The 144,179-nt window shown below is 37.4% G+C and overlaps 2 protein-coding genes across 3 annotated transcripts in view; one reads left to right on the top strand and one right to left on the bottom strand.

Moving 5' to 3' along the window:
* The window catches only part of LOC150087608 (dehydrogenase/reductase SDR family member 11-like), a 57,286-nt gene extending 10,525 nt beyond the window's left edge, over window positions 1-46,761 (top strand). The window contains exons 2-6 of one of the 2 annotated variants that reach the window (XM_090369885.1): window positions 4,169-4,364; window positions 18,465-18,618; window positions 30,052-30,146; window positions 38,591-38,720; window positions 46,386-46,761. In XM_090369885.1, coding sequence (XP_090226011.1) covers window positions 4,177-4,364; window positions 18,465-18,618; window positions 30,052-30,146; window positions 38,591-38,720; window positions 46,386-46,583 — 765 coding nt within the window. In that variant the 5' untranslated portion in view covers window positions 4,169-4,176 and the 3' untranslated portion in view covers window positions 46,584-46,761. The remainder of the gene's footprint in view (window positions 1-4,168; window positions 4,365-18,464; window positions 18,619-30,051; window positions 30,147-38,590; window positions 38,721-46,385) is intronic. The other variant, XM_090369884.1, reaches the window with a different exon arrangement.
* Window positions 46,762-56,527: 9,766 nt separating this feature from the next.
* Window positions 56,528-142,296, bottom strand: LOC150087607 (GPI-anchor transamidase-like). Its single transcript, XM_090369883.1, has 9 exons — window positions 142,177-142,296; window positions 103,905-104,065; window positions 95,248-95,383; window positions 85,598-85,709; window positions 73,073-73,169; window positions 72,651-72,768; window positions 68,003-68,113; window positions 61,292-61,479; window positions 56,528-56,927 (listed from the first exon to the last, which is right to left on the bottom strand). The coding sequence occupies exons 1-9, from the start codon at window positions 142,240-142,242 to the stop codon at window positions 56,909-56,911; spliced, it is 1,008 nt and encodes a 335-aa protein (XP_090226009.1). The 5' UTR covers window positions 142,243-142,296; the 3' UTR covers window positions 56,528-56,908.
* Window positions 142,297-144,179: the final 1,883 nt, after the last annotated feature.

Raw genomic sequence — 144,179 nt, 5'->3', positions numbered from 1 at the left:
AGAACAGGTGCACGTATACTTGCATATACACCAATGCTAGGAGGATAGTAAATATATTTGATGAATTTGAAGTACTGGTCAAGAATCAAATGCAGACTGTTGGGATATCATAGGCGTGGTGTCACTCATATCAGGGAGAAACTGACGACCATTTTAAGGCTAGATTATGGATACAAAATCCTTTCGTTCAAACTAGGTTTCATCTAACACCATTGTAAGATGACCAACTCATCGAACTGACCAATAGCAGTACTTTGGAAACAAGATATAAGCAAAAGTCACTTGCAACATTTTGGATAAGCATTAGGAGCAAATATAATTAGGTTATATTTATACAAATATAACATGCAAATATAACATGTTTGTTAACAGGAGAGAATGCTTCTACAGGGATGGGATACACTTAAATAGAAAGGGTGCAAGAATGTTTGCTGATGCTATCAAGGCAGTGTTAGGTGGGTCGGAAAACTGCTAGATTGGGGGGATACAAGGACTAATAGATTAACAGTAGCCACTGGCAGAGGTGAAAGTGATTCTTGCACTGCTTCTATTGGAAGGAGCAGCAGCCTGAAAAATAAGATGCAGGATATTTCAGAGACTGCTGGGAATCATTGGGGTACAAGTAAACACATGGGTTGTGTTAGGGTAGCTAAGAAAAAGAACAGGTGCATGTATACTTGCGTGTACACCAATGCTAGGAGTTTAGTAAATAAATTTGATGAATTTGAGGTATTGCTCAAAACATCAAAAGCAGATATTGTTGGAATTTCAGAGATGTGGTGTCACAGATATAAGGAATGCAGAACTGGAATTTGGGGAGTACAATGTCTCCAGAAAGGATAGACAGGATAGGAAGGGAGGAGGGGTTATGCTATTAGTTAAGAAATACATAAAATCCAAGGAAGTGAAGCCAGTCGACATCACTGGACAGTGCAGTGTCGAGTCAGTTTGGTGTGACATAAGCATTGGGAGATCAAAATTGAGAGTAGGAGTGTGCTATGGGCCTAATGACTCTGATGAGTATAATAAGAAACTGTACAGGGAAATAGAGTGGGCCAGTAAATCAGAGAGTCTTATAATGGGGGATTTTAATTTCCCAGATATTGACTGGAATTTGTGGGTTGGTCACTCACACACTAGCAAGGCTTTGTGGATTTATTGGATGATTGTTTTCTACATCAGCATGTTCGGGAGGCAACTAGAGTGAGTAATACTCTTTATTTGATTATCAGTAGTGATTCTTCATGCATTAAGAATCTGCAGATAAATGAACCACTAGGTGGCAGTGATCACAGTGTGCTGAAGTGGGATTTACTGAAAGAGGTAACTACCATTAGGGGTAAAGGGAAGGGTTATTGCTTTTGTAAGAGCGACTACGATGGACTGAGACAGTATTTAAATTCTATACAGTGGGACCAACTGATGATGTTACCAACAGCAAATTCAAAATGGGAAGCATTCAAAGAACTTATCTTGGAAGCTACTAGGCTTTACATACGAACTAAGAAATATTGTTCGAGGTTTAGGCCTAAACGGATGTCAGATGAACTAATGAGACATATGGCAGAGAAGAAAAATGCATGGGATACATACAAATTAACACGTGACACAGAAGCCTATGATAGATACAAGTTGATCTGTAACCAAGTTACAAAGGAGGTTAGGCAGGCGAAGGCAGATTACGAGATATCTTTGGCAAGGGATGCAAAGAAAAACAGCAAAGAGTTCTTTACTTATGTAAACTCTAGAAGGAAGGGGATGAATCAGATTGGTCCACTTGATATCGATGGGTCAACTGTTGATGATCCTGCTCAGGTAGCTAACAAACTAAATGAATATTTTGCATCGACATTCACACATGAGGAGTTATTCAACAGGGGAATCTCCCTCCTTTATTCAACTCTGGCAGTAATCTAGAGAATCTTGTAATAACTGAGAGTAAAGTGGAGGAGAAATTGTTGAAGATAAACACAAGAAAGGCACCTGGGGTGGATGGGATCTATCCAGTTATATTAAAGGAAGTAAGCAAACCCTTAGCTATAATTATGAGAGCTTCCTTGGACTCAGGGGAGGTACCCATAGACTGGAGATGTGCAAATGTGACCCCAATTCACAAAGGAGGATCAAAGGCTGACACAAGTAATTATAGACCTGTGAGTTTAACTTCTGTTCCCGGAAAATTAATGGAAGCACTGGTTAAAGAAGCACTGTAGGATCATCTAGACAAGACTTCAGTTATAGTTCAGACACAGCATGGTTTTGTTAAGGGGAAGTCTTGCCTGACCAATTTGATTGGATACTATGATGCAGTCACAAAAGAACTGGATGCAGGGAATAACTTTGATATTATATACTTGGATCTTAGAAAGGCTTTTGATACTGTTGCACATGGAAGACTGCTGCACAAATTGGAGCAGTGTGGCATTGGAGGCAAATTGCCGCTATGGATAAAGGGGTGGTTGAGGGGAAGAAGACAGAGAGTGGTAATCAATGGACACTGCTCATCGTGGACTAATGTTATTAGTGGAGTCCCTCAGGGTTCAGTATTGGGTCCATTATTGTTTTCTGTATTTATAAATGATATTGATGATGGTATATCAAGCTTAATGTCCAAGTTTGCAGACGATACCAAGGTTGGCAGGGTTGTCAAGGACACTACTGACACTATGCTGCAGCAACAGGATCTGGAAAGATTGAGCAGATGAGCTGAGAGGTGGCAAATGAAGTTTAACATTGACAAATGTAAAGTACTACATATGGGGAAACAGCAACCCCAGAGCAACGTATCAACTCAGTGGTATTACACTGACAGTGATAGAGAATGAAAGGGACCAGGGGGTGATTGTGCAGGCAGATATGAAGTTCTCTGAGCAGTGCAGACGGGCTGCAAGAGTAGCTCATGGTGTATTGTCAATGATATATAGGAATTTTTCTAGCAGGGATAAGGAGGTGATTATTCCCTTGTATAAGGCAATGGTCAGACCACACCTAGAGTACTGTATACAGGCCTGGAGGCCTCATTTCAAGAAGGAAGTAGAGCTGCTGGAACGAGTACAGAGAAGGGCAACAAGAGTAGTGAATGGAACAAAGGGGTGCTCTTACGAAGAAAGGCTTAAGTTTTGCAAATTACAGTGTCTGGAGACTAGGCACCAGCGAGGTGATCTGATAGAGGTGTATAAAGCCTTGAATGGTTTGAGCATGCTCAATGCTGATGGAATTCTTCCTCTTGCTCAGAATAATCACCTGAGAGGGCATAAATTCAAATTGCGGAAAGACAGTTGTAGGATAGATCTGCAGAAGTTTGCCTTTAGCCAGTGGGTAGTTGATTGGTGGAACAGACCTCCATCTTTTGTTGTGGAAGTTGATAGCCTAAATAAATTTAAGGCTGAGCTGGACAGGTATTTGGAACAAACGGAGGGGTATAATGGGAGCGGTTTTTTTTTTCTGGCTGATGCTGCATAAGCTTGCTTTCTTGCATTGTATGCCTCTACTAATGCTAATGCTAATTTATTTACAAGTAGAAACCATATATATATTTTTATTGGGAGTTTTAACTCCATGGCATTTAAATGAGCTTGTACGTACTGCCCTAACAAGTCATCAACCAAACTTTGAGCAGCTAACTGCTAAGATGGACATTTTTTTTCTGTTGTAAAGCAAATTAACGCCGAAATATTTCTTCACTTTAGTATATAGGCACGTATATAATCAATAAACATTTATGGGGAACGTTGGATACACCAGTTCCTGTGAAACAAATACTACTGCTGTTGGCAATGTTTTTGTATTATTTACAAGAGGGGTCCACGGAAATATGGAAACATCATGAGGGGGTCTGCGAGGCCAAAGAGGTTGAGAAACGCTGCACCAGACCATCAGCTGGAATATGAAACTCCTCTCCAGCTACACAGGAAAGCAGGTTTATATCATTTCTTTTTAAATATGCTGTTTACAGTAGTCACATGTCACTCATTTAATTACATGCAACCATAAAATGTGCCTAGCCTGTTGTAAGTAAGCCAATGTAAACATAAAGTGAGGTTGTTAACGTTCCTCTTGCCATATGGCTGCTCTAAGGTATAAACAGAAACTTTTTTTTTCATAAATATTTAATTTATGATAATGACCTGAGTGATTCAATTTCTGTAAAATGTGTTGTTTCTTAAAGCAAAAAAGATGGATCGCTGGAATGGACGTATTGCTTTGGTTACTGGGGCATCGGTTGGGATTGGTGCTGCAGTGTGCCGTCGTCTGGTCAGTGAAGGTTTAAATGTAGTTGGCTGTGCAAGGGATGTGGACAAGATAAAGAGTATAGCTGATGAAAAGGAAGTGAAAGCTGGACCTGGAACTCTTTTGGCTCTCAGGTAGAGTAACAGTGCTCCTGAAATCCAAGTATCAAAATTTTTTTGATATCATATACTTGGATTACAAAATTTTTTTTGTATAAGGCATTATACATTTTATGTAGGGAAGGAAAATATTATTTGACACATGGTTATGACATGTCTGTTCTGACAACTGTATTTTTTAAATAATGCTAGTGTTACAGAAGCAGTAAAACCTGCATTGAGCACCTCATTTTTGCTGGTCCCTTAATGGACCAGCAAAAATGAGGTGCTCCTTATGGGACCAGACAGGTTGATTCTTAATAGAGGATGCATGCCAAATTTTTTTTCTTGGCTATTTTATTAAATTAACAGAACAAACAGGTCTCAGTACAAAATAAAATAACTTTATTTATTTAAATTATTTAAAAAATTTAAATTACTATTTTGAAAAAAAAAAAAATTCTGTGGTTTTATTTTAGCTATGATTTTATTCTTAACTTTTTTTTTTTTTTAATTTTTTCTAGTTTAAAATACATTTTACCATAAGTTTCAAGAGAGCAATAATTTCTTTTAATTTTTTTGATACACTGTAAAGCTTTTTTTTCTTTCCTACACTAAAGTTTATTTTAGGCAACTCTTGTATTTCTTCTTCATTGTCACTGGTAAATGAACTCTCACACTGATGCAAGATTTGACCAGCAGATTTGTCTCAATCAGCAGGTACACTGGTTTATTTGACATGCTACAAATTCCTTCTACATTTAAAACCTGCTCTACTAGGCAGCCAAGCAGTTCCTAGGAACGTTCAACACCTCTGTGTTGAACGTTCAACACCAAGTCATCCAAGTCATCTGGCTTGTTCAACACCAAGTCATCTGGCAATTTTTTTTCATTTGGCACACTTTCTTCAGCAGGTTCAAAAACATTTCTGAATAGTTTCAGTTTTGACTTCTGACCAAGTTTATTTTGTTCTGAAAAAGTTGCCAACATAAATGTTTTTAACCAAAAAATGGTTACACAACAGAAAGTTATTCTTTCTTTTTTTACTTTGTTTTATACAACTTGATTTCTCTCCCTTATCCTAAAAGATTTCTTAGGCACAGATTTAAAACACAGGCCGGTTTTATCTAAATTATATCTTTAGATTTAAACCTGGTACAGATACCCTCCAATTTTGTTTTCCAATCAAGAACAATTACCAAATTTATCTGGCCAGTTTCACTATTGTCACAACCAAAAACAATGTTCTGCTGTTTTAAGTGACTAAAGTCATCCATTATAAACTTTAAATTCATTTTTATTTAAAACCTTTTCTTGGATCAATGACCCAGATATGGGTATATTTGTTGGCTGACAATCATTAAAAAAATTTGTAACATAATTCATTAATTCCTTCATTACTTGTTGATCTGTATTTTATTTTTCTGTTCTTAGGCAAATTCTTCTATAATCTTCAAACAAAGTGTGCTTTAACCCCCTTTTTTTTTTTTTTGAGTTGAGTTCAGCCAACACCAAATTTTAATATTTTTAGTACTACTCATACTTTTAAAGAAAGAATAGACATAACTGAATTAAAAAATAAAAACTTTTTACAGTAATACTAACTGTAAAAATTTGTTTTTACTTTTTAATTCAATTACCTTTTCATTCTTTTAACGTTAAAACTTTATGCTGCGATGTTTTTTAACACTGCAAAGTGATATTTTTGTTGTGGTTACACTACTTTTCTCCCTCCTTTATGAAACACATCACTCTTTTCCTGATGTTTATGGGCTCTGTCCGATAGGTCCTTATTTTCACATATCCATATCAGTTTCCATGAGTTCAGTATCTGTCACTCATTTAGAGGAGGGGAAGGTCTTGCATCCTATTGGAGACTGGAGGAATTCTTAATGGCCTCTTCAATTTGGTATTTGGTCAATCTCAGGTAACAGAGTAGGGTTTCATTCCATTACGTTATTTTAGGTTTTTCAGCCTGCACAACATGCAAACTAACTGTGAATAAACGTACTGGCACACTATGGCCAAAGTTCTCTCTGTGCCAAGGTAATGTAAATCTCCCCTCCCCCCCCAAACAACAAACTATATTTCAGAAATGCCTCATGTTTTACCTACAAAAGACATCAAGAAAATATGCAACAAATTTAAATGCCAGTGTTTTTTTATTGTGTTGTGCTGGTATTCTCTGACAAATTTGATTGGATACTATGATGTGGTTACAAAGGAACTGGATGCAAAAAATAATTTGATATCATATACTTGGATTTCAGGAAAGCTTTTCACACTGTTGCACATGGAAGACTACTATACGAATTGGAGCAGTATGGTATTAAGGGTAAGTTTCTACAATGGATAAAAGGGTGGTTGAGTGGGAGAAGACAGAGGGTGCTGCTCTTTGTTGACTAATGTTATTAGTGGAGTCCCACAGGGTTCGGTGTTGGGTCCACTGTTGTTTTGTATATTTATCAATGATATTGATGAAGGTATATCAGGTTTAATGTCCAAGTTTGCAGATGATACAAAGGTTGGCAGAGTTGTTAATGATAGTAATGGCAGTGTGCTACTGCAACAGGATCTAGATAATTTGGGCAGATGGGCTAAGAAGTGGCAACTGAAGTTTAACCTTGACAAATGCAAAGTACTGCATATGGGTAGAAGTAACCCCAGAGAAAAGTACCAGCTGTGTAGTACTACACTTGGGGTGGTAGAAAATGAAAAAGACCTGGGAGTAATTGTGCAGTCAGATATGAAATTTTCTGAGCAATGCAGACATGCTGCCAGAGCAGGCTATGGAGTATTGTCAATGATATACAGGAATTTTGCTAGTAGGGAAAAGGTGATTATCCCTTTGTATAAGGCAATGGTCAGGCCACCCCTTGAGTACTGCTTATAGGTCTGGAGGCCTCATTTTAGGATGTACAGTTGCTTGAGCATGTACAGAGGACAAGATTGATGAGGGGTACGAAGGGGGTCCTCATACCAAGAAAGGCTTAAGTTCTGAAAATTGCAGCATCTAGAGACTAGGCACCTATAAGGTGATCTGATTGAGGTGTATAAGGCCGTGAATTGGTTGAGCACACTGAACTCCGATGCTCAGATTATGAACCTGAGGGGGCATAAATAAAAATTTAGGAAAGACAGTTGTAGAATAGATGTGCGGAAATTTTCCTTTAGCCAGTGGGTGGTTAATTGCTGGAACAAATTTCCATCTGTTGTTGTCTAAGTTGATAGCTTAAATAAATTCAAGGAGGAACTGGATAAACTTTGAGAGGGAATTTTTTTTTTTTTTTTGGCAGTTTTTGGCGCATCGGCTACTGTGGCCATAATGCACCTCCCAAGGTTTTCGCAGTATTTTGATCCAAGCCCGAGGCGGTATTCGAACCCGCGACCTTTGGGTTGGCAGGTAGGCACTTTACCCACCTGGCTAGCCCGGTCGGCGGAGAGGGAATGGGTGTATGAAAATTTTTTTTTGGCTGATTCTGAGACTCTGTTAGAGATGAGTCATTAATTAACCTAATTGCCCTCTTCTGAATGGAATCTAGAAGCCTGAGAGAGGTTTTGGGAGCACTGTCCCAGATGTGAGAACAATATTCCATGGTAGGTCAGATTTGCACAGAGTGAACAGCTCTTTGGAAGAAAACTAACACCGAGAGCGAAAGAAAAAACCAAGTTTTTTAGATGCAGAGGAAGCAATATTTGTAATGTGCTTGTGCCAAGAGAGATTAGAAGTCAGGGTAATCCCCAAAAGAGATATATCAACTTGCCTAGAAATCGGAGTGTCTCCAAAGATAAGCATAGGAGCAGAAGAATCCTTTTTGCGAGATATAAGACAAGACTGAGTTTTAGAAGGATTGAAATCAACTAAGGTGTCTTTGTTCCACTGGAAAATTACCTGGAGATCAGCATTTAAGGAATTGGCAGCGGATATTCGAGAAGTTGAAGCTGATTGAGCAGGGCAAAGTTTCTCAAAATGGAAAGTGGAATGCAATGTGCTATCATTGGAAAACTATGGATAGGATTTCCAGTCAATGGAAGAAGGTCATTAATATACAACAGGAAAAGAGTGGGGGAAAGTACTGAACCTTCGGGGACACCGGCATTAGTGGAGAAGTTAGAAGACAGAGAGCCATCTACCATCACCCTCAGTGAGCGATCAGAGAGAAAACTGGATAACCAATTACTAAAAACAGTTGGCAAACCATAAGATGGAAACTTGTTTAGAAGACCTTTATGCCAAACACGATCAAAAGCCTTTGAGATGTCAAGAGCAACTGCTTGTGTTTCACCGAACTTATCCATTGAATTTGTCCATAAATGGGTAACATAAGACAGAATATCACCAGTGGATCGACATTGATGGAATCCATACTGGTGATCATTGATTAGATGGAAGGTTTCTAGGTAGTTTAAGAGTTGGTGGTTAATCGATTTCTCCTTTACGTTAGAAAGAGTTGAAGTAATTGCAGTGGGATGATAATTGGATGGGAGGGATTTGTTACCCTTTTTTTAGGAACTGGCTGGATATGAACAAATTTCCAAGCAGAAGGAAAAACACCTTTGGAATAAGAAAGTGAAAAAAGGTGGCAAAGAACAGGAGTAATTTCTGTAGCACAGGTTTTGAGAACAAGTGGAGAAATACCATCAGGACCTGGAGCTTTCTTAGCATCAAGATTCGTCAAAATCCTTCTGACATCCTCTCGACGGAAGACCACAGGAGGCATTACATGATGCATGTTGGGAATGGTGGGAGGTGTTTTACCAAGATCATTAATACATGAGTTGGAAGAAAAATGAGATGCCAGCAGGTCAGTTTTATACTTGGCTGAAGTGACAAAAGAACCACCTTTGGGTTTTGACAGAGGTGGGAGCAGAGATGGGTAAAAGTTGCGGCCAATAGCTTTGGCAAGAGACCAGAATGCTCGGCTACCATTAGGGCAAGAAGCAAGTTTTCTACTCTTAGCGTGTTGAAAAGCTAGTTTGGACTGATTAATAATTACTTTACAATTGTTGTGAGCTTTGGTATAGGCAGAAAATGAAACTGAAGAATTGGAAATAAACAAATTATGATATGTAACATTCTTCTCTTGAACATCCTTTGCACATTTATTGGTAAACCATGGTTTGGATAAAGGACGAGATTTTAAAGTGGAGTGTGGGATAAAGGATTCCATTCCTACAAGAATAATTTCACTGACACAATCTGAGCAAACATTGACATCAGAAGTTTTTAAACAGTAATCCAACCAAGGAAAAGAAGAAAAGAAATCTTGCAGGTCATCCCATTTTGCATTCTTATAATGCCAAACAACACGAGGTTGGGAATAGGCAGGAGATAAAGGCTCTATTGGAGAACAGATAATCACCAAGTTGTGATCTGAGGTGCCTAAAGGACCTCTCACTTTGACTGTGTAATTAGAAGGGTTATTTGTGAGAAAAAGATCAAGCATGTTGGCTGTATGGTTAGGATTGTCTGGTATTCTTGTAGGTAAATGAATAATCTGTGTGAGGTCATTAGTAATTGCAAAAGCCTCACTATCTTGACCAGCTGGGTCGGTGTGAATAGAAAACGGAAGCCAACTGGAGTTGTGAACGTTAAAATCACCAAGTAAATTTACCTCACTGTTAGGAAAGTGGACTGGAGAACGTCAAGTTGCAAAGAGAGGAAGTCAAAGAGCTCCAAGTGATTAGTGGAGTTGGGGAACAGTAGAGTTAGCACAGCAGATGAATTTTACATGATGAGGTACAGAGAGATTTGAAGCCAGAGTAGATCGAAAAGAGGAGATTCCAAAGTCTCTGATAGGGAATATCGGAACGGACATATGCACAAGTACCACCTTTGAGGCAAAAGGAATTATACAGCGAATAATTTGGACAGCTGAGATGAGCAGTAGTTGAATCAACTGATAACTGAGATTCTGTCAGAAAAAGTAGATGGGGTTTGGCAGACTGCAAGTGGAAATGGACATCATTGAGATTTGAATTGAAACCACGTATATTTGTGAAATGAACAAGGAGGTGTTTGGGAGTTTAGATCTTTTTTTGCAGATAAGCTTACTCTATTAGTTTTACAATTCATGGTGTATTCTAGGGCTTGCAACCGGTTAAATCGGTTTTCATATTGAGTTGTTAAAACTGAAACCGAGCTTCTAAAACTAGATTCGAATATTTTCTTAGTTAGCCCTCGAATATAGTTTTTTGTTACGCACATTTTCTTTTGTTTGTTCGTTTGTCTGGATCGTTCAATTGCTTTATGTTTTAAACATGTTTTTTATTTCATTTTATTTTATGTTTAGGTACGAATCTCATGGGCAAGTGGCCAAAATCTAGGAGGGGTACCTTTTATCTTCCCACCTGTATCATGGCACGATGCAGGTGTACTCATTTACGACTGAGTGAGTCGGAGCGATAGCGTAAAAGAAAATGCTCAACATTTCTCCGTTCCATCTATCTTGTTCGCCAGGCAAGTTATGGAACCCGCCTTATTGATGGTTACCCACTAGAAACATATTCGCTGAATATTGCATCAAATTTCAATCGTAGAAAGTTTTTTTGCTTCTTTATTCCTATTAAATTTGCGATCAAATGTTCTCCAAAAAGCAGCTTCACCAAATTTAGCTTTTATGTAATTTTGAAAATACAATAGATTTAATTGGGGGGGAAAAAATTGCGAGTAAGTAAATAAATAAAAAAATTTCTTTCGTGAAAATTTTGAAACTTGCCTCGTTTAGACTCTTCATTCAGTGCTTGTGGGAGTGACGCATAGTATTGTGCCTTTGTTATCTTCAATATTTTTATTTTTAAATTGTCGGTGATATAAATTCCTACTAATTAATATTTATTACTCTTAATATGTCTAAGATGAAATCAAATGTATGGAATTATTTTGCTCGAAAAATCAAAGATGAAGCACAATGTTCGAAATGTCAGAAGATAATGAAGTCGTCTGGAGGATCTATATCATCTTTGATGTTGCATTTAAAGAAAATGCATCAGATTGACATTAAACAAGATAACCTCCTGTAAAAATGGTAAACATTAGAAAACTTTATCGTTAAAAAATCTATGAAAGAAGAGATTTCAAAATTAGCTGCTTTAGACGGATTTTCTTTTAATTCAATTGCCAAGAGTGAGTTTATACAATCAAGCCTTCACCTTCAGAGAAATAAATACGATAAATGACCACCAGCCTCAGTGAATGGAATTAAAAATATGGTTGTGAATTATTATAAAACTAAGAAAGAAGAACTCATTCAGCATTTCAAAAATTCATTGGTTTTGGGTGCACGGTATTCATTGACTCTAGACGAATATACGTCTATACAAAATAAAAGGTACATGAATATAAATGTGCATTCAAAAGACAATCATTGGTTGTTAGGTCTTATTGAGATTAATGGTTTACTTGAAAGCAGAAGAACTGAGCAAATTGTGAATGGACGCTTGAAGGAATTTGGTTTGAACTTGGATGAGGATATTGTTGCCTGCACCACCGATGGAGCAGCAATGATGATTAAGTTTGGCAAGCAAATTACGCCTAATAATCAACAATGTATAGCCCATTGTATACATCTGTCAGTTATAGATGTACTTTATGAAAAAGCAATCAATTATGGTGCCACAGTCTCTGAATCTCCCAAAGACAATGAAGAAAATGAAAATAATGAAGAAAGTAGTGATGATGAAGAAGTTGAAGAAAGACAGCAAGGCATGCTTTATCAAACCGACTTTACCGATGAGCTCATTTATTTCTTCAATCTAATGGCCAATATTGCACAAACTATTAACAAAGTCAGAAAAATTTGCAAGCTTTTTTGAAAATCGCCTACCAAAAATGACATATTACAAAATTTTGATAAAGCAAAATTTAATGGGAAAGAATATAAACTTATATTAGATTGCAAGGGGATAGCACATTCTATATGATTGAGAGATTTTTGAAATTGAAAAATTGCATTCCAAATGCTCTACGTGCAGTACTGTCAACTGAAGCTGTGTCTGATGATGACTGGAAAACACTTGAATTGCTATGTGAAACTTTGTGACCAGTTGAAATGATTCTGAAGGCTATAACCTCAGAAGATACAGACTTACTTAAAGCAGAGTCTTCAATAGAATTTCTGCTGGCTAAGCTTGATACAGCAGAAAACCCATTTGCTTTAAAGTTTCACCAAAGCCTTTTGCAGCGTTACAATGCAAGACAAAATTGCCAAACTGTAGCTTTGCTGAGCTATCTACACAACCCCAAAAAGTTTAGGAAAGAAGATTCAGGTTCAAGAACTTTTGATTTTCCAAGTAAGCAAGTTTTGAAAAAGCATGCTGAAGAGATTTATCAGAGATTATTTGCAAAACATTCCGAAGGAGTCAGTGTGGAATGAAGAAACTGAAAATTGAAAATAAATGAACTGTTCTTTTAGAAGGAAACAAAGACTCGTCTAGTTCCGATGTTGAGATACACTCATGCGAGAGTATGATAGTGTAATAAAGAGATTAACTGAAGAGCCTCCAAAATATCCGAGTGAATTGGAAATCAGCAAAGAATTTAAAATTTTGGAGGCAACTAGCAGTAGAAGTGAAAAGCTGGAGAAAGTTTAGAGCACTGCTGACTATTAAACCAACAAGTGTCCAATATGAGAGAGTGTTTTTGATCACTGGTCTCTTTAACACAAAAATAAGTTCAAGTCTATCAGGAAAAATGCTTAATATACTGTGTTTTTTAAAGGATCATTTTCAGAAAAAAAGCTGAGCAATAAATAGTAAAGTAATTTCCCCAAGCTGTTTTTTTTCACATATTTATTTATTTATTATTATAGGGCTTATTATTTTTTTGTTTACTATACGAGAAGATAGTTTTTATTCAAAGGATTTGAATACAATTTGTAATTTTGTATAATCTCAAGCTGGTTACTTTTGGTGAAAGAGGCCTATGCGCTCCCGATTCATATTATTAAAACGAAAATTATAGTTCCTCAGAGCGAACGGTTTAATATACTTAGAACATACATATAAAGAACGGTTTAATATACAAAATGCTTTCGGCTGAGTAGACAGCCGTCTTCAGTTAAACAGAAAATATTAAATGACAGTTAGAATGGAGATGTGCACTGCCAAACTGGTGCATGAGGCGCGTGGCTAATTGTTTGAGGTTGAAGTTTGTGGCTGTGACGTATGGTGGTGACGTGGCCAGCGTTGTCTATGGACAGAATTATTGCTTCTGTGATGGGGTTAACTTGACAACCACTGTTCCTGTTCAAAGAGGTATCCGAGCATTTTATGTTTAACGATTCCAACCAGGTGCGCCGTAGGTAATGGTGGGACCTGTCCACAACCACGACATCGCGGTGTGGGTCAATGTCATGGTGGGTTGTCCAGACGTGCTCGGCAATAGCTGAGTGCTCCACATCTGTCAAACGGATCGCCCTTTTATGTTCTGAGAGGCGTTTCTCAAGCCGACGTCCAGTCTCTCCAAAGTAGCAGCTAGTGCAGTCACGGCAAGAGATGCGATAGACCAAACCGCTCTGCAGAAGGGTGGGGACAGGTGTTTTCACGTTGGAAATGAGAGAATGTAGTTTCCTGCCTGGGAGTTGGATGCACTTTATCCCATGTGATTTTAGGATTCTACCGATCCGTTGCGACGGGTTGGGGTAGTATGGGATGAACTACCCCATACTACCCCAACCCGTCGCAACGGATCGGTAGAATCCTAAAATCACATGGGATAAAGTGCATCCAACTCCCAGGCAGGAAACTACATTCTCTCATTTCCAACGTGAAAACACCTGTCCCCACCCTTCTGCAGAGCGGTTTGGTCTATCGCATCTCTTGCCGTGACTGCACTAGCTGCTACTTTGGAGAGACTGGACGTCGGCTTGAGAAACGCCTCTCAGAACATAAAAGGGCGATCCGTTTGACAGATGTGGAGCACTCAGCTATTGCCGAGCACGTCTGGACAACCCACCATGACATTGACCCACACCGCGATGTCGTGGTTGTGGACAGGTCCCACCATTACCTACGGCGCACCTGGTTGGAATCGTTAAACATAAAATGCTCGGATACCTCTTTGAACAGGAACAGTGGTTGTCAAGTTAACCCCATCACAGAAGCAATAATTCTGTCCATAGACAACGCTGGCCACGTCACCACCATACGTCACAGCCACAAACTTCAACCTCAAACAATTAGCCACGCGCCTCATGCACCAGTTTGGCAGTGCACATCTCCATTCTAACTGTCATTTAATATTTTCTGTTTAACTGAAGACGGCTGTCTACTCAGCCGAAAGCATTTTGTATATTAAACCGTTCTTTATATGTATGTTCTAAGTATATTAAACCGTTCGCTCTGAGGAACTATAATTTTCGTTTTAATAATACTGGTTACTTTTTTGGAGCATTTTAATTTTTTTATTTTTTTTTACTATAAGTGGTGATAGATTTTGTTTAAAAGATTTGATTACGATTTGTACAATCTGCCCAAGATAAAATAAATACCTGTGTTATACGCTTTTAATTATTTTCCCTAAGTCTGAGAAAATTGATTTTAAAACCGGTTTTAAGAGTAAACTTTGGTTAAACTCAGTTTGAAAATTTCTCGGTTTTATGCAAGCCCTAGTGTATTCAATAGTAAGAAAAAGTTGGGGGGGCATGCTGTATGAAGTAATGAAATTTTTGGATATGGCATACATATGGTAAGAATATACCCAGATCCTTGACATAATGTGGCCTTGACAATGTTCCCCGCATACACACTACTCAGACTCCCTCCAGTCACTATCTGGCAGAGTAGAGGTAGCAAGATTATACACTAGGTGATCTGGAAGCCTTCTAAAGAGTTACCAATAGGTTCAGTCTGATTGGATCTCGCCATAATGTCCATAATAACCTCAAAAGTCATCAGTCATACAGCATGACGGAAGGGATGGAGAAGGGCTGACCGGAACTTAGCTCTGGAGACTAAACGTGGGTTCCACCACTTCAGGGGGGTGCCTCCGTAGCCTAGCATGGTCTCTATACTTGCATATGGTATTGCAAGCATGATCATACAATTGCTGGTGCCTACGTAGCCAGGTGGGCAGGAGCAGAAGTGCATAGCACACGCTTCTTGTTTAGACCGGGGTTCGAGCCTGTGACCACCAAATACGGAGGATGCGGAAAGGTTAGAGAATGACCACCGCATATCCCCGGAGCAATATGGCCTTAATTGCTAATGCTCCTAAAAACCAAATAACAAACAAAGAGACCACCACTTCAAGCCTTCAATAAGCAAAGTGGTGGTATTGCACCGGTTGATGAGAGTTATCTACCATCTTGCATTTTATCCCAGGAGCTCACATCTTGTTAGTTTGGGCTTGGCACATTCAGGATCCTGAGCTGGATATCATCAACCTTCTCTTTCTTGGTGATTCTCTCTCTCGGGAAAATTTTTTTTTTTTGGCTGGTGCAGCATAAGCCTCAGGCTTCCTTGCACCATATAGCTACTAATAATAATAATCACATGCCTCCATTACTATTAACTCAGTAAAAAAACATAAAACAAGGGATTTTTCTTCTGCTTGCTCAGATTACGAAGAGCATTTCTAAATAAATGCTGGTTGGAGATCTGGTAAACTTCAAGTGACACCTGGAAATGGTCATGGATGCACAGACAATAAAATCCCTATGTTCATCGTCATCAGCAACTTTCCAGTTCCTTCTGTTTTGTGCAATGGCCATCCATTTACTACCCACAAACTTATGAATTTTATCTGTCCATCTCCGCCGTTGTCTTCCAGGTTTTCTTCTAGCTCCTCTTGGGTACCATTCTGTTATTTTCTTAGTCCATCTGTCATCATGTCTTCGAAATATGTGTCCTACCCAAGACCATTTTAGTTCTTTAGTTTTGATAAGAATGCCCTTTACTTGGCTGCCTAATCCACGTGTCTCTCTTCTTATCTAACATTCTGATTCCCAATATAATTTGTTCCATTCTTCGCTGTGTAGTTCTCAGCTTCTCTTCCATTCTTTTGGTGAGTGCCCAAGTTTCACTTCCAAAAGCCATGGTGGGGGAGTATACATTGGTTCATTATTTTACGTTTCAGACAAACTGGAATATTGCTCCTCAGTATGTGACTATTTCCTGAATGCTATCCATCCAAAATTTATTCTCCTCTTGACTTCCAGCCATTTATCATTATTACAGCTAATAACTTGTCCCAGAAAAGTATATGACTCCACCTTTTCAATTACTGCTCCTTCAATCATTATGTCCCTTTCTGTGACATACTTGCTCGTCATTACTTTTGTTTTAGCCATATTCACCTTTAGTCCAAAATCTTTATTAATTGTGCATAACTGATTAAGATTCTCCTCTAATTCTTTGGGATCATGGCTTATGACCACAATGTCATCTGCAAATCGTAAATGGTTTAGGTACTCTCCATTCACATTGACTCCTTTCTGCGACCAGTCTAATCTTCTGAAAGCTTCCTCAAAGGCAGCATTAAACAACTTTGGAGATACTGTGTCTCCTTGTCGAACTCTTTTCTCAATTTTAAATTTGCTACTGTCTTTGTCTAGTCTAATAAAGGAGGTAGCATTCTCATATATTTTCTTCAAAATCATAATATGTGGGTTATCTATGCCTTGTCTTTCCAGTGCCCGAAACATTGCCATGTGCTGTATGGATTCAAATGCCTTTTCATAATCGACAAATGCCAGACATAATGGTGTTTTATATTCATTTGCTTTCTCCAATAGCTGTGATATTACGTGAAGGTGATCCATAGTTGAGAATTCTGTCCTAAAGCCAGCTTGCTCTTTCAGTTGATTCTCATCAAGTATTCTTTCTAATCTGTTAGTAATGACCTTTGTGAACAACTTGTAGATGTGGGATAACAAGCTTATTGGTCTATAATTTCCAATTTCTGATTTATCTCCTTTCTTATGCAGCAGAACTATGATTGCATTGTTCCACACCTTAGGCATCACACCTTTACTAATGCATTTTGTGAAGAGTCTTGCCAATTTTTGTGTCATGTCTCTTCCTCCCAATTTTAAAAACTCTACAGTAACTTCATCTTCTCCCGGGCACTTTCTGATTCTTCATTTTTTTCAACACATGTTCTACCTCATCAGGAAGAATATTGGGTATGTTGTATGTGTTACTAATTTGGGATCCATCTTCCCCACTGCTGGCATCATTCCCTCACTCCTTGTATAATTTTCTATAGTAGTCTTCTGCTATTCGAATTATAGATTTCTTTATTAACCTCAAAATTTTTGATTATTATGAGCCTTTTCTGCAACAAAATTTCACTTTAATTTCATGATACACTGTAACAAAACTGCCATTTCAGTGAAGTTCTTTCACCAAAACACACACACACACTGCTCAGTAGTATATTCTGTCTTGCTTACAGAATATTCCTGCTTGGGTGCATCCTTTTAAGTGTTAAAAAATCTTGTATGTCTTCCATGTTCAATGCCATTGAATTCACAAGTGCTAGTCCAATACATAATAATAATGAAAAAAAAAAAAAAAAAGCATTCAGAACTTGTTTTCTAGATGGCCCATATTAGTTCACATATGGGCTATCAAGAAAAGATGAAACATTTTGAATGCTTATTAAATTTTATTTTTATTATTATTTTTTTATGTATCTAGTTTAGTTTAGTTTAGTTTAGTTGCTATTCCTACATATATTGGTTTTAACAAATTAAATTACTGATAACAAAAGTGCAAGTTTTGCAGATTTGCACTTTTATCAGTAATTTAACTTTTAAACACCAATATATGTAGTAATAGCAATTAAACCAAAATTTTCTTTAGTTGATAAAAAAGAAAATAAACAGGAAAAAATGCTTTAAGGTTATGCTGCTAGCAGCAAGATTCTGCTAATGTTACTGCTAGCATCAATATTCTATCATCCGGATGTTTTTTATGCTATCGTTGTTGTTCAGTTTTAATATTACTTCTAGTTTTTTCATTTTGATACATTGAAACAACCAGTTTCATTTAATGCAGAGTGCTTTTTCTTTCTCTGGACAGTGAGCTACAGATCTTTCATCTGCAATAAATATTACTATTAGTTTCACTTATTATATCTATGTAGATATTCTGCAATAGGTAACTAATTAGTGTGGTTCTTAATATTTGCAGGTGTGATTTAACTAAAGAAGAGGATATCATTGCTGTCTTCAAACAAATTCGAGAACATTTTGGGAAGATTGATGTGTGCATTAATAATGCAGGTTTGGCTGAAACTGCAACACTTTTGGCTGGAAGCACTGAATCATGGAAGAAAATGTTGGATGTGTGTATTTTAACTATATTTGATTTGTTTGCACATACTTTTAGTAGCAATATTGGTATAACACAAGGGTCTCTCAGGTAGCCATATGGTGCCAGAAAGCTTCAGTCTTTTGTTCCACCAAAAGACTGGAGCTTTCTTACATCTAGGTACCAATCCAACCAGCCTTTGAATTTTGCCAAGCTGCAAGGAGGCTGGCAGCTTGGCAGAATTGAAAGGGGTATTCCAACCTTTACCTCTTCAACTGTAATTTTAATTTATAGTCCCTAGTTCTAATCTCACTTTTAACCGTGAAAAATTCACCTTCGTTTATTTTACTATTCTCCCTCAGAGTATTATACACCTCTGGTTACCAAGTTCTGCTATCTGAACCCTTGTGACTTGTGAAACAAACACAGCTGGGACCACATTATAACTCCAGTTGCTTATGCACCAACAAATCCAGCAACGAAAACCAAGCTCTGCAGCTTGTTTTCCTCATATTGGTGCCATTTTTGCAGGTGTGCTACCTGTCCTGTATTTGGCCCTTTTGAAGTTCAGTGTATTTTTTTAGGCCAGTCTCCATAATTAGACATATTATTCCAAGATATATTATTTATAATCTTACAATTCCTTATACAGAAGTATTATGACTTCCCTCTTTCTAATGCAAATGTTAGACAAATCACTAACAAGATACCATGGGTACCCTCCTTGCCACCTGTCAATGCTGCATAGAGAACTTGTGTCTGTTTATATCATAAACCCCTTAAATCCCTTTCTTCACCTATCATTTTTGATTCAATTCTGACTAGTGTGTAAGTTATTTTGGAGTTGTTATTTTTCCAAGTGTAAGAACTTGCATTTTGCAGCATAAAACACATTTGCCACTTTTCTGACCATCCCAGAAGCTTATTGAAGTCATCCTCAAGGATCATTGCTTGGTATTGGTTATTAACTCACCTGATCTTGACATTGAAAATATTGATGTAATGCCCTGTGTCATTTCATTAATCTCACATAAGAAAAGCAAGGACAATTAATTAAAATGTAAAAAGGTAATGAATGCAAGAGCTAACAATGTTCTGTTTTTTCCTCTTTAGGGCTTTACCTTATGTGTATGGTAATAATATCAGTATAGCACTGGAACATTCAGCATCAGTTCTGCATAGTTTAGCTTAGTTAAGACATGCACAGAAAGCAGTAGTCAGTGATGAAATTCTTAGTTGCCAAATATGAAAATTCAATTTGTATACACAAATGATTGAAGTGTATGATCATACATCACCATAGGTTATCAGAGGTTGAGACCTGAGTTCATTTTCGAAGCAGAGTCCAAGAGGCTAACACTGGGATAACATACCAGTTCTCCAAGGTTAAATAAATTCAAGAAAGCAGTGTCAGCAGGAAAAGTAATGGCCACAGTTCTTTGAGATAAGGAAGATGATTCTTATTGACTTTTTTTCTTTTTAGGAACCCAGAAAACTTGGATTGCTGTGGAGATATATTATGAATTTGAACTCACTCTCATTTGACAGATAATTCCATGATGCTTCACCTTCCCTTTGAATGGACTGTGTGGACATTATTACAAAGGTGACATGCTAAAATATACTGTGCAGCAATGGTTGAAGAGCATGAAATAGAATTTTACAGAGTTAAAATATGTGCTGTTGTCATGGGGGGTGGACTTCAGAAAGATGAGGCCTTACATTTAAAAATAACTATCTTCATCAATTTTGTGGCTATGTATGGTGTAATTTTCACATACATATGTTATACATTTCATTAAATAAAAATTAAGAGGTATTACTTTCTGACTGATCATCATGCATTTTTTTTGGATTGAAACATTAAAATCCCTCAAACTCCATCATTTAAATTTAGTGGTACACTAAATTTAATTCATGCATTTCCATTCAAATCTGCACAGTTGTTTGAATTGTGTAATCTGATGACATACGAGGGACATTTGAAAAGTTTGTGGCCTGAGTATGAAGGGTTTATTTGAGGAATCAGGTAATGTTACTTTTCAATATACATTTGCAAATTGAATTTTAATTGTAATAACAAAAATTGATGAATATTATCCACAGGCTATAAAAATAAAGATATAAAGCACAAATATGCCCTTTATTACCAGTTAAATGATGTGTGAAACTTGGAAGAATCACAAGATCCACAGGTTAGCTTAATTAATATACATATTAATTAAACATAACTTTGTAATATGATTATAATTTTAAATAGTCACTTATTTTAGATTGCTTTAAATTATCACTAGAAAGTCTATTTATAGATTTTTCAATATTGTATAAGGGTGTATATTCACAATGACTTTTGCCAGTTTCTTCCAATGCTCTCCTCAGGATGGCTACACCTTCATGAGTTTGCTGTTTTGTAACTGGAATTCATTCAGGTTTATCCTCATTTTCCACCTCGGTGAAATTATCAGTAACAGACTGGGCAATTTCTTCTTCTGTTAAAGCTGTAGTAACTACCTGTTTATGCCGACCGGGCTAGCCGGGTGGGTAAAGTGCCTGCCTGGCAACCCAAAGGTCGCGGGTTCGAATCCCGCCTCGGGCTTGGATCACAGTACTGCAAAAACCTTGGGAGGTGCATTATGGCCACAGAAGCCGATGCGCCAACAACTTTACACTTAAATAGAAAGGGTGCAAGAATATTTGCTGATGCTATCGAGGCAGTGTTAGGTGGGTCGGAAAACTGCTAGCTTGGGGGGAGACAAAGACCAATAGATTGACAGTAGCCACTGGCAGAGGTGAAAGAGATTCTTGCACTGCTTCTATTAGAATGAGCAGAAGCCTGAAAAACAAGATGCATGATATTTCAGAGACTGCTGGGAGCCATTGCGGTACAAGTAAACACATGGGTTGTGTTAGGGTAGCTAAGAATAGAAACAGGTGCAGGTATACTTGCGTGTACACCAATGCTAGGAGTTTAGTAAATAAATTTGATGAATTTGAGGTATTGCTCAAAACATCAAAGGCAGATATTGTTGGGATATCAGAGACGTGGTGTCACACAGATATAAGGGATGCAGAACTGGAATTTGGGGAGTACAACGTCTACAGAAAGGATAGACAGGATAGGAAGGGGAGAGGGGTTATGCTATTAGTTAAGAAACACATAAAAACCAAGGAAGTGAAGCCAGTCGACATCGCTGGACAGTGCAGTGTTGAGTCAGTTTGGTGTGACATAAGCATTGGGAGATCAAAATTGAGAGTAGGAGTGTGCTATAGGCCTAATGACTCTGATCAGTATAATAAGGAACTGTACAGGGAAATAGAGTGGGCCAGTAAATCAGAGAGTCTTATAATGGGAGATTTTAATTTCCCAGATATTGACTGGAATTTGGGGGCTGGTCACTCACACACTAGCAGGGCTTTTGTGGATTTATTGGATGATTGTTTTCTACATCAGCATGTTCGGGAGGCAACTAGAGGCAGTAATACTCTTGATTTGATTATCAGCAGTGATTCTTCATGCATTAAGAATCTGCAGATAAATGAACCACTAGGTGGCAGTGATCACAGTGTGCTGAAGTGGGATTTACTCAAAGAGGTAACTACCATTAGGGGTAAAGGGAAGGGTTATTGCTTCTGTAAAGGCGACTACGATGGACTGAGACAGTATTTAAATTCTATACAGTGGGACCAACTGATGATGTTACCAACAGCAAATTCAAAATGGGAAGCATTCAAAGAATTAATCTTGGAAGCTACTAGGCTTTACATACCAACTAAGAAATATTGTTCAAGGTTTAGGCCAAAATGGATGTCAGATGAACTAATGAGGCATATGGCAGAGAAGAAAAATGCATGGGATACTTACAAATTAACACATGACACAGAAGCCTATGATAGATACAAGTTGATATGCAACCAAGTTACAAAGGAGGTTAGGCAGGCGAAGGCAGATTACGAGAAATCCTTGGCAAGGGATGCAAAGAAAAACAGCAAAGAGTTCTTTACTTATGTAAACTCTAGAAGGAAGGGGACGAATCAGATTGGTCCACTTGATATTGATGGGTCAACTGTTGATGACCCTGCTCAGGTAGCTAACAAACTAAATGAATATTTTGCATCGACATTCACACATGAGGAGTTATTCAGCGAGGGGAATGCCAGAGGTGTATTCAACTCTAGCAGTAAGCTACAGAATCTTGAAATAACTGGGATTAAAGTGGAGGAGAAACTGTTGAAGATAAACACAAGAAAGGCACCCGGGGTGGATGGGATCTATCCAGTTATATTAAAGGAGGCAGCAAAGGAAGTAAGCAAACCCTTAGCCATAATTATGAGAGCTTCCTTGGACTCAGGGGAGGTACCCATAGACTGGAAATGTGCAAATGTGACCCCAATTCACAAAGGAGGATCAAAGGCTGACACAAGTAATTATAGACCTGTGAGCTTAACTTCTGTTCCAGGAAAGTTAATGGAGGCACTGGTTAAAGAAGCACTGCAGGATCATTTAGACAAGACTTCAGTTATAGTTCGGACACAGCATGGTTTTGTTAAGGGGAAGTCTTGCCTGACCAATTTGATTGGATATTATGATGCAGTCACAAAAGAACTGGATGCAGGGAATAGCTTTGATATTATATACTTGGATCTTAGAAAGGCTTTTGATACTGTTGCACATGGAAGACTGCTACACAAATTGGAGCAGTGTGGCATTGGAGGCAAATTGCTGCTATGGATAAAGGGGTGGTTGAGGGGGAGAAGACAGAGAGTGGTAATCAATGGACACTGCTCATCGTGGACTAATGTTATTAGTGGAGTCCCTCAGGGCTCAGTGTTGGGTCCATTATTGTTTTCTGTATTTATAAATGATATTGATGATGGTATATCAAGCTTAATGTCCAAGTTTGCAGACGATACAAAGGTTGGCAGGGTTGTCAAGGACACTACTGACACTATGCTGCTGCAACAGGATCTGGAAAGGTTGAGCAGATGGGCTGAGAGGTGGCAAATGAAGTTTAACATTGACAAATGTAAAGTACTACACATGGGAAACAGCAACCCCAGAGCAACGTATCAACTCTGTGGTACTACACTGACAGTGGTAGAGAATGAAAGGGACTTGGGGGTGGTTGTGCAGGCAGATATGAAGTTCTCTGAGCAGTGCAGACGGGCTGCAAGAGTAGCTCATGGAGTATTGTCAATGATATACAGGAATTTTTCCAGCAGGGATAAGGAGGTGATTATTCCCTTGTATAAGGCAATGGTCAGGCCACACCTAGAGTACTGTATACAGGTCTGGAGGCCTCATTTCAAGAAGGATGTAGAGTTGCTGGAACGTGTACAGAGAAGGGCAACAAGATTAGTGAATGGAACAAAGGGGTGCTCTTACGAAGAAAGGCTTAAGTTTTGCAAATTACAGTGTCTGGAGACTAGGCACCAGCGAGGTGATCTGATAGAGGTGTATAAAGCCTTGAATGGTTTGAGCATGCTCAATGCTGATGGGATTCTTCCTCTAGCTCAGAATAATCACCTGAGAGGGCATAAATTCAAATTGAGGAAGGACAGATGTAGGATAGACGTGCAGAAATTTGCCTTTAGCCAGCGGGTGGTTGGTTGGTGGAACAGACTTCCATCCCTTGTAGTGGAGGTTGATAGCCTAAATAAGTTTAAGGCTCAGCTGGACAGGTATTTTAAACGAACAGAGGTGTGAAGTGGAAGTGGGTTTTTTTTTTTTTTTTTTGGCTGATGCTGCATAAGCTTGCTTTCTTGCATCAAATGCCTCTACTAATGCTAATGCTAACTAACTAAAAAAAAAAAAAAAACTACCTGTTTATAACAGATTGTACAAACGAAAAGGCCCAATAAACCAAAAACTTCAAATTGTTTTTATTGTTTTATGGTTGTGACCTCTAGAAATGTATTTTAGCAAAATTTCACAAGTGTTCAAAATTGATTCTAATAAACGATAAAGTGTAGTGTATTTTATTGATTTGAATCGGTTCTTTGGAATTTGATTCTCTAAAGTGGCTGATTGTAATAACCAGTGATCACTATAACTGGCACTTTTGTCACCAATGCTGCAATGTGTTGATTCCAGCTGCGAAGAAAGTTTTCTCTTGGACTTCCAGGAATGCATCCAGTGCAGCAGTTGATGTCAGTGGGAAAATGGATTCCAGCCAGGTATTTTTTCAAATTAAGAAATAAGTGAAAGTCCAATGGTATTAGATCTAGTGAATATGGGGGTTGGTTCAAAATTTCAAAGCCACACTCATGCAGTGCAGCTATGGCAATAGCAGACTTGTCAGCAGTTGCGCTGGCTGATGGAATAGGACTCTTTTGCTGAGTTTTCCTTGGCAGTTGTCTTTCATGCAAATGCCTTACAAGCTCTGCATAATATGCCCCTGTGACTATCTGGTGTTTCTAAAAGTAAATTCACTGGCAACACTTCATCAGCATTCGAAAAAAACCAATGCCATCACCTTGCTGCTAGCAGGAGGAATCAACTTGGTTTCCTTTTGAAGGGGAAGAAAGGCTATGTTTCTACTGTTTGGAACTGCTCCTTTGTCTCTGGCTGAAAGTGACAGATCCATGTCTCATCCATTGTTACAAACCTTGCAAGGAAATTTGCTGGATCTTTAAAATGATGCAAATGTTCACTTGACGTTTGAACTGATATCAACAACTTTGGGCCTCACTGTGTTGACCTCTTTTGTAGTGAGAACCTCTATTATTATGTGGAACACACATTCAAATGAGATGCCCAAGAGCTGGCAATGTGTTGAACTGTCACTTATTGATCATTCATCACCAGATCATGCACACTGTCAACAACTTCTAGAGAGTTGGACGTTGTAAGTCTTCCACAGGTGGGTCAGCTTCCATATGCTCCTTCTCTCATTTAAATTCCACTTCTTAACCATGGAATAGGAAGGGACATCCTTCCATTTTAGTCCCTTTTTTTTTTCCAAATATTGGATGACTACATGGTGAATGATTTTGTCCATCTTTTCTTATCTACATAATTTTATTATCTTCAGAATCTGTAATAAACCAAAAACAAAAACAGTACTTTTTTATTTTTTTTATTTATGAAAACCCCAAACATGAGAGGTACCGTACTAGGGTTGGAGGTTGAGAAGACGAGAGAAGATATTTGTTGACATTAGACTTGAACTTCTGTAGACTGTAATTTTCAGGAAATACATATGAAGGAAGGTTGTTCCAGAAAACGGCAGTTGAATGAATAAACGAGGAAGATGAAAAGTTAGTTCTGTGAGTTTGAAGTTGGACTGTAAATGGATATTGGCTGGTGGCGGCACGTGTTCGAACTGTTTTGAAAGAGAGAGTGGGAATTATAGAAGCCAATTCAGAAGAACAGTGCCAATGGAAGTATCTGTAGAAAAGGCATGCAACAGAAACAGTACGTCTATGAGACAGCGAGTAGAGAGACTCTGTTAGAGATGAATCATTAATTAACCTAACTGCCCTCTTCTGAATGGAAAGTAGAAGCCTAAGAGAGGTTTTGGGGACACCACCACAGATGTGGGAACAATATTCCATGGTAGGGCAAATTTGCGATTTGTACAGAGTGAACAGCTGTTTGGAAGAAAAGTAATGCCAAGAGCAAAAGAGAAAACCAAATGTTTTAGATGCAGAGGAAGCAATATTTGTAATGTGCTTGTGCCAAGAGAGATTAGAAGTCAGGGTAATCCTCAAAAGAAATATATCAACTTGCCTAGAAATCGGAGTGTCACCAAAGATAAGCATAGGAGCAGAAGAATCCTTTATGCAAGATATAAGAAAAGACTGAGTTTTAGAAGGATTGAAATCAACTAAGTTGTGTTTGCCCCACTGGGGAATTACCTGGAGATTGGCATTGAAGGAATTGGTAGTGGATATTCGAGAAGTTGAAGCCGATTGAGCAGGGCAAGGTTTCTCGAACTGGAAAGTGGAATGCAATGTGCAATCATCAGCAAAAACTAACTGGGTAGGATTTCCAGTCAATGGAAGAAAGTCATTAATATACAGAGGAAAAGAGTGGGGGAAAGAACTGAACCTTGAGGGACACCAGCATTAGTGGAGAAGTTACAGGACAGAGAGCCATCTACCATCACCCTCAGCAAGTGATCAGAGAGAAAACTGGATAACCAATTACAAAAAGCAGTTGGCAAACCATAAGATGGAAGCTTGTTTAGAAGACCTTTATGCCAAACGTGATCGAAAGCCTTTGAGATGTCAAGAGCAACTGCTTGCATTTCACCCAACTTTTCTGTCACCAGTGGATATACACTGATGGAATGTTTCTAAGCAGTTTAAGAGTTGGCAGTTAATTGATTTCTCCAATACTTTATAAAGAGTACAAGTAATTGGAATGGGACAATAATTGGATGGGAGAGATTTTTCACCCTTTTTAGAAACTGGCTGGATATGAGTAAATTTCCAAGCAGAAGAAAAAACACCTTTGAAATAAGAAAATGAAAAAAGCGGCAAAGAACAGGAGTAAGTTCAGGAGCACAGGTTTTGAGAACAAGTGGAGAAATACCATCATGACCTGGAGCTTTCTTAGCATCAAGATTTGTCAAAATCCTTCTGACATCCTTTTGACGGAAGACCACAGGAGGCATTGAATGGAGTGTGTTGAGAATGTTGGGAGGTGTTTTACTAAGATCATTAATACATGAGTTGGAAGAAAAATGGAATGCTAGTAGGTCAGGTTTATCCTTGGCTGAAGCGACCACAGAACTATCTGGTTTTGACAGATGCAACTTTTGCCCATCTTTGCTCCCACAGAGGTGGGAGCAGAGATGGGCAAAAGTTGTGGCCAATAAGCTTTGGCAAGAGACCAGAATGCTCGGCTACCATTAGGGCAAGAAGCAAGTTTTCTACTCTTAGCCTGTTGAAAATCTAGTTTGGACTGATTAATAACTGCTTTACAATTGTTGCAAACTTTGGTGTAGGCAGAAAATGAAACTGAAGAATTGGAAACAAGCCAATTACGATATACAACCTTCTTTTCTTGAACAGCCTTAGCACATTAATTGGAAAACCAAAGTTTAGATAAAGAAAAAAAATTTTGAATAAAACTGAAACAGCATGAAACATGGCAGGTTACTATTGAAGTTATGCATTAAGTACAGAAATTTTTAACACTGTACCACTACCCCTTTATGCTCAGTCCATGAATTTTTCAACCCCCCATTGTATTTTGAGTAAAGGAATGGTAAACATACATACATACATATCAGATCACCTTTCCATTTCACAGTGGGCAATACAAACAATATTAATAAATTCTTAAATGATCTTATTTTTGGTTCTTGACTGGATGGAACATCATAATTTGTTACTGAAATTATCATGCTTTTCATGGCAAACTTGGTAGCCATACCAAGTTCACCAAGCATAGCTAAACAATGGGAAATTCAATTTTGGCTCCATTGCTGCAGGAGAGGGACATAGAGTTGCCAGGATGAGAATTATGCTGAAATGGTATACAAAGTGTATTGTGAGTTCTGGCAACATTTCTACATGAACTGCACCAGAAAACTTTTTTATCCAATATCTGGCAGTTATAGCCCTAACTGTAAAACTATAACTGGCTAACTATAGACCATTTTTCTCCATTACAAATGAGCAAATAAGCCTTTAATGTACTGTAAATACCATAATTAGACAGTAGTCAACTGGAAGTGGAGCTTGCAGACTGGACAGGTGTTTTACCAATTTGCATAGAATAGCAGAGCAATACACTTGGAACGACACATCCTACATATCTTACTTATACAGTATATTTAACTTATACTGTACACCACTCCTGCCTAAAAGTTTAGAATCAGATTTCATTTTTCTTAATTTTCAAAGTTTTTATTAAAATAGCACCAACTTGTTTACCAATTTTTATTAAAATATTTTCTATTATAAAATTAAATTTCTATTGTTTCTTATTATTGAATTTCTATTATTCAATTTTATTATTATTATTATTAAATTTCTATCTGTAAAATTAAATTTATATTATGTATAAAAATGGGGGAAAAAAACAGAAAATATTTAAGAAATATTCAAGAATATTCCAGAAAGGTGTAGCATTCCTGAATGTGATAGAACATTGCAGAAGATCCTTGAATGTGGTAGAACACTGTAGGTGATACTAGGATATTATAGCAAGTGGGAGTATTGCTTCACTATTATAGAAGATTGTCGATGAGTCTAGAGTGTTTTGGAACTATAAATTAAGATGTAAGAGTTGTAATTTATAAAATCAAACACCCATCATTCCGAAAGAGTGTTTGGTGTAAGTTTTGTGTTTCATGATAAACATGACAAGAAATAAGGAACTGATTGTTGAACAAAAAGAAGTGCTATTATAACTCTTTATAAAGAAAGTTATTCTATGAGAAGTATTGGCAAAAAACCACGTTTCATTTAAAGGAGTACAAACTACTATTCGACAGTTCAAGGAGACTGTCAGTTTAAAGGTTGGTTGGTTGGTTGGTTTGGGTTTTATTGGCGCATCAGCAACTGAGTCAGTTTAAAGGACAACTTATGATTAGGATGATTGCACATAAGAACAGAAGCACAAAATAAGACAGAACACTGATTTCTAACTGCAATCTACAACCTACTGCACTTGAAATTTGAGCTGAGTTCAAGAGGAACAGAAAACTCCCGTGTCTACATCCACCGTAAAATTTCGTCTTAAACAAGCACGACTTCATGGTCATGTAGCGGCCTGAAAATCCTTATTAAAACTGAAAAATAAAAAGAAATGGCTTGGGCTAAGAGCCATCAACATTGGACAATTGAAGAGGAGAAAAATGTACTATAGATGGATGAATCCAAATTTGAAAATTTTGGATGCAAGTGTAGAGTCTGAGATGAACTGAAAAAAAAAAAAAAAAAAAAAAAATGGTGCCACACTGTTTATTGCCTACAGCTAAACACAGTGGTGGTGGTTCCACTATGATCTGGGTTGCTTCTGTTTTTCTGGGGTGGATGAAATCATCAGAATTGAAGGAATTTAAAAAATGAAAACTATAAAAATATTCTTGAATATAATACAATAGCCTCTGGACTTTGACTTTGTGAGAGAAATTTTACCTTACAACTAAAGAATGAACTAAAACAATTCTAAGCTGTGTAGGGACTTTTTAGCAACTAAAAAACAGGAGGGAGTATTGCAAATTATGGTGTGGCCATACCAATTGCCTGACATTAAACCCAATAGAGCTTTTATGGAATCATCTATACTGTTAAGTCTGTGAAGGGTGCCCATCTTCACAAAATTTATGGAAACCACACAGATTACTTGAATAATGTAACTTTATCTTGCACTCTTGATGGAAACGTGTGAATGCAGTTTTCAAGTTAATGAAAAGCAGATTTTTTTTGATTCTTTAGTGAGATTATTTGAAGTCACACATACTTTGCAATATTTATTACATATATTTTTTTAAAATATTTTTTGATGCAGGTAAATGTTTTGGGACTATGCATTTGCACAAGGGAAGCTATAAAACTGATGAATGAAACTGGGGTTAATGATGGACAAGTAATCCATATCAGCAGGTAAAGTTTATTTCTTCATATCAGATAAGTTTTTCTCAGTTTCTGTTGTGTATAGTTGTTTTTAAAAATTCCCAAGGGAAGACATTTTTTGCCTTTGAAAATATTTCACCTGAAAAGATTTTTAATATTGCTATACTCTTTAGTACCTCTCAGGAAAATTCTAAAGGATAATTTTAGTAGTGATAAACTGTATTTAAGTTTAGCAACTATGGAGTCATGGTCAAAAACATCTGGAGTAGAAAATCTATCCCACCCTACACGTTAGAACTTTTAGTGAATAGATTTAACCACACTTCTTTCAGTGTGGCTAAATCTATTTAATTTTAATGGTGGCTGCTTATAGGAGTGAGGAATACAAAACCACAGAGATTTCTGACATCTTCTGGCAGTGAAACACTAAGCTTTGCCAACAAAGTTTGATTTTCATTCTGATTTTTTTTTTGTTAGGGAAGGGGTGTGTGTGCGCGTGTGCTAATTTTTTTTTTTTTTTGTAGTTATTGTCAAGGGAAATGAATGTAAGAGTGAGAAAATTATAGTATGGTTACCAAGAAACTTAAATTTTTTTGAAAACTTAACTATATATAATTATGCATTGAACAACTAAAAAAAAAACTTCATTGAGAAATATTAATGCATGGCTGCATTAATTTCTGAATGGTGGTATGTGAAAATTAGAATGCATGACTTAAATTAAATACAATAAATGAGGTTTCATTTATACTCTGTACACCCACCAAGGCCAAAAGATTTTAGAACTTTAAATAAATAAATTTTCTGTTTATATTCTGGGACGACCAAACAGTCAGTCAAATAGACAGAATACAAGAAACAGCACAGTATTCAGCAGTCACAGGCTTGAACCCCGATCACTCAAGGCATGTGTAGTTATGCACCTGCGCGCCTGACCACTAGGCTATGGCGGCCTTGTAACAGTTTTATTGCATCAGATAAAACAGATGAGCCTTTTTTCAACAATTAACAGTGCATTTGCATTTTTTGTAGCCAGCTGAAATGCACACTGCTAGATGTCTGTGTGTTACTCAGGACCACATTTTGGGGCTGTATGCTAATCCAGCCCCAAAGGCTACAAAATAATAAAAAAATAAAAAATATATAATAAATAAATAAAATAAAACAAAATATTGTTATTGCAATTATATTGTGATGTTACAAAGCAAAGCAAAGAACCAAACTGACTAATAATAAAAAAAAAATTATGAAATATTCAAAACTGCCTTCACTATAGCCTGACTGTCTTCTTTTGAACAGAAATTGAAATTTGAGAGATATTTTGGGGGCACCATCCCAGATGTGGGAACAAGGAAAAGAGCAGTAGAATGGTGTGCAAGTCATTTCACGCTCTTGTATAATGCCAGAGAACATGAAGCATGAAAATTTCCATGGGAGGGGCATTGAAGAAGATACTATATGTTATGGAGGTAACTAAAAAAACTGACATAATTGTGCAAACTGTATATTTTGAAAGTTATGGGTTGACAAAAAGGCCAAGAGTGGTAAGGTGCATGGTTATGATTTTAGAAAATATGTTACTTACAGTAAATAAACTGGAATGAGCTTACAAAATTACATTTTCTATAGGAAAATATTTAATATTTTATATACCTGTTAAAGGGCACAGTTTTAAAGCAGATTGAAAATACTTAATACAGTTGATTCCGGTTAATTGGGACACATTGGGACTAGTGCATTTTGGCCGGATTAAGCGGCTGCCCCAATTATCCGAAGTTTCACGTAAGTAGTTAAAAATACAATTTCCCCCCCCCCCCCTTTACAATTAGTTCACTGTACAATCAAATCACATTACGACGAACTCAAAATAGTAAAGTACCGTTCACTATACGATGTGCAGTAAGCGCCGGTCATTGTGATCACGTTTGTGAATTGAATTTTAATTCTATTAAACAGCGATTCTAATTAGCGAAAATAGGAGGAATATTATCCACAGGCTATAAAAGTAAAGATATATTAAGCACAAATTTACCCTTTATTACCGTACCAATTAAAAAATTAAATGATACGTGAAAATCGGAAGAATATACGTGATGATCGGAATAATTAATACGTACTGTAATATGTACATACTAACTAAACTAGTTGACATTTCTGTTCACTGACATTTGTTTTTTTTTTTATGAAAACCCCAAACACGAAAAGTATAAAAACCTGTAGTACTTAGTACCGTGCATGGGTTGAAGGAGAAGTATTGGGGGAGGGGGATGCCGGAAACTTTGCTCTAGAGACTAAACATGGGTTCCACCACTTCAAGCCTCCAATAAGCAAAGTGGTGGTATTTCACCGATTGATGAAAGTCATCTACCACCTAAAATTTTTGGTGGGGGCTGAAATTTAAAACAGTAAAAAGATAAGCAATCAATAACAAAGAACAGGGCACACACAAATTTCAAGTAACACAACACGCGCAAGTGAGAACGGAGTAACAAATTAGGAAGCTTTAAAAATAGGAATGAAGAGAAGATTCTGAAAATTATTTTTTTTATATGATTGAAGATTCCATGGAAGTGTAAACACATTTTACCATAATAACCCACAGAATTCCAGCTGTCGGTATTACCGCAAATTCAATAAGATCGAGTTTACTGTCCGTTTATTGCACTAACAGAAAAGCCCAATAAACGGGTGACTGCTAATTGTTTTTATTGTTTTATGGTTGTGACCTCCAGAAATCCGACCGAACTACGTGGTATGGTCGGAGACAATCGTAGGGTAATCTCCAGTGCTGAGGTCTCCTGCCCCGATTAAACGGCATTTTGTCCCAATTAAGCGAAGTAAACCCTGGCTATTTTCTCGATTGGTTTTTGTTTTTTAAGATTTGCCCCAAATAAACGGCTGCCCCGATTAACCGGTGGCCCAAATAACCGGAATCCACTGTACTTCATGCTGCTCTAAGCTAAATTCAGGATTTAATTAGCATTTAGCCTAGAACTAGTGAACTTTCCTTTTCCAAGTTCAGTATTTGGAGTATTTTGGAGTTGGGAGTATTTTATGTTGTATTGATCAGAGATATCTAAATATGCACACAAAGATTTAAACCTAAAAAAAAAAAAAAAAAACTCCAGTTGTTTTTTAAATATTAGAATGTATTCTAATTTTAGAAGCTGTTGTAACATAAATAGATGCAAAACAATAAACAAATTTCATTGTTTCTTTGAAACTGCATAAATCTTCATGTGAGCTATTTTCCTTCAACTGCCTTTGGACACATTTGACGTTTTGATTATATACCTAAAGAGAAGAGAGTTTGGTTTTAATGTAGTTGTTAAAGGGGGGCACAGTTTTAAAGCAGATTGAAAATACTTAATACTTCATGCTGCTCTAAGCTAAATTCAGGATTTAATTAGCATTTAGCCTAGAACTAGTGAACTTTCCTTTTGCAAGTTCAGTATTTGGAGTATTTTGGAGTTGGGAGTATTTTATTTTTCATTTATTTTAAAATGAGGCAGTTTTAACATTAAAATTAAATTAATAAGCAATTTAGTAGTTTGGATAAAAATAGCAGAATTTTGAATAGGAATTACTTTTGTTGGCTATACTTAAGTTGGCATAGTCAAGAGTGAGCTGTGCTGACGTAATCAGTGAATATTTATTTATTTATTTATTTTGGAATGGTATTTTTTGCATAAGTTTTGCTATAGCTAACAACATTTATGAAACTTACTTAAGTTGAAATTTAAGTTGGCATAGTCAAGAGTGAGCTGTGCTGAAGTAATCAGTGAATATTTATTTATTTATTTTGGAATGGTATTTTTTGCATAAGTTTTGCTATAGCTAACAACATTTATGAAACTACTATTATTTATTTTTTTAAGAAATCACATTTACCATGTGAATTCTGTTTTAACCATTTTATTGATAAAATAAAATTGCTGCAGTTTTGCCATACAGTCCCAATATCCAAATTACACATGGCTGTCTTCTAATTTCAATACTGAATTCTGTATTTGGAACAAGTTTTGGATTATGAAGTTATATGAATGAGACCACTACTGACACAGCCTTGTTGTGTGATGGGGGTTAGGCAGTGTTTATGAATGACTGCTAGCGATAAGAATATCAGATGCAGTCAGAGAGTCGGATGATCAGTATGGGTTTACACCTGGGAGAGGAACAGATGATACCCTGGATAGGATGACAATGACTGTTAAAAGTTGTCAAAAAAAAGTACTGTTTGGGTCTGTTTATAGACTCTGCTGGTGCATATGACACCATTGATTGGAAGTGTGCTAATGGTATTTCGTAAAGCCTGGTGTACATCCCACATTTACTCAGTTATTAAAGATTATCTCCAAGACCAAGTTGTTATGGTCAAATCAAGCAGTGGAACTGTTACCAAGAGAGTGGTTCGAGGATGTCCACAGGGACTTGTCTTTGGGCCACTTATGTGGAATTTAGTACTAAATGATTGGCATCTCCAACATACCTAAATATGTGGATGATAGTGTAAGCAGACACCCTGGCCATACTTGTGGAGAGAAACTGATGATTGGAACTAGAATGTTCAAACTTTGTTATCAGAACTGCATGGTTGGTGTCTTCTTCATAGGTTGATAGTATCAATTCCAAGAGCAAGTCTGTTCTCTTGAAAGGACATCTTTCTGTCACATGGAACCCAGTCACTAAGGTAGGAGGCATACACCTGGTGTTTGAAAACAGTAACATATTTAGGGATAAAAATAGACAGAGGTCATTATACAGAAAATCCGTCATTTTGTCGATATGATGGCAGGAATAACCAGAATGGAATGGGGAGTTAAAGATAGAGTTCTAGGGCTATTCTATGACTGTCTTAGTATTAGTATTGGTAATGGCCACATGATGTAAGGAAGCCTATGGCTTATGCTGCACCAGCCAAAAAAATAATAATAATAATAATAATAATAAAATATAATAATAGTAATAAAATAACAAAAAAATACATAAAATAAAATAATAAGAATAAAAAGAAATTAATAATAAGAAGAATAAAAACAAATTAATAATAATAAGAAAATTAAAAATAATAATAAAAATTAATAAGAGAAAAGAAAATGGACAACCAATGCATTTCTTTTCTCCCTTAGGTAATAATTATCCAGCTGACCTTTGAATGTCCCCAGACTTTCAGCCTCTACCACCCATGTAGGTAACATATTCCAGTAATTTATAACTCGCTGGCTAAAATAAAACTTCCTGCAATCCAGTCTAAACAACTTCCCCCTCTCATAACTTGAAATTATGGCCCCTAGTTCTAGAATCATTTATAACCATGAAAATTTCATCCTTATTCATTTTGCTTATGCCTCTCAGAGCCTTCAACACCTCAATGAAGTCTCCATAAGGTGCCTAGTTTCCAAGCTGTGCAACCCACTTATTCAAAGTCTTTCCTCATATGGATGCCCTTTTGCCAATTTCACCAGGCGAGTTACCCATCTTTGGATCCTTTCAAGAAGCACAATATCTTTCTTTAGGTACGGTCTCCATACTTAAACACAGTATTCCAAGTGTGGTCTAATAATAGCCTTATATAATGGGATTATGATGTCCTCCTTACCTCTACTCACAATTATTCGATAAATCATTGATAGGACACCATGGGCCTTCCTCGCAACCAGTCTACAATTTTCGGAGAACTTCATGTCTCACTGTATCGTAATACCCAAGTCCCTTTCCTCCACTACCAGCTTCAGTTTGACTCTGCCAAGTGTATAAGTTATTTTGGGGTTACTGTTCCCCAGATACAATACCTTACACTTTGCTGGATTAAAGCATAGCTGCCATTTTTCTGACCATTCCTGAAGTCTATCTAGGTCACTCTGAAGAAGCTCTGCTTGGCTGTGATTTAACTATACCAATCTTTACATCATCTGCAGATTTAGACATCACACCTTCTATACCTTCATTGATATCATTTATGAAAATCAAAAACAACAGTGGCCCTAATATTGATCCTTGAGGAACCCCACTTCTTACATCAATCCAATCTGAGGAATAACCATTTATCACAACCCTTTGCCTCCTGCCCCGAAGTCACCATGCTATCCGCTAAGGATTTTCCCTGTTATTCCAACCTGTTCCAGCTTATAAAGTAACCAGTCATGTGAGACTGAGTCAAATGCTTTGCTGAAATCCAAATAAACAATGTCGAAATTATTCCCTAAGTCCAACTCTTGAGTGACCCTGTCAAAACAGCTAACCAGATTAGCTAAACATGATTTTCTCTTTACAAAACCATGCTGAGTATCCTTCAGAATTCCATTTCTATCTAAGTGATTCTGAATTCCACCCTTTCCCTACTATTGAAGTTAGACTAACCGGCCGATAATTTCCCACTTCACTCTTAGAACTGCCCTTATGTATTGGAGATACATTGGCACTTTTCCAATCCAACAGAATCACTCCCGAGTCTAGTGATGCTCTCATAATTAGCCTCAATGGTTCAATGCACTCACTTGCCGCCTCCCTTAAGATTATAGGGTAAATGCTATCAACCCCAGGAGCCTTACTGGCCTGTAGCCTCGAATGTTTTTTCATTAAATAAACATGTGAAATTTCATCATCATTAATTACATTTTTTTCAACTTCACTCCCAGAATTTCTCACTGACGTGAAGGGTTTTTCTTATGTAAATATCAATGCAAAGTAAATGAGTTCATCTGCAACTTTAGATGGGGTATCTAATACTATCCCACGTCCATTACATAAGGTCCGATCTGGTTTGTCCTTCTCTTCTTTGCATTTATACATGTGAAGAATTCCTTATCCCCTTTGCCAGCGATTTCTCATAATCTGCCTTTGCCAGCCTAACCTTTTCAGTGGCATTATTATAGATCATCAGTCTTTTTACAAATTGTTGGTTATGGTGCTCATGTTTGGATAGACTGTGCAATTCAAATGGAAAATGTGCGCAGGATACTTGCAATTCAAAGAGCATTGGCACTTTGAATTGCAAGTATCCTGCAATTCAAATCAACGTGCCAATGCTCTTTGAGCCAATCCACCATACTGAGCCAAAAAATTGGTTTTGGCTCAGTATGGTGTGCTAGATGGTGTCAAATGATGCACTGCAGGTATTAACGGGAAGAATGATTTGGGTCTAATTTTTAGGTCAATATGCTTTTACCATCAGAAAAGACAAATGTATGAGAGAATGTCCGTTATGTCCATTGCAATGCAGTGTGATCGTGACTACAAGGAGGAAAAGAAGGGAATATGGGCTTGCCTAGTGCAGTTATGGTGGGATAGGGACTGATCAAAGGACTGATAACAAAAAAGTTTCTTCCACATGCCGACAAGGCTGGCAAAGGTATGCCTGCCTGGTTCAATTCAGATTTGCAGTCCACATTCATTATTACTGGACATGGCTTGTTTTTTGCTAAATTAAATGCCTTTGGGCTCATTGAGTGCATAATGTGTGTTTGTGGGACACGAGAGGACTGAGAATGTGTCTTATTTAATTGCCATGAGTATCAGACCGGATTGAAGCAGACTCAAGATGATTGGGCTAGAGAAAAATGACTGACATCGGTCTGATTATGTTAAGAACTGCGTTGGAGGTCATTGGCGGAATATGTGCAAGTTGGCCTCTAGCAATCAGAGCAGAAGTCTTAAATGATTAGGGTGGGCATGCGATGTGTGTTACTGTTCTAATTAACAGTGGGTTGCTTACTCTTAAATAACATCATTCCTCACAGCTGGAAGGAGGAAAGCTATTATTCGATAAGCATCTCCTTGTGGTGCTGAGTTGTTATCGTCTGTACTGGGCACCTCCTTGCAGTGCTGGGTACAGTTCTTGCCAGGAGTGGGCAGCTCCTTGTACTGTTCAGTTCTGGACTGCCAAATGTACAGGTGGACTTCAGTTCTTATCTTTGTGAGAGTGAGCCAGATGGACATTGTTCCACTCTTTTGAATGACTATAGCTCATTTTCTGTATAATAGTGTAAATTGTAATAAATGATGTATGTACAGTATTGTAATTTATGGTGGGATGCCAGGTACAATAAATAAAAAAAAAAAAATCATATTTGTAACCAAGAATAAATCACTAAAAAGGGTAGCTTAGTCTTTGTAGTTTTAGTCTGTCCTCCACTACAAACATGATTATGTGAGAATAATGGACCCATTCAAGTAACTTCAGAACCTAAATCTTTCTGAAGACAGAATTCAATATGGAATTCAGAAGCATAGATTTTGATATTGGGATTGATAACACCCTGAAGTAATTAAAATTCACATTGTTAAAAGTATGATTTCTTAAAAGTTCTTAGTAGTACATACATATAATATCCTTCTTTAACTTATTTCTTTCTCTTATTTTAAAGGATTGCACAGTATTTTATTAGACTTCCATGGCAATGAAAAAAAAAAAAAATATATATATATATATTAGCTTCTTATTCTTACTAACAATGCTTAATTTTTCATTTAAGCATGGCAGGACACCGTATTCCACCATATGCTGGTACAAATTTTTATTCTGGAACAAAATTTATGCTTCGAGCATTAGCTGAAGGTCTTCGACAGGAACTTCGTGCTGCGAAGAGTAAAATTAGGGTAGCAGTAAGTATCACATTTAAATTACTATAGTCTCTATACTTTTTTTTTAATATGAACGAATCAGAAGGGGATGAATCAGATTGGTCCACTTGATATTGATGGTTCAACTGTTGATGATCCTGCTCAGGTAGCTAACAAACTAAATGAATATTTTGCATCTACATTCACACATGAGGAATTATTCAGGAAGGGGAATGCCAGAGGTGTATTAAACTCTGGTAGTAAGCTAGATATCTTGTAATAACCCAGAGTAAAGTGGAGGAGAAATTGTTGAAGATAAACATAAGAAAGGCACCTGGGGTGGATGGAATCTATCCAGTTATATTAAAGGAGGCAGTAAAGGAAGTAAGCAAACCCTTAGCCATAATTATGAGAGCTTCCTTGGACTCAGTTGAGGTACCCATGGACTGGAAATGTGCAAATATAACCCCAATCCACAAAGGAGGATCAAAGGGAGACACAGGTAATTACAGACCTGTTAGTTTAACTTCTGTTCCAGGGAAATTAATGGAGGCACTGGTTAAAGAAGCATTGCAGGATCATCTAGAAAAGACTTCAGTTATAGCTCGGACACAGCATGGGTTTGTTAAGGGGACGTATTGTCTGACTAATTTGATTGGATAATGTGATGTAGTCACAAAGGAACTGGATGCAAAGAATAATTTTGATATCATATATTTGAATCTTAGAAAGGCTTTTGATACTATTGCACATGGAAGACTGCTGCACAAATTAGAGCAGTGTGGCACTGGAGGCAAATTGCTGCTATGGATAAAGGGATGGCTGAGAGGGAGAAGACAGAGAATAGTAATCAATGGACACTGCTCTTTGTGAACTAATGTTATTAGTGGAGTCCCCCAGGGTTTAGTGTTGGGTCCATTGTTGTTTTCTGTATTCATTAATGATATTGATGATGGTATATCAGGCTTAAGGTCCAAGTTTGCAGACAATACAAAGGTCGCCATGACACTAATAACAGTACGCTGATGCAACAGGATCTAGAAAAGTTGAGCAGATGGGCTGAGTGGTGGCAACTGAAGTTTAACATTGACAAATGTAAAGTACTGCATATGGGAAGCAGTAACCGCAGAGTAATGTATCAACTGTGTGGTACTACACCGACAGTAGTAGAGAGTGAAAAGGACCTGGGGGTAATTGTGCAGGCAGATATGAAGTTTTCTGAGCAGTGCGAAGGTCTGCAAGAGTAACCCATGGTGTCTTGTCAATGATATACAGGAGTTTTTCTAGCAGGGATAAGGAGGTGATTATCCCCTTGTATAAGGCAATGGTCAGGCCACACCTTGAATACTGTATACAGGTCTAGAGGCCTCATTTTAGGAAGAATGTAGAACTGCTAGAACAAGTATAGAGAAGGACAAGAAAATTAGTGAATGGAACAAAGGGTTACTCTTACGAAGAAAGGCTTAAGATTTGTAAATTACAGTGTCTGGTGACTAGGCACCTGTGAGGTGATCTGATTGAGGTGTATAAAGCCTTGAATGGTTTGAGCATGTTCAATGCTGATGTGATTCTTCCTCTTGCTCAGAATAATTGCCTGAGAGGGCATAAATTGAAATTGAGGAAAGACAGTTGTAGAATAGATGTGCAGAAGTTTGCCTTTAGCCAGCGAGTGGTTGATTGCTAGAACAAACTTCATCTGTTGTTGTAGAAGTTGATAGTTTAAACAGATTCAATGCAGAACTAGACAAACATTTGGAGCAAGGGGATGGGTAAACGAGAAGGGTTTGTTTTTTTTTTTTTTTTTGGCTGATGCTATATAAGCTTGCTTTCTTGCATCATGTGCCCTTGCTAATGCTGTAATATTATAATTGTAAAAAAAAAAAAAAAAAAGTAAGCAGCAGCCATTGTCAGTCCACTGCAGGATGGAAGCCTCCTGAACAATTCATGTTGAGGGAAATGGACCATAATCTGCCATGCTGGTCCAGTGCAGGTTGGCAGATAGACAGTATTTAGCAGTCAGGGGCTTGAACCCCAGTCTACTCAGAGCATGGTGTGCTGCTGCACTCCCGCTCCTGAGCACTCGGCTATGGAGGCCTTATTATAATTGATTAAATGCTTATGATTAATTTTAATATTTTTGTTTCTGTCATAACAAAAAATGTTCTGAAAAATTCAAAAATTACTTTCTGAAAAATTCAAAAATTACTTTCTGAAAACTCCAAAAATTACTTTCTGACAATGTCAGAAAGTAATTAATGTTAATCTGTGTATACTCTTTTTTATACTGTAGACTATATCTGTGAGCACTCTTTTAACAATTTTGTTGGTATTATCTTTCATGCTCACTGTGGATGAGTGTTATACAAAATCACTGGCACCTCTGTAGCCAGGTGGGCAGGAGCAGCAGTGTGTAGCATACACTTCTTGATTAGAACGGGGTTCGAGCCCATGACCACCAAATACGGAGGATGCGGAAAGGTCCGGGAATGACCACCGCATATCCCCGAGCAATATGGCCTTAGTTGCTAATGCTCCTAAAAACCAAATAATAACAACAACAAAATCACTGTTTCCTAATGCTAGTCTAGGAGTTGCTTGCAGACAGTAAAAGAAAATAGATCACATTTAATTTCACATTTTTTATAGTATCAAGTTCGAAACTCTTGATTTTGTCCATCTTGTCAACAGTACTGGAATTTTAAATACACTTTCAGACCAACTCTAATGCAGTAGTTAATGGCTTGACTCTATGGACCAACTGTAAAACTTGCTAAAGGATGAAGTTTTTATTTGCATGAGGAAGAGCCTAACAACATAAAACATATTTTTAAAAAAATATATGAGTCTGAAAAGATATTTGAATTGGCATGCTTGCCTGAATTAATTCTAAATGAAAAAAAAAAAAAAAAAAAGTTCCTGTATTGCAAAATATCGTCCAATTATCAGTAACATAGGTGTAAGTTAGGTAATTAAATGACCACTGTTAAGTTTAACAAAGCTAATATTAGTCTGAATTTTTGCATGTGTTACAACTTACATGATAATGTTATAACTCTGAATGTGTATATACTTAATTGTAAAATTTAAAGACTACTTTTACATAGACAATGTTTGTTTATTTCTCCAACACAACTTTATACACATTTCATATTAACAGAAATAAAATGTTTCTGGACCTGTGCATTTAGCCAGAAACCCATACTTAGCTACGAGTTTAATTTTAAGAACAGAAATATTCTCCATTTGCATAGCAAAACAACAAAGTAGTCAGGGGCACAATTATTGAACCTGTTATTATATGTCTTGATGACTGCTGTTGTTTAGTTAACTATCCACATTGGTATTTTAGGTGATAGATGTACAAGGGGTGAGAATTCACGAAAGATGGTTTTTGTTTTTTTGATACTCTGAAATCTATAGCAATCACACAAAATTTGGTTTCAATCTAAAATTAATTTTTTCCCCTTTGAATGAAGCGAGGTATCACAATGGATAAAGTGAATACAGATCAGTGAAAGAAATGGTTGCTGTTTATGGAGAGACTACCCAGGTTACAGTGTTGTTGAACACTGTAACCTGGGTATAAGCAATTAAAATGTGAAAGAACCTTAGTGCATGATGAAGAAATCCCAAGACACTCAGCAACTGCTGTAACACTCATTTGGTAGAGGGTCAAGAGCCTGGGAACTCATCTATCACCCATCAATAGTTACATATGAATTAAGTGTCTGTTAGATGAGTTCCCAGGCTTTTGACCCTTTACCAAAAGAAGGAAAGGACACAATGATACATGAGCCGACCGGGCTAGCCAGGTAGTTAAAGTGTCTGCCTGGCAACCCAAAGTTCGTGGGTTCGAATCCCGCCTCGGGCTTGGATCAGAGTACAAAATGCAAAAACTTTGGGAGGTGCATTATGGCCACAGAAGCTGATGCACCAACAACTAACAAAAAAAAAAAAAAAAAAAAAATGATACATGAAATGTTGTTGATGTGTCAAGAAAAACTGAAATATTGCCACATCATGCTCATTCCTCTAACCTTGCATCCTCAGATTTCTTCCTGTTTCCTGTCCTGAAGCTTAGTGGAAAACACTGCTGCTGATGATGAGGTGATTTCTGCTGCTGAATCGTGGTTTGAAGGACAGTCAAAGGGCTTCTACAAAACTGGCCTGCAGAAGTGAGGTGGCAAAAATGTGTCATTTTGTCTGGTGACGGTTAAAAAAAAGTGGCAAGTGTGCCAGGCATGCATGGTACATGGTTTTATGTGAAACATCCTTCACACGTACTCAGCACATGTGAAGATTTACATAAAATACCCATGTTCATTCACAGATTTCCATAATTTCAGCAAAGTATTTTTTTTAAAAGTATTTATTTAGCCTAATTACCTGCTTGATTGCAATCATATTGTTATAAATAAGTTCACTAGAACTCAAGATATCATACTGGTCACTAAAAATGCATCACACACTCTAATTGCACTACTAGTGAATGCTCTGCATAGACTAGTGTGGGAGCATTGGAAGCACCTTTGGTGTATCCATGGACGACTTCACTTCCGTGACTTATTTTTCATGACCGATCAGATTTACTCAGTTGTAGGTTGTTTTACATCAAAAAGTGTAATACATGGTGTTTGTTTCAACCTTCTGTCACAACTACTTCTGGGTAACTGCAAATCTTTTTTTGAACCTCTTCATAGTTATATTGGTACTTCCTTTAGCCAGCATTAGAAGTTCCAATAAAAGGCAAAGGACAAGATTACACTACAAATTTTATTTATTAAAGAGCAGAATAATGCTCCAGAAGCTAACAGTTGAAGTTCACTTTCTGTACATGTGCACTCAGAAGGGTGGCAGTTAACAACCTGTTGCTGTGAGCAACCCCCGGCACCCTTCCTGTGGTGGGTATTATGTACTGAGTTCTGTACTCCTCCTTTAGTGCATAATATATTGTTAACCTAGAATTAGGAGTGTGAAAAATTGAAATTCCTCTGTGCACACAAAAATCAGCAAAAAAAAATAATTCAAAAACTTAATTTTTTTGGTTGCCACCTTTATTTTCAGTCTTTTCTGAATACAACTGAAAAATCCATGTTCTATATTAACCCTTTTTTAATTAATTTTTGAAACCAAAACTACCTTTAGACCTGCTGGCCAGCAAAATGTAAATTTAAAAACAGCATGCTTCAACAATAGATGGTATGTGTCACACAATTTGACTTCAGACAGTGCATCAATGTCACAAAGCCAGGAAGCATTACCAATTGGAGGAAAGCACACAGCATTAAAGCAGCTTGCTTTCAGTAACTCTATGATAAATGCCAGTCAGCATGTGCATATAATTAGGTTTAACTTAATCATGAATTTTTTCTAATTTTGTGATGATTAACAGAGATTTCTGGAATTTTCAGTGGAGAAATGAAAGAAAACATTTTAAAAATAGCTCTTAGGAGTTTCAGCTACGTGGATGGAGTAGATGTAGTGCATATTGGTAAAATATTGTTGGGGTCTCGTTTACTCCATTAACTCAGGATTAAGTTTTTATTAAAACAGCAAATATTAAAAATGTGCCAATGTTTGCATGTTTTCTGCCTAAAAATCAAGCAAAAACGTGCTGAAAGTGACATGTATAGTATCATCAAAACTAGAGCTAATAATCCACTTTAACTGATATTTGTATTTAGCCCATGGAAATTGACTAATTTTGTTACTGAAGTATTTTAGCTTTTGACTGGTGTGATTATGATTTTTACATCTAAATTGGAAAAATAAACAATATAATTATTGATGTTTATAACTATTAGGTCAAATATAAAGTTATTATGAATGCCATTCTTGACAGTTTTAATAAATTTTATAAACTAAACAGTGAACATTTGGAAAATAACTCTTGAATTGCATAATAAATAGCAGTTATATAAAAGCACTCTGGAGTCTCCACTAATGTCCCTTAGACCCGAAGACTAGTACTGCCTATTTCCAGTAACATAAATTTAAACTTTTACAAGCAGGTTTGATTTTAAAATAAAATTGTTGAAGAATATTGACCTTTATTAAGCACAAAATTATTGAGGTTTTTAATAAACACTAAGGATAGAATATACATATGAATCTTTCCTTCTGTCTATTTGATAAATATTTTCCCAGGTTTCATTTTACAAAAAATTCAATTTTGACACATTTTAGATAGATTTCGGTTTTAGGTAGGTTTAGGTTTCATTTTACAAAAAATTCAATTTTTACACATTTTAGATATTTTATGCACACGCATAATGAAATAAAATTATATACAGAAAAGTCACTATATTTAAAAGAACACTTTCACCTGTAATTTTTTTTTATTCAACAAATTTACAAAGAATTTATTTTATATGAAAATGAAATGTAAATAAAATTATGTATATGAAAGAATCATTCATTTTTAATTACAGTACTATTTGATGTGGATGATTCCTGAATTAGATTTTGTTCAAATAAGACAATGCGATCCCTTATTGGTGAGGGTTAGAAGGTACATTTTTGAATTGTTTGTGCCATAGTTCTTTGAAATTTTCCTGCACATATGGTTTCTAACAGTATGAGTGAACTTTGATTCATAGGTGGGACCTAAATATCAGCTCCATCAATGTTTGGACTCCCAAGCAGCAATGTTAGCTGCGGTTACTATAAGAACGTCTATGACAAACCACAGTAAACTCCAGAAAAGAAATAGAAATTTGGGGACTTCCATAATAATAAAAATAAAAAAATTCTTCAGTTTTATAACAAAGTTCACAACTCTTCTGATGGATGAAATAGCCATTACCACTATAGAAGGTAAAAAAAAAAAAAAAAAGTAAACTGCAGCCATTATCAACCCACTGTAGGATGGAAGCCTCCTCAACAATTCATGTTGAGGGAAATGGACAAAAATCTGCCACACTGGTTCCAGTACAGGTTGGCAGGTCGATCGTATTTAGCAGTCAGGGGCTTGAACCCCAGTTTACTCAAGAAGTGCGTGCTACTGCACTGACGCTCCTGACCACTCAGCTACGGAGACCTTGTATAGAAGGTAGCATGATGCAAAATGGGCTAGCTAGTGTTTGTAGAGCAGTGGAGCTTTGAAGTATAATGGAATATTGAATAAATACTGTAAATTGCATTTTTCTATTATTCATTGTATTAAAGCAGAATGTGATAGTTTTCAGTTTTTCTGAAAGGAACAATAGAATTTGGCCATCTACGTCAAATAAACATTAGCCCCATTTTGTTTTTAAATCGTAGAAAATTTGATTGGATGTGTGTGTGTGTTGGGTAAGCAAGGCATAATAAATTTAAATATTAGTTCTGAAGTGCAAGACTACAAATGGCAATTAATGGTGGGAAGTGGTAGCAAAGTAATTTTGACAAACAAATGACAAATATGCTTGGGAAAGGGATATCCATAGGTAAATCGATACAAATGTATGTGTGTGTTGTAAAGTATTTCTGGATAATGTAATTAGTGTATCCAGAAAAACTTTACAACACACACATGTGGACAAGTACAAAGAGGGAGTCTGTTATTATGTCTATGTCTAAAAATGTTTTCAGAACCTCTTTTTAATAATAATAATAAAAAAAAAATCATGAAAGTTATTTTAATAAAACTTTCATGATTAACTGCATAGTTAATTTTGTTTGTTTTAAAGTGCAAAAGCATTTTGATAATTAGTCTTTTTCTCTTAGAGCATCAGTCCTGGAATGGTGGAAACAGAATTTGCCTATCGGATGCATGGTGATACAGAAAAGGCAAAGTCAATGTACTCTTCTATGCAGTGTTTGCAAGCACAAGATATTGGAGATGCTGTGCACTATATTCTTAGTTGTCCACCGCATGTTGATGTTAATGATATCCTCATTAGGCCTTCAGAACAGGCAACATAATTTTGGGATTAATTTGTAATTTGATTAATTATCAAATCTCATATTCAACTGAAGGACTTAAAATAACATTGCACCCACTGTTGTATAAAGAACTCATAAAATATTATAAAATTAAAATTTAAGTGCTATTATGCATGATGACAGTAAAATTTCAATTAATTAAAATGGAGTATAAAGGTTTTACAATTACAAAAATGAAATAATTTTTGATATTTTTGTGTTGAAAAGTAATTTTGGAAAGGATTATTATTTTTATTCTTTTTTGTGCACTTGTCATTATGAACACTGAAATAAAGGAGTCTTAGCAAAAGGAGTGAGATGCTTGGTCATATCTTTGATTTTAAATTTATTTCCTTTTGACATCATGGTCGTATGCATATGATGAAACATGCCATTTCTTATATAAGTTTCATTTCCTTTCAAGTGAGCATGGCTATCAGTGATTTAAACTCGGTTATCTCAACTACAGTAGTAAGGAAAAAAACAATGGGCTGCTGAAGGTCACCCACCAGACTTCCCTCTGTTCATTTGCTCCATGGTTCAAGTGTGGAGTGGGTAGGCTTATGAATGACCTTGAACATCCTACTGTTTTATCTTTACTGTAGTATTCTACTGGGTGATGCACTTCCAGTTTAGGCCTCAGAAGAAAACTGCTAGTGCAGATTGCTCTGGTTCTTCAGGAGACTGTTGTAGGAGAAAGGTGACTTTTTTTGACAATAAAGGTGGGTGGATTAGATTGCATGAAGCAAAAATTGATGCTGTAATAAAGAGATTAGTTTTAACATGATCTAAAGATTATTATTATTCATGGTTTTAATTTCATTCAAAGTTACAATCTGGCAGAAATTGCATCAGTTTTGCACAATGAAAACACAAATGTGTTACCTCAAAATGATTATTATTATTAAGCATTTCGCTATTTTCATATTTATTATTATTAGCTATATGGTACAAGGAATCGTGAGGCTTATGCTGCACCAGCCAAAAAAAAAAAATTCTGAATTACCCTGAGAGAGAGAGAGAGAGAGAGAGAGAGAGAGAGAGAGAGAGAGAGAGAGAGAGAGTCAGAAGTAGAAAGGAATCACCAAGAAAGAGAAGAATGATAATATTAATATCCAGCTCAGGATCCTGGGTGTGCCCATACTCACCAGGTGTGAGCCCCTGATAATGCAATTTCTTTTGATGAGCTTCCTAGTAATAAATCATTTAGTGTTTAGAAATATTTCCAATCTCAATAGATCAATATTGTTTATTAGAGCCATTTTAAACTAAACAATAGCTTTACTTAAACTTTACCCACAGACTAACAAATTTCCTGTTGACCCCCAAAATAACTTTATTAAAAATGTGATTACTGTTGGTAGCCAAACTGGCATCCTATACCAGTTATATATTCTTGTTTATCTCTGGCATGACCACTAGGTCAGAAAAATTTACAATTAACTACTTAGACAATGAATACAATCATTAACCATATTTAGTAGTCACGTGAGCTTGAACCACTGAACCGCATGTACATTACTGCACTACCACGCTTGCCCACTTGGTATTTCAGGCCTTTTGTTTCTATAGCCCATCAAATAAATAACTGACACAAACTTAAATAGCTATTTAAACAAAACAGCAATTTAAATTTGTGTCCAGTTATATGGGAAGCCAAGACTGCCTTGTGACAATGAGGAAACTGAGTGGGAGGGGACATATTACATGCAAAAGGGTACAACTGGATCCTGTTGGAACTGTTAACAGAATTTACTTGCCTTTCCTATTCTCTCCCTAATTTCTAAAGAAAATATTTTATTCCTTGTCACAAAAAAAGACAAAGTTATCTGGTTTAACCATCATTAATAACAGTTGCTTTAATAAGGATCTCACACAAAAGGCCCTCTTACTTATCCTTAAGACAGATTTGGTCTCATTAGTGAATTTGTAACAACAAGCTCTATGGAGTGGGTTTTTGAAATTTTGTAAAAATTAAAACTTCACAAATAAATGCTTTAAAATATTAATTTATTATTTTGACTATGTTGCTCAACACTAGAAAAAGTTGTCAAAAATCACCTCAGAATTTTTTAAAAAAAATTAATCCTACACCAATGAGCCAAAACATTATGACCAGTGAGTCGTTATGCAAATTGAAGCAACTGCAGGTGAACTACAGCATGTGTGCAGGTCGGGACACGGTATAAAAAACACACGATACTGAGCTCCGTTAATCAGTTTTACTCTTGTTCTTCAGATGGGAAAGGCAGTGGACTTAAGTGAGTTTGACAAAGGCGAAATTGTAATGGCCACACGACTAGATCAGAGCATATCCAAAACGGCACGCCTGGTGGGTTGCTCATGGTCAGCCATGGTTTCCCACTCAGACCACTTCTGAGTGGTCTGAGTGGGAAAACTCACGAACTGCCGGTGAGGCATTGGACAACCACGGCTCATCAATGCTTGAGGTGAGCGATGTTGTTGCTATTTGGTTTTTAGGAGCATTAGCAACTAAGGCCATATTGCTCCGGGAATATGTGGTGGTCATTCCGACCTTTTCGCATCCTTCGTATTTGGTGGCTCACGGGCTCAAACCCCAGTCTAATCAAGAAGCGTGTTCTATGCACTGCTGCTCCTGCCCACCTGACTACGGAGGCGCCTGAGGTGAGCAAAGGCTCTCCCGGATGGTACGTGGCAACAGAAGGTTGCCACAGTGATTGTAGCACAACTTGCCGGTAATTGGAATGCTGGTGACGGGAGTAATGTGTCACAACACACAGTACATCGAACCCTGCTGAAAATGGGACTGCATAGCTGCAGGCCACTCCGAGTGCCAATGCTAACCACAATTCACCAGCGACAGTGCCTACAATGGGCACGTGAGCATCAAATCGAAACTGGACCTTGAGTGATTAGAAGGTCGTCTAGTCCGATGAATCATGTTTCCTGCTGCACCATGTGGACAGCTGGGTATGTGTGTGTCATTTACCTGGGAAAGTAATGGCACCTGGATGCACTGTGGGACGAAAACAAGCCAGTGGCAGCGGTGTCATGCTTTGGGCGATGTTCTGCTGAGATACCCTGGGTCCAGTCATCCATGTGCCGAGCACTCTGATGTCTACCACCTACCTAATCATCATTGCTGACCAGGTACACCCTTTCATGGCAACGGTCTTCTCCCTCTGGTGGTGCCATCTTTCAGCAGAATAATGCACCATGCCACACCGCCTGGATTGTTCAAGACTGGTTTGCGGAACATGAGGAAGACTTCCAGGTATTCGTGTTAGAACAGCAACTCCAATCTGCTACGTCTCAACCACGGACCTTACAGGAGTTAAAAGATCTGCTGGTTACGTGTTGGTACCAGATACAAGACACATTTAGAAATCTTGTAGCGTCCATGCCTTGCCAGGTACGAGCTGTTGTGACTGCACTTGGAGGACGAACATCATATTAGGTAGGTGGTCATAATGTTTTGGCTCATTGGTGTATGTCACAACTCATAACTTTGTTTTGATGAAACAATATCCTCTACATCTATTTATCAATTGGATTTCACTTCCAGTGAAATTCTTCAAAGAGAGCTTTTATAAGTCCAAATTGGACAACTGAAGTCAAAAGAAGGAAGTAATATTCTCCAATTTTCAATACTATCTTCACATTCCCATCTATTATAAATTGAATCTTCAATTAGTCAGCAATACAGAACAAGAGATCGTAGCATATACTTGAAATATTTCAAGACAATATATTTGTTAACACATGCAGTGTTTAAAGAAAAGTTGAAAAGGTCCTGAAAGGTTAAATGATTCTCTTTCATTTGATTCATGTGTCCTCTTATTACTAACAGTACCCAGAATTTTTTTTTATAATACTGTTCAAGTTTAGCATGAAGTTCTCTGAGCAGTGCTGCCAGAACAGATCTGCCAGGCAGATATTGAGCTTGGAAAGTTATCTTGCCACAATTGGGCTGCATTTGAGCCCTTCCAAATGAGTGCAACTGACGATAACCAAAAAGAGAGTCAAAAATGATATCCAAATCTTTGTTAGTGGGGAGCTGGTGCAAAAAGTGACCTCTCACTTTTTGCACTCTATTGTCTCCATACTTCTGCTTTTCCTCCCCCAACCTTCTGCCTCCCCCCTCTATCTTCACGCTAGCGAAAGTCCCACACATCAAAATTAATACATCAAAACCACCATACGCCCAGCATTCGGCCTAAAAAATTAAAGCAATAATACCCCCACGTCAACGCAAATAATAAAAATCACTTTATTTTATTTTCTTGATGACCATTGGAATACGCCACCCAAAGTTTTCTTTTTTATTATTATGAAAGATTATTACATAAAAGGATCCACAACCACTGTAATGAGGCAAACCTGAATTCACCCAAGCAATACTGCTTCAAATCGGGATCTTTGACCATAGATGCCATCCAAGGCCTAATCACCAAAGTGATGGCGGTGCAATGTACCAAGAAATATTTCCTGGTCATAGCCGTCGACTTTGCCGGGGCGATCGACACCCTCTGGTGGCCGAGCGTCCTTTGCAGGCTTAGGGCAGCGAGAACACCAAGCAATTTGTACAGGAGCATCAAAACTTATCTCTTGGACAGAAATGTCCAAGTAATAATGCCCTACAAGAAGTTGACCTGGCCGGTCCGCAGGGGCTGCCCTCAGGGATCTGTCCTGGGGCCGCTCCTGTGGAACAGAGTGTTTGACGAGTTCCTCACTATGGATCTGGTGGAGGCCCAGGCCTTCATAGACAACCTCGTCCTGACGGTCGCAGCGGATTCCAGACAGAACCTTGAAATGCTTGCAAACCAAGCCCTTGAAACCTTGCAGGACTGGGCAAAACTACAAACCTTAACAATCTCGCCAACGAAGACGGACTCAGTACTACTCAGAGGGAGGGTAAACCTTAGAAGACCACCACAAATCAAGCTGGCAGGACAAACAAACTGTCAACGCAAATTAAATATCAGGAACTGATCATCGGTCAGAACTTATCATTTAAACCACACCTAATCTATCTAAAAGAGAAACTGCGGAAATACACAGCACCCGTTGCCAGAGTTACATGCAGGGACTGGAGACCTGAAGAGGTCTCCAATATGGCCTTTAGCCCCCTTCACCTATAATTCCTAACTCCCCGGGAGGAGTGGACGGCTGCACAGTCCCCCCTTCTCGCCATCCCGTTTCCTCTCTGGTGGGGAATGGGCATGCCCCACTGAAACTGTGGCCGCCTTCTCTATTGTCTCCATACTTCTGCTTTTCCTCCCCCAACCTTCTGCCTCCCCCCTCTATCTTCACGCTAGCGAAAGTCCCACACATCAAAATTAATACATCAAAACCACTATACGCCCAGCATTCGGCCTAAAAAATTAAAGCAATAATACCCCCACGTCAACGCAAATAATAAAAATCACTTTATTTTATTTTCTTGATGACCATTGGAATACGCCACCCAAAGTTTTCTTTTTTCTTTTTTTCATCCTAGCCGCCGAAATCTCAGGAAACTAAGCGGCAGGACCTGCCAGAGTAAACTAAGTCTGCTGAGTTCCTGGCCTGCCTCCATGGGGCATAAGTGGGGCAACGTTGGATCCCAACAGGGGTCCAGTGGCTAAATGGCCAGAAGAACAATGGTACACATTACACGATCCAAGATCCATACACTTAAATCTCTGGCATTTACAGTGTACTGTAATACACCACAACATAAACTACGTGGAGATGGGGGGAACCCCTGGTGCTGCTTGACCCTAAAAACACTTACACTTACTTACTACTGACCTCACCTGGGATGTTGGGCTCACCTTTCAGCCTCACTTTGTCAGGATGAGGCAGAAGACATACGTGGCTCTTTGGGCCATGCGTCAGGAGCTCGTTGGTGTTCAACAACAAGCGCTGCTTGTTCGGCACAGCCTGAGGTGTATTATGCCGATTCCTCTCTATGCATCAGAAATTTGGTCATCTGCCCCTGCCTCATACCTTCACAAGTAGCTCAGTTTAGAGTACTGGTTGCTTAGATGGATGAACAGGGTGGTAGGCCTATCTCCAGATCAATCCTACAAGCAAATCTGGCACCACTCCCTGGAGACATATCATCATGACAAAAAATGTCCTCACGCTTAAATTATGTATCCACATAAATCTCTGGCCCGAGGAGGGCAAGAGGGAAGCACCCCGACTCCTGTCTCCCTCTGCGTCTTACGTTGTCAAGCATTGATTCCCTGAGGAATATGTTTCCAGACAATTGTCTTCGGATCTTCAATAAATTTAGGATCCACCCTGATAGGTTCTGTGAAGACAAGCCCTACAGGAAGGAAATCCTCAAGAACTGCTACCAGATAATGAATCTATGATACTCACCTGCTCCTAGACACAACTGACTTTTTTTATTTTTCTTTAACTTGACAAAGACTTTTTGTCTTCATGCAATTATATATTTTGTATATTTAATCCTGTAAATGTCTCGGGTCGAGCACGCATGTACTCTTGTTTTTGGTACATGTGTTCCTCGCACCTTAGTCTGTAAATATTCACACCCTTCTGGCACAGAGCTGGGGTGACCCAAGGTTTCTTGGGAAATAAACTGATTTTAATAATAATAATAACTTGCCCTTAATGCAACATTTAGGTCTAAGCCTCAAACAGTATTGCTTTGTTGGTATTAAAAGCCTAGTAGCTTTTTTTATTACTTCCCATTTAGAATTTTTTGTTGGTGACATCAACATCAAAAGCCTTCCTGAAATCCAAGTATATGGTATCAAATTATTTTTTTTTGCATCCAGTTCCTTGATCACTGTATCATAGTGACCTATTGGACTGGTTAGACAAGACCACCCCTTAATAAATCCATGCTGTGACTGTAGTATAATTGCATTCCTGTCTAGATGGTCCTGCAGTAGTTCTTTAATCAGCGATCCAATTATTTTCCCTGAAACACGTATTAAGCTAACAGGTCTGTAATTATTCATGTTGGCTTCTGATCCTTCTGTATGAATTGGGGACGTATTTGCATCTCCCCTGAATCCAAGGATGCTATTATAATTACAGCTAAGGGTTTGCTCACCTCCTTTGCTGCCTCCCTTAATATGATTGGATAATCCTGTCCTTTTTTATATTGAGCTTCATGAAATTCTCTTCGACTTTCGTTTTAGTATCACAAAGTCATTTAGCTCTTTGTTCGAGTTTCATAAACTTCTGGCATCCCCTTCTCTAAAGAATTACTCATGTGTGAATGTAGATGCAAAATACTATTCAATTTGTATGCTACCTGAGTAGGGTCATCAACAGTTTACCCATAGACATCAATTGGCTCAATGTGATTCAACCCCTTCCTTCTACTGTTAATATAACAGTTTTTCTACTGTTTTTCTTTGCATTCTTTGCCAGAGACTTCTCATAATGTGCCTTAGCTTACCTAACTTTCTTTATGATTGATTACAGACTAATTTATATCTACCATCGCCTTCTGTATCACCTGATAATTTATATGCATCCCATGCACTTTTCTTCTCTGCCATGTATCTCAATAGTTCACCTGATATCCATTTAGGTGAGCTAAATACTGCCTCGAACAGTATTTTTTCGTCGGTATGACACCTAGTAGCTTCTTTGATTACTTCCCATTTAGAATTTGTTGTTGGTGACATCATCAGTTGGTCCTACTGCCACAATTTAAAAACTGTGATCACTACAATCCAGTGGTTGGCGCCTCGGTGGGCAGGAGCAGCAGTGCGTAGCACACACTTCTTGATTAGACCGGGGTTTGAGCCCGTGACCACCAAAATACGGAGCATGCGGAAAGGTCAGGGAATGACCACCGCATATCCCCAGAGCAATATGGCCTTAGTTGCTAATGCTCCTAAAAACCAAAAAACAATCCCGTGGGTCTTTTACCTGCAGATTCTGAATGCTTATAGAATCACTGCTGATAATCAGATTAAGTGTATTGCTTCCTGTTGTTGCCTCTCTAACATGCTACTGTAAAAAACAGCCATCCAAAAAATGCTAGTGCATGAGTGACCAACCTACAAATTCCAGTCAACATCTGGGAAGTTAAAATCCCCCATTATAAGACATTCTGATTTTCCGGCCCACTCTATTTCCCTTTATAGTTGTTTGTTGTACTCATCACAGTCATTATGCCTATAACACACTCCTCTCAATTTAATTTTCCTAGTGCTTATATCACACCAAACTGACTCAACATTGCACTGGTAACCCAAGCTGACTGAATGCACTGCCTTAAATTTAAACTAAATGTCAATGTCATCCTTGCTCTTTCTTGGATGGCTGCATGAGAGATGTATGAAAATTTGCTTTCAGCTAAAGCTTTTTGCTTTAAAGAAGAATTAGACATTATTGGATGAGCTGGATAGTGTGTCCTTTTTTTTTTTTTTTTTTTTTCTGGCTGATGCTGTATAAGCTTGATTAATTTGCTACTAATACTACTACTTAGTATGCTATAATAAATATGTATTTATATTTGTTGTCTTATAATGCATCTGACTCTTCTGATATGATTAATGTTTTATTGTTCGCATGGCTATCATGGGAAAATCCTTCCTTACTATTTTTATTTAAAGGCTAAATGCACAAGGCATAATTCCATATGGGTTTAAATTAACTATATAATATCGGTGTAAATACACCATAGTTAACCCATAAAATTAAACTACATACATTTATTATATCTCATATTGTGGCTACCTTCACAATGAGATACCAGGTATTGCACTACTTCAGATAAGTAACACTTCTCTAGTAGAGAAGACTACTGTTACTTATTCTCAGTAACCAGATGAAAGGCCAACAAGCTTTGAAACGGTGCCATCTGGGTGGTGGTGGTGCCCACTGAGAATAAGTAACAGTAGTCTTCTTTACTAGAGAAGTTACTTATTCGAAGTAGTGCAATACCTGGTATCTTGTTGTGAAGGTAGCCACAATATGAAATATAATAAAAAAAATGCCTTTACTCTACATATGTAGTTTAATTTTATGGGTTAACTATGGTATATCTACACCAATATTATATAGTTACTATTTTTATGAACAAATAAACTACTGAATATGTGATGAGAAGAATAATCAGTTTTTTTTGTACATATTTAATGATATAAATTTGTTTTAAATATTATCTGATTCAAATATATTTATTTAAAAAACAAACCAGTTTATTTTACCTCCTTCCTTCGCAGAAAAAAACACGCATGCATGCACACTGAACGACAGTAAATTTCAATACAGAGGATTGCAATAAACAGATCAAGTAAAACAAAAGTCATTCACTATTAATTATCTTATATATACAGGATGTTTCATAACCACGTGGATTAATTCTGGATTGAACTGGCACCTGAAAAAAATGAAAAGCATTCATACAAATGTGTTTTATGTTTTATCCAATTCTATTGCCATTTGAATTTTAAAAAAACGATTGGGGGTCTGAAGTTTTCAAAAAATTAAAAAAAATAATAATAAATAAAATAATAAACAAAAATAAGAATAGGCAATTTACTAATCATATTGCCATTTAAAATTCAAATTGCCACAGCAGCTCTGTAACTTTTCTCAAATGGACACATGCATGCACGTATGAACTCTTTTTGGTGCTTTCAGTTACAAAATCAATCCTAAAAGTACAGCCCAGTTCTTTGTTTACTTTCATCTGGATTAAATTGTATAAATTATTTTTCTTTCAACTGTTAAAATGGAGATAAGCAAGGAAAAACTATATATTTGTATCCATTTCTGGTAATCTACCAATTAAGTACAATTCAATTTATTAACACAAATTTCAAAATCTCAAAGTCTTTATGCCATTTTGTCCAGATTAGTGGTGCAAGTGTACCAAAAAAGTTTTCCTTTGGTATCTTACAAACTGGAGCATAAAAGACAAATTTATTCACAAAATGCATAACATAAAACTCTGAGATCAAAATATCAACTGGTGCATGTCTGGCAGAATGACATAAGATAGGGTTATAGTACAATGTGAAAATAAATATAATTAAAAAAGATAGTGCATATTTATATTTGGCAAAAAATTAACAATCTCATGTAATGTGGTGGTTTAAGAAATCACAGTTTAAACATATTCCACAGAATGTTTGACTTGTAACTTGGCTAAAGGACAGGAATACTTTTTTTTATTGTGTATTTGCTCCAAATATTTATCCCATTTAGAGGGATTAAATTCAATGTTTAAAAAAGAAAGCAACAATGTTTTCTAAAAACTCATGACAATGTACATACATATATACAAACAAATTCACTAACAGGATCTCTTTACAAATGACTTCAGGATCCCGATGCTTTTTAATCAAGTATTTCCACTACTGTACAGTTGAAAGCCTGGAAAAGAAATTTTAATATTTTAGTAATCATTATGCCAGGCAGAATAAAATGAGCATATGAAGTTTCCTACCTTAATTATTTAGCCCTTTCAATGGGATGTTACATGAGATGAAAATTTCAATTTTTCACTGAAATTTGAAATTTCAGTGAGATGTGAGAACATCTCACATTTTGCTGCATGAAAACACAGCTGCCACTTTGACTATCCTTGAAACCTATTCAAGTCATTCTGAAGGAGTGATATTTAGCACTAATTGTTACTTTACTCAATCTCCCAATCTGCAGATGGATCAGACAGAGACAGTCTGTTCCATTTCATAAATGACAAATATTTAGTTCTATTTTTATGAAATTGTATTGCATTGCAGTACAATTTTATAAAAATAGAACAAAATAGAATTTTATAAAAATAGAAATATTGCAGTAACAATTCTAACCAGCAGCATGTGTGAAATATGTACCTCACTGGCTGCTTTTTACAATGATTGACACTTCCTATCAATTAAATTATGGGCCATTTGAAAGCTACCATGAAAAAATTTCGTGAACTCCCAGACATAAACACATTAGCACATATACTGAAAATTTTACTAGTGAATTTTTACATGGAATTTAAAGTAAATTGTACTGATACAAAATATACATAATCATTGTCAATAACAATGATTATGTACATTTTGACCCTAGGCCCCTGAAACTGGAAGAAAAATTTCAGGGGACGTAAGGGAATACTCCAAATGATGCAAAAGCTCATAGATACCAATCACAATCAAAATGACACGTTTCATCTCTAATAACATTCTTTCCACAAAAAAAAGTTCAATACTGTTCTTCAATTTTCATCACCTTGTATATGAAATTATTATTTTTTTCCCGTTATTTCCGACTTGTGAACAAGACAATCAGTCTAAAAGTCATCTGCTTAAGGAAGGAAAATACAGTAAATTTTGTTTAATTTGTATGTTCAATGTAATTATCCAAATTTTATAATTGTGATTTTAATTATTTATTCTCGTAAATGGTTTTCCATTTTTAATTATTTTAATTATTCTGACACAATGTCTTCTCATGCTCATGGTCTTGTTGAGTTCGTTTGATGTGGTTCAGGGTCGAGTTGGGGCTCTTGGCTTTTGATTCCATTGTACAGTGAATCAGTCACGTCTGTATGAGTGAAAGAATTGATTAAATTATTTTATCCATTTATTTTATTTGTTTACATTTGGAGAACACTGACTGGAAGCAAAATATCTGCAAAAGATTGAGGTAATCTCTTACTCTTTTTAAATATATTGTTACAACGTAGAAGTTATTGAGCCTTGTAGCTCCGTGTTTTACTAATCTTGTATATTAAAATATCTGAATTTTATACTGACCTCTACATTAGAATAAAGTCCATTTCAGGATGGAAAATGCTGTGTTAATATACCTGAATGCTCTAGGATGTGATATTGATAATTAATGGTTCACCAGATTTATTACTGAGTTTAAAAGTGTACAAGACCCCACCCCCAGGTATTAATCATATTTATCCAGTTACGTTGAATAAAAGGTTGCAAAGGAATGTGCCTTTAGTGTTACTTATGAGATTGTCATCAGATTCAGGGGATAAACCCTTGGAATGGAAAATGGCCAACTCACCAATACACAAAGGAGAGCAGCTAAGGAGGAAGTGGGTAGCTATGGACTTCTACATTTAAAGTCATGGAATCTATGATCAAAGCTACTTTACACAAGAAGTATAACATACTAAATAAACTACAACTGGATTTGTAAAGAGAAAATCTTGTTTGGCCAACCTGATAAACTATATGATCTCACAGGAGTTGGATGCAAGAAATAATTTTGACATTATTTAATTGGACTTTAGCAAAGCATTTTACATGGTGCATGGATATTTATGGTCAAGATCCTGAGGTGGATTTAAAGATGGCCAAAAGAAATAAAACAATGGTTGTTAAAAATTACCATTCCTCAGAGTGGGCAAGAGTTATACGCAGGGCTCCTCAGAGTTCAGTGATAGCACCACTAATGTTTCTAATCATCTTGAATGATATTACTGAGGGAATAAAGGATATGATATTGAAATTTGCAGCTAATATAAAGGTCAGATTTTCTTTGACTCGTGGCTAATGATGCGCATCAAAACGAGCTTCTTTGGAATCCCCTCATCTGGATAGGCTTTATGGATGGTCAAAGAAATTGCAGTTATGTTTCATTACTACATTGCATACGCTGGAGAAATAATAACTCAAGAATAAATCATACACTACCTTTGCATCTAGGGAGAAAGAGATTATTTCCATTATATACATCAATGGTGAGACAGCATCTTGAATTTGTGTTTGGGTGTGAAGTCTGCATGTAAGGAAAGACACTGAGCTTCTTGAAAGGATCTAGTGAGAATTGAAAACCAAAGTCCATGGGGGAGGGTGGGCTATGAATATGTGAGTTGCAGAGCTTAGAAACTAAGCATGTTGGGGGAAGGGAATTGAATAACAGAATTTTCACACTGAATCAGGACAGAATTGAAGAAATGAAGGGGACATAAAAGTAAACTATTAGGGAGAACAAACCAACTGATCCTAAGAAAGTTTACATTTGGTCAGCATGTTGTTGGCCACTGGAATAAATTATCTTCCTTGGTGGCTGATGTTGATAGTCTGATGACATTTAAAGGGCAGCTTGATTACTTACTGGAACCTGCCAGTACCCTCTGGCAGTTGGAGGGAAACAACCTGCACCCTTCTGATATGAGGGATGGATGTGCTGGCCAGACTTTTTTTTTTTGACTGATACAGCTTTTTTGCTGCATCAGTCAAAAACTTTATTAGTATTAATAAAGTATTTTAGACTTTATTAATACTAATACTAAAAACCAGATGATGCAACTACTGATAAGTAGAATTTATTTCAATTTTAATTACACATTAACTTAAAGCGAGGTATGGGATAAATTGTGAACCTACAATAATTATAATTAGTCATGTATAAGTCTTGACCTTGCATTCTGATTTTTACAAATTGGTATTTCTCAGACACTCTGACAAAGAAAAATATTTATTGGAGACCTTCAAATTCTGAATAAAAATCTGAACCACTGAAAATAAATGTGGGAGAGAGCAATTTGGTTGGTAGGAACAATCCTTACTGGCGATTATGAACAACAGAAAAATACAAAGTTTCCTAAAGCTGAGATGAATCAAAGTCAATTTGTTTCCTTATGGCTTTTCGCTGAAAATTCATTTTCAGATTCTGAAATTTAAAAATTTAATTTTCAGATTTTTCAGTGTCTGCCAATAACAAATAATTTGAGTTTTACAGTTGAATGTTCTTCATACCATGAGAAAAGTCCATATCTGACCCCAACTTATGAGTACCTTTACTGAAAATGTTGTCATAAAAAATGGAACTAGACAGAAATTTTTGTGATCATATACTAAAATCAACTGCTGGCCAGTAGAATTTATGAAAAAAAAAAACAAAACATTCTGACTTTTGTTTAAGGTAATAGCAGCTAGAACTGAGTCTTTCTCTGGCTATCAGGAAGCTTGTGAAGTTTTTCTAACACTTGTTTCATAACTAAGTCAGTAATAAATACCATCATATGCAAAAAGAATCAAGGAAAATCCAATACATGGAGTACTGATTACAGGTTTCAGACTTCACTTCATTCAAAAGTTGTAGTAAAAAACAGCAAAGTTTTTTTAGTACCTGTATAAAGTATTTTGTGTGTGTGTGTGTGTGTGTGTGTGTGAGAGAGAGAGAGAGAGAGAGAGAGAGAGAGAGAGAGAGAGAGAGAGAGATTAGTTTTGTGGGCTGACATGGCTCGAGACCAGATGGAAGGCCCCAATAAATGAAATGACAAAGTTATTTCTTTAAATCTTTATGGTGGCATAAACTAGAGTATTTAATTCAAGGAGAAATAGTTGCAGCCTAATCTTGTAAAAACTGTGAAATGAGCTGAAAACAGAGATCAAATGAAATCAGATGATAGCTGATGGTTTTTTTTTTTTTTTTTTAAAGTGATGCTAAACAAGCATTTCTTGCTTGGCATTAGTATTTTATTAACACTAATATTCAAGTAACAAAGGTTTAACAAAGAAAGTTTTCCCAAAAGTGATACTTTTATTATTGTTAAACTGTGGGCTTAAATTACTGGAGAATAACTGTATCTTTAAAATGTCTTTTTAAAACACTATTTTCTGATGGCAATTAAAAAGATAGAATTGCTAAACAGAGCACAGAGTGCAATTTAATTGAAAGTTCTACTTCCTTTTCATTATTAACACTATTTCATCATGTGATTGTGATTCTGTCATAGCAACTCATGTGTTTTTTCTATTCTAAATTCATTTACTTACCAAGCAGCAGTATTTGTTTTATTTAATACTTCGTCAAGAGGAGGCAATTTTAACGTTGTCCGAGTGAGTTCTACATTGCGTACACTTCCAAAAAAGTCTGTTAGTGGTACATTGTCTGGTTCTCTTGGGAAAAGATCCCTTCGTGAGGTTACTGTCGAGATGCACATTCGCTTTGGACACACCTGAAGCTACAAAACAAAATTAAACTTGAGCACACACACATATACACAGATTTAAATAAATAAATAAATAAAAAAGAGCAAAACAATATCACTGCAATAAGAAATCTCACAGAAAGTTTTTGGCACTACAAATTTCTTTTGCAAATTGTGTTTTAGTGTTTCTTTTATGTGAATTTCTGAAACTCCCTTGTGTTCCATTTTTTTTATAATTTCAACCCCATTCCACCCACCCATCTCAAATCATTTTTTTTCCTTATTCGTGACATATGTATTTAAAAAAAGTAGAAAAAAAAAAAGGGGAGAAAAATGCATGAAACTATGGCTGGTTAAACCCATCTCTAATGTGGTGCTGTTAAGCCAGTCATGGTCCAGTGGTTAGCATGCACGGAGGTTCTTGAAAAGGCTTTTTATTTTACTGCCATGAAAACTACATGACCCATTGTGAAGCATGGTGCAAGAAAATTCTGTTTGCCCTTAATTCTATATGTATATGGTCTCTTCTGGCCTTAGCCATCTCAAAAACAAACAGAAATTTATTCATTTATTTATTTTAGAGAAGGGTGATTTTTTTTCCCCTAAGGATAGTTCTTGATTTTTCATTGGTTTTTAATCATATTAAGTGTGTATTAAAAAGTTGAAATAATTTTTGTTCTGCCACACTGGAAAGTGTTTATTTTCATAAACACCTTTGTGAAATTCATTTCAAGGTTTTGCCAAGTCAACTACTGCTGACTGGGCAAATTCAGCTACCTTGATTGCATTAAGGTGACTTTGACATGACCCTCCAGATATGGCCTCACAAATGTAGCTTGCATTACAGTCCCTACAGTGAATAAGATAAACAGCCCTTTTCTACCAGGTGTTTTTATACCACTGCTGCCAACTTTCTGGATTTATGATGGAATATTTGTCATTTTTAATAAATCTGACTTTTCGCTCTCTGTTGTAATATAACTGGTGATAAAGAGTTTATCTTTTTTTAAAAACTCAGTTTTTCTCAGTCTTTTTCTTTTTTCAAAGCCACATTAAAAATTCTTTTCTCAAAAGTACATAATAAAACTACATTAAAAACCAAACCAAAATTTTTTAAATATTTGCAAATAGCTGTCAGGTGTGCTGTGGTAGCTGACATTGCACAATAGAAATGTGGGATAATAGCATTGTTCTTTGTTATGTGCAAAGTACTCGTTTAGTACAAAGCTAATTAACAATGTCTTTCGGTAAGATGTCAAAGAAATATGATGTAAAATTTCAGAAATCCAGTCTAAGTCTAAATCTGATTTAACATAACCTAACCTAAATCCAGTCTATGGGGAAAGCCCTGTAATTTAAATTTATGACTCTGGTGCAGAATCATTTATAACAGTGAAAATTCCACCCTCATTCACTTTACTTTAATCTCTCAGAGCCTTATACACCTCAATTAAGTCTTCTCTAAGATGCTTATTTTCCAAAATTCTAGCGCACATATCTAAAGTCTTTTCTCATATGGCTGCCCTTTTAATCTCACCAGGCATGTTGCCCAAGAAGTTCACAGTCATTTTTTTAGGCATGGCCTCTATACTTGAATATGGTATTGAAAGCATGATCATACAATTGTCGGCACCTCCGTAGCCAGGTGGGCAGGAGCAGAAGTGCATACTACATGCTTCTTGTTTAGACCGGGGTTCGAGCCCGTGACCACAAAATACTGAGGATGCGGAAAGGTCAGGGAATGACCACGGCATATCCCTGGAGCAACATGGCCTTAGTTGCTAATGCTCCTAAAAACCAAATAACAAACAAACAACAATACAACTGCCTTATACACTGGAATTATGATCTCCCATTCCAACATGTTCCAGCCTGTACAGTAGCCTCTTATGCAGAATTTAATTAAAATGCTTTACTGCTTGAGTTTCACCAAATTTTTTCAGTGAATTTGTCTAAAGATGATAACACAAACCAGTATATCATCAGTGGATTGACATAGATGGAATCCATACTGGTGATCATTGATCAGATAGAAGATCTCTAGATAGTTCAGAAGTTGGCAGTTAATGGATTTCTCCATTACTTTAGAAAGAGTAGAAGTAATTGCAATGGAACGATAAATGGATGGGGGGATTTTTCACCCTTTTTTAAGAACAGGATGGATATGAGCAAATTTCCAAGCAGAGGGAAAAACACTGGTGGAATAAGAAAGAGTAAAAAGGTGACAAAGAACAGGAGTAAGCACAGGAGCCATCTTTTGAGGACAAGTATAGATATACCATCAGAAATGGAGTTTTCTTGTCCTCAAGACTGGTCACAAAATTCTTCTGACTTCCTTTTGATGGAAGACCACAGGAGGCTTTGAGTGACGTCCACTGAGAATGAGGAAGTGGTTTACCAAGATCACAAATGCAAGTGTTAGAATAAAAGTAGGATGCTAGCAGGTCAGCATTATCTTTAGCTGAGGTGGCAGTGGAACCATTGGGTTTTAACAGATGTAGGAGTACAGATGGGTAAAAGTTGCTTGTTTGTTATTTGGTTTTTAGGAGCATTAGCAACTAAGGCCATATTGCTCCAGGATATGCGGTGGTCATCATTCCCTGACCTTTCCGCATCCTCCGTATCTGGTGGTGACGGGCTCGAACCCCGGTCTAATCAAGAAGCGTGGGCTACGCACTGCTGCTCCTTCCCACCTGGCTACGGAGGCGCCGGCAAAAGTTGCGGCCAACAGCTTTGGTAAAGGAATGATTCTATAGAATGCTCAGAATGATTCCATAGAAAGCTTCCATTTAGGCAAAAAACCAAGTTTACTACTCTTAGCCTGTTCAAAATCTCATCTGCATTGATTAATAACTGATTCACAATTGTTGAAAGCTTTGGTGTAGGCAGAAAATGAACCAGGAGATTTGGATGTAATCCAATGGCAATATGCAACATTCTTATCTTGAACAGCCTTAGCACCTTTGTTGGAAAACCAAGGTTTAGATAAAGGATGAGATTTTAAAGTGAAGTGTGGAATAAAAGATTTCATCCCTACAAGAATAATTTCACAGGCATAATCTGAGAAATTTGATTTGATTTTGGTTTTTATGGTGCAAGGGCAACTAAGGCCATGATGCACCAAGTCCAAATCTGAGAAAACATTGACATCAGATTTAAAACAGTAATCCAACCAAGGAAAATAAAAATAGAAATCTTGCAGGTCATCCCATTTTACATTCTTGAAATTCTTCAACATAGGGTTGAGAATGGCCATGAGAGAAAGGCTCCATTGCAGAAGAGATCATCACCAAGTTGTGGTCTGAGGTGCCCAGAGGACATTTACCTCAACTATTTACCTCAACTATTGTTATGAACAATTCGTACAAGGTCATCAATTGTAAGAGCAAGAACAACTGAAAGCATGTCAACAAGCTGGGTAAATGCAACTCTAAAACAGAAGCCATCTGGAGTTGTGAACATTAAAATCACCAAAGAAAATTGGACTGGAGGATGTCAAGTTTCAAAGAAAAGAAGTCGAAGTGTTGTGTTCAAGTGATTAGTGCACTTTCCACTTACAGTCTGACAGAGAATATCAGAACAGACATACACACAAGTACCACATTTGAAGAGAAAGTAATCATACAGTGAATAATTAGGACAACTGAGATGAGCAGTGATTGTTTGAATCAACTGATAATTTGGTTGACTCAACCAAATTTTTTTGGTTTGGTTTTTCTGTCAGAAAAAGTAAGTGGAACATGGCAGAGTGAAAGTGGAAATGGGCATAACTGAGACTGGACCTGAGACCAGATATATTCCTCGAATGAATAAGGGAGTGTATGGGAGGTTTAGATCATTTTGCAGATAAGTTTGTTCTATCAGTTTGACTATTCATGATGTATTCAGCAGTAAAAGTGTACAAAGTAATGAAATTTTTGGATATGGCCTACACGCAGCAAGCATATACTCAGCTCCTTGACATAATGTGGCCTTGACAAGGCATTTGGGACACGTTTGCACACTTCCTGTTCATAGGGATCTCCCCAGAGTCCAAGGATGCTCTCATAATTAATGGCTAAGGGTTTGCTCACTTCCTTTAATATGACTAATATGACTGGATAGATCCCATACATCCCAGCTTCCTTTTTTTATGTTCAGCTTCAACAATTTCTCTTCCACTTTCCTTTCAGTTATCACAAAGACATTTAACTTGCCTTTGGAGTTTGATAAACTTCTAACATCCCCATGGTGAATGTAGATGCAAAATATCTATTGAATTTGTCAGCAACCTGAGCAGGGTCATCAACAGTTAACCCATTGACATGCAAAATATCTATTGAATTTGTCAGCAACCTGAGCAGAGTCATCAACAGTTAACCCATTGACATCAAGTGGCCCAATGTGATTCAGCCCCTTTCTTCTACTGTTAATATAAGCATAGAAGTCTTTGCTCTGTTTCTTGGCATTCTTCGCCAGCAACTTCTCATAATTTGCCTTACTGCCTTTGTGACTTGATTACAGACTAATTTATATCAACCATAGTCTTCTGTATCACCTGATAATTTTTATGTATCCAGTGCACATTTCTTCTCTGCCACGTGCCTCAATAGTTCATCTGACACCCATTTAGGTCTAAGCCTTGAATAGTATTTCTTTGTTAGTATGAAGAGAGTAGTAGCTTCTTTGATTATTTCCCTGAATGCTTCCTATTTAGAATTTGCTGTTGGTAACATCATCAGTTGGTCCCACTGCATAGAATTTAAAAACTGTCTGAGACCGCTATAGTCACCCAAATGAAAGCATAAACCATTCCTTTAGCCTTGACAATAGTCATGTTTTTAATTAAATTCCACATTAGCATTAGCAGAGGCATACGATGCAAGAGAGCAAGCTTATGCAGCATCGGCCAAAAAAAAAAAAAAAAACCCCGCCCATTTCACCCCTCCATTCGTTCCAAATGTTTGTCCAGCTCAGCCTTAAATTTATTTAGGCTATCAACTTCCACAATAAATATGGAAGTCTGTTCCACCAATCAACTACCCGCTGGCCATAGGCAAATTTCCGCACATCTGTTCTACAACTGTCTTTCCTCAATTTGAATCTGTGCCCCCTCAGGTTCTTAATCTGAGCAAGAGGAAGAATCCCATTAGCATTCAGCTTGCTCAACTCATTCAAGGCCTTATACACCTCAATCAGATCACCTTGCAGGTGCCTGCTCTCCAGGTGCTGAAATTTGCAGAACTTAAGCCTTTCTTGATAAGAGCACTCCTTTGTTCCCCTCACCAATCTTATTGCCCCTCGTTCTAGCAACTCTACATCCTTCCTAAAATGAGGCCTCCAGTCCTGTATACAGTACTCTAGGTGTGGCCTGACCATTGTCTTGTATAATAGGATAATCGCCTCCCTGTCCCTGCTAGCAAAATTCCTATATATCATTGACAAGACTCCATAACCTGCCCGGCAGCCCCTCTGCACTGCTCAGTGAACTTCATAATTGACTGCACAATTACCCCCAGGTCTTTTTCACTTTCCACTTCCCTGAGTGTAGTACCACAAAGTTGGTACGTTTCTCTCGGTTATTGCTACCCATATGCAGTACCTTACATTTGTCAATGTTAAACTTCAGTTGCCATCTCTCAGCACATCTACTCAACTGTTCTAGATCCTGTTGCAGCAGCGTACTGTCATTAACAATCCTGCCAACCTTTGTATCATCTGCAAACCTGGACATTAAGCCTGATATACCATCATCAATAGCATTAATGAATACAGAAAACAACAATGGACCCAACACTGAACCCTGGTGGACTCCACTAATAACATCAGTCCACAAAGAGCAGTGTCCGTTGATTACCACTCTTTGTCGTCTCCCACTCAACCATCCCTTTATCTATTGTAGCAACTTATGATATACAGGTAATCCTTTGACACTGTATATCAAGAGGAATATAGCGTAACTTTTTTTTTTTCATTAACTCAAAATTAATAATTTGAGAACTCAAAAATATATCTCAGAAAAAAAAAAAAAATACCATTAACATATCTTAATATCATATCATGTAATATAATATCATAAAACAGAACTTTTTATACCATAACAGCCCCTTTTAGAGTTCAGAAATGAAATATGATGAATATTCTTCTTGCTGTTGGCTAGACAGTAAATGTTAACTAAAAAATTTTAAAAATAAAGAAAACACCATAACAAGTGAAATAGTTGTTTCTATGCAGGTTTAAGGTTTATACAAACGAAAAACTACAGTAGACAGAAGAAAAAACTCTGGAAAGCCAATTGGCTGTCACAAACTGAAATGAAAATTTTGCGAGAATAACCTGCCATAAAGAAACACAGCATTTCACTGGTTTTGGAGCTTCCTTCTTTTTTAAAACTTTTTAGTTACATTTCCTGCCTAGCCACTAGCAACAAGAATATTCATCATAGAACTTTTTATAATTTTAAATCAATTTGAGAAATATTTTCATTTTAAATCAATTTGAGAATAAAAAAATAGTAAAATAATAAATTTATGCAGTTCAACAAAAATAAAATATCATCAAAACTACTATAACTTACAAACTGTCCCATGGTTTTCTTTCCATCTTTTTTCACTTTTTCAAGGAACTCAAGTGCATAATAAGTGTAACGATCAATCACATAAACCCCAATAGTTGGATCACCGTGATGCTAAAAAATAACATTTAGGTAATTTGGTATATCTTCATTTTAACATAAATAAAGGAAAATCAAATTCTAAGGAATAAAAATAATTTTTACCAATATCCTACCGCTGTTAAAGGGATAAAGCTTGGTAATAAAATCCACTAATTATCTTTTAGTCATCTTTAAGTATATATTCATTTAAGATGGCAAAGTGACTAATGCTATTCTGTCATCTGGAGTGGTTGATATAGTAACTTCATATGGTACACTAGTTTTCTTTTCTTTTCTTTTCTTTTTTATCACGTACATTATAAATGGTTATAAAAACTATTAAGATACAAAGGCTGATGATCACAAGAGAAAAACTGACTACAGACTGCATCTGTAGTTCATATATAGCAGCCTTAGATTGTCATTCAATATGGTCTTTTTTTCTAATCTCAAAAATACAAGGCATCATATTTGAACTTCTTGTTCAGCACTGAAAAAATTACCACATCACAGTTGTTTAAATGAATTTTTATTAACAATTTCTCTTTTCCAAAAAATTCCTGTGGCCCCTTTAACTTTAAAATCAAGGAAAAAGTATTTCTACAAATATGTAGTAAATCATTTCGTTTGCCAAGTTTGCTTTCCCTTGATACATTCACAAGTCAAGGAACTTGATGTCCTTTGAAAAGATCTGTTTTCATTAATTGTGTAGCATCCCTTTTTGGTAATGCATGAAGACAAGTATCTCTAAAAATGAAGTGTTATCACTGACCACAAGACCAAATTTAAGTCAAAATCTCAACCTGAAGTTAAGGTATAAGTCCTTAAAATTCAATTGTAAAAATCAATCTGGATAATCACTTCATTAGAAGAGTTTTCTAGAAAAATAACTATTACAGTTAGCAAGCAAATGTTTTAAATAGAATAACCATTGAATCATTGACTAGACAAAAATAAAGTAACACACATTATTCATATGCAGCCATGTTATAAGCTACTAACAATCAGATTGAAAATATCCTGTGCAATCACTCATGTCAGGAAAGTAGTTTTTTGAGCTATCCCCGTGCAACCCTACAGTATTTTGAATTTTTTTTTAAAATAACTACTGTGTTTATGAATATGATAGTTTAATTTTTACACTTCATATACCATTACTGAATAAAACAGAAAATTTCAGTTAGAAAAGTCAACTGGAAGCCATGGTAGAAGAACCTAAGATTTTACAAAATTTTATTTTATTTTATTTATTTATTTATTTTTTTTTTTAATAACTACTACTACAGATCAGATATTGTATATTTAGGTAACCACAGAATCAGTAACCAGAAAAAAAATAATAATAAAATAAAATAAATAAATAAAAAATAAACAATTTGTTGATAGGCAGCCATGAAATAAGCTACTAAACATTCCAGAGGAAAAAATTCTACACCAATTTGTTTAGTATTATTGACAGGAATATAAAATTTCAATCAGAAATCTCTATTAGAAGTCACAGTATAAAGACCTAAAAGTTAGGTGTGAAAATCAGCCCACACAGTCACTTCAGGTACAAAATGTTTTGATAAAAAATAACTATTACTAGTTTAAGGAGAGTTATATCTATTAAGAACACAGAATCCTTAACTAGAAAAAAAAAAAAAAATATATATATATATATATATATATATATGTGTATAGTTTAAGTTGCAATAATAAAAATCTGTTTAGTATAAGATAGGTAGCTGTAAAACCCAATAATAGCCATAGCTGGTCCACAAGGCCAAATCTAGTAGAGGATAAGACATGATTAAAATATAATGATAAATAAACATGTTAATATATACATATATATATATAGTCAATTATAGGTAAAGGGCACATTAATATATATATTAATGTGCCCTTTACCTATAATGGGATGTATTTTACCTATATTTGGATGCTATATATATATATATATATATAGCATCCAAATATTCCAGAGTTAAATTGCAAAATATATATATAAAACCTTTTACTGTGTTACCAAATATAAACTAATTAAGTGTTACTTATGCAACTAACCGATTAATGCCATCAAATGATAGAACATTACATCGGACGTTAGGTATGTCCAAATTATATAAGTTATAGTGTAATGCAAGTAAATCCATAGTTTGAAAATCGATGTAACCACCGGCCAACCATACCTCCAGTATACATGAAAAATTACATGAAACATTATTATATGAAAATTATAATATTAGGTTAATCATCATAATAAGCCATACATGGGAACATATTTTGCAAGAGACTTTGTCAAGGGCTAAACCCCTACAAAATAAAAACCCATGTTAGACTGAGCCATCGGTTTCTGTTATCATCTGCCTGTATACCAAATCCAATATCCATAATAATGGATAATTCAACTAATTTAAAATTAGGTTATAGTGCTTACATAAATAAGCATAAATATAGCCGTACAGAAAGGGAAATGTCTAACCAAAATTTTGTAATAATACAGGCTGGATGATATTTAGCCCGACCGATAGCAGCAACATTATAAGCCCAACTGAGAAATTATTATTATTTGCTGAACAATTTGCAGAAAAAATGGCTAATCTAGCTAACTAAAGGCGAACGGAAAGCAGAGTAGGTAAAGCAATAGTACCTCACTCCCCCTCGAATTACTCTAATAGTTCGTGAGATATGAAAAATTAAGGCGAGAGGATAGATAAAAGTAAAACAGAAAAGAAAAAGCAATTTATCGATTTTTACATCGGATTAACCGGGAGTGTAAATTCCTGACCCTAAAAGTAGGGATCCTGGTTAAGTGGTAATAGCCAGTCAAATATATCAAAGAATGCAAAAAGCAACAGGAAAAAAGGAATGGCTAATTCCTAAGTAAATTTTCTATAAATTTAAATTCAAAAATTAGGTAGTGGCCAACATTATATAAAGCTTTAGACAACAAAGGAGGGAAAGCCCTTAAACAACAATGGAGGGAATACCGTAGAACCGGTATGTTCCCGTCCAAGAATCTACGTTACATACATTACCGTAAGCCAGAGGCGGGAAAAAAAACTAAACGCCTGCAGCAAACGCACAGGACGTTTATAACTGCCGCGTATACAGCGCCACTTAAAATTTGTCCAATAATAGCCTAGTTAGGGATGACCTATAAGTATGAAAGCGCCCTCTGTAGTAGAGAAAGCAAAACCAATAATTCTCAGATGTCTAAGAGACCTCTTAGTAAAAAATGAATTAATTCCTACTGCAAAAACACATATAGGTACCACTTTTCTAAGGCGTAAGCTATATATAGCGTGTTTATGCAACAGTACCTAGTATGTACATATATATACAAAGGCTAATTAGTAAACCGCTCGCTCCATAGATACTGATGTATAAAAATCTATAGATACTGATGTATAAAAATCTATAGATACTGATGTATAAAAATCTATAGATACTGATGTATAAAAATCTATAGATACTGATGTATAAAATTCTATACTTCTTTTTAAAAAATATAAATTATACCAGCAAATAATACCTTTAAAATCGAGAAACTAAGCCCCTTACTTGTAATTCCATATTAATTTTGCCTAATAGCATCCATAGTATCCAACTGGTTAAGATCATCGTGGTATTGTTTTTGGGCTATTGACAAAGCCGTACTAATATGTTTCAAAATGAAGTTATGTGGGAAACCGTTATCTAATAAATTGTGCTTAAGATCTATCAGTGCATCTATAACATCACTTTTATTATTACAGATATATAATCTTCTGATACCTTGTGTCACTATTATGTTTTTAAGGATACGTATTGAGATATTTGTACCCCAACTGGTTAGGTCTATAGTTTTGAAATTAAATTCTTTGTGTTTGTCAAATACCTTGGTAGTTAGGTTATTGTTCTTAATATGAATGTCTATATCCAGATATGCAGCTTTACCAGAGTCACACTGGTTAGTGACCTCTAGAACCAAATCCTGCGGGTAGTGCTTAACTGCTTCTGCATGAAAGTTAGTATAGTTGAACACTATTAAGTCATCTATATATCTGAACATATTAATATCTTTATTGAAGTTATTTTCAAAATGGTGTAGATATAGATTGGCCATAAGACACGAGCTACTTGCCCCCATAGCTATGCCAGTATGCTGTATGAAAATATTGCTACCATTATAAATATAGCTGTTGGAAATACATAAGTTGAGTAGGTTATCCCAGTAATTACGTTGGCAGTGTAGAATTTCGCTATATTCTGTGAAATAATTATTTAAAACCAATTTTAAACTATCATATATATATATATATATATATATATATATATATATATATATATATATAAATTCATAAACAGCTAAGTAACAAGCAATCAAATTTTGGGATTATTCTGACCCTATGAAGCACCTCCTGGCAGGTTAAAGAGATATATAGCCATAAATATAATTATCCTGTAAATATGGAAACAACAATATATTACTGTTTCCATAATACAGTATTAAAAAGAATATAATATTATGGTCCAATTTTATAATACACATTCTACTTACATAAAAGTACATAGTTATACATACAAGATGTCGTTTACTTACTGACAAGGAATCCTCTCCAACTCGGCTGCTAGCCACAGCAAGAATACCGGGTGAGTAAAATCTCTGAAACATGGATTCAGCTTGGCATGTGTCAACCATAAAAAAAATTTCATGATACCTAGTAAAAAGTTAGTTATACAAGGAAATAAAAAAAAATAAATTACTGGAGCAATCTGAAGAGATATGAAATATTTCAAAGAAATACTAACTTTAATAAGTTAAAATATAATTCAGAAAGAAGGCTTAATGCATGGTGCAAATTATTCTGCAATTTTATTGGGGGAGGGGGATCAGTTATGATGAAAATTACAATAAAAATATTTCAATTACACTGTTTCAACAATGTTATGGAGCTAATGTGTTAATGCATACTAAATAAGGTAATATCATACCTGCACGTATACACGCACACATACACTAACCTCCGTTTCTGCCACATTTGCTCAAAGGCATCAGCCAACTCAACATTTGTAATCTCTTCTGAGTCTTGGAATTTCAAAAATCCATCACCTCCATGACCTAAATGGAACAGAATGTTTCAGAAACTTTTTTTATTTTTTATTAGAAAATGAGAATTAATCATGGTTCTATCACAAAAGTATTAAATCTTGATTAAACATTTTTATTTAATTTTTTATTTAATGGATTTTTTAATGGATTTATATTTAATTATATTTAATGGATTTTTTTGATCATTTAAAATTGAAGGGTGCATTGGGTAACAATACACAGTAACAATCCAACAGTCTGGCATCTGAATGGGCCAGCTTCATTAACTCCCATACATCCCATTTCCTTTTTGCCAAGCTTACTAAAGATAGGCTGCCCAGCAACGTTACTTCAATATTACAAGGGTTTGTCTACCAGGGGCAAAAGTTGATGATGTAGATCTTTTAAGGGCACAAAAGGTGATATTGTTGTATACAATGGCACCAATGATATTAAGAGTAGGACAAAGGCAGAATTACTTAGCAAGTACAGGTCAATGTTGAAAAAACCTGCGAGTTAAGATTGAATTTGAACATGTCTGCAATTCTGCACAGATATGATGGGAGGGAGTATATGTGAAAGCCTTGTCAATCAATTCGGCCCTAGAGAGATTGTGCAAGGCTCATCGGGTAGAATTTTTTTCAGCCTGGTCTGTGCTTGTTAGCAGGAAAGACTGCTTCTACAGGGATGGGATACACTTAAACAGAAAGGGTGCAAGAATATTTGCTCATGCTATCGAGGCATTGTTTGTTGGGTTGGAAACTGTTAGCTTCGGAGGGGGGGAGGATACATGGACTAATAGATTAACAGTAGCTGCTGGCAGAGGTAAGTAATAGTAATAGAGGCATGTGATGCAAGAAAGCAAGCATATGAGCTTATGTAGAATTAGCCAAAAAAAAAAAAAAAAAAATCACACGACCATTCCTGCTAAAGGTTTGTCCAGCTCTTCCTTGAATTTATGTAAGCTATCAACTTCCACAATGACAGATGGAAGTTTGTTTCAGCAATTAACCACCCGCAGGCTAAAGGTAAATTTCAGCACATCTATTCTACAACTGCCTTTCCTCAATTTGAACTTATGCCCCCTCATATTCGTAATCTGAGCAGGTTTTTTTTTTTTTTTTTATGAAACCCCAAACACAAAAGGTATCAAAACCTATAGTACTTAGTACCATGCATGGGTTGAAGGAGAAGTATGGGGGGAGGGGGGTGCCGGAAACTTTGCTCTAGAGACCAAACATGGGTTTCACCACTTCAAGCCTCCAATAAGCAAAGTGGTGGTATTTCACCGGTTGATGAAAGTCATCTACCACCTGTAAGTGGAAGAATCCCATCAGAATTCGGCATGCTCAACCCATTTAAGGCCTTATACACCTCAATCAGATCACCTCACAGGTGCCTAGTCTCCAGCCACTGCAATCTGCAGAACTTAAGCCTCTCTTGGTAAGAGGATCCCTTCATTCCCCCCTCACCAATCTTGTTGCCCTTCTCTGTACACGCTCAAGCAAATCTACATTCTTCCTAAAATGAGGCCTCCAGACCAGTACGCAGTAGGTGTGGCCTGACCATAGCCTTATACAAAGGGGTAATCACCTCCTTTTCCCTGCTAGAAAAATTCCTGTATATCAGTGAAAAAATTCCATGACAGGAAAAGTGAAAGTGATTCTTGCACTGCTTCTATTGGAATGAGCAGCAGCCTGGAAAACAAGGTGCCAGGGATTTCAGAGACTGCTGGGAGTCATTGCGGAACAAGTAAATACATGGGCTGTGTTAGGGCAGCTAAGAATAAGAACAGTGCATGTATACTTGCGTGTACACAAATGCTAGGATTGATTTTTTTTTTTTTTTTTGATTTGGTAGTAGTTGGCGCATCGGCTTCTGTGGCCATATTGCACCTCCCAAGGTTTTTGCAGTACTTTGATCCAAGCCCGAGGCGGGAATCGAACCCGCGACCTTTGGGTTGCTGGGCAGGTGCTTTACCCACTCGGCTAGCCCGGTCGGCACAAATGCTAGGAGTATAGTAAATAAATTTGATGAATTTGAGGTGCTGGTCAAAACATCAAAGGCAGATATTGTTGGGATATCAGAGACGAGGTGTCACAGATATAAGGAATGCAGAATTGGAATTTGGGGAGTACAATATGTACACAAAGGATAGACAGGAGAAGGATAGGGGGGGGTTATGCTATTAGTTAAGAAACACATAAAATCTAAGGAAATGCATCCATTTAACATGAGTGGACAGTGCAGTGTTGATTCAGTTTGGTGTAAGATAAGCACTGGGAAAGAAATATTGAGAGTAGGAATGTGCTATATTTCTAATGACTCTGATGAGTAGAATGAACAGCTGTACAGAGAAACAGTGTGTCAGTAAATCAGACTGTCTTATAATGGAGAATTTTAGTTTCCCAGATATTGACTGGAACATGTGAGTTGGCTATTTGCACATAGCAAGGCTTTTGTAGACTTATTGGATGATTGTTTTCTACAGCAGCATGTTTGGGAGGCAACCAGAGGGAGTAATACTCTTGATTTGATTATCAGTAGTGATATTTCATGCATTAAGAATCTGCAGATTAAGGAGCCACTAGATGGCAGTGATCGCAGTGTGCTGATGTGGGATTTACTCAAAGAGGTAACTACCATCAGGGGTAAAGGGAAGGATTTTTGCTTTCGTAAAGGTGACTACAGAGGTCTGAGACAGTTTATAAAGTCTATACAATGGGACCAACTGAAGATGTTACCAATGGCAAATTCTAAATGGGAAGCATTCAAAGAATTAATATTGGAAGCTACTAGACTTTTCATAGCAACTAAGAAATATAGTTCAAGGTTTAGGTCTAAATGGATGTCAGATGAACTAATGAGACATGTAGCAGAGAAGAAAAATGCATGGGATACATATAACAGGTGACACAGAAGCCTATGGAAGATATCAGCTGGTCTGTAATTAAGTCACAAAGGAGGTTAGGCAGGCAAAGGCAGATTACAAGAAATCTTTAGCAAAGGATGCAAAGAAAAACAGGAAAGAGTTCTTTACTTGTGTAAATTCTAGAATGAAGGGGATGAATCAGATTGGTCTACTTGATGATATCGATGGTTCAACCGTTGATGATCCTGCTCAGGTAGCTAACAAACTGAATGAGTATTTTGCATATACAATTACACATGAGGAGTTATTCAGGGAGGGGAATAGCAGAGGTGTATTAAACTATGGTAGTGAGTTAAATGATTTTTTAATAACTGAGAGAAAAGTGGAGAAATTGTTGAAGAAAAGCAGAAGAAAGGCAGAGGGGTGGATGGGATCTATCCAGTTATATTAAAGTATTAAAGGAGGCAGCAAAGGAAGTAAGCAAACCCTTAGCCATAATTATGAGAGCTTCGTTGGACTCAAGGGAAATACCCATGGACTGGAGATGTGCAAATGTGACCCCAATTCCAATTCACAAAGGAGGATCAAAGGGTGACACGAGTAATTACAGACCTGTTAGTTTAACTTCTGTTCCAGGGAAATTAATGGAGGTACTGGTTAAAGAAGCACTGCAGGACCATCTAGACAACACTTCGGTTATAGTTCAGACACAGCATGGGTTTGTTAAGGGGAAGTCTTGTCTGACCAATTTGATTGGATAATATGATGTGGTCACAAAGGAACTGGATGCAAAATATAATTTTGATATCATATACTTGGATCTTAGGAAAGCTTTTGATACTGTTGCATTCGGAAGACTACTGTACAAATTGGAGCAGTATGGTTAAGGGCACAATGCTCCTATGGATAAAGGGATGGTTGAGTGGGAGAAGACAGAGAGTGGTAATCAATAGACCCTGCTCTTCGTGGACTAATGTTATTAGTGGAGTCTCCCAGGGTTCAGTGATGGGTCCATTGTTGTTTTCTGTATTTATTAATGATACTGATGATGGTATATCAGGCTTAATGTCTAAGTTTGCAGACAATACGAAGGTTGGCCAGGTTGTTAATGACACTAATGACAGTACGCTACTGCAAGAGGATCTAAAAATGTTGAGCAGATGGACTGAGAAGTGGCAACTGAAGTTTAACATTGACAAATGTAAGGTACTGTATATGGGTAGCATATACAGTACCTTACATTTGAGGTAATATCAACGGTATGGTACATATCAACGGTATGGTACTACACTCAAGGTGGTAGAGAATGAAAAGGACCTGGGGGTAATTGTGCAGTCAGATATGAAGTTTTCTGAGCAATGCAGACAGGCTGCAAGAGTAGCTCATGGTGTCTTGTCAATGATATACAGGAATTTTTCTAGCAGGGATAAGGAGGTGATTATCCCCTTGTATAAATCAAATGTCAGGCCACACCTTGAATACTGTATACAGGTCTGGAGGCCTCATTTTAGGAAGGATGTAGAGCTGCTAGAACAAGTACAGAGAAGGGCAAGAAGATTAGTGAATTGAACAAAGGGTTACTCTTACGAAGAAAGGCTTAAGATTTGCAAATTACAGTGTCTGGTGACTAGGCACCTGTCAGGTGATCTGATTGAGATGTATAAGTCCTTGAATGGTTTGAGCAAGCTTAATGCTGATGGGATTCTGCCTCTTGCCCAGATTAATTGCCTGAGGGGACAAATTCAAATTGAGGAAAGACAGTTGTAGAATAGATGTGCAGAAGTTTGCCTTTAGTCAGCGGGTGGTTGATTGGTGGAACAGCCTTCCATCTTTTGTTGTGGAAGCTGACAGCCTAAATAAATTTAAGGCTGAGCTGGACAGGCATTTGGAACAAATGGAGGGGTAAAATTGGAGGGGGTTTTTTTTTGGCTGATGCTGTATAAGCTTGCTTTCTTGCATAGTATGCCTCTACTAATGCTAATGCTAGTACAGTCAGTCCTCGTATAACACGTGTTTACACTACACGAATTCGATCATACATGATTTGTAAATAGGGGAACGATATCTTATATAACACGAACCAAATTCGCTTATGCATGATTCGCCTTTGTGTTTACAAGAAATGGCAGTCGAATGCAGAATAACCCCAACCGAACGCAACACAATAGGAATAAAGAGAAGATCTGAAAATGTATTTTATCTTTTTTATATTAGTGAAGGGGAAACACATTTCACCATAATAACATAAAAACCAACACAATTCCAGCTATCAGTATAATTGCAAATGCAATTAGTTTGAGTTTACTACCAGTTTATAACAGATTCCAGTAGCAGAAACATAGCTGGAAACTGTTTTTATTGTTTTATGGTAGTAACCCCTAGAAATGTGCTTTAGTAAAATGTGAGGTGTTAATAGAGTATCTCTGCCTTTACGGTTGTTTATTCAGTTGCTACACACGCGCAGCTTTGTTTATGTGTATCAAGCGTGCCTCCTCGTTTTGTAATTGTGCTTTATTCTCTAAAAATGAGTAAAATACTTAAAAGGTGTGAAGAGGAAGCGTCCTGGTGAAGACACTGCAGATTCAGAGAGAAAAAGAAAAGCGATATCAATAAACAGAGGCAGACTTGGTCAAAAATTCTTACCCGGGAAAATTTATAGTGGCCTCATACTACGGTTTATGGCCAAAATCACACCGGCTTCCGGCCAACCGGGGTTTCCCCGGTAAGGCTTATGGCCAGTCCGCATCTGTCGATAGAGAAAAAATATGAAATTGTGAAATGCTTTGAGTGAAATGAAAGACCATGTGATACTGCACGTGCAACAGACCTAAATGAGGCAACGCTGAGAATTACAAAGAATGCAGAGAAAATAAAAACAACTTTCATAGCAGGAACAACTCAAAGTGTAATTAAAATCCATTAGATTAAGACACAAAGAACTGGAAGAGATGGAACGGCTGTCATCTGTTTGGATGGAAAATCAAACAGAAAACAAGTTTGCTTACGATAGAAGCAAAAGCATTAGCAATATTTTATTATGTGATAGTCGCAATAAAATACATAAGTATTTTATTACGATTATTTATTGTGTTTGGTAATGTTTTAGTTACAAATGTGTGTTCAATCTTGGGTGGTCGGCACCTAACCCTATTTTCCCCCATAGGGCCTGTTGTTTATATTGCACGATTTTGCGTTGCACGAGGGTTTCTAGGAACACAACTATCGTGCTATACGAGGACTGACTGTATAATGATGTTATTTTCAACCCTTCTAAAACTCAGTCTTGTCTTATATCTCGCAAAAAGGATTCGATTCTTCTGCTCCTATGCTTATCTTTAGTGACACTCCGATTTCTAGGCAAAATGATATATCTCTTTTGGGGATTACCCTGACTTCTAATCTCTCTTGGCATAAGAACATTAATATTGCTTCCTCTGCATCTAAAAAACTTGGTTTTCTCTTTTGCTCTCGGCGTTACATTTCTTCCAAACAGCTGCTCACTCTGTATAAATCGCAAATCTGCCCAGCCATGGAATATTATTCCCACATCTGGGGTGGTGCCCCCAAAACCTCTCTCAGGGTTCTTGATTCCATTCAGAAGAGGGCAGTTAGGTTAATTAATGATTCATCTCTAACAGAGTCTCTCCACTCGCTTTCTCATAGACGTACTGTTTCTGCTGCATGCCTCTTCTACAGATACTTCCATGGGCACTGTTCTTCTGAATTGGCTTCTATAATTCCTGCTCTCTCTTTCAAAACAGTCCGAACACGTGCCGCCACTAGCCAACATCCATTTACTGTCCAACTTCAAACCCACAGAACCAACTTTTCATCTTCCTCATTCAACTGCCATTTTCTGGAACAACCTTCCTTCATACGTATTTCCTGAAAATTACAATCTACAGAAGTTCAAGCCCAATGTCAACAAATATCTTCTTTCGTCTTCTCAACCTCCAACCCAAGCATGATACTAAGTACTATAGGTTCTAATACCTCTCGTGTTTGGGGTTCACATAAAAAAAAAAAAAAGAAAAAAAGTTACATTAGGCTTAATGTTTAAGTCTGCAGATGACACAAAGGTTGGCAGAATGGTTAATGACAATCATCAGGGCAAGCTACTACAACAAGATCTGGGAAAATTGGGTCAATGGGCTGAGAAATGGCAGTTGAAGTTTAACATTGACAAATGCTAGGACCTACACATGGGGTGCAGTAACTCCAGAGTAAATTATCAACTGTGTGGTGGTACTACACTCTGGGTAGTGGAGAATGAAAAACACCTGGGTGTAACTGTGCAGTCAGACATGAAATTCTCTGAGCAGTGCAGGCATGCTGCCCTGCCAGGACAGCTCATGGGATCTTGTCAATGATATACAGAAACTTTACTAGCAGGGATAAGGAGGTGATTATCACTTTGTATAAGGCCATGGTTAGGCTGTATCTGGAGTACTGTATACTATAGGAAGGATTTAGTGGAGTTCTGGAAGGATGTAGTGGAGTGCTGGAATGGATGCAGAGAAGGGCAACCAGATAAGTAAAGGGAACGAAAGGGTGCTCTTACATTATCTTAGAAAGGCTTCAGTTCTGCAAATTGCCATGTCTTGAGACCAGGAACCTGCAGGGAGATCTGAGTGAGGTGTTTAAAGTCTTGACTGGATTGCTTAAGCTGGATGTGAACGGTATTCTTCCACTTGCTGAGACTACACATATGAGGGGACATAAATTCAAGTTGAGGAAGGATGGTTGTAGGATAGATGTGTGGAAGTTTCCCCTTCAGCCAGCAGGTGGTTGATTGTTGGAACAGGCTTCCATCTGTTGTTTGGAAGTGGATGGATAGAATAAATTCAAGGGAGAACTAGACAAATTCTTGGAGGGTACGGATGGGTGAACTGTGTTTTTTTTTTTTTTTTGGCTGATGCTGGTGAAAAGTTTCTCCAAGATATTTCTAAAATGGAGAAATATCTTATAAAAGGCAAAAAACAACAAAATAAGTGTTTTGTTATCAGATAAACATTTTTGTAAAAAGAATAAGGTTAATAGATCCATTGTTCAATTTTTAGTACTGTATGTAACATTTTCTTAAAATATAAGAAATTTTTTTTACTAGAAACTTAGTTTTTTGACTTTAATCCCTTCTCCCTTAAATTGGTAGGTGTTACAGCAATATGGTTGCCATATTTGAATGCTGAACAGTATAATTTAATTAGATTTCAGAAAGGCTTCTGACAAAGTCCATCCATATGAATGTTTTGCAAAGAAGTGTGACATTGGAGGTAAAGTACTACAGTAGATAAAGGGTTGTTAAATTGTAGAAGACAAATATGGCTATAAGTAGCCGGTGCTCCAAATGGACCAAGTGATATGAACATTACTTGCTGATGATATTAAGGTGGGCAGGTTTTTAAACAATTAGAATTAGCGAATGTTGTGGCAATAAGGCTTAGACAAATTATATAACTGATCTAAAAAAATAGCACTTAAGCTTTAACACTAGTAAATACAAGATACTACATCTGGGTCATACTAATCACATATTAAATTATCAAGTGATGGATAAACACAACATTTGAACATGAAATGGTCTGGGGAAGGCATAATACTGTCTTCTCCAGACTATATTATAACCCACTCTTCATATGAAGTTCCCTCAACAGTATATTAAAAGTTCAAGCATAGCACATTCAGCACTAGCAATGACATACAGGAATTTTGTCAGTAGATATAAAGAGATAATTATCCCACTGTACAAATCAATGATCAACCACATCTTTAATACTGTAATACAAGTGCAAATGCCTCATTCCAAAGATCTCGGGCAGAAGGGATAAGATTAGAGGAAGAAAGGGATCTGGGAGTTATAATACAGGCAGATATGAAGTTTTCGGAATAGTGTAAACAGGCAGCCAAGAAAAACCATGGTGTCATATCGATGATTGTTTGAACATTATCCTGTAGAGATATGGAGGTCATAGTCCAACTATATAAGGCAATTGCCAGAACACATCTAGAATACTATGTTCAAGTAGGAAGACTTCATCTGAAAAAAGACATTGAGCTTCTTGAAAGGGTCCAAAGACAAGAAATTCACATGGGGAGATCAGAAAAATGGCAACCATATGAGGAAAGACTCCGTATATATATATGTGGGTTACAGAGTTTGGAAACCCGGCACCTCAGAGGTGACCTGACTGAGGTTTATAAGGTTCTGAGAGGGGTTAGCAAAATGAACGAAGGTGGAATTTTCACTGTTATAGAGAATTCCAGAACTTGGGGGCATAAATTCAAATTACAAGGGAGGAGGTTTAGACTAGATTGTAGGAAGTTTTCTTTTAGCCAGTAAGTCACTGATTGCTGGAATAAGTTCCCTTCACACAGGTAGTCGAGGCTGACAGGCAAACAATTTTTATTTTCTTATCCACTCTTTCCCCCTTAGCCGGTGCAGCAAAAGCCTAAGGCTTCTTTGCACTATATGGCTATTACTATTATAGTATTAGTATTAGTAATGGCCATATGGTGCGAGGAAGACTAAGCTTATGCTGCACCAGCCAAAAAAAATAAATAAATTAAATAAAATAAAATAAATAAAAAAAGAGTAAAATATTAATAGTAATAAAATTAATTAAAATAAATAATAAGAGAAAAGGAAATTGACAACCTATGCACGTTCCTCCTCCCATAGGTAACTATCCAGCTGATCTTTGAATTTCTCCAAACTGTCAGCCTCAACCACCCATGTAGGTAACTTATTCCAGTAATTTATAACTCACTGGCTAAAATAAAACTTCCTGCAATCCAGTCTAAACTTCTCCCACTGTAACCTGAATTTATGGCTGCTAATTCTAGAATCATTTATAACCGTAAAAATTTCACCCTCATTCATTTTACTTTTGCCTCTCAGAGCCTTAAACACCTTGATCAAGTCTCCTCTAAGGTGCTTAGTTTCTAAGCCATGCAACCCACATATTCGAAGGACACCCTTTTGCCAATCTCACCAGGTGAGTTACCTGTCTTTGGACCCTTTCAAGAAGCTTGATATCTTTTTTAAGGTCTGTCTCCACACTTGAACAACACAGTATTCCAAGTGTGGCCTAACAACAGACTTATATAATGGGATTATGATGTCCTTATCTCTACTAGCAAATGTTCGATAAATCATCTATAGGACACTATGGGCCTTCCTTGCAATCTGTCTACAATGCTCGGAGAACTTCAAGTCTGACCATATCGTAACTCCCAACTCTCTTTCTTCCACTAATGACTTTAGTTCAACCCCACCAAGTGTATAAGTTATTTTGGGGTTACTGTTCCCCAGGTAATTACCATTACTATTTTCACCTGAGTTACTGTTGGTTTTCCAGCCTGCACAACACACAATTTGGCCTATTAACACAATTGTACATACATAATACACAATGGCACAATACAGTCTAAGTTACTGATGTGCCAACAAACCTCATTTCAAGAATGACATTGATTTTCTTGAAAAATCGGGAGATCACAACTAGATTAGTTGTGAATTGAGGGAAATATTCATACAGGAAGAGACCAGTCCTGTAAGCTTCAAAGTTTGGAACCAGATAGAATCAGAGGATTTGATTGAAGTATTTAAGGCCATAAAAGGTTAAGGAAACTTAATGGTAGAGACAAATTTTCTTTTCTGAGAATAACCTAAACAATCCAGCACAGACTAAACTGAAGAAAGATGTAGTAGAATGCAAGTACAGCATAACTGATGCCACATGTTTAAATCCAAATTATACATTAATATTTGTAAAATCCCACTGGAGTATAAAAATTATTTACTTGTTTACTTATTCATGATTGTAGACTGCATATCCAATTCCTGTTTGATCATAAAACACAATCAACAAACTTCTGGAACAAGGATGTGCAAGTTACCATTTAGCCTTGTAGAGGCAGAGAGCTTATGTGATTTAGAAATGGATTCAAAAAATATTTGGAAGTAGATAAAATATAAAGATGGTGAGCCAGTTTATTTTATTCTATTATTTTCAATTTTTTATTACCTTATTATTATTATATTTGATGATAATGCCTGAGTTACTGTTGCTATACAAGCTTTTCTTCCCTGCAACATTCTGCCATTTTAATAATAAAAGCTTTTCTTTAAATTTTTTTTTTTTTTAAAGTTTTCTAAATAAAATAAAGCATTGCAAATTTAGATTTATTTACATAATAAGACCACTTTCTACCTGTGAATTAACAGCAAAAATTGCAGCCATTTAATAGATAGATCTTTTGGCCAAACATATCACCAGCTCTTCCCTTTTTTGCAGGTAATCAAACATTATTTCTGCTATGGCTGTTATCTACCTTTCACAGATAAAAGATGCATCTTTCAATCTTTTAATAAAGTAGAGGAAACAAACTTGGAAGTGTTTATGCATCACACAGTCTACACTAGTGTAGACTGTGTAATAAAATATATTAAATATTTTAAAATATTTCCCTTGGCAAAAAATACGTAATCTCATGATCAACAGTTATGAAGGTCTGCATAAATTATGAATTGTTATTTTAATCTTATGTTAGGATATCTCCTTTAAGTATCACCATTTAAAATTATTATCATCACATAAGCTGATCTACAGCTTAATCCTGTTAATCTGTGAAAGTTGGCAATAACTGAAAGGGCTGTACAACAAATGCCAGTGTGATATGCCTGTCATAAAGAGAAGACCAAAAGGCTGCTATAGACACTAACTAATTTTATCATCACCCCCCCCCCCTCTCTCTGTTGCCAACTAACTATTTAAAAGTTTCTGTTGGTTATTGGTAGTCCTAGTATTCTGGAATTCCAAACTGATACTGAAAGGAATTCCAGAATCCTATAATAAATTCCAGGACATTTTGAAATCATATCTAGGAGACAAATAAATTTACAGGTGTTTTCTGGGATCTGTAGCAATCATGAAAGTACAAAAATAAAATTTTAGTATGTAATTTTTGCCTAAGTTATTCTAGTACTAGCAGAATTTAGTATCACCAGAATTCATTATTCAGTTTTAATTAATGAAAACTTTATTGTTCAAATCTATGTATGTTGACATTTCATATGATTATTTATTATAGTGAAGGAGCATAGGAAGTGGCAGACTGTATTACAAGGTGTGTCAAGCTTTTTTAAATAAGTTTTTGAAATTGGGGTTACTATGATATACAAGCCTAATAACCCCAATAGCTAAACACTGTTAAAAGTGCTCAATTACTTAACGTCAAAAATATGTATTAAGAGAAACAAATCACTGCCTCTACTAATTTTGTTTTGATTTTTTTTACTCTATCAGCATAAAAAGCAAAATCTAAACAAATAGGAAGAACAGTTTCCTGCAGAAGCAAGAATTGAATTTCCACCATTAACCAGTTGGCTGGGGAATATTTTTATGCAGGATTTTTATATTCTGTTACTTATCCAGAAGTTATAAGTATATTTGTCATACCTAGTCAACTTATTAAATAAATAATACTATTATCTTACAGTGAATATGATTTCTTCTCTGTTCTTATGCAGGCCACATATATATATGAAAATAAGAATGGGGAAAAAAACTAACTCATACATTACCGGTCATATATATCAGAATATTACTGTGTTCATCAGTCAGAAGTCTTTTGGAACGAGGAGTGGATGGAGGAAGGCGTCCAGTTAGAAGGCGAATGAAGTTTTCAACTGTAACCTGCAATTTGGAGTTAAAAAAAAAATATATATATATATATATATATATTAGTCAATTTAATTTAATGTTTAATGTTATTTAACACTGCACACCTGACAGGTACCTATTATGGTAAACTTTACCAAATATCATTTTATAGTCTTCAGTAAGAACACAATATATACAGGGTTTCTCAAAAATATTGGTACAAACGTTTAGGGGAGGTAGGTAACATCTAAAGGAATGCGAATCGCATAGGAACCCATAACCGGAAATGTCACGGGAAAGTAGTAGCAGAGGCACAAGAAGCAGAAATGACACAAGACAGTAATTAGTGGCAAACATTTATTTGACATAATATTAACAATGGAGTACAAGATGGATGCATTTCATGATGTTACAACAGATGCTCGAAGGTTCCACCACAAGACGCGATGCATGCCTGACAACGACGCAGCATGGATTGGCGGACACGGTTGAACACACTTGGAGTTTCTTTGACAGTAGCAGCAGCGCAGACGAGTCTCGCCACGAGATCCATTTCCGTCTCCACAGGCGATTCATACACGATGGATTTGAGGGTCTCCACAGAAAGAAATCAAGGCTCGATAAATCAGGTGAGCGTGGGGGCCAGGCAACGGGTCCACCACGGCCAATCCATCGATGCCCAAAAAGCCTGTTCAAATGGTCACAAACACACCTTCCATAATGGGCAGGCGCCCCGTCATGTTGAAACCAAATGTTGCATCTCACATTTGCTGGAACATCGCCAAGTAACCCTGGTAGAACTTGTTCAAGAAAGATCCGATATTTAGCGGGATGGTAACATGTATGGGCCGACTAAGCAGTCAGCCCATACGTGTTACCATCCTGCATGAAAAGGTATAGGCCGACTAAGGAGTCACCGACCATACCTGCCCACACATTTATTGCGAAGCAACGTTGTGCCACATGAGGGTGCACACCGTGTGGGTTGTCATGAGCCTACACGTGAGCATTGTGCTGATTGAATAAGCCTTCCTGAGTGAAATAAGCCTCATCCGTGAACAAAACATAGGCTGGAAAATTCAAGTCTTGAACACTTTCTTGGAGAAACCACTGCGCAAAATCCACACGTGCAGGATGATCTTGGGGGAGCAGTAAATGAACCCTTTGGAGATGAAAGGGGTATAAGGAATCGTCATGCCAGACAGAGGCAACGGCACGTGTGCTGGTAGTAGGATTATTCTGGACGGCATTCAACACACTTTCTTCCATGGCGGGAGTTCGCGTCGAACGTGGTCTGCCCGCACTACTCCTGTTACCTCTAAATGACCCATAATCGCACAAATTTTGATGCACACGCGAAAACAAACGGTGGTCCGGTACATGTCTGTCTGGGAAGCGTTCTACATAAATTCGTTGAGCGGCTTGTTCATTGCCCTCTGCTAATCCATACACTAGGTGCATGTCTGCCAGCTCACAGTTTGTATATCGATGCATGCTCTTCATGCGGCGACTACTGCTTGAATGAGTAAACCAGAAATTTTCCCTCTCACGAACTTATGAACAGCGCCGTCTACTGACTTACGGTGACGCTTCTGGTTATGGGTTCCTATGCGATTCACATTCCTTTAGATGTTACCTACCTCCCCTAAACGTTTGTACCAATATTTTTGAGACACCCTGTATATATATAAAATGAAGACAAGATATTAAATAATTGAAGCATTAATATTAGGTAGGTCAGGTTTCATGTTAACTGTATAAGATGACAAACTAAAAGAAACAATAATGAACAGTAATAAGAAATAAGAGATGAAGAGAAATGAAAGTTAATAGAACACAAAAACTAAAATGTTATAAGCATATGAAATAAAAGTAAAATGGTATAAACAATACAGTAATAAATTAGCAATTAGCAATCAATTCAGAGGATTATAGATATCAATAATGATGCAGAATTGAGTATGTGGAGGAGATTAAATTTTAAGGAAGCGTTTACAATTAGGTTTAAGGCAGAATGTAAGAAAAAATATATACATCATTACTGATATAATTAAATAAGATAGATTAACATAGTCAACTTGCTGTAGCCAAGTGGTTAGGCATGCGGGTGGGTGCATAAGTACATTTCTTTAAGTGACTGTGGTTTGAGTCCATGTGACTGCTAAACACAGTCACGTTTCTTATATTCTCTTTCTAACTTGCTGAAAACATCTGACTATGTAGTCATCCTGGAATATAAACAGAATATCTATTTTATTACTCATTCTACTGACGCTCACATGCCAAGGCCCTCTAGAATATGGGAATTATAACTCCAGCCTGCCTGGGTATTTATCTTTATTAGCAGAGTTCTGCCTTCTATCCTACTGTTTTGCAGATTATGCCATAAGCTTCGCCTCATTTTACCTATACTTGTTTTGCTATCCTCTACACTACATTTACTTAAAATATATAATTACAACCTTATTCCCACGTACATACACTTCCTTTATTCCAACATACATTATTATCAATCAAAAATACATTAATAAGCATTACATTTACTAACAAAGTACTGGACTAGACTCCATAACACTGTTATTTCTAACTCATAGCATACTGCTAGCCAACTTGCTAGTTACTATATTTACAAATATAGAATCCCATCCCAGCTCCATACTAGAAAGATGGCCCTGGCCCTAGTGTTCCTAGGCTCACCTCACTTACAGATGAAAGGAGACCCCTTATTACAATCAAGCTGGTCACTGGATTTATAACATCTCCCTCCTTTTTGGGATCACTGTGGCTGGAGGGTTCTGCTTCCTAACATAGAGCAACCATCACAATCTGCCCTCTCCAGCCCTGCCTGCATTTTCAGACAACTTCAACCCTCATCAGATGCTTAAACAAGTACAGGGCTAACCAGACAAATTTCCTACGAGCTAACTTTACAGGAAACACATCAACTAGCTTGCAGATCCCCCATGCCTCTCAATCATGCATCGAAAACAGTTCCACACTGGCTGCACAGACCACATTATGATAGCTGCCAATCAGGACTTGGATGTCACCAGGTCCTGATTAGAAATGGTGGTGACATTCCAATGTGACATCCTTCATTTGATGGTGACATCCCAACTAGCCTTGCCTGCCCTCAGTCAGGGCTGCGAATTTCTCACAATGAGCATTCACCACAACTGGTCTCCTCCATTGTTCAAACTTCATACTTTTTCGTGAGGCATTACTGACACCAATAACACCAGACACCACTCTGGAAATTGTTTATATATGCCCAAAAAGACCGTAAACTATCAATTCTGGCAACACAGTCCACTCAACCTCAGAGTACACTGGATCATGACAATGAGATTTCCTTAGCTGTTCCTCCCCTTTCTCTAAACTGAGTGGACAACTTTATGTATCCTTTTCCCTTCTTACTGTGTATACAGGGTGTTTCAGTTAAACGTTTCAGAACTTCTAAGAGGGGTAGGGTACATCCTGACAACTCGAAATCATATAGCAATGTGGGGTCGGAAATGCTTTCCTGAAGCGGTGTTGTACACAGAAGCACCATAAAGAAAAGAGACCGTAAGTGAGAAATCGTTTTAATAATACATGAAAAGAAGCAAAAGGTACATGGATTAAAGTAAGTGTTCGAAGTTTCTTCCACGGGCTACAATGCACGCCTCACATCTCCGACGCATGGACATCCGAACATTCTGGAATACTCCAGGCGAATTTCTTGAACAAGAACGCCAAGTTAGTAGGATGGATGATTACACGAACGCAGAGTTAGCCGATATGCATTTGGCGTACGGGGCTGCAAATTGTAGTGGGCCAGCCGCACAGCGTTTATACGCGGAACGATATCCGACGAGGCGTATTCCCAGTCATAATTTCTTTGCAAGACTGCACCAGAGGTTAGCTGAGAGAGGTTCATTTGAAAGAGCTGACAGGGACAGGGTAAGAACAGCACGGACTCCAGCCGTCGAACAGAATGTGCTGCAGCATGTACAGGGGAATCCAAGAACGAGTACACGAAGTCTAGCAAATGCAGTCGGGGTTTCCCATTGCAGCGTCTGGAGGATTCTCCGAGAACAAGACATGCATCCGTTTCACGTGCAGCGTGTCCAGACACAGTAACCGGAGGATTATGCACCTCGTATTGCTTTCACACAGTGGTACCTTGGAAAATGTGTTCCAAATCCCCTTTTTCCTGCTGAAGTGTTGTTTTCCGATGAGGCATCCTTCACAAGGGAAGGAATTTTCAACACGCATAACGACCATATCTGGGCGGTCGAGAACCCGCATGCAATACGACGTCGTGCAGCACAGATTCGATTTTCGGTCAATGTATGGGCCGGTATTATGGGAGATCACCTCATCGGACCTTACCTGTTACCGTGTCGTCTAACCGGACCTATCTACTTGATCTTTCTGCAGCAAGTATTGCCACAACTTTTGAGAGATGAACAGATTTCTGCATCGACGCAACAGACAATGTGGTTCCAACACGATGGAGCCCCTGCCCATTATAGCGGAGATGTTCGTAACTACCTGGATGTCACATTTGGTCAACAGTGGATCGGACGTGGTGGTCCCGTGCGTTGGCCTGCTCGGTCACCCGACCTATCATGTCTTGATTTTTATTTCTGGGGTCATATGAAATCGCTAGTTTATGACACCCCTGTTGACAATGCTGAGGAGCTGGTTGCAAGAATCGCAGTAGCTGCCAAAGAAATTCGAAATTCGCCTGGAGTATTCCAGAATGTTCGGATGTCCATGCGTTGGAGATGTGAGGCGTGCATTGTAGCCCGTGGAAGAAACTTCGAACACTTACTTTAATCCATGTACCTTTTGCTTCTTTTCATGTATTATTAAAACGATTTCTCACTTACGGTCTCTTTTCTTTATGGTGCTTCTGTGTACAACACCGCTTCAGGAAAGCATTTCCGACCCCACATTGCTATATGATTTCGAGTTGTCAGGATGTACCCTACCCCTCTTAGAAGTTCTGAAACGTTTAACTGAAACACCCTGTATATCAATTTAATTTGTTAATCCAACTCATTTCTGAATTTAAACATTTTGTCTATGTTAACCTTACTTTTTAGCATGTCCTGTTTAGTCTATAATATCTTTGTTACTTCAGAAAAATCCAAGTAATATCCTTATTTGGAAAATTCAAGGTGTGCAGCCATGAAGGGCTTTGCATTGAAGAACAGTTTGCAATAAAGATATTCTCTCTCTATTCATTTAGGCACCTTTTAGTGGTGAGGTTTTAAATAATATGTTTGACCCAGACAGAACCATAGTTCTGATCCCCTGTTGAAATTGACTGTTAATCTATCCCATTTAATTTGTATCAATACCGATGTATATATATTTCTTCATACATTCTTCACTAAACCTTATTGTAAGAGTAAACACTCTTAAAATTTCATCCACTCTCTGCATACTCAATTCTGCATCATTATTGAAATTTATAATATTCTGCATTTACTTCTAAATTATTTTTTTTGGTTTATTACTGTACTGTACTTTTTATAGCATTTTACTTTTATTTCATATGTTTATAACATTTTAGTTTTTCACCTTATATTAACTTTCACATTTTATTCTCTCTTATTTCTTCTTACTATTCTTTATTATTTCTTTTAGCTTGGCATCTTATACAATTAACATGGCACCTACCTAACTTTACATTAATGCTTCAATTATTTAATAACTGTCGTCACATTTTCGTTTATATCTGCTTTGCACTTGAAGATGAAATTCTATAACCTATTTTATTACATACTGGACGGACGGACGCATGTACGCACGCATGTGTGTGTGTGTGTGTGTGTGCTTTCATATATATACCCTCCTGATATGCTTTCATCAATGTCACTGATTAATATAGAAAACAACAATGGGCCCAATACCGAACTGTAGAGAACTCTACTAATAACATCAAATCATGAAGAGCTGTGCTCATTCATTACCACTCTCTGTGTCTTCTCCCACTCAACCATTTCCCTATCCACAGCAGCAACTTGCCCCAATACCACAGTGCTCCAATTTGTACAGCAGTTCATTATGTACAACTACATCAAAAGCTTTCCTGAAATCGAAGTATATGACGTCAAAATTATTCTTTGCATCCAGTTCCTTTGTGACCACATTGTAGTATCCAATCAAATTGGTCAGACAAGATTTCCCCTTAACAAAACCATGCTGTGTCTGAAGTATAGTTGCAGCCTTGTCTAGATGATCCTGCATTACTTACCAGTGACTCCATTAGTTTCCGTGGAATTAGATCACCTCAGTGCCTAGTCTCCAGATGATGCAATCTGCTGAACTGAAGCCTGTCTTGGTAAGATAACCCTTCTGTTCTCTTCCTAATATCACTGCCCTTCTCTGGACCCGTTGCAGCAGAACTCTTAAAGTGAGACTCCCAGACCTATATGCAGTACTCAAGATGTGACCTAACCATTTCTTTGTACAATGTGATAATCACCTCCTTATTCCTGCTAGCAAAGTTCCTGTAAATCACTGACAAAATCCCATCAGCTGTCCTGGCAGTCTGTCTGCATTACTCAGAGAATTTCATATCTGACTGCACAATTATCCCCAAGTCATTTTACACTACACTAAGTACCACATAGTTTGTATGTAAATCTGAGATTAACCTACAGTGCATATGGGTAGTTGAAGTTTAATATTTGTCAATATTAAACTTCGACTTCCACTTCTCAGCCAATCTGCCTAACTTTTCTAGACTTTGTTGCAGTAGTTCACTCTGGTTACTGTCATTAACAACTCTCTCAACCTTTGTATCATCTGCAAACTTAGACATTAAGCCTAATACACTTTCATCAATATTAATAAATATAGAAAACAACAATGGGCCCAGCACTGAACCCTGGGGAGCTCCACTAAAAACATTAGTCCAAGGAAGAATAGTGTCCATTAGTAACCATTCATTGTCTTCTCCTACTCAACTATCCCTTTCTCTTGTCCTTAATGCCAAACTGCTCCACTTTTACGTACAACAATATTAAAAGTTTTCCTGAAATCCAAGTATATATGACCTTTTAATAATAAAAAATAATTCAACATTCAGAAATATAGTAAAAGATGAGAAATAAATCAGAAATAAGTGGGAATAAATGAATTTTCTGACATTTTAAAACAATTAATTTATTAATAAGTACACAACCCCAGGGTCTCACATCTGGTGAGTATGAGCTTGACACACCCAGGGTCCTGAGCTGGATATCATCATTCTCTCTCTCTCTCTCTCTCTCTCTCTCTCTCTCTCTCTCTCTCTCTCTCTCTCAGGAACTCAGAAATTTTTTTCTTTGTCTGGTGCTGTAAAAGCCTCAAGCTTCCTTGCACCATATGGCTAATAATAATAATAATAAATGTAAAAATTATTTTTTCCATCCAGTTCCTTTGCTACTGCATCATAGTATCCAATCAGATTTGTCAAACAAGAAGTCCTGAAGTAATCCAGGACAAGATGGTCTTGGATTGTCTCTTTAACCAGTGATTCCATTATATTCACAAGAACAGAAGTTAAGCTAATAGGTCTATAATTACTCATGTTACCTTTTGAACCCCCTCTGTTAACTGGGAATACCTTTGCACATCTCCAGTCCATAGGGTCTGGACTGGAGATGTGCAAATTACTGAGTCTAAAAATGCTGTCACAACTATGGCTAAGGATTTGCTTACCTCCTTTGCTGCCTCTCTTAATATAATTGGATAGATTGCATCCACCCGAGATGACTTTTGTTTTTTTATGTTTTATTTTGAAATTCATCCAATTCTCTTCCACTGGCCTCCAGTTATCAAAAGAGAATTTAGCTCCCAGTCAAAATCTGTTGAACTTCTGGCATTCTCTTCCCTAAAGAACTCTCCTGAATGCAGGTGCAAAATACCTATTTAGGTTGTCAGCAACCTTAGCAGGATCATCAACTGGACTAGTATGATTCAACCTTCCTTCTACTGTTAATACAAGTAAGGAAGTCTTTGCTGCTTTTCTTGGTAATTTTTGTCAGAAGTTTCTCGTAATCTGCCTTTGCTTGCCTAACTTACTTTGTGAATTGATTACAGGCTAGTGTATATCTACATAGACTTCTGTATCATCTGATAATTTATATGCATCCCATGCATTTTCTTCTCTGCCAAAATTCTCATCGGTTCATCTGACATCCATTTAGTTCTAAGCCGAAAATGGTGTTTCTCAGTTGGTACGAAAAGACTAGAAGCGTCTATGATTACTTCCCTGAATGCTTACCATTTAGAATTTGTTGCTGTTGGTAACATCATTGGATTGTCCCATTGTATAGAATTTACAAACTGTCTGAGACCACTGTATTCACTCTTACAAAAGCCCTTCTCTTTGCCCTTGACAATAGTTATGTCTTTATGTAAATTGCACAACAGTATACTGTATGTGAGTTTGCTAAATATAGAATACATAACATACATTTGTATTATGTATGTACAGAATACATGCATAATACAAATTATCCCTGAATACTTAGGCTGTGCATACTTTCAAAAAGCTGGAATTTTCAGCAAAATCCAAACATGTTCTGGGTAATGAGGACGCTGTATTTATGAGGTTCTAATGTATTTAGTTGCTGGGCATTGACTGTACTGTGCCGGAGAGTCACCCCTGCAGACATGTTCGAATAAACTTAATTAAATTAATCATAGTTAAAAGTGTTCTTCATTCTTTAGTTATATACTGTTATCTTTATATCAGTGCTACTTAATGTCTTGCCAGTTGAATTTATTTTATTTAATTTAATTTATTGTTTGTGCATGTCAATAAGTCACTGTTAACGGAAGAGATTAACCACAGATTTAATCAAATATATTTTTCTAGCTCTATCCACACTGGGCATTTTCTGTCTCTCCTCACTCTCAGTTATTTCAGAGAACGACATCAAAGTGATCACTGGCTCACACAAGCACTGCATAACCAGACACATAGTTGTAATTTGCAAGAGCAGCTTGCACTAACTTATAAAGTTTATTGAATAATTAAAAGAGAGAACTGTCACTTTTTTTGCATGAATTCTTAAAGACAAATGAAATTGTTGACACAAGTGCCAGGATGTTTTCTTAATATTTACAGATTGTAAAGTAATGATTTTTTTTTTTTGTAAAATATGCTGAAATTAAAGAATTTCAGACTGTAAACAGAACAGATTGTATTAAACAGATTGTAAACGTGGGCCTAACATTAATGCTATGTTTGTGGTATTATATTTGAATTCTGTTTTTTATTGATATGTACATAAGCATCTTATAAATTTTTGAGCACCATCCCCAATCTATATTTATAGGTTTTCCTATGTTCGTTCTTATTAGTCAGGATGGTGTTAGAATTCAGAATAACATTTTAAATTATGCCATCTTGCCTTTTTCTTGGAAAAAAACTATCAGTGGCCAGCATAGAGAGGCATATATTACTCTTATATTTCAAAACTTCAATACACAAAATTTATGTGGAACAAAGTGCTTTACTAACTTATTGCATCTGAAACCATAGAATTATTATTATAAATTGGTAAAAGTGGGTGTTGCTTACCTCATAACCTCTATAATCAACTTCTACATCATCTCCATATACATTAATATGATGATGAGCATTATTATAAATGGTTGCAGCACGAGGATTGCGTGCATTACATGCCATATCATCAGCTAACATTAAGATAATCTGGCTAGAAAGTAAATAGAATCAATAAATGAAGATAGCACCATAAATTTGAAATAACTTTACAATTGTCATGCTTCAATATTACAAAAAAAGGGGGGCATTAGGAACTGACAGGATTTAATTAGAAATATTAAAAGCAGCAGGACAGATTGGCAAATCTCCATCAATTAGAATATGTACATTTCTGGAATCTGCAGGGATTTCACCTTCAGATGAAGTCCCAGCAGATTTTTTGAAAATCTATTCACTCTGGGTGGACAAATTTTCAAAAAAATTTTATTTTTGTTTTTTTAAAGCAATCTGTTAAGCCTTCCTAAATTTTGTTAAAATCAGACTAGTAGAAATCCAGCAATTACTGTTTAATTTTTTTTTTAACATATCACACAGGCTATCCATATACTACATACTTAGTATATTATGTTTGTGAAGGAATGAATGGGTAACGTGGCAGATGTGCAGAAACAAAATGTTCTCCATTCACACATAAGTCATTGCTTTTTGCTATTTTCTTTTCCTTTTTTTAAATCATGAATTTTTATAATATTTGCTAGATGTAATACACTGTATATATTAAGTAACTTGTTTCTTTTGAAGGTAGCATAAAATAGAGGACATGTACCTAAATTAGAGAATGATAGTTGTAGACTGGATGTAAAAAAAAAAAATCGTTTTCAGCCTTCCAAAAGAACACAAATTTTCTGGATGGCTTTTACAGGTGATTGGATGAAGTCAGGTGACTTGTTCCTGTTTTTAAGGTTGATGTAAGTCTAGCTTTGATGTATTAACTTTCCTTTATAATACTAATGTTACTTAAAAAAAAAAAAGAAATTATAATGAGACCACATATAGACTTCCAGAAAAAGCCTGGGAGGCATGGGCACATTGCAGTGCTAATCAGTAATCCCATTCAGAGGCCTGAAATCAAAGGGGTCTCAAAAGTTATAGACATTAATAAGGACACTAAGTGATGTGTGGATAGTAAAACATTTTGTTCTGACTGGTGGGAATATTTTGTTCTAGCATATTTTGACCAATGGGTACAGAATACACCAGACAACCAATATCACTAAAGATTTCTAAATAACATACTCATAACTTAATAAATACAAAAAATAAAAAAAATAAATAAATAAAAATAAGAATTAAATTAATTTTTTCAATTAAAAAGTAAAAACTTCTAATACATCAAATGACATTTAAAGTTTTTTTTTTCAGTAACTCCATATCAAATACACAAATCAGAACCTAAATTACTCTAGTACAATATATGAATTGAGAGGACTGAAACATTTGTTGATGTTGGACTTGAATTTCTGTAGATAATTTTTAGAAAACAGTAACAGTAATAGCCATATAATGAAAGGATGCCACAGGCTTTTGCTGCACCGGCAAAAAAAAGAAGTAGATAAAGAAAATGCAAATGAAAATGCTTTCCTCCTCACACAGGTAACAACTATTCAGTTGACCTTTGGATTTATTCAAACTGTCAACAGTTTGAATAATCAATTTCCTGTGAGGGCAACTTATTCCAGCAATCAATGACTCGCTGGCTAAAAGAAAACTTTCTACAATCTAATCTAAACCTCAATCCCTGTAATTTGAATTTATGATCCCTAGTTCTGGAATTCTTTATAACAGTGAGAATTCCGCCTTCATTCATTTTACTAACCCCTCTCAGAGCATTATAAACCTCAATCAAGTTACCTCTGAGGTGCCCAATTACAAAGCTCTGTAGCCCAAGTAATCGGAATCTTTCCTCGTGTGGTCGTCCTTCTGCCAATCTCACCATTCGAGTTGACCGTCTTTGGAACCTTTTAAGAAATTAAATGTCTTTTTCAGATTAAGTCTCCATATTTGAACACAGTATTCCAAATGTGGTCTTACAATTGCCTTATACAATGGGATTATGAACTCTCTGTCTCTACAGGAAAACATTCGATAAATCATCAATAGGACACCATGGGCTTTCCTAGCTGCCTGTTTACACTGTTCAGAAAACTTCATATCCACCCATATTGTAACTTCCAGATCCCTTTCCTCCTCCTCCACTGTTTTTAATTCAAACTCACCAAATGTATAATTTATTTCTGCGCTGCTACTCTCCAAGTGAAAGACATTTAGCAGCATTAAAACATAGCTGCCACTTCTCTGATGTTCTTTGAAGTCTGTTCAAATCATCTTGAAAATATATAAGAACAAAGGTTGCTCTAAACAATACAAGTAAAAAGTGCAAATGAAGAAGGAAAGTTAGTCAGGCAGTATGAAGTTAAACTATTAATGGTGTTGACTAGCTGAAGCAAGTGTTGGAATTGGTTTGGAAGAAAGTGACAAAAACTGCATTTGCCAAATTAGAAGAATAAGACCCATGGAAATATTTATAGAAAAGGCATACAGCAAAAACTGAAATTTATGCAGTAGAGAATGGAGAAAATTTGTAAAGAGTCATTGATTAACATGAAAGTGGATACAGCCTAGGAGTTTAAGAGAGGTTCAGGAATTCCCCCCCACCAGATGTAGGAACTAATAAAACTATCTCACAAGTATTTCATTAGATAGTTTTGTAATTTCTATTGACTTAACAGCTGTTTAGAAAAATATTAACAGCAAGAATGAAATCAAAAACTTAGTTTTCTGATGCAAAAGAAACTATGCACTAGGTAGTAGATGACTCTCATCAACCGGTGTAATACCACCACTTTCCTTATTGTAGGCTTGAAGTGGTGGAACCCATGTTCAGTCTCCAGAGCTAAGTTCCGGTCACCCCTTCCCCATCTCTTCCATCATGCAGTATGACTAATGACTTTTGAGGTTATGATGGACATCATGGCAAGATCCAATCTTCCTTACATTTCGAGGGTACAGCTCTAAAACAGTGTTCGCAGACCGGCCACTAGTTAGTACACAGGACCGAACCTATTGGTAACGCTTTAGGAGGCTTCCGGATCAGCTAGTGTATGTATAATCTTGCTACCTCTACTCTGCCAGATAGTGACTGGAGGGAGTCCGAGTAGTGTATATGCAGGGGGCATTGTCGAGGCCACGTTATGTCAAGGATCTGGGTATATTCTTACCGTGTGTACGCCATATCAAAAAATTTCATTACTTCATACAGCAAGGCCCCCCACTTTTTTTTACTATTGAATACACCATGAATTGTCAACCTAATAGAGTAAACTTATCTGCGAAAAGATCTAAACCTCCCAAACACTTCCTAGTTCATTTCACAAATATACGTGGTCTCAATGCTAATCTCAACGATGTCCATTTCCACTTGCAGTCTGCCAAACCCCATGTACTTTTTCTGACAGAATCTAAGTTATCAGTTGATTCAACTACTGCTCACCTAAGTTGCCCAAATTATTCGCTGTATGATTTCTTTCGCCTCAAAGGTGGTACTTGTGCATATGTCTGTTCCGATATTCCCTGTCAGAGACTTGGTAATTTGGAATCTCCTCCTTTCGATCTTCTCTGGCTTAAAATCTCTCTACCTCATTGTGTCAAATTCATCTGTTGTCTCTACCGCTCTCCCAACTCCACTAATCACTTGGAGTTCTCTGACTTCCTCTCTTTGCAACTTGGCTTTCTCCAGTCCAACTTTCCTAACAGTGAGGTAATTTTCCTTGGTGATTTTAATGTTCACAATTCCAGCTGGCTTCCATTTTCTAGTTACACCAAGTCAACTAGTCGAGATGCTGAGACTTTTGCAATTACTAATAACCTTGCATAGATTGTTCATTTACCAACAGAATACCAGACGATCCTAACCATACAGCCAACACGCTTGATCTTTTTCTCACAAACAACCAGTACACGGTCAAAGTGATTGGTCCTTTAGGCACCTCAGTTCACAACTTGGTGATTGTATCTTCTCCAATGGACCCTTTATCTCATGGCTATTCACAACCTTGTGTTGCTTGGCATTACAAGAATGCAAAATGGGATGACCTGCAAGATTTCTTTTCTTCTTTTCCTTGGTCGGAGTACTGTTTCAAAACTTCTGATGGCAATGTTTGCTCAGATCATATCAGTAAAATTCTGTTCGGGAGAAGAATGTTGCATATCGTAATTGGCTTGTTTCCAATTCTTCAGTTACATTTTCTGCCTACACTAAAGCTCACAACAATTGTAAAGCAGTTATTAATCAGTCCAAACTAGATTTCGAACAGGATAAGAGTAGAAAACTTGCTTCTTGCCATAATGGTAGCCGAGCATTCTGGTCTTTTGCCAAAGCTATTGGCAGAAACGTTTGCCCATCTCTGCTCCCACCTTTGTCAAAATCAGATGGTTCTGTTGTCACTTTGGCCAAGGATAAAGCTGACCTGCTAACATCCCATTTTTCTTTGAACTCATGTATTAAAGATCTTGTTAAAAACCTCCCACCATTCCCAACATGCTCCATTCAATGCTTCCTGTGGTCTTCGGTCAAAAGGATATCAGAAGGATTTTGACAAATCTTGATGCTAAGAAAGCTCCAGGTCCTGATGGTATTTCTCCACTTGTTCTCAAAACCTGTGCTCCTGAACTTACTCCTATTCTTTGCCGCCTTTTTTCACTTTCTTATTCCAAAGGTGATTTCCCTTCTGGTTGGAAATTTGCTCATATCCAGCCAGTTCCTAAAATGGGTGACAAATCCTCCCTCCCATCCAATTATTGTCCCATTGCAATTACTTCTACTCTTTCTAAGTAATAGAGAAATCAATTAATCGCCAACTCTTAAACTACCTAGAAACCTTCCATTTGATCAATGATTGCCAGTATGAATTCTGTCAGTGTCAATCCACTGGTGATATTGTAGCTTATGTTGCCCATTTATGGACAAATTCAATGGAAAAGTTCGGTGAAACACAAGCAGTTGCTCTTGACATCTCAAAGGGTTTCGATTGTGTTTGGCATAAATGTCTTCTAAACAAGCTTCCATCTTATGGTTTGCCAACTGTTTTTTGTAATTGGTTATCCAGTTTTCTCTCTGATCACTCACTGAGGGTGATGGTAGATGGCTCTCTGTCTTCTAACTTCTCCACTAATGCTGGTGTCCCCCAAGGTTCAGTTCTTTCCTTCACTCATTTTCCCCTTGTATATTAATGACCTTCTTCTATTGACTGCAAATTCTGTCCATAGTTTTGCCGATAATAGCACATTGCATTCCACTTTCCATCTTGAGAAAACTTACCCTGCTCAATCAGCTTCAACTTCTCGAATATCTGCCGATCTTCAGGTAATTCTCCAGTGGGGCAAAGACAACTTAGTTGATTTCAGTCCTTCTAAAACTCAGTCTTGTCTTATATCTCGCAAAATGGATTCTTCTGCTCCTATGTTTATCTTTGGTGACACTCTGATTTCTAAGAAAGTTGATATATCGGTTTTGGGGATTACCCTGACTTCTAATCTTTCTTGGCACAAGCACATTACAAATATTGCTTCCTCTGCATCTAAAAAACTTGGTTTTCTCTTTCGCTCATGGCATTACTTTTCTTCCAAACAGCTGTTCACTCTGTACAAATCACAAATCTGTCCTACCATGGAATAATTTTCCCACATCTGGGGTGGTGCCCGCAAAACCTCTCTCAGGCTTCTAAATTCCATTCAGAAGAGGGCAGTTAGGTTAATCAATGACTCATCTCTAACAGAGTCTCTCCCCTCGCAGTATTATAGATATACTGTTTCTGCTGCATGCCTTTTCTATAGATACTTCCATGGAAGTATCTGTAGAAAAGTGCAATCTCTTTCAAAACCATACGAACACGTGCCGCCACCAGCCAACATCCATTTACTCTACAACTTCAAACTCACAGAACCAACTTTTCATCTTCCTCGTTTATTCATTCAACTGCCGTTTTCTGGAACAACTTTTCTTTATATGTCTTTCCTGAAAATTACAGTCTACAGAAGTTCAAGTCTAATGTCAACAAATAGTAGTAGTAGTAGTAGTGGCATGTGACGCAAGAAAGCAAGTGTATGAGCTTATGCAGAATCAGCCAAAAAAAAAAAAAAAAAAAAATCACACCATTCCCTCCAAATGCCTGTCCAGTTCCTCCTTAAATTTATTCAACCTATCAACTTCCACAACGACAGATGGAAGTTTGTTCCAGCAATTAACCACCCGCTGGCTAAAGGCAAATTTCCGCACATCTATTCTACATCTGTCCTTACTTAATTTGAATTTATGCCCCCTTAGGTTCGTAATCTGAACAAGTGGAAGGATCCCATCAAAATTCAGCGTGCTCAACCCATTCAAGGCCTTATACACCTCAATCAGATCACCTCGCAGGTGCCTAGTCTCCAGCCACTGCAATTTGCAGAATTTAAGCCTCTCTTGGTAAGAGGATCCCTTCATTCCCCTCACCAATCTTGTTGCCCTTCTCTGTACATGCTCAAGTAAATCTACATCCTTCCTAAAATGAGGCCTCCAGACCTGTACGCAGTACTCAAGGCATGGCCTGACCATTGCCTTATACAGAGGGACAATCACCTCCTTCTCCCTGCTAGCAAAATTCCTATATATCATTGACAAAACCCCATGACCTGCCCTGGCAGCCTGTCTGCATTGCTCAGAAAACTTCATATCTGACTGGACAATTACTCCCAGGTCTTTTTCATTTTCTACCACCTTAAGTGTAGTACCACACAGTTGGTACGTTTCTCTGAGGTTACTTCTACCCATATGCAGTACTTGGTTAAACTTCAATAACACTAAGAAGTGGCAACTGAAGTTTAACAAGGTTAAACTTCCGTTGCCACTTCTTAGCCCATCTGCCCAAATTTTCTAGATCCTGTTGCAGTAGCACTCTGCCATTACTGTCATTAACAACCCTGCCAACTTTTGTATCATCTGCAAACTTCGACATTAAGCCTGATATACCTTCATCAATATCATTGATAAATATACAAAACAACAGTGGACCCAACACCGAACCCTGTGGGACTCCACTAATAACATTAGTCCACGAAGAGCAGCACCCATTGATTACCACCCTCTGTCTTCTCCCACTTAACCATCCTTTTATCCATTGTAGCAACTTACCCTTAATACCATTATGCTCCAATTTGTACAATAGTCTTCCATGCACAACAGTGTCAAAAGCTTTCCTGAAATCCAAATATATGATATCAAAATTATTTTTTGCATCCAGTTCCTTTGTAACCACATCATAATATCCTATCAAATTTGTCAGACAAGACTTTCCCTTAACAAACCCATGCTGTGTCTGAATTATTGCTGCAGTCTTGTCTAGATGATCCTGCAATGCATCTTTAACCAGTGACTCCATTATTTTACCCGGAACAGAAGTTAAACTAACTGGTCTGTAATTACTCGTGTCATCCTTCGATCCCCCTTTGTGAATTGGGGATACATTTGCACATCTCCTGTCCGTGGGAACCTCCCCTGAGTCCAATGATGCTCTCATAATTATGGCTAAGGGTTTGCTTAGTTGCTTTGCCATCTCCTTTAATATAACTGGATAGATCCCATCCACTCCAGGTGCTTTTCTTATGTTTAACTTCAACAATTTCTCCTCCACTTTGCTCTCAGTTATTACAAAATCATTAAGTATCCTGCTACAATTTGATAACCTTCTGCCATTTTCAAACCTTAATAATTCCTCATGTGTGAATGTAAATGCAAAATATTCATTCAGTTTGTTTGCTATCTGAGCAGGATCATCAAAAGTCGAGCCATTGATGTCAAGTGGACCAATCAGATTCATCCCCTTCCTTTTAGAGTTTATATAAGTAAAGAAATCCTTGCTGTTTTTCTTAGCATCTTTTGCCAAGGATTTCTTGTAATCTGCCTTCGCCTGCCTAACCTCTTTTGTCTTCTCTTGTCTTCACAACCTCCAACCCAAGCATGGTACTAAGTACTATAGGTTCTAATACCTCTCATGTTTGGGGTTTTCATAAAAAAAAACAAAAAACTATATTTGAAATATGCTTATGCTATAATGGTTATAATTGATTAATGAATTCTGAAAACAGTTTTTTGTTGGTTACAATAGCAGTAGTTCCAATTATTCAAAAAAAAAAATAAATTAAAACTACAATATATTCATTGTTAATGAAATGCATAATTATATTATACACACAAAAAATGAAACCTAGTTTTTAATACAAACTAATATATTTTGCTCATGTATTCATTCTTTGCAGTGTGTATGATGCAATCTACAAGGAACATGTTCGTGAATGGAATTAGAGTTCTCATGTTTTGCTTCAGTTCATCCAGAGTATGTAAGTTATTTGCATAGGCCTAATTCTTAGGAGCATCACACCAATAATGTTCAAAAATAAACAATTTCTCCTTGGAAGAAACCCCTGTTACATACCAAACTAATAAATGCTATGCTGCTCCTCAAATAAATACTACCACAATTAAACTGCCTTCTGCCACCAGTATAAATGTATCCCACTCCATAACCAATCAACATATGCTCTGTTGCCTACAGTTCACATCACATTAGCTGCATAATAAGCAGATAACTTTATGAAAATCTTATAAAATAAAATACATCAAAATCTTTATTATTTACCTATCTGGAATTCCCAAACGTTTAACACTGCGATAGATGGAGAGAACATTAGCTACATGGCGATAGTTGAACCAAAATCTTGAAGTGCATACCAGAACAGCCCAATTATTTGTATGCCCACTTTTGAAAGTTTTTTCAAATTTTTCATCTTGAAATAATGCCTACCAAAAAACAAAATATTAAAACATATATCAATTTAACAACAACAACAAAAAAAAAAAAAAACTTTGAAAACAAGATCATTTACATTGTGAAAACACTAGTTATATATTTATTAATATTAAAAATACTGTAGATACTTAAATTGAAAATACCGTAGATACTTTAAACACATAATTTATAAATGAATATAAGTTGTGAAATTAAAAGAATTACACAGGAGAATTCATATATATTTTTAGCATCAATATGAACCAACCAAGATATTTAGTAGCAACAGGAGCCAGTCTTTTAAAACAGGCATTCAGAATCATTTGTCTTACGTTCCTTTTCCCTCTCATATAATATTTACTGGTAACATGCTACCTGTTGATCAGTGCCATTTCAAACTTGAGATCCCACCTCAAAATCAATCTTTGGCTATCTCCAAAAGACTGAATGCTTTATCCCATAGTCGTAAGGTGCTCCAAAACCAAAGGCTTTGCAACACCCCCCTACAACTTTCACAGTTCCACCAGCTAATTACCCATTTCTTATCATGAGAATTGGGAAATACTTACACATCCCAAAACTCCACTCTCAAGTTTCAATTCATTAGCCACTATCTTGGACACCAATACTTTCCGATTATATTTGCCATTTTGGAATTCATTTATGAAAGCTAGACATTCATATTGCTCTCTGTAATGTCAGACCATGCTCATGTAATAATCTTCACTGCATCTAGGACATTCAATTTTCTCCAGAATTCTCATAAGTTAATGTATTTTCTCCATCAGTTTCTGCAATTTCCTTCATAAATGTCCTATTCAGGTCATGTACTTTGAAGTTGGCAATAACTCCTTTGTCCACAGGCTAAATGTTATGAAGGATGAATGTCGTGTTCAGAGGTAAAAAAAAAAACTTCACAATGGGTGTGCAATCACAGATAGGATATAGTGGGAATTATCGAGAAGCAGAAATGCTTTAAATTCCAGCTTATTTGGCTTGCAATAATTTTTAACAGGCAATGAATGAAAAGTGAAGTGGTCACCCAGGCTCTTGTATATTTTTTTTTTGTAGTTGTTGGCACATCGGCTTCTGTGGCCATAATGCACCTCTCAAGGTTTTTGCAGTACTTTGATCCAAGCCCGAGGCATGATTCGAACCCGCGACCTTTGGGTTGCCAGGCAGGCACTTTACCCACCTGGCTAGCCCGGTCGGCTCTTGTATTCGACTTAGTATTAGTTAAGACCAAATGATGCAAGGAAGGGAACACTTGCTACATTAGCCAAAAAATAAATCAGTAAATAAACAATAATAAAAAACAGAATATTCATACTATTTCCATTTCCACAAGATAATCAACCAATTCTAGCTGCACAGATTCAGCTGAACAAAATACTGAGGCTCTTGCAATTACTAATGTCCACACTCAACTTGTTAATTTATCTAAATACCAGACAATGCTAACCCACACATGAAAAACTCAATCTCTCTCAAAAACAACCCTTCAAAGTACAGTCAGTGAAAGACTTGTTAAATCTTCTCTTACCATAACCAGTAAATTCTACTCAATACCTCCTATGTCTTCCAATAGAAGGATATTAGATGAATTCCGAACAATCTTGAAGCTGAGGAAGTTTCTGATAACATTTCTCCACTTCCACCAAAAACCTCCACTTCTTCCACTCTGTGTAGCCTTTTTACACTTTCTTATTCCACTGGCATTTTTCCTTCTGCTATAAACTTTAAAAATACTATTTATTTGAGGTTTAACAAAGCATTGCCTATAGGTGAACTTTGCAAGATCCAATTTTCTGTTACTCTCTAAGATTTTATATTTGTGTCACCTGGTTTGTATTTCACCTGTGAGGGAGAACAGACCTTCCTCATCTATTACTCAAACCCCTTCAATGCCTTAAAATACACCCCAATTAGATCTACCCTCAGATGTCTAAAATGCATTACACTCATTACCAATCTGGTCGTCCTTCCCTAAACTCTCTACAGAAGTCAATCTTTTTTTTAAGTACAGTCTCTAGACCTGAATACAATATTTCAAATGTGGAATCATCACCCTGTTAAGAGAGATAATGACATCCATCATCCCATTAGCAGACGATCAATAAATCACAAACAAGATACTTCATACATGCCTTCTTAGCCACCTAATTACACTGTATGAAAAATATCATGTCAGACAGAATCATAATACCTTCATCTTGAACCAATTTTAGCTCCTCCACCCAAAGCTTACATTTGACTGCAAGATTTTTGTTCTACTTACATTTAGAAGCATTCAACATTAGTTGCTATTTTTTAAACAACACATGAAACTGATTTTTTTTTTTTTTTATGTGAACCCCAAACACGAGAGGTATTAGGACCTATAGTACTTAGTACCGTGCTTGGGTTTGAGGTTAAGAAGACGAAAGAAGATATTTGTTGACATTGGACTTGAACTTCTGTAGATTGTAATTTTCAGGAAATACGTAAGAAGGAAGGTTGTTCCAGAAAACGGCAGCTGAATGAATAAATGAGGAAGATGAAAAGTTGGTTCTGTGGGTTTGAAGTTGGACAGTAAATGGATGTTGGCTGGTGGCGGCACGTATTCGGACTGTTTTGAAAGAGAGAGCAGGAATTATAGAAGCCAATTCAGAAGAACAGTGCCCATGGAAGTATCTGTAGAAGAGGCATGCAGCAGAAACAGTGCGTCTATGAGAAAGCGGGTGGAGAGACTCTGTTAGAGATGAAACATTAATCAACCTAACTGCCCTCTTCTGAATGGAATCAAGAAGCCGGAGAGAGGTTTTGGGAGCACCACCCCAGATATGGGAACAATATTCCATGGCAGGGCGAATTTGCGATTTATACAGAGTGAGCAGCTGTTTGGAAGAAAAGTAACGCCGAGAGCGAAAGAGAAAACCAAGTTTTTTAGATGCAGAGGAAGCAATATTTGTAATGTGCTTGTGCCAAGAGAGATTAGAAGTCAGTGTAATCCCCAAAAGAGATATATCATTTTGCCTAGAAATCGGAGTGTCACTAAAGATAAGCATAGGAGTAGAAGAATCCTTTTTGCGAGATATAAGACAAGACTGAGTTTTAGAAGGGTTGAAATCAACTAAGTTGTCTTTGCCCCACTGGAGAATTACCTGAAGATCGGCATTTAAGGAATTGGTAGCAGATTTTCGAGAAGTTGAAGCTGATTGAGCAGGACAGGGTTTCTCAAAATGGAAAGTTGAATGCAATGTGCTATCATCAGCAAAACTATGGATAGGATTTCCAGTCAATGGAAGAAGGTAATTGATATACAAGAGGAAAAGAGTGGGGGAAAGAACTGAACCTTGGGGGACACCGGCATTAGTAGAGAAGTTCGAAGACAGAGAGCCATCTACCATCACCCTCAGTGAGCGATCAGAGAGAAAAGTGGATAACCAATTACTAAAAACAGTTGGCAAACCATAAGATGGAAGCTTGTTTAGAAGACCTTTATGCCAAACACGATCAAAAGCCTTTGAGATGTCAAGAGCAACTACTTGTGTTTCACCGAACCTTTCCATTGAATTAGTCCATAAATGGGTAACATAAGCCAGAATATCTCCAGTGGATCGACACTGACGGAATCCATACTGGTGATCGTTGATCAGACGGAAGGTTTCTAGGTAGTTTAAGAGTTGGCGGTTAATTGATTTCTCCATTACTTTAGAAAGAGTAGAAGTAATTGCAATGGGACGATAATTGGATGGGAGGGATTTGTCACCCTTTTTAGGAACTGGCTGGATATGAGCAAATTTCCAAGGTTTTGAGAACAAGTGGAGAAATACCATCAGGACCTGGAGCTTTCTTAGCATCAAGATTCATCAAAATCCTTCTGATATCCTTTTGACGGAAGACCACAGGAGGCATTGAATGGAGCGTGTTGGGAATGGTGGGAGGTGTTTTACCAAGATCATTAATACATGAGCTGGAAGAAAAATGGGATGCTAGAAGGTCAGCTTTATCCTTGGCTGAAGTGGCAACAGAACCATCTGGTTTGGACAGAGGTGGGAGTAAAGATGGGCAAAAGTTGCGGCCAATAGCTTTGGCAAGAGACCAGAATGCTCGGCTACCATTAGGGCAAGAAGCAAGTTTTCTACTCTTAGCCTGTTCAAACTCTAGTTTGGACTGGTTAATAACTGCTTTACAACTGTTGCGAGCTTTGGTGTAGGCAGAAAATGAAACTGAATAATTAGAAACAAGCCAATTACAATATGCAACATTCTTCTCTTGGACAGCCTTAGCACATTTATTGGAAAACCAAGGTTTAGATAAAGGACGAGATTTTAAAGTGGAGTGTGGGATAAAGGATTCCATTCCTGCAAGAATAATTTCACTGACACGATCTGAGCAAACGTTGACATCAGAAGTTTTGAAACAGTAATCCGACCAAGGAAAAGAAGAAAAGAAGTCTCGCAGGTCATCCCATTTTGCATTCTTGTAATGCCAAACAACACGTGGTTGGGAATAGCCATGAGATAAAGGTTCCATTGGAGAAGAGACAATCACCAAGTTGTGATCTGAAGTGCCTAAAGGACCTCTCACTTCGACCGTGTACTTAGAAGGGTTGTTTGTGAGAAAAAGATCAAGCGTATTGGCTGTATGATTAGGATTTTCTGGTATTCTTGTAGGTAAATGAACAATCTGTGCTAGGTCATTAGTAATTGCAAAAGCCTCAGCATCTCGACCTGCTGGGTCGGTGTGACTAGAAAACGGAAGCCAGCTGGAGTTGTGAACATTAAAATCACCAAGGAAAATTACTTCGCTGTTAGGAAAGTTGGACTGGAGAAAGTCAAGTTGCAAAGAGAGGAAGTCAAAGAGCTCCAAGTGATTAGTGGAGTTGGGAGAACGGTAGAGACAACAGATGAATTTGACACAATGAGGTAGAGAGATTTTAAGCCAGAGAAGATCAAAGAGAGGAGATTCCAAATTGCCAAGTCTCTGACAGGGAATATCAGAACGGACATATGCACAAGTACCACCTTTGAGGCGAAAGGAATCATACAGCGAATAATTTGGGCATCTGAGATGAGCAGTAGATGAATCAACCGATAACTGAGATTCTGTCAGAAAAAGTACATGGGGTTTGGCAGACTGCAAGTGGAAATGGACATCGTTGAGATTAGAATTGAGACCACGTATATTTGTGAAATGAATTAGGAAGTCCTTAGGAGGTTTAGATCTTTTTGCAGATAAGCTTGCTCTATTAGTTTGACAATTCATGGTGTATTTAATAGTAGTAAAAAGTGGGTGGGACATGCTGTATGAAGTAATGAAATTTTTGGATATGGCATACATGTGGTAAGAATATACCCAGATCCTTGACATAACGTGGCCTCGACAATGCTCCCCACATACACACTACTCGGACTCCCTCCAGTCACTATCTGGCAGAGTAGAGGCAGCAAGATTATACACTAGCTGATCCGGAAGCTTCCTAGAGAGTTACCAATAGGTTCAGTCCGGTGTACTAACTAGCGGCCGGCCTGCGAACACCGTTTTAGAGCTGTACCCTCGAAATGTAAGGAATATTGGATCTCGCCACGACGTTCATCATAACCTCAAAAGTCATCAATCATACTGCATGATGGAAGAGATAGGGAAAGGTTGACCGGAACTTAGCTCTAGAGACTAAACATGGGTTCCACCATTTCAAGCCTCCAATAAGCAAAGTGGTGGTATTTCACCGGTTGATGAGAGTCATCTACCACCTAGTACTGCCTGGTAACATAGAGGGGCGGCGTTCCTCCATGTGGTGTGGGCGCCACACCTCGACCCCTGCTTACGTTGGTTCACACCTGGGTGGTCACCCACCATGTACTTGTGCATGGAGGTTATACCCAGGATTACTAACAGTCCCACCATTGTGAAGGTGCAAGCAGAGGATTTGGCTGTCACAGACCGTCCGGACTTCGCCGAAATTGGGTCCACTTGACTTGAGTGTCACCCGAATATCAGTTTCATCAGCGTTTTAGACTCCCAGATAGCAAGTATAGCTTGTCTGGCATATCTGAGAGAATGTACGTTGGCATTCGTACGTTGGCATTCGAGGTGAGCGGACGCGCTTAGACAGGGCTCCTCAGTTAAGTGGTTTACTTTTGGATAGTGCTTTTAAATATTTGATTTATTTAGATATTGTTGGATTATTTTGTTATAGGTTTTCCTGTAACTGTTTGATTTTAATAATATTATAGATATAATTTTTTAAAGTTACTTTCATTGATATTTATTTAATTTTATAATGGTAGTTACGAGATCTGCCTTAAACACGTCACAGGGTACCGTGACTCACACGGAAATAGCAGATGGCGATTTACGGGTGAGTCATGATTTAATCCGTTGTGGAACCTGTGGAATGTTTTCCAAGGTCGACCTGGTGACTAATCCTACCTCACCTGGGGATTCTTTTCTTTGTGATCGATGTAAGGAGTGCACCGATCTTAAATTACAATTTGGTGCACTGATGGAACAATTTGAATCCCTGAAAAAACGAGTGCTTGCCCTCGAAAATAATGCTTCTGGGAGCTCGTCAGGGAGTCAAAACTCCAGCAATCTACCAAGTGATGCACACCCGATTCGAGCCTCAAAACAGAAAAACCAAGTGCAAACTACCCTGGTTAAAAAGGACATTGTTTTATTAGGAGACTCCATTGTCAGGGAAACGGGGAATATTTTTTGTAATAAAGATAGGTGGAGCAGAACCAGGGTATGTCTGCCGGGAGCAACTATTGATGATGTCACCAACAGACTGCCGACCGGGCTAGCCGAGTGGGTAAAGTACCTGCACGGCAACCCAAAGGTCGCGGGTTCGATTCCCGCCTCGGGCTTGGATCAAAGTACTGCAAAAACCTTGGGAGGTGCAATATGGCCACAGAAGCCGATGCGCCAACAACTACTAAAAAAAAAAAAAAAAAAAAACCAACAGACTGTCAGATTTTAAAGGGGGTAAAGAAAATATTATTATTCATGTGGGAACAAATAATATTAAACGTACACGATCTGACGATTTGTTGGAAAAATACAGGACCATGCTGAGGAAATGTCGCGAGCTAGGCCATAATGTCTATGTGTCTGCAATTCTGCCCAGACACGATAGGAGGGAGTATATGTTAAGAGCCTTGTGGATTAACTCAAGACTTGAAGGAATCTGCAAGGCTTTAGGGGGTAAATTTCTATCAGCATGGCCCACACTTGTAGGTAGAAGGAATTTGTTTTGTAGAGACGGGATACACTAAACAAAGGTGGTGCAAAAGTTTTTGCCAGTATTATTGAGGATACCTTAAAGGCTCAGGGAAACTGCTAGTTAGGGGGGATGTGGGTAATACTGACACGCGTTTATCTGATAATATTGGTCAATGTAACTCTTGCACATACCTTAAGAGTTCTTATCTGTTACCCCAACTCGACGTATTATCTAGATGTTCTGGGGGCAAAGACGTTTCACGTGAGCGGGTAGCTAATATCAGGGAAGAGAGCCTAAAAAACTTCAAGGGTTGTGTTAGGGTTGTTAAATATACAAGAACAGTAAATCTTAATTGTTTATACAGTAACGTTAGAAGTGTCGTCAATAAAATGAGCGAATTCGAACTGCTGGTTAAAACAAGTAACGCGGACATAATAGGGCTTACAGAGACGTGGTGCCACCCGGAAATTGGGGATGATGAGTTTCAGTACGGCTTGTATAATGTATTTAGGAAGGATAGAGTGGATAGAAGGGGTGGTGGGGTAATGCTTCTTATCAGAAGCAGCCTGAGTGCGACGATAGCTTTCCCGGATTCAGACATTTCACATGCTAGTATAGAGTCTGTATGGTGTGAGATAGTTGGAAACAAAGGTACAATGCGAGTAGGAGTAATCTATAGACCAGGTGATTGTGAAGACTATGACAAAAGCCTCTACATGCAAATGGAATGGGCAAGTAAGCGTCAATGTCTTATTATGGGCGATTTCAATTTGCCTCTAATTGATTGGAGTAAATGGGAAGGAAACTCGACATGGGGAACAAAATTTTTAAATCAACTAGATGACTGTTATTTGTATCAACATGTCAGGGAAAGTACTAGAGAAAAGAATATCCTAGACCTCATCATCACACATGAATCAGATGACATAACAGGGCTGACAGTAGAGGAACCAGTAGCAGGAAGTGATCATGGAGTTCTACGGTGGATGATGACGAGAGAGGTAGCAGAAGTAAAAGGCAAAGGAATGGGTTTTAATTTCAGAAAAGGAAATTATGATGCCTTAAGGTACTACATGGCCTCTATTAACTGGGTAGATATCGCGCAGAGAATGAATACAATTGAACTGTGGTACGCTTTTAAAACATTAATCACAGATGCCTTGAATGAGTATATACCATTAAAAAAATTCTCCACGAGAAGGGTTCCAAGTTGGATGAATAGAGAAGTTGCCACATTACTTGAGCAGAAAAAGGTGGCATGGAAAAGTTACAGAGCAATAAAAAGTACTGAAGCCTATAACAGCTACAAGGTGATGTGTAATAGAGCCACAGAAAAGGTTCGACAGGCAAAGGCAGTTTATGAGAAATCACTAGCAAACAGAGCAAAGAGGGGGGATAAAGAATTCTTCACATATATAAATGCCAAGAAGAGCAGGACAAACCAGATCGGACCTTTACGTAAGGGAAAGGGGATAGTAATAAATACACCAGCTGCCGTTGCAGATGAACTCAACAGTTATTTTGCATCGATATTTACAAATGAAAAGCCTTTTGTGGCAATGGGAAATTGTGGGAGCGAAGTTAAAAAATATGTAATTAATGATATTGAAATTTCGCAAGATTATTTAATGAAAAAACTTTCAAGCCTACAGACCAGTAAGGCTCCTGGAGTTGATGGAATATACCCTATAATCTTGAGAGAGGCGGCAAGCGAGTGCATTGAACCACTGAGGCTGGTTATGCGAGCATCACTAGACTCTGGGGAGATTCCCTTGGATTGGAAAAGTGCAAATGTATCTCCCATACATAAGGGTGGCTCTAAAAGTGAAGTGGGAAATTATCGACCTGTCAGTCTGACTTCAGTAGTAGGGAAAATCATGGAGGCAATGATCAAGGGTGGAATTCAGGATCATTTGGATCGAATTGAAATTCTCAAGGATACTCAGCATGGTTTTGTAAAGGGAAAATCATGTTTAACAAATCTGGTTCACTATTTCGAAAGGGTCACTCACGAGCTGGATTTAGGGAATAATTTCGACATTGTTTATTTAGATTTCAGCAAAGCTTTTGACTCAGTCCCACATGAGCGGTTGCTTTATAAGCTAGAACAGGTTGGAATCACTGGGAAAATCCTTAGATGGATAGAAGGATGGCTTCAGGGCAGGAGGCAGAGGGTTGTGATAAATGGCTATTCCTCAGATTGGGTTGATGTAAGAAGTGGGGTTCCCCAAGGATCAGTATTAGGACCACTGTTGTTTTTAATTTTCATAAACGACATTGATGAAGGGATAGAGGGCGTGATGTCTAAATTTGCAGATCATGTTAAAATTGGTAGAGTAGTTAATGATCACTGTCAAGCTGAGCTTCTTCAGAGAGACCTAGATAGACTTCAGGAATGGTCAGAAAAATGGCAGCTGTGCTTTAATCCAACAAAGTGTAAGGTATTACACCTGGGAAACAGTAATCCGAAAATAACTTATTCACTTGGTGGAGTTCAACTAAACCCAGTACTGGAGGAAAGGGACTTGGGTGTTACGATACGGTCAGACATGAAATTCTCTGAGCATTGTAAACAGGTTGCAAGGAAGGCCCATGGTGTCCTATCGATGATCTATCGAACTTTTGCAAGTAGAGATAGGGACGTGATAATCCCATTATATAAGGCTTATGTTAGACCACACTTGGAATACTGTGTTCAAGTATGGAGACCGCACCTAAAGAAAGACATCGAGCTTCTTGAAAGGGTGCAAAGAAGGGTAACTCGCCTGGTGAGATCGGCAAAAGGGCGTCCTTATGAAGAAAGACTTCGAATATGTGGGTTGCAGAGTTTGGAAACTAGACACCTTAGAGGAGATTTGATTGAGGTGTTTAAGGCTCTGAGAGGCATCAGTAAAATGAATGAGGACAAAATTTTCAAGATTATAAATGATGCTAGAACTAGGGGACATAAATTCAAGTTATGGGGGGAAATGTTTAGATTGGACTGCAGGAAGTTTTATTTTAGCCAGCGAGTTATAAATTATTGGAATAAGTTGCCTTCATGGGTGGTAGAGGCCAACAGTTTGGGGAAATTCAAAGGTCATCTGGATAGTACTTTCGGGTAAGGGAAGCGCATAGGATGATAGGATTAATTTCCTTTTTATTTATTTTTTATTTCATTTTATTATTTTTATTTATTTATTAATTATTATTATTTATTTAATTTTTGTTTATATCATTGTTTTGTTCGGATTTTTTTTTTTTTTTTTTTGGCTGGTGCAGCATAAGCCATAGGCTTTCTTGCACCATACGGCCGTTACTAATACTAATACTAATACTAATGTCTGTGACAACCTCAAGGACCAAATACAAGTCCTTATGAAGTAACGTGGCCACCACTAAACTTTTAACCACCCTACTCCAACTTCAAATTGTTACAAGGCAATTGTCTAATCAATCTGACTGGATACTATGACACAGAAATAAAAGAACTGGATACAAAAAATAATTTTGCCATCATATACTTAAGATTTCTGAAAAGCTTTTGATACTGTACCAATAATCAACCATCCAGTGACTGAAGGCGAACTTCCATACACCTGTCCTGCAACCATCCTTCTTTGATTTGATTTTTATTCCATCATGTGTATACTGATGTAAATGGGAAGCATTCAAAGAAATAATCATAGAAGCTACCAGACTTTTCATGCCAACTAAGAATTCCATTCCAAGCTTAGACCTAAATGGATGTCAGATGAATTAATGAGACTTGCTGAAGAGAAGAAAAATGTTTGTTTGTTATTTGGTTTTTAGGAGCATTAGCAACCAAGGCCATATTGCTCCGGGGATATGCGGTGGTCATTCCCTGACCTTTCCGCATCCTATGTATTTGGTGGTCACGGGCTCGAACCTCGGTCTAATTCAAGAAGCATGTGCTACGCACTGCTGCTAGGAGAAAAATGTATGGGATGCATATAAGTTATTAGGTGATACAGAAGACTATGGTAGATATAAGCTAGCCTGCAAGGCAAGCAAAGGCAGATTATGGGAAATCTTTGGCAATGGCTGCAGAGAAAAATAGCAGGCTTCTTTTCTTATGTTAACACTAGAAGCAGGGGGATGAATCACACTGATCCACTTGATATCAATGGTTCTACTGTTGAAGATTCTGCTTAGGTTGCAAGACAAGCTGAATAAGTACTTTGCATCTATATTCACACATGAGAAATTCTTTAGGGGAGGGGATGCCCAGACGTTTATCAAATTCTACCAGGGAGATAATGGATTTTGTAATAACTGGGAGGAAGGTGGAAGAGAAAAAATTTCCTGAAGTTAAATGTAAAAAAGGTACCATGGGTGAATAGGATCTACCCAATTTTATTAAGGGAAGCAGCAGCAAAGGAAGGAAGACTCTTGGCCATAATTATGAGAGCATCCTTGGATTTGGGAAAGGTCCCAATGGACTGGAGCTGTGCAAATGTAACCCCAATTCACAAAAGAGGGTTTCAAAGGGTGACATGAGTAATTACAGACCTGTTAGCTTAACTTCTGCTCCAGGGAAAAGAATGGAGTCACTGGTTAAAGAAGTAATGCATCACCATGAATGTGCAGTACCTCGACAGTGCAGTTATACAGTATACTTTCAGAATAATGGCACCTTTGGGGATACAAGGTGCCATTATTTTAATTTTTCCATTATATAAAAACTTTTGTTTTTAATATATTTAATGCTGAAATAATGAGGCTAAATAAGAAACAGAGAGATTAAGAATGCAATTTTATTAACTGCACATAAAAAGCATAAACATGTTGATGGTCCAATGTTATATTTTACCATTAATACACTCCTGCTTATGCCCCGTTCTATTTTCTTTATTATATCATTTAGTCTGCGCAGTAGCACAGGGGTATCACCATCCTCCCCACACCGGATGGAAAAGGCCCGGGTTTGAATCCTGTCAATGATGTGAGGAACTTTTATGAGCTTTTTTCACTCCGGGGCTGAGTTAGTCGATCTCAGGCATAGATAGCAAGGTTTTTTCTGCAGCAAAACAGGCAAATTGACCATGAACACACATAATATACATTGGTATATGAATTAACTTTCTGGGTGACCCAAATGTAATAGTTTGGATTATATCAAGTTTGACACTAAGCTTTAATGTTGTTGTTCTTTTTTTCTCTATATGAGGTTTATTAACTTTAGGAGCCATAGTGAAGGGTTTTTAATTTAAAATAAATGTAAAACATAGTATAATCCATGATATCAGCACAGAATTCACTTTCAAAATGGTGAACATAAATACAATAATCACATGACTTGTGTTTTCTTTTTTTGGCACTGCAAGACATCTTTATTGAGGTGTATAAGGCCTTGAATGGTTTGAGCAGGCTCAATGCTGACGGGATACTTCCGCTTGCCCAACCTGAGGGGGCATAGATTCAAATTGAGGAAAGACAGTTGTAGAATTGATGTGAGGAGGTTTGCCTTTAGCCAGCGGGTAGTTGATTGCTGGAGCAGACGTCCGTCTGTTGTTGTGGAAGTTGATAGCTTAAATAAACTTAAGGCTGAACTAGACAAACAATTGGAGTGACTGGATGGGTGAAATGGGAAGGGTTTTTTTTTGGCTGATGCTGTATAAGCTTGCTTTCTTGCATCATATCCCTCAACTAATGCTAATCTGCACTCTATGTAAACATCCAATCTCAATGTGCCTTTATCTTGAATGTTCCGTTATTTGGGTTGCCATTATTTCAACAATCTACTGTACTTCAGTCACAGCATGGATTTGTCAAGGGACAACCTTGTCTGACCATACTGATTAGATACTATGATGATGTGTCAAAGGACCTGTATGAAAAAAATAATTTTGATATCATATATTTGCATTTCAGGATATCTTTTGATACTGTTGCACATAACAGTCTGCTGTACAAATTAGAGCAGTTGTCATTAGAGGCAAGTTACTGCTATGGTGGAAGGGATGGTTGAGTGGAAGAAAAGAAGAGTTGTTAAAAATGGACACTGCTCATAATGGACTAATGTTATCAGTGCAGTTCCCCACAGTCTGGTGCTGAACCAATTTTTGTTTTTTCTATTTATTAATGATATTGATGAAGGTATATCCAGCTTAAAATCTAAGTTTGCAAATAATATGAAGGTTGGCAGGGTAGTTAATGAACAGTAATGGCGGTATGCTAATGCAACAAGATCTAGAAAAATTAGGCAGATGGGCTGAGAAATGGCAATTGAGGTTTAATGTTGACAAATGCAAAGTACTGTACATGGGTAGAAATAATCCCAGATTAACATACCAACTGTGTGGTACTGCACTCAGGGTAGTGGAAAATGAAAAAGACCCGGTGTAATTGTGCAGGCAATTACGAAGTTCTTTGAGCAGTGCAGACAGGCTGTGAAAGCACATAGGGTTTTGTCTATGACATACAGGAATTTTGCTAGCAAGGATAAGGAGGTAATTATTCCACTGTATAAGGCAATGGTCAGGTTGGATACTGGATACAGGTTGGGAGGCCTCATTTTAGGAAGGATGTAGAACTTCTGGAGCAGGTATGGAGAAGGGCAACAAGTTTGGTGAGGAGAATAAAGGGGAACTCTTACCAAGAAAGCTTCAATTTTGCAAATTGTAGCATTGGAGACTAGGCGCTTGATTGAGGTGTTTAAGATTTTGAATGGATTGAGCAAGTTCTTGCTCAGGTTACGAACATGAGAGGGCATAAATTCAAACTGAGGACAGCTGGTTGCAGAATAAATGTGCGGAAGTTTGCCTTAGCTAATGGGTGGTTGATTGCTAGAACAAACTTCCATCTGATGTTGTGGAAGCAGATAGCCTGAATAAATTCAAGGAAGAAGTAGATAAACTGTTAGATGGGATGGGCAGGTGAAATGGAAAGGGTTGTTTTTTTTTGGCTGATGCTGTATAAGCTTTCTTTCTTGCATCATTTGCCACTACTAATACTAATGCTCTGAGCAGGAGGAAGAATGCCATCACCACTGAGATTGCTCAATCCATTCAAAGCCTTAAGCACCTCAATGAGATCATTGCAGACCACTCTTTTACACCCTTCTCTACACCCATTCTAGAAAATCAATATCCTTCCTAAAATGAGGTTCTCATACCTGTATGCAGTACTCAAGATGCAGCCGAACCATTGCCTTATGCATCGAGAAAATCACTTCCTTATTCCTACTATCAAAGTTTCTGTAGACAAAACCCCATAAGCTGTTCTGCACTGCACGGAGAACTACATATCTCATTGCACAATTACCTCCAGATCTTTTTTCAATTTCCACTATTCCTGAGCGTACCACACTTTTAGACCGTAATCTGGAATTACTGCTACCCATATGAAGTACCTTGCATTTGTCATTGTTAAATTTTAACTTCCATTTATCAGCCCATCTGCCTAATTTTTTCAGATCTTGTTGCAGTAGCTTACTCTGATTACTCTCATAACCACCCTACTAATCTTTGTATCATCTGTAAACTTACACATTAAGCCTGATATACCTTTCTGATATATTTATTAATGATACTGATGAAGGTATATCAGGCTTAATGTCCAAGTCTACAAGTGTTACAAAGGTTGACAGGGTTGGTTAATGACAGTAATCAGAGTATACTAATGCAACAAAATCTGTTAAAATCAGTCTAAGAAGTAGAAATTGAAGTTTAACACTGACAAATATAAGGTACTGCATATGAATAACAGTAATCCCAGATTAACATATCAACTGTGTGGTACCACAATGAAGGTAGTAGTACAAATCAAAAAGAGCTGGGGTAATTGTGGACATGAAATTCTCTGAGCTGTATATGGGGTAAATAGCTACAGAGGTTTCAAAAGTCAATGATATAAAGGAATTTTGCCAGCCGAGATAAGAATGTGGTTATCCCATTGGATAAAGGCAATTGTTAGACCACATCTTGAGCATTGCACAGAAGTCTGGAAGCCTAGTTTTAGAAAGGATGTAGATCTGAGGAACAGGTGCAAAGAAGGGAAATTAGATTAGTGAGGAAAACAAAAGAATATTTACAAGGAAGACTTCCCTTCTGCAAACTGCATCAACAGATTTTGTTGCAGTAGTATACAGGCAGTTCCCGTTTTACGAGTTCCCAGGTTTTTTTTTTTTTTTTTTTTTCAAGTATCAACAAAATTGAAAATATGAACATTATTTGCAAAAAATGAATGTTAAACATTCATAAATACTGCATTTCAATAGTTGCAATTTGTGCGTTTCATTAAAAAATGCTTATGCATGTTATTGAAATTTATAAAGAAAAGAGAAGATTTTCTTGAAAATAAGAGCCTTTTGAAGCATTTCTGAAGAAGATGACTCCTTGTGCAACAAACCAACGAGTGCAGAGCTAATAATGAGTGATCAACGAGTGTGCATTTAGATGATGATGATGATGAAGAATAAACATTCTTTAACATTTGTAAGTCATAAATAATTTCTCTATTATTATAATTTGCTTGATTTTACAGGCTACGTTTTCATTTCTTTGGATAAATCAATCATTGTTTAAACATAAACTAATTAGCTAACTAATTTCATCATTGATAACGTAACCCCTATTTTTCACATTATGTCTATGGGCCCTATTTTACACATTGTCTATGGGAAATAAATTTCCACTTTACGAGTTTTCACTTTATGAGCACATGCTAGGAACGTATTAACTCGTAAAGTCGAGAACTACCCGTACTCTGATTACTGTCATTAACCCACCCTGTCAACCTTTGTAACACTTGCAGACTTAGACATTAAGCCTGATATACCTTCATCAGTATCATTAATAAATATACCAGAAAGGTATATCAGGCTTAATGTCTAAGTTTACATGTGATATAAAGATTTGCAGGGTGGTTATGGCAGTAATCAGAGTAAGCTACTGCAACAAGAATCTGAAAAAATTAGGCAGATGAGCAGAGAAATGGAAGTTAAAATTTAACAATGACAAATGCAAGGTACTGCATATAGGTAGCAGTAATTCCAGATTAATGGTCTAAAAGTGTGGTACTACACTCGGTGGTAGCGGAAAATGAAAAAGACCTGGAGGTAATTTTGCAGTCAGAATGAAGTTCTCTGAAGCAGTGGAGACAGGCTATCAGAATAGCTTGAGGTTTCATCTATGATATACAGAACATTTCTAGCAGGAATAAGGAAGTGATTATCCTGATGCATAAGGCAATGTTTCCATCACATCTTGAGTACTACACAGAGGTATGGAGGCCTCATGCAAGGTCTGATTCAGGTGTTTAAGGCTCTGAATGCACTGAGTAACCTAATGTTGATGGCACCCTTACTCTAGATCAGACAATACACATAAGGCTCCTACCAATTTAGTGTGAGGAAGGATGGTTGCAAGAATTTTTTTTTTTTTAGTATTAGTGTGGTATGGCTTATGCTGCACCAGCCAAAAAAAATAAAAATAAAATAACAAAAATAAATAATAACAAAAATAAATAAAATAATAATAAAAAAAAATAATAAGAGAAAAGGAAATAGACAACCTATGCATTTCCCTCCTCCAGTAGGTAATTATCCGGCTGACCTCTGAATTTCCTCAAACTGTCAGCCTCTACCACCCATGTAGGTAACTTATTCCAGTAATTTATAACTCGCTGGCTAAAATAAAACTTCCTGCAATCCAGTCTAAACGTCTCCCCCTGTAACTTGAAATTATGGCCCCTTGTTCTAGAATCATTTATAACTGTGAAAATTTCTCCTTATTCATTTTGCTTATGCCTCTCAGAGCCTTAAACACCTCAATCAAGTATCCTTTAAGGTGCCTAGTTTCCAAGCTCTGCAACCCACATATTTGAAGTCTTTCCTTATATTGACGCCTTTTTGCTGATCTCACCAGGTAAGATACCCATTTTTGAACCCTTTCAAAAAGCACAATGTCTTTCTTTAGGCGCAATCTCTATACCTGAACACAGTAATCCAAGTGTGGTCTAATAATAGCCTTGCATTAGCATTAGCATTAGTAGAGGCATTTGATGCAAGAAGGCAAGCTTATGCAGCATCAGCCAAAAAAAACCCACTTCCAACTTCACCTCTCTGTTCGTTCGAAATACCTGTCCAGCTGAGCCTTAAACTTATTTAGGCTATCAACTTCCACAACAAGGGATGGAAGTCTGTTCCACCAACCAACCACCCGCTGGCTAAAGGCAAATTTCCGCACATCTATCCAACATCTGTCTTTCCTCAATTTGAATTTATGCCCTCTCAGGTGATTATTCTGAGCAAGAGGAAGAATCCCATCAGCATTGAGCATGCTCACACCATTCAAGGCTTTATACACCTCTATCAGATCACCTCGCTGGTGCCTAGTCTCGAGACACTGTAATTTGCAAAACTTAAGCCTTTGTTCGTAAGAGCACCCCTTTGTTCCATTCACTAATCTTGTTGCCCTTCTCTGTACTCGTTCCAGCAGCTCTACATCCTTCTTGAAATGAGGCCTCCAGACCTGTATACAGTACTCTAGGTGTGGCCTGACCATTGCCTTATACAAGAGAATAATCACCTCCTTATCCCTGCTAGAAAAATTCCTATATATCATTGACAATACACCATGAGCTACCCTTGCAGCCCATCTGCACTGCTTAGAAAACTTCACTGCCTGCACAACCACCCCCAGGTCCCTATCATTCTCTACCACTGTCAGTGTAGTACCACAGAGTTGATACATTGCTCTGGGGTTGCTGTTTCCCATATGTAGTACTTTACATTTGTCAATGTTAAACTTCATTTGCCACCTCTCAGCCCATCTGCTCAACCTGGAAAGGTTGAGCAGATGGGCTGATGAGATCAGTATTAGGACCACTGTTGTTTTTAATTTTCATAAACGACATTGATGAAGGGATAGAGGGCGTGATGTCTAAATTTGCAGATGATGTCAAAATTGGTAGAGTAGTTAATGATCACTGTCAAGCTGAGCTTCTTCAGAGAGACCTAGATAGACTTCAGGAATGGTCAGAATGCTTTAATCCAACAAAGTGTAAGGTATTACACCTGGGAAACAGTAATCCCAAAATAACTTATTCACTTGGTGGAGTTCAACTAAACCCGGTACTGGAGGAAAGGGACTTGGGTGTTATGATACGGTCAGACATGAAATTCTCTGAGCATTGTAAACAGGTTGCAAGGAAAGCCCATGGTGTCCTATCGATGATCTATCGAACTTTTGCAAGTAGAGATAGGGACGTGATTATCCCATTATATAAGGCTTATGTTAGACCACACTTGGAATACTGTGTTCAAGTATGGAGACCGCACCTAAAGAAAGACATCGAGCTTCTTGAAAGGGTGCAAAGACGGGTAACTCGCCTGGTGAGATCGGCAAAAGGGCGTCCTTATGAAGAAAGACTTTGAATATGTGGGTTGCAGAGTTTGGAAATTAGACACCTTAGAGGAGATTTGATTGAGGTGTTAAAGGCTCTGAGAGGCATCAGTAAAATGAATGAGGATGAAATTTTCAAGATTATAAATGATGCTAGAACTAGGGGACATAAATTCAAGTTACGGGGGGAAATGTTTAGATTGGACTGCAGGAAGTTTTATTTTAGCCAGCGAGTTATAAATTACTGGAATAAGTTGCCTTCATGGGTGGTAGAGGCCGAGAGTTTGGGGAAATTCAAAGGTCATCTGGATAGTACTTTCGGGTAAGGGAAGCGCATAGGATGATAGGTTTAATTTCCTTTTTTTTTTATTAATTATTATTATTTATTTTATTTTTTTTTTTATCATTGTTTTGTTCGGATTTTTTTTTTTGGCTGGTGCAGCATAAGCCATAGGCTTTCTTGCACCATGCGGCCATTACTAATACTAATACTATTATATAGTAACCGCTCATGTGGGACTGTGTTAAATGCTTTTCTGAAATCCAAATAGACAATGTCGAAATTATTCTCTAAATCCAGCTCTTGAGTGACAGTGACCCTGTCAAAACAGCTAACCAGATTAGTTAAACATGATTTTCCCGTTACAAAATCATGCTGAGTATCCGGTGAAGGTAAAGAAAGCCTGCACGAGAAGCACGCAAAATTTCGATGAAATTTAGCAGTAAAAGTATTTTTCCGTAATGACATTTGAATTGTTGCTCACTCAGTAAACATAGAGTGGGTGTTATCAATCAGTAGAAATTGAATCCCATGGGAGACTGAAACCCTCCCGAAGTGGAGGGGGTAACCTGACCTTTTTTCTTTAGAATCACTGGTGGACTATTAGATAAATTGTTTATTAAGAAAAAAAAAAAAAAAAAGGCAAAGGAAGCCCACACAAGAAGCACGGCAAACTTCGAAAAAGTTTACCGGTGAAACTATATTACGAACATTTTTTATGACGCCAGAACTTCCAGTATGATTCTGTTCGTGATTCAATTAGTGATTCTAAAGAAAAAAGGTCAGGTTACACCCTCCCCCACTTTGGGAGGGTTTCAAGCTCCCGTGGGATTCAACTTCTACTCCAGACCGATAACACCACCATCTGTTTACCGAGCGAGCAACAATACAAATGCCGTTACGGAAAAGTACTTTTACCAGTAAATTTCATCGAACTTTCGCATGCTTCTCGTGCAGGCTTTCTTTACCTTAGCCGAGTATCCTTCAGAATTCCATTTATATCTAAACGATCCTGAATTCCACCCTTGATCATTTTCTCTATGATTTTCCATACTACTGAAGTTAGACTGACTGGCCGGTAATTTTGCACTTCACTCTTAGAACTGCCCTTATGTACTAAAAATACATTGGCACTTTTCCAATTCAACGGAATCACTCCTAAGTCCAGTGATGCTCTCATAATTAGCCTCAATGGTTCAATGCACTCACTTGCTGCCTCCCTTAAGATTATAGGATATTTGCAACCAACCCCAGGAGCCTTACCGGCTTGTAGGATCGAAAGTTTTTTCATTAAATAAACGTGAAATTTCAACATCATTAATTACATTTTTTTTCAACTTCGTTCCCATAATTTCTCATTGATGTAAAGGGTTTTCCTTCTGTAAATACCAATGCAAAGTAACTGTTGAGTTCCTCTGCAACTTCAGCTGCGGTATCTAATACTATCCCACATCCATTACATAAGGGTCCGATCTGGTTTGTCCTCTTTGCATTTATATATGTGAAGAATTCCTTATCCCCCTTCTTTGCTCTCTTTGCCAGCAATTTCTCATAATCTGCCTTTGCGAGCCTAACCTTTTCTGTGCCACTATTAGAGATCAATTTGTAGCTGTTATAGGCTTCAGTACTTTTTATTGCTCTGTAACTTTTCCATGCCATCTTTTTCTGTTCAATGCAGAAAAAGACGGCATGGAAAAGAAATAAACTGAAAGAAAAATTAAACAAATAATTAGACCGGATAGAGAAGTGATATGGGAAGTGTTTTTTTTTTTTTTTTTTTGTTGGCTGATGCATAGGCTTGCTTCCTTGCATCATTTTCCAGTACTAATACTAAATCATCAGAAAACTCTGACAGTTTCCTTTGAATTAATAATTAATTAAAAGTTAATAATTTGAATTCGTGAAAATCAGGAAGAGGGGACCCAACACTGATGCCTTAGAGAGTGAAGCCTTTCTAGGGCATCAGTTTACATAAATGGCATAACAAGCAAACCTCCAACTTCTCGGGCACATTTATGTAAACCTTCTGTCTCCCAGCTTTCAGCCAGCTGTGATCTAGAATAGGATCTTACCATGATTCTCTCATTAACATTCTTAACAGTTTGATACACTCATATGCAGCAGTAATCCCAAATGAATCCCAGTAATTACAACTGAATATACATCATCTTTCACTGGAACCCTGCCCTCTTTTAATTTCAGCAGCTTTTCTAACAAATGCTTGTCTGAAATTATTATATAACTTATTTTACAGCAGTCTGATACCTTAACATTTGCCATATTTTTTCAAACTAGCTTTTGACTGCAATTATAGATGAGAAATATCTGTTCAACTCATCTGCCATTTCTGCTGATCTTTTAATGGATTTTCCAATCCAGCCAATTTAAGGGATCTACCGAATATACTCTCTTCTTTCTTGTATAAGAAAAACTCTTTATTTCCATTCTCACTTCTTTACTAGTGCTTCATCAAAATAAGTTTTTGCCTGTCTTATGCCATCAGTCACTTTATTACATATTTCCTTATAATGCTCATACCAAATGGAATCACACAATTTTCTCACACTGTCCCACACTGGTTTATTTTGCTCCATCAAACTCATAACGTCACCTGTCATCCATTTTGGCATGTTACACTTATGGAATCTGTTGACTGCTATAAATACATTTGTCACTTCAAGGATAAAACAGCAAATATTTTACACAGCTTATTTGTAACTGACACATTACAGCAGTTTTCTAGTTAATCAGGCCCAAGAAATATCTCACTGCATTATAGTCACCTCTCTTGAAATTGAATATCTCTTTAATCAAACAGATATTCTAGCTGATGTAGGATTTACTTAAAGATGTAACTACATCAAAGATAGAGGGAAGGGTTTTTGCTTTCAAGAAAGGAGTCTACAGTGGTCTCTCACCATAAAATTCTATACAGTGGGACAGCTAAGTATGTTACTAACAACAAATTCGAAATGGGAAGCATTCAGGGAAATAATCATGGACACTACTAGGCTTTCATACCAACTTATACATTTATACTTTCAAGACAGGCTAATTGGATATCAGATTTAATATAACATAACACTATTTATATTTTTAATAATGGTTGGTGTATGATTGCAGTTATTATGAATATGAATATTCCCAACCCCAGAGGCCTATTTGAAGAAAAAAAAACGTTTCATTTGCGGCCCGATGTTCACTGGGACTTTTTTGCTTATTTTAGTTTGTACTTTTCACCTTTAAATTATTGACTATAATTTTTGAAACACCCTGTATAAATTGGGGCCACAGGAGTGTAATAATACACTCCTAGTCTACATACTGTACTTGTTTTTTATTGACTGGCATGGATTACTTAACTTCAAGCTGTACTATTTCAACCTCTCTGGAACTGAACTCTGTCTCTGGAGTGTGTGAAGATTCTACCTAAATTATTTTCCACTGTCCTATCTATGAAGCCTTCAGACAGCAACTGTTTTCCTGCACTAGACCTGTCCTGCCTGGTCAAGAGTAAACCAAACTTCCATGCCCTCTACAACTACATGACACGGTGTTTTCGCTTAGAAAAACTCTCTCTCAGCTACTGTAAACACCTAACCACTTCCTGAACTATCTCATCACACTTAATGGATTATTCATCTGCTTTTAAATTTTTTTTTTTTTTTTTTAATCAGTAGCTTTGTCAATTGCAATTATTTGTTCCTTATTTGCTGTAATTAATTGTACCTTTTTTGCTGGTTGTTAAGGCTTGCAGCCTTGACCATGGGATTTCTGGCACCCACTGGTACTGAACTCCCTACAGTAACTGCAGGATTCATGTCCATCCTTCGACTGTTAGAACAGTAGAAGTTGACCCACCTCCTTATGGTTTGGGATGGGTGTCGGAAGCAGCCTTCTGATGTCCACTGATTTTAGTGATGGTGAGGCCAATCAACACAGAAACATAACACAACATTACACAAAACGAAAAACATTCTACTCACATACTGGTCTCTCTCTTTTTTTTTATATAGCGAGTTCTTGTAACATTAGAGTTCACTGGCAGAGTTAATTTGTAGTTCCAGGTGCTGCCATACAACAGACACATACATATATAAATTGGGGGCTATGCAGCATTAGGGAAAGTTACTGCCGTAGCCTAGTGGTCAGGCACGTGGGTGCATAAGTACACGTGCCTTGAGTGACCGGGGTTCAAGCCCATGACTGCTGAATACGGTGCTGTTTGTTGTATTCAATCTATCTTGTGAACTCCTCTGACCGCTTGGTCATCCCGGAGTATAAACAGAAAATTTATTTATTTATTTATTACTATGGATAAAGGGATGGCTAAGTGGTAGTAGACAGGGTGATTATAAATGGCCACTGCTCTTCATGGGCGATTGTGATAAGTTGGTTTCCATAGGAGTCCACCATTATATTTTTTTATTTTTTAATATTTAATATTTTTAATATTTATCAATGATACTGATGTAGGTATTTCAAAGTTTGATCTCTATATTTTCTGGTAAAAAAGGTAAAGTGCAGCCATTATCAACCCACTGCAGGATGGAATCCTCCTCAACAATTCATGCTGAGGGAAATGGACCATAATCTGCCACGCTGGTCCAGTGCGGGTTGGCAGATCGACCGTATTCAGCAGTCAGGGGCTTGAACCCCGGTCTATTCAAAGAGCGTGTGCTACTGCACTCCCGCTCCTGACCACTCGGATACGGAGGCCTACACAGTAGTTAATTACATAATTCAGGTATGTCACTTCAAAAGGATCTAGAGAAACTACGAGATTCCCCTAGGGGATCACATCTGGTGAGTATGGGCTTGGCAAACCCAGACTCCTGAGCTGGATATCATCATTCTTCTCTTTCTTGCTCTCTTGGTGATTCCTTTCTGCTCTTCTCTCTCTCTCTCTCTCTCTCTCAAAGGGTAATGCAGGAAATTTTTTTTTTTTTTTTGTTTTGGCTGGTGCAGCATAAGCCTCAGGCTTCCTTCTCTTCTTATCTAACAGTCTGATCCCCAATATAATTTCCATTCTTCGTTGTGTAGTTCTCAGCTTCTCTTCCATTCTTTTGGTAAGTGCCCAAGTTTCACTTCTATAAGTCATGGTGGGGAGTATACATTGGTTCACTATTTTACGTTTCAGACAAACTGGGATATTGCTCCTCAGTATGTGACTATATTTCCTGAATGCTATCCATCCAAAATTTATTCTTCTCTTGACTTCCACCCATTTATCATTATTACAGCTAATAACTTGTCCCAGATAAGTATATGATTCCACCTTTTCAATTACTGCTCCTTCAATCATTATGTCCCTTTCTGTGGCATACTTGTCCATCATTACTTTTGTTTTAGCCATATTCATCTTTAGTCCAAAATCCTTACTAACTCTGCATAACTGATTAAGATTTTCCTCTAATTCTTTGGGATCGTGGCTTATGACCACAATGTCATCTGCAAATCGCAAATGGTTTAGGTACCCTCCATTCACGTTGACTCCTTTCTGCGACCAGTCTAATCTTCTGAAAGCTTCCTCAAGGGCAGCAGTAAACAGCTTTGGAGACATTGTGTCTCCTTGTCGAACTCCTTTCACAATTCTAAATTTGCTACTGTCTTTGTCTAGTCTAATAAAGGAGGTAGCATTCTCATATATTTTCTTCAAAATCATAATATGTGGGGTATCTACGTCTTGTCTTTCCAGTGCCCGAAACATTGCCTTATGCTGTATGGAGTCAAATGCCTTTTCATAATCCAGTTATATTAAAGGAGACGGCAAATGAAGTAAGCAAACCCTTAGCCATAATTATGAGAGCTTCCCAGGACTCAGGGGAGGTACCCATGGACTGAAGATGTGCAAATGTCACCCCAATCCACAAAGGAGGATCAAAGGGAGACACAGGTAATTACAGACCTGTTAGTTTAACTTCTGTTCCAGGGAAATAAATGGAGGCACTGGTTAAAGAAGCATTGCAGGACCATCTAGACGAGACTTCAGTTATAGCTCGGACACAGCAAGGGTTTGTTAAGGGGAAGTCTTGTCTAACTAATTTGATTGGATACTATGATGTAGTCACAAAGGAACTGGATGCAAAGAATAACTTTGATATCATATATTTGGATCTTAGAAAGGCTTTTGATACTGTTGCACATGGAAGACTGCTGCAGAAATTCTAGCAGTGTGGCATTGGACGCTAATTGCTGCTATGGATAAAGGGATGGTTGAGGGGGAGAAGACAGTGGTAATCAATGGACACTGCTCTCCGTGGACTAATGTTATTAGTGGAGTCCCACAGGGTTCAGTGTTGGGTCCATTGCTATTTTCTATATTTATAAATGATACTGATGATGATATATCAGGCTTAATGTCCAAGTTTGCAGATGATACGAAGGTTGGCAGGGTTGTTAATGACAGTACACTGCTGCAACAGGATCTAGAAAAGTTGAGCAGATGGGCTGAGAGGTGGCAAATGAAGTTTAACATTGACAAATGTAAAGTACTACATATGAGAAGCAGTAATCCCAGAGTAACGTATCAACTCTGTGGTACCACACTGACAGTGGTAGAGAATGAAAAGGACCTGGGGATAATTGTGCAGGCAGATATGAAGTTTTCTGAGCAGTGCAGACGGTCTGCAAGAGTAGCTCATGGTGTCTTGTCAATGATATACAGGAATTTTTCTAGCAGGGATAAGGAGGTGATTATCCCCTTGTATAAGGCAATGGTCAGGCCACACCTTGAGTACTGTATACAGGTATGGAGGCCTCATTTTAAGAAGGATGTAGAGCTGTTGGAATGAGTACAGAGGGCAACAAGATTAGTGAATGGAATAAAGGGTTGCTCTTACAAAGAAAGGCTTAAGTTTTGCAAATCACATGTCTGGGAGTTGTCGAATAGATGTGTGGAAGTTTGTCTTTAGCGAGCAACTCCTAGCATTGTACACCAATGCTAGGAGTCTGTAAATAAATTTGATGAAATTGAGGTATTGCTCAAAACATCAAAGGCAGATATTGTTGGGATATTAGAGATGTGGTGTCACACAGATATAAGGAATGCAGAACTGGAATTTGGGGAGTACAATGTGAACAGACCACTGGGGAACACCATTAACAACATTAGTCCAATTAGAGCAGTGTCCATTGATTACCACTTTCTGTCTTCTCCCACTCAACCATCCCTTTATCAATAGCAGCAACTTGCCCTTAATGCCATAACTTATATCTACCACAGGCATGTGTCTCCTGATAATTTATATGCATCTTATGCATTTTTGTTCTCTGCCAGTAGTCTCATCATTAGAAAATGCATCTCATGCATTCTTGTTCTCTGCCAGTAGTCTCATTAGTTCATCTGACATCCCTTTAGACCTAAACCATGAAGAGTATTTCTTAGCTGATATGAAAAGCCTAGCTTCCAAGCTTGAATGTTTCCTCTTTAGAATTTGCTATTGGCATCATCAGTTGATCCCACTGAATAGAATTTAAAAACTGTCTGAGACCACTGTAGTCACCTTTATGAAACCAAAAACTCTTGCCTTTACCCCTGATGGTAGTTACATCTTTGAGTAAATCAAACATCAGTACATGTTGATCACTGCCACCTAGTCGTTCCTTTATCTGCAGATTCTTAGTGTATGAATAATCACTGCTGATAACACTAGCCAACGCAATTTTTAACTCCAAGAACTTAAATGCTGTTTTTAACCAATTTTTATGCATAGATTTCGAAAATCATCATTATAGTTAGCATTAGGCATTAATTGAGGCATATGATGCAAGAAAGTAAGCTTCAGCCCTAAACAAAGCCACATACAGCATCAGCCAAAAAAAAAAAAAAACACTTCCCATTTCACCTGTCCAGTCACTCCAAATGTTTGTCTAGTTCAGCCTTAAATTTATTTAAGCTATCAACTTCCATAACAGATGAAAGTCTGTTCCAGCAATAAACTATCCACTTGCTAAAGGCAAACTTCCACACATCTATTCTACAACTACCTTTCCTCAATTTGAATCTATGCCCCCTCAGGTTCATAATCTGAGTGTGCAGAAGAATCCCATCAGCAATGAGCCTGCTCAAACCATTCAAGGCCTTATACACCTCAATCAGATCACCTCACAGGTGCCTAGTCTCCAGATGCTGCAAATTGCAGAATTTAAGCCTTTCTTGGTAAGAGCACCCCTTTGTTCCTCTCACCAGTCTTCTTGCAATTCTTTGTACTCATTCGAGCAACGCTACATCCCTCCAAAAATGAGACCTCCAGACCTGTACGCAGTACTCAAGGTATAGCCTGAGTATTGCTTTTTACAAGGGGATAATCAACTCCTCTCTGCTAGCAAAATTCCTACATATCATTGACAAGACTCCATGACCTGCTTTTGCTGCCCGTCTGCACTGCTCAGAGAACTTTGCATTTGACTGCACCAATCACCCCAGTGTCTTTTTCATTCTCCACTTCCTTGAGTGTACCACGTAGTTGGTACGTTTCTCTTGGGTTACTTCTACCTATGTGTAGTATTTTGCATTTGTCAATGTCAAACTTCAGTTGCCACTTTTCAGTCCGTCTGCTTTAACTTTCCTAGATCATGTTGCAGTAGCATACTGTCTTTACTGTCATTAACAACCCTGCCAACCTAGGTATCATCTGCAAACTTGGACATTAAGCCTGATATACCTTCATCGATATCATTGATAAATACACAAAACAACAATGGCTCGGCAATGAACCCTGGGGAACTCCACTAATAACATTAGTCCACGAAGACCGGTGTCCATTTATTACCACTCTCTGTCTTCTCCCATTCGACCATCCCTTCATCCATTGTAGCAGCTTGCCCTTAATGCCATACCACTCCAATTTGTATAGCAGTCTTCCATGTGCAGCGGTATCAAAAGCTTTCCTGAAATCCAAGCATATGATAGCAAAATTATTTTTTGCATCCAGTTCCTTTGTGACCACATCATAGTATCCAATCAAATTGGTCAGACAAAACCTCCCCTCGACAAGCCCATCTATGAAACTGCATTGCTTTTTTAACCAGTGATTCCATTATTTTGCTCGGAACAGAAGTTAAACTAACAGGTCAATAATTATTTGTATCGCCCTTTGAACCTCCTTTGTGAATTGGGGATACATTTGCACATATCCAATCCATGGGGACCTCCCCTGAATCTAAGGATGCTTTCATAATTATGGCTAAGGGTTTGCTTACTACCCTCGCTGCCTCCTTCAATATAACTAGATAGATTCCATATGCCTCAGGTGCCTTTTTTATGTTTAACTACCACAACAATTTCTCCTCCACTTTGCTCTCCGTTATTACAAAATCATTTAGCTCCCAGTTAGAGTTTAGTAAACTTCTGTCCTTTTCCTTACAGAATTCCTTGTGTGAAGGTAGATGCAAAATACTCATTCAGTTTGTCGGCTATCTGAGCAGAATCATTGACAGTCTAACCATCAATATCAAGTGGACCAATCTGATTCATCCCTTTCCTTTTAGAGTTTACATAAGTAAAGAAGTCTTTGTTGTTTTTCTTTGCATCCTTTGCCAAGGATTTCTTGTAATCACCCTTTGCTTGCCTAACCTCCTTTGTGACTTGATTACAGACAAGCTTATATTTACCATAGGCTTCTGTGTCACCTGATAATTTATATGCATACTGTGCATTTTTCTTATCTGCTAACAGCCTCATTAGTTCATCCGACATCCATTTAGGTCTAAATCTTGAACAATATTTCTGAGTTGGTATGAAAAGCCTAGTAGCTTCTAAGATTAATTCCTTGAAGGCTTTCTATTTAGAATTCACTGTTTTTAATCTCAGCAGTTGATCCCACTGTATAGAATTTAAAACCTGTCTGAGACCACTGTAGTCATCTTTACAAAAGCAGAAACCCTTCCCTTTAGCCTTGATGGTAGTTACAACTTTAAGTAAATCCTACATCAGTGCACTGTGATTGCTGTCACCTAGTGGTTCCTTTATCTGCAAATTCTTAATGTACAACTAATCACTGCTGATAATCGGATCAAGAGTATTAGTCGCTCTAGTTGCCCCTCGAACATGTTGCTGTAGAAAACAGTGCTCCAATAAATCCACAAGTCTTGTTAGTGTGCGATTGACCAATCCAAAGTTCCAGTCAATATCTGGAAAGTTAAAATCTCTCCTTACAAGACATTCTGACTACTCTATTTCTCTGCACACAATTTTTCATTGAGCTCATCAGAATCATTAGGTCTATATCACACTCCTACTCTCATTTTCCCTTTCCCAGTGTCACACCAAACTGACTCAACATTGCACTATCCACCAATATCAACTGGATGCACTTCCTTAGATTTTATATGCTTAACTAACAGCATAACCCCGCTCCCTTCCTACCTTGTCTTTCCTTTCTGTATGCATTGTACTCCCTAATTTCCAATTCTGCACAGCTTGTATCTGTGTGACACTATGTCTCTGATATCCCAACAATATCTGCTTTTGATGTCTCGACCAGCACTTCAAATTCATTAAATTTATTTACTATACTACGAGCATTAGTGTATATGCAAGTATACATGCACCTGTTCTTACTCTTAATTATGCTAACACAGCCCATGTATTTACTTGTTCCATGATGACTCCCAGCAGTTCTTGAAATCCCCAGCAACTTGCTCTCTAGGCTGCTGCTCATTCCAATAGAAGCAGTGCAAGAATCACTTTCACTTCTGCCCGTGGCTCGTTTCGCATCATATCACAGCTAGTAGATAGAGGGAGTTACATTTTACCAAAATATGACAATTTTGCATAATCTAGCCAGTAATGTATGGCATACTGATTTATTTTAACAGATATAAGCTAATTCTCTTAATTTTAGCAATCAATTCTGACCTTGGATTTTCTTTTTTAACATAATCAGATATTCTACCTATGGTTCATAGGTCAAATTCCAATGCAACAATTTACAATTTAAAGACAGCACACTTAGCATTTTTGGTAAGGATTTTTGTAGGCTGTTCCAAAGTTTTCCAAGTAGGTTCTAGGTTACAGCAGGAAAATATACTCACAGCAGGAACAAAGATTTCAGTGTTTCGAAAAAGACAAGAAAAGTTTTCAAAATATTTTGCTATAGAGGACAGTATGTGTTTTTGAAAAGACATTATTGGACTTCTGAAAGAACTAAGTATCGTACATAAGTCAGATGAATGGTGTTAGCATGAGCATTAGTAGAGGCATGCGATGTAAGAAAGCAAGCTTATGAAGCATCAGCCAAAAAAAAATAAAAATAAAAAAACCCTTCCATTTCACCCCTTCATTCATTCCAAATGCCTGTCCAACTCAGCCTTAAATTTATTTAGGTTATCAGCGTCCACAACAAAAGATGGAAGTCTATTCCGGTGCCTCCGTAGCCAGGTGGGCATGAGCAGCAGTGCGTAGCACACACTTCTTGATTAGACTGGGGTTCGAGTCCTTGACCACCAAATACACAGGATGCGGAAAGGTCAGGGAATGACCACCGCATATCCCAGAGCAATATGGCCTTAGTTGCTAATGCTCCTAAAAACCAAATAACAAACAACAACAAGTCTGTTCCACCAATCGTCAATGATATATAGGAATTTTGCTAGCAGGGACGGGGAGGTGATTATCCCATTATACAAGGCAATGGTCAGGCCACACCTAGAGTACTGTGTACAGGTCTGGAGGCCTCATTTTAGGAAGGACGTAGAGTTGCTAGAACAAGTACAAAGAAGGGCAACAAGATTGGTGAGGGGAACATAGGGGTGCTCTTACCAAGGCTTAAGTTCTGCAAATTGCAGTGCCTGGAAAGTAGGCACCTGCAAGGTGATCTGATTGAGGTGTATAAGGCCTTGAATGGGTTGGTTGGCTAAAGGCAAATTTCCGCAAATCTATTCTACAACCGTCTTTCCTCAATTTGAATTTGTGCCCTCAGGTTTTTAATCTAAGCAAAAGGAAGAATCTCATCAGCATTCAGCTTGCTCAATCCATTATACACCCCAATCAGATCACCTCGCAGGTGCCTACTCTCCAGGTGCTGCAATTTGCAGAACTTAAGCCTTTCTTGGTAAGAGCACCCCTTTGTTCCCCTCACCAATCTTGTTGCCCTTCTTTCTACTTGTTCTAGCAACTCTACATCCTTCCTAAAATGAGGCCTCCAGACCTGTACACAGTACTCTAGGTGTGGCCTGACCACTGCCTTGTATAATGAGATAATCACCTCCCTGTCCCTGCTAGCAAAATTCCTATATATCATTGACAAGACTTCATGAGCTGCCATGGCAGCCCATCTTCACTGCACAGCAAACTTCATATTCGACTGTACAATTACCCCCAGGTCTTTTTCACTTTCCACTTCCCTGAGTGTAGTACCACACACACTTGGTACGTTTCTCTTCACTTATTGCTGCCCATATGCAGTACTTTGCATTTGTCTATGTTAAACTTCAGTTGCCACTTCTCAGCCCATTCTCCCAACTTATCTAGATCCAGTTGGAGTAGCATACTGTCTTCACTGTCGTTAACAACTCTGCCAACCTTTGTATCATCTGCAAACTTGGACATTAAACCTGATATACCTTCATCAATATCACTGATAAATATAAAAAAAATAATGGGCCCAACACCGAACCCTGGGGAACTCCACTAATAACATTTGTCCACGAAGAGCAATGTCCATTGATTACAGCTCTCTGTCGTATCCCTTTATTCATTGTAGCAACTTACCCTTAATGCCATACCTCTCCAATTTGTAAAGCAGTCTTCCATGTGCAACAGGATCAAAAGCCTTTCTAAGATCCAAATATATGATATCAAAATTATTTTTGGCATTCAGTTCCTTTATGACTACATCATAGTATCTAATCAAATTGGTCAGACAAGACTTCCCTTTAACAAACCCAGGCTGTGTCTTAACTATTACTGCAGTCTTGTCTAGATGATCCTGCAATGTTTCTTTAACCAGTGATTCCATTATTTTCCCCAGAACACAAGTTAAACTAACAGGTCTACAGTTACTTGTGTCACCTTTTTGAACTGCCTTTGTGAATTGGTGATTCATTTGCACACCTCCAGTCCATGGGGACCTCCCCTGAGTCCAACGAAGCTCTCATAATTATCGCTAAGGGTTTGCTTACTTCGTTTGCTGCCTCCTTAGTATAACTGGATAGATCCCATCCACCCCAGATGTCTTTTTTATGTTTAACCACAACAACTTCTCCTCCACTTTGCTCTCGGTTATCACAAGATCACTTAGCTCCCTGTTAGAGTTTGATAAACTTCTGGCACTCCCCTCATTGAATGACTCCTCATGTGTGAATGTAGATGCAAAATACTCATTCAGTTTATCAGCTACCTAAGCATGATCATCAACAGTCAACCCATCTAGGTTAAGTGGTCCAATCTGATTCATCCCATTCCTTCTACAGTTTACATAAGTAAAGAACTCTTTGCTGTTTTTCTTTGCATCCTTTGCCAAAGATTTCTTGTAATCTGACTTCGCCTGCCTAACCTCCTTTGTGATATGATTACAGACTAATTTATATCTACCGTAGGCTTCTGTGTCACTTGATACTTTATATGCATCCCATACATTTTTCTTCCCTGCCACAAGCCTCATTAGTTCTTCTGATAACCATTTAGGCCTAAACCTTGAACAGTATTTCTTAGTTGGAATAAAAAGCCTAGTAGCCTCCAAAATTAAGTCACTGAAGCCGTCTCATTTAGAATTCAACGTTGGTGACGTCATCAGTTGATCCAACTGTGCAGAATTTAAAAACTGTCTGAAACCGCTATAGTCTTTCCCTTTAGCCTTGATGGTAGTCACATCTTTAAGTAATTCCCACATCACTACACTGTGATTACTGTCACCCAGTGGTTCCTTTATCTGCAATTTCTTAATGCATGAATAATCGCTGCTGATAATCAGATCAAGAGTATTGCTCCCTCTGGTTGCCTCTCGAACATGTTGCTGTAGAAAACAGTCATCCAATAAATCCACAGTCTTGCTAGTGTGCAAGTGACCAACCCACAAGTTCCAGTCAATGTCTGGGAATTTAAAATTCGCATTATAAGAATAAGACTATCTGATTTTTTTGCCCACTCTATTTCTCTGTACAGTTGTCCGTTATACTCATCAGAGTCATTAGGCCTATAATAGACACCCCTACTCTCAATTTTGCTTCCCCAGTGCTCATGTCAAACTGACTCAACAGCGCACTGCCTACCCATGTCAACTAGACGGACTTCCTTAGATTTTGTTTCTTAACTAGCAGCATGACCCCTACTCCCTTTCTATCCTGTCCATCTTTCTGTACACATTGTACTCCTCAAATTCCAATTCTGCATTCCTTATATCTGTGTTATATCACATCTCTAATATCCCAACATATACTGAGCGATTCCAGTAATAGTAGTGTAGAACAGCAGATTGCTAAAGAAGAAGGTGGCTTAGAAAGTGCTGGACAGCTTCAAGTTTATTAGAATAAAGGGCCGACATAGCTAAGTGGTTAAGTACAAGAGGGGAGTAATGCACACACACTTGAGTGGACCAAGCCTGCATTACTGCTAAATAAAGTTAATGATTGTATTAATTGACGAAATAATTAACTGTACACTGCTCTGATCTAGTGGTTGTCCCAGAGTATAAACAAGAACATTTTTTAACCTTCTGGCTTCCTTTTGGCTGTGAAAGGCTCATATAACAATACTGTTCAATTTCTCTTGTTGTACAGTAAAGAGTATTTATCTTTCTATAACAATTCCAAAAGACAGAGGCTCAGTAGCATAGCTACTCTTTTTCAGGCCCAGAGGCAAAGAACATTTTCGGGTCCCTACTTAATTAATGAAAATTGCAAAAACAGGAGACAGTCAAAGATGCCGGGCCCCTAAAAGGCCCTGTCCCGGAGGAAATTGCCTTGCCTGCCTACATGGTAGCTACACCACTGCAGAGGCTGATAACTAGTAGAACAGTTTCTTCTTATAGAAGGTCAGCAAATCTATAATCTTTAAAGCAGAAAGTATTCCTTTCAATAAATCCAATAATTTTAACTGCTTAGTATTAGTAGTGGAAAATGATAAGAGAAAGCAAACTTAAACAGCATCAGCCAAAAAAATAAAAATATAAATACAAAAACTCCCCGAATTAAATAATACTCGACAAATGCAAATTCGACTTTAAGAAAATTTTTGCCAGCTGGTGCAAACTGAAAAAAAAATATAAACATATTTTGCATCTGTAGGAATAAATGAAGGTATTCTCAAAATATCGTAATGTGAACCCAATAACATAGTTTTTTTTTTTAAATTCGTTCCACGTCCTTGGAAGTTGAAAATTTTGCTATATTACTAAGCTTTTTATTTCTCTAAAAGGTCATATTTATAATGGAAATTGCACTACACTTTCATCATTATCATATGTTCCCGTTATAAGAGTCAATTTAAACACCTTTGTGATATTTTTCTAAAAAACGTTTCTGGAGGTCATGACCAAAAAACAATTTGCACTTTCTAGTCTATTGGGCTTTTCTGTTAGCACAATCTATTATAAATGGGTAGTTGTTGTTATTTGGTTTTTTGAAGCATTAGCAACTAAGGCCATATTGCTCCGGGGATATGCGGTGGTCATTCCCTGACCTTTCCGCATCCTCCGTATTTGGTGGTCACGGGCTCAAACCCCAGTCTAATCAAGAAGCGTGTGTTACGCACTGCTGCTCTGGACCACCTGGCTACGGAGGTGCCATAAATGGGTAGTAAACTCGATCTTATTGCATTTGCGATAATACCGATAACTGGAATTCTGTGGGTTTTTCCATTGCGGTATTATGGTGAAATGAGTTCCCCTTCACTGAAATCTTCAATCATATAAAACACAAATATTGCGTATTACAATGATGAAGGGAAAGGGACCAGCGGAAAGTGCAAGTGCTGACAGTGCTAAGAAAAGAAACAAGATTCATTTAGAAATGGAGATGATTAATTAAGAAGTACGAAACAGGACAAAGTTTGTCATCTATTGCATGGAATTAGGTCTCGCTGCTTCAACAGTGAATACTATTTTAAGGCACAGGTGCACGTATAAAAGAACATGTCAAAGCATCAATGCACTTAAGATCAACAGTGATCACAAAACAGTGTTCAGGTGCTATATCGAAGATGGAACAGCTATTACTATTATGGATGGAAAATCATATTCAGAATCAAGTGACCTTAAGTCCAATAGCCATTCAAGCAAAAGCAAGAAGTATATTTATGAAGATATTAAGGATTAGTATGGTGAACCACAAGCCAAGTTCGTGGCAAGCAATGGGTGGTTTAATAGGTTCAAGCATCGCGCTGGTTTCCAAAACATTAAAGTATATGGTGAAGTCACCGGTGCTGATTCTGCAGCTGCAGAGAAATTTTGTGATGTATTGAAAAAATTATTGATGAAGGCATCTATTTGATGCAGCAAAATTTTAATGCTGACGAGACTGCTCTGTTCATGTTCAACAGTTATTTTATGTTGGTCATTCCATCTTCTTTATACTTCTATAGTTCAAGCAAGCTGTGCTCTTCACTCTGTACTGCTTGGTTTTAGAGTATTTCACAGGATCTAATGCCAATGAATTAAAAAGGATGACCAGTGACTGCACTGTTCGGAAAGAAGTTCTTCAGACAGGAAGGTTTGGACAGTACAGAATGTAATGTTAAGTAGGGATTGCCATTACTGCATCCAGCACCTGGAGTTGAGATAAGTCCATGAAGAGTGGGGGACATCAATCACACTGGTTAGCATCTGAGACAGAAGAAGGATATTCCTGGATGCTATGTGAACTCTCCAAGCAGTGATATTTAGGTTGGTATTAAAAAACAGCCCTAGAGATTATAAATGCATTGCCCATGACCCTACTCATCCATCAGATTACCCATTACTTCACTGCCAGGAATTTGTTTACATATGACTTCAGAGCAGAAGACCAGATTGGCGATGCATATAGTGCAATTGGTTGTAGGCACCGCTGGACATATCTTCTGGCTACATCGACATTCAGTAACCCTGTCAGTTCTTGTCGAATTGTCCACATTGCTGAGCAAGTTTTTGATTTCATGGTCGAAAAATGGTTCTGAAAAGTGAGGCCCTCATCCCAAGTCAAGCCAAGGTCGGTGTGAGACTTCGATAATTTTTGTGCAAGGCACAAAAAAAGTCTAATTACGTAAATGGGTGAGGAGTTGCATGTAGCATATAGGTGATTCAGAATTCTTCTGTAAAACATCAAGAGCATTAGTAAGAAAGAAATTCTTGTGAACAAAAAGGTTTTGTTATCATCCTATGAAGAAATTAGACTCAATAGCCTTCTTATTTGAATGACAGTCATTCTTCTTTGTCTTTCTGATTTATAATTGATAATGGCTTTAGTAGCTGGTTATCCAATAACATTTGTTCTACAAACTGCATCCAACAAATTCAGTAATTTTTTTTGTGTGTGTGTAATATAAAATTTAAATGGCATATTACACAGGTTATCATAGATCCAATAATTCAACTAAAAGACACTCTCTATGTAAAATTTTAAGAACCTATTCTTAACAGAATCTAAATAATGTGTGTCACGTGAATTTTCATTTCCTCTGCTTCTTCAGCAATTAATTATCTTGCTGGGCACTCTTGGATTAGAGTGTGACCCAGTTTTAAAAGTACTCCTCATGGTATTTTGCAAACACTGACACATGGACTGTTTTTACAGAATGAACATACACAAGTAACTCACAGGAGCCCACTTACCTATACTATACTATCTATACGTAAACACATATTGTCAGTGGCAACATGATACCATTATGATGAATTTAAACTTATCTCAACTGCCAATTGCAAGATGGGAAAACAATAGTTTACACTTAGTAAAAGACAACAAACTAGCCTGTTATTCTTTACATGTGTTTTATATGTGATGATGCAATAACAAAATAACAATCACTGAAGAAATAGAGGAGAAAAAATCCACTATACTTGTGATCTTTTGATTCAATTAAAAATAAACAGATTTTTAAAACTTCACACATGTGAAGTGCTTTTTAGCTCAGGTTTTGAATTAATGTTGTCTTATAATAGTTATTTTTGGTTTATTTTTGTAAATGATTCCTTTGTACGTGTTTTATCTTACAACAGTTACAGCAATATCCATATAATTAATATAAACAATTAAATTTACTGACTTATTTTCTTATTTTGTACAAAACTATTTCACTATCAGCAGGCCTTCCTTCTTAAATGTACTTTTATTTAATGCTCTTACACTAAACTGTTAGAAAGTAATTAATTTAGAATTTAACTCTTTTCGGACTGTAAATCCCTTTCCCAACTATCCCTTCCAGCTGCAACTACATCATACCTATTGAGAAATAACTGGCAGGTTGGGAAATGGTATGTATCAATAATGAGGCCACACAGAAGATTACATATGGTATGAAATGATGAATGATCAGTGAACTATGATTAAAATTTCACTTCCTCTATAAAATATGGTGGTTACAAAAAAATAAAAAAGTAGTACATAAGCAAATAAAATACTCAAAGTGCCAAATGTTGAATTTTCAGTTTTTCTTTTCTCCTGAAATACTATTATGAACAGTCTCGTGAAAATGTTGATGTACATGTATAGTGATACAATCTTCATGTATATTAATATTAAACAAATATTAAACCACACTGGTCTTCCAATTTGTTATTCTTATTTCGGACCTAAATAAAAACATTTACTACAAACACCAATCATTTTCCAAGGTTCACTCAAGAAATGCAGCTTTCACCAAGTTATAAAATTATTCTGTTTCACAGAAATCAAGTGTTGTATATGTGTCAAACGAAGTTACATCATCTCTTCCTCAATACAGAGACAAACAACAAACTGTTAGCAACAGTAATGAGGAAGAGCTGGTGTACCTTTGCGCTTGAAATCAGTAGCGTAGATAAAAATTTCGGACCTCCCGCTCCCCTCGCTCTAAATACACTACAACAAGCGGAGTTTCCTGAATCCTCGTTTCCCCACATCAGGAGGTGGGGACACTAGCAGTATTATAAATCCACAGCTTGATATGTGCTTCCTTAGTGATATAAAATAAACTGTAACTAGTGAAAATGTATTTCACATGCATGCATTTTTGTCTCCCTACATGTTTAGTACCTTTTGAAAGAGAATATACTTTTGATTGGTTGGCTACAGGCCACTGGGTGAATCGAAAGCAATATACAAGTATTCATTTGGCTACATACAAGTTATTTGAGCAGAGGTTTCACGTGAAACTCTTGTATTTACCTGAACGCAAAATAGAATCAAAACAAAAATTGTCCCACCGATGATAAAATGCAAGATCCGAAGCATCTTAAAATGTCTTTAATAAATTTACAACCTCAACCCATTATTGACAACAAACACATGCTTGAACACCATTCAAAAACATACACCTAGCGCCACCATAAATTACGGATTATCACATGGCGGAATTGAAAACGTTTCGTTTTTAATCCGGATCAATGTGTCCCACCTTTTTCAGATACAGACAACTTTTATAATTGAGGTAGTGTCCACAGAAAATATTAAACTACACACGCAAATATATTAATAAATAATTGTAAATACGATTATATGCACTGAAAGTTAACATATGTAGTATATGTCAGTTTTTATAAGAACACCTATCATCACTGTTAATGTTACCCTCGTGGGTAGCACATTTGGTAGAATCGCTGTCTCCCCCACACCATGTGAAAATGACCTCTGTCCGAGTCCCGTCGATGAAGTGAGGAATTTATATATGCCATTTCACAACGAGGCTCAGTTAATCGAGCTCAGGCATGTTTTTTTCTCCCGGAAACTCGTGTTTACATCTAGCAAAGAGAAAATCGACCACAGAACACACGAAATTTAGTCACCGATGCTCCTAAAACCCTACAACAACAACAACATCAGCTGCTAATGTTGCCAGGAAAAAACAGAGAAGAAACTCTTGTTTCATTGTCAAGTCCCATTAACACTTTCATAGATTACAGGGACCACAAGTGGACCGTGGATCATAGCCTGGGAATCATTGATCTTTTGTCGTTTCTTTGATCTAATTGTCGTATTAAATGGTACTCTATAAAAAGTTTTATAGTCCTAGTGATGCTCATTATTTTACCCTAGTGGGCAACAAAGGGGAAGTCATGCCTGACCAATTTGATTGGATACTATGATGCAGTCACAAAGGAACTGGATGCAGGGAATAACTTTGATATTATATACTTGGATCTTAGAAAGGCTTTTGATACTGTTGCGCATGGAAGACTGCTGCACAAATTGGAGCAGTGTGGCATTGGAGGCAAATTGCTGCTGTGGATAAAGGGGTGGCTGAGGGGAAGAAGCCAGAGAGTGGTAATCAATGGACACTGCTCGTCGTGGACTAATGTTATTAGTGGAGTCCCTCAGGGCTCAGTGTTGGGTCCATTATTGTTTTCTGTATTCATAAATGATATTTATGAGGGTATATCAATCTTAATGTCGAAGTTTGCAGACGATACAAAGGTAGGCAGGGTTGTCAAGGACACTACTGACACTATGCTGCTGCAACAGGATCTGGAAAGGTTGAGCAGATGGGCCGAGAGGTGGCAAATGAAGTTTAACATTGACAAATGTAAAGTACTACACATGGGAAACAGCAACCCCAGAGCAACGTATCAACTCTGTGGTACTACACTGACAGTGGTAGAGAATGAAAGGGACCTGGGGGTGGTTGTGCAGGCAGATATGAAGTTCTCTGAGCAGTGCAGACGGGCTGCAAGAGTAGCTCATGGTGTGTTGTCAACGATATATAGGAATTTTTCTAGCAGGGATAAGGAGGTGATTATTCCCTTGTATAAGGCAATGGTCAGGCCACACCTAGAGTACTGCATACAGGTCTGGAGGCCTCATTTCAAGAAGGATGTAGAGCTGCTGGAACGAGTACAGACAAGGGCAACAAGATTAGTGAATGGAACAAAGGGGTGCTCTTACGAAGAAAGGCTTAAGTTTTGCAAATTACAGTGTCTGGAGACTAGGCACCAGCGAGGTGATCTGATAGAGGTGTATAAGGCCATGAATGGTTTGAGCATGCTCAATGCTGATGGGATTCTTCCTCTCGCTCAGAATAATGAGCGAGAGGAAGAATTTACGCCCTCTCGCTGAGAGGGCGTAAATTCAAATTGAGGAAAGACAGATGTAGGATAGAAGTGCGGAAATTTGCCTTTAGCCAGCGGGTGGTTGGTTGGTGGAACAGACTTCCATCCCTTGTCGTGGAAGTTGAT

This window comes from Mastigoproctus giganteus, chromosome 3 (assembly GCF_048544385.1).
Source record: "Mastigoproctus giganteus isolate SK-2022 chromosome 3, ASM4854438v1, whole genome shotgun sequence".
Lineage (NCBI taxonomy): Eukaryota > Metazoa > Arthropoda > Arachnida > Uropygi > Thelyphonidae > Mastigoproctus > Mastigoproctus giganteus.
Note: the sequence above shows the minus strand (reverse complement) of the source record. Positions and strands in the feature narration are given on the sequence as shown.

Excerpts from the sequence above, each read along its gene's own strand:
- LOC150087607 (XM_090369883.1), bottom strand. The coding sequence starts at position 142,242 with ATGCTTCGGATCTTGCATTTTATCATCGGTGGGACAATTTTTGTTTTG. Across the intron at positions 72,769-73,072 it reads CAAATGTGGCAGAAACGGAG|GTATCATGAAATTTTTTTTA; the intron begins GTTAGTGTATGT and ends ACTTTTTACTAG. Across the intron at positions 61,480-68,002 it reads AGAAAACCATGGGACAGTTT|CTTCAGGTGTGTCCAAAGCG; the intron begins GTAAGTTATAGT and ends TTTGTTTTGTAG.